Source organism: Canis lupus, chromosome 3 (genome assembly GCF_048164855.1).
Source record: "Canis lupus baileyi chromosome 3, mCanLup2.hap1, whole genome shotgun sequence".
NCBI classification, from domain to species: domain Eukaryota; kingdom Metazoa; phylum Chordata; class Mammalia; order Carnivora; family Canidae; genus Canis; species Canis lupus.
In genome coordinates, this window is record NC_132840.1 from 80166560 (window position 1) to 80290882 (window position 124323).

The 124323-nt window shown below is 41.4% G+C and overlaps 3 protein-coding genes and 1 long non-coding RNA gene across 8 annotated transcripts; all 4 read left to right on the forward strand.

Moving 5' to 3' along the window:
• The first annotated feature begins 25433 nt into the window (after nucleotides 1-25433).
• Nucleotides 25434-39328, forward strand: EI24 (EI24 autophagy associated transmembrane protein). 2 transcript variants are annotated; one of them, XM_072822587.1, is made up of 11 exons: nucleotides 25434-25571; nucleotides 28220-28329; nucleotides 31624-31769; nucleotides 32185-32245; nucleotides 33673-33739; nucleotides 34278-34402; nucleotides 34711-34830; nucleotides 35177-35288; nucleotides 35966-36077; nucleotides 36466-36540; nucleotides 38297-39328. In XM_072822587.1, exons 2-11 carry the CDS (start codon nucleotides 28288-28290, stop codon nucleotides 38457-38459), a joined length of 1023 nt encoding a protein of 340 aa, XP_072678688.1. In that variant the 5' UTR covers nucleotides 25434-25571; nucleotides 28220-28287; the 3' UTR covers nucleotides 38460-39328. The 2 variants fall into 2 exon arrangements, with proteins under 2 accessions (XP_072678688.1, XP_072678689.1); XM_072822588.1 differs by lacking the exon at nucleotides 25434-25571 and adding an exon at nucleotides 26120-26258.
• Nucleotides 39329-39923: 595 nt separating this feature from the next.
• On the forward strand, nucleotides 39924-45934 carry LOC140631192 (uncharacterized). The gene is made up of 3 exons (XR_012028825.1): nucleotides 39924-40030; nucleotides 42400-42489; nucleotides 45797-45934. It is a non-coding gene; the product is annotated as an uncharacterized lncRNA (long non-coding RNA).
• A 1241-nt stretch (nucleotides 45935-47175) lies between these two features.
• STT3A (STT3 oligosaccharyltransferase complex catalytic subunit A) lies at nucleotides 47176-72325 on the forward strand. 3 transcript variants are annotated; one of them, XM_072822584.1, is made up of 18 exons: nucleotides 47176-47333; nucleotides 49619-49745; nucleotides 51025-51085; nucleotides 54629-54750; nucleotides 55137-55282; nucleotides 56835-56925; nucleotides 59011-59117; nucleotides 59986-60150; nucleotides 61542-61722; nucleotides 62501-62656; nucleotides 63973-64064; nucleotides 65105-65260; nucleotides 65487-65675; nucleotides 66482-66598; nucleotides 66704-66806; nucleotides 69786-69974; nucleotides 70799-70914; nucleotides 71765-72325. In XM_072822584.1, exons 2-18 carry the CDS (start codon nucleotides 49658-49660, stop codon nucleotides 71801-71803), a joined length of 2118 nt encoding a protein of 705 aa, XP_072678685.1. In that variant the 5' UTR covers nucleotides 47176-47333; nucleotides 49619-49657; the 3' UTR covers nucleotides 71804-72325. The 3 variants fall into 3 exon arrangements, with proteins under 3 accessions (XP_072678685.1, XP_072678686.1, XP_072678687.1); XM_072822585.1 differs by having other exon boundaries at nucleotides 47254-47384; XM_072822586.1 differs by having other exon boundaries at nucleotides 47273-47415.
• Nucleotides 72326-78724: 6399 nt separating this feature from the next.
• Nucleotides 78725-110530, forward strand: CHEK1 (checkpoint kinase 1). Of its 2 annotated transcripts, XM_072822589.1 has the most exons (13): nucleotides 78732-78824; nucleotides 79552-79636; nucleotides 81570-81793; nucleotides 83006-83070; nucleotides 83164-83233; nucleotides 96417-96605; nucleotides 97056-97160; nucleotides 100630-100725; nucleotides 105004-105112; nucleotides 105299-105476; nucleotides 105739-105870; nucleotides 108346-108447; nucleotides 109657-110530. In XM_072822589.1, the coding sequence occupies exons 2-13, from the start codon at nucleotides 79572-79574 to the stop codon at nucleotides 109750-109752; spliced, it is 1431 nt and encodes a 476-aa protein (XP_072678690.1). In that variant the 5' UTR covers nucleotides 78732-78824; nucleotides 79552-79571; the 3' UTR covers nucleotides 109753-110530. The 2 variants fall into 2 exon arrangements, with proteins under 2 accessions (XP_072678691.1, XP_072678690.1); XM_072822590.1 differs by lacking the exon at nucleotides 79552-79636 and having other exon boundaries at nucleotides 78725-78824.
• Nucleotides 110531-124323: the final 13793 nt, after the last annotated feature.

Sequence of the window (124323 nt, forward strand, 5' to 3'; positions counted from 1 at the left end):
AGGCAGATGCTCAACCACTAAGCCACCCAGGTGCCCCTGATTTTGTTTTTACTACCTTCTTAGCCTTCCTCAACCTTATTGCATAGTGAGTTCCTGCCTTAGCTGCTCCTTGGAAATTTCCTCACCCCTAGACGTCTTTAATAAAAGGTGCTTGACTCTCAGAGCCTTACAAAAGCTCTGCATGGTATTTTGCCTGCAATCAAAACTTAATGTCAGAATTTGCTCACATGTTGTGAGATATTTTACTCTGTGTCTCCCAGCCCTATCCCTGTCTTGGTGCTGCTGAGGCACACTTAACACAGGAAAGCATCAAGAGATCTAGATCCTGGTGTCCAGTTTGGCATGTAATCCTACCCCAAGCCCCCTGAACTGGGTTATAGAGTGAGCTTTGAATTGATCAGGAGCTTCTCCTTGAGGCCATTCAGAGAACTGGACATCTTTCCTCATCCTTTTCCCTCTTCAGCAAAAAGGAAGGCGGTTTCCCCCTCCCCTCTTCCACAGGACTACCTCCCACTACTTCCATCCCTCCACCCTTTGCTGACTTTCACTGTGGCTGCCAGGTTGCCATGCCAATAAGGTTCCCATGGTTACTGAGAGGCGCTGCTGCATTCCCATAGGCAGTGACTGTCTGTCTACCCAAAGAGAAAGGGAGACCGTTATGCCCCCAGGTCAAAAACAAGGACTGAAGGGGTCTCAGTCCAGAGAACTTTAGAGGAAAGATCTTGTTTCCCTCTGATGTCTCCAGGCTGGACCTTGGACCATTTCCCACTGCCTTTTCATGAATTTTCTCTTCCCTAAACCTAGAGAGAGAGGTGCCTGGCACTAGATCAAGTCCATTGTTTTGCCTAGTGTGGGGTCCGAATAGACACTGCATTGTGAAGATCAAGTTAATATGTAAATATACTAATACATCTGGGCTCTTTGTCTAGCTAGGAAAATGGCAAATGCAAAACATGCTTTGCTGTCTCTTCAGTTGGATGTTTTGCCTGGAAATCTGCTTTTCTCCTTATGGTGTTCCTCCCTAGAGTGACTATCTTAGGTCACACAACATTTTTTTTTTAATCAGTTTGTTTTCTCTCAAATATAAAGAAATGCATTTTAATATAAAAATCAAAAAAAAGAAAATAAGAAAAACAATTTACAGTTCCAAAATCAAAATATGTATTTCTTTTTAAAATATACATTTTTGAGGCACTGGGGTCCCTCAGTTGCTTAAGTGTCTACCTTCGGCTCAAGTCATGATCCCAGGGTCCTGGAATGGAGCCCTGCATCCTCGCTCAGTGGGGAGTCTGTTCCATCCTCCTGCTTATGATCTCTCTCTGTCTCTCAAATAAATAAAATCTTTTAAATAAGTAAATAAATAAAATATACATTTTGGGGGAGCGGCGCCTGACTGACTCAGCAGATTGTGCAACTCTTGATATTGAGGTTGTCAGTTCGAGTCCTATTTGGGTGTAGAGATTACTTAAAAATAAATTTTTTTTTAAGTTTTTTTTAAATAAATTCTTAAAAAATAATAACAACATATACATTTTTTGTTGTTATTGGTTTATCTCATGTTGTTGTAGAATATCATTCTTGAAATACAATTTACTTTATTTAGGGCAGCCTGGGTGGCTCAGCGGTTTAGCGCCTGCCTTCTTCAGTCCAGGGCCTGATCCTGGAGACCTGGGATTGGGTCCCGCGTCGGGCTCCCTGCATGGAGCCTGCTTCTCCCTCTGCTTGTGTCTCTGCCTCTCTCTCTCTCTCTCTGTGCCTCTCATGAATAAATAAATAAAAGCTTTTTAAAAAATTTACTTTATTTAGATTTTGTTATGGTGAATCTTCTCTCTGCATTTATCAGTTCAAATAAAAACTGGAAATTCTAAAAAAAAAAAAAACAACAACTGGAAATTCCTCTGGGGCATCTGTGTGGCTCAGTAGGTGTCTGGCCTTTGGCTCAGGTCATGATTCCAGGGACCTGGGATTGAGCTCCATTTCGGGCTCTCTACTCATCACTGAATCTGCTTCTCCCTCTTCCTCTCCCTCTGTAATCTTTCTGTGTCTCACTGTCTCAAATAAATAAATAAAATCGTAAATTTAAAAGAAAACTGAAAACAATTAAAAAATAAAAATTAAAAAACTGGAAATTCCTCAAAAAACAAACAAACAAACAAACAAACAAAACAAAAACATGGTTACCTTCAGTGCCTAAAAGCACAGCATAAATTTCTCTTTGAGTAAAGTGCTCTTCCCCAATACCAGTGAGAGAAAAGAGACTCTTACCTTTGAAGATGGATATCTTCACCGAGATAAGTTTGCATAAACAGATCTTACTAAAATAGCCCTTACCTTCCATTAGTTCCCCTCTATATTTTTTAGTCACTTCCTGACAATTTATTGTCCCTTGAAACCTAGTTTCCTTTGTTAAAAGAGTATATAAACTCCAAAATCTAAATGCTTCTTTGATTTTCACTTCTTTTCTGATTCCCATGCACATGAACTAAGTGCCTATTCTCTTCTTTTTTTCTTTTTTTTTTTTAAGATTTTATTTATTTATTCATGAGAGACACAGAGCACAAGAGAAAGAGGCAGAGACACAGAGGGAGAAGCAGGCTCCATGCAGGGAGCCCGACTTGGAACTCGACCCCGGAACTCCAGGATCACAACCTGGGCCAAAGGTGGCACCAAACTGCTGAGCCACCCGGGCTGCCCCGCCTATTCTCTTGTTAATCTATCTTTTGTCTAATATATCTTAGTTTGCAGGATCCAGGTACAGAACTTAGGAGAGTAATTTTGTTTTCCTTTTTTTTTTTTTTTTTTTAATATTTTATTTATTCATGAGAGACACAGAGAGAGAGGCAGAGGGAGAAGCAGGCTCCCTGTGGGGAGCTCGATGTGGGATTCCCCGGGATCACACCCTGGGCTGAAGGCGGCACTAAACCGTGGAGCCACCCGGGCTGCCCTGTTTTCCTTCCTTTTTTTTTTTTTTTTTTCCTGTTTTCCTTCCTAATACACTCACATTCATAGCAACATTACAACAGAGAAGAGGTGAAAACAACACAAATGTCCGTCGATGGATGAATGGATATACAAAACATGGAATATAAATACAGTGGAAGTTTTCTGGGCCTTAAAAGGAAGGAAACTCTGACACATGATATATAACATGTGTTAATCTTAAATATAAAACTGTCAGTTGGGATGCCTGCGTGGCTCAGCTGTTTAGCACCGCCTTTAGCCCAGGGCATGATCCTGGAGACCCAGGATCAAGTCCCACATCAGGTTCCCTGCGTGGAGCCTGCTTCTTCTCCCTCTGCCTGTCTCTGCCTTCCTCTCTGTCTCGCATGAATAAATAAATAAATAAACCTTTAAAAATAAATAAATAAAACTGTCAGTTATTTTACCAGTTTAAAAAAAATGGATTTTTTCATGAATAGCAGAGAATTGACATCTGGGATGAGCAAGCTCTGGCAAAACCATAGGCAAGTCTGCCGAACCAGGGAGAGGAAGGCTCTTTTATACAGGAAAGGAATGTTGGAAAGGTTGTCATAAACAAAAAGTCCTTTGGAACAACCTGAAGACTGAAGTATAGAGACTTTTCATTGGCTGAGCTGTGACTCCCTCTCTAGCCAGGCTGTTGCTGGGGAAGGAGGAAAGTTTGCCTTCCTCCTGCTGGGATAGTAAAAATCCTATCCAAGGGCAAAGTCCACCTCTTTCTGTTGGGTCTACAATTAATGTTGAGTGATAGGGCATGAGAGCTCCCCCTGCTGGACTCCCCTCTCCATTCTAAACAAGATTTGTTTTGTTTTGTTTTGTTTTAATTAATTATTTTTTAAGATTTTATTTATTCATGAGAGACACACACACACAGAGAGAGACAGCCAGAGACACAGGCAGAGGGAGAAGCTCCTCCGTGGGAGGAGCCTGACGTGAGACTCCATCCCAGGACCCTGGGATCAGGCCCTGAACTGAAGGCAGGTGCTCAACCGCTGAGTCACCCAGGCATCCCTCCTGCCTTCACCCAGGCATCCCTCCTTCATATAGTCACCCAGGCATCCCTCCTTCAAATTCAGCATCCCGCTGAGTCACCCAGGCATCCCTCCTTTTTTTAAAAAAAGATGTTATTTATTTATTCATGAGAGACAGAGAGAGGCAGAGACACAGGCAGAGAGAGAAGCAGGCCCTACGCAGAGAGCCCAATGCAGGACTCGATCCCAGGTTCCCAGGATCATGCCCTGGGCCAAAGGCAGTCACCAAACCGCTGAGCCACCCAGGTGTCCCTATTTTTTTAAATAAAGATTTATGTTTATTTATTTGAGAGAGAGAGAGAGCAGGCAGGGGGAGCTGCAGGCAGAGGGAGAGACAGAAGCAGGTTCCCTGCTTAAGCAGAAAGCCCGACATGGGGATCTATCCCAGGACCCAGGGATAATGACCTGAGCCAAAGGTAGACACACTCAACAGACTGAGCCACCCAGGTGCCCCTGAACACAGATATTTATTTATTTTTTTAAAAAATTAATAAAAATTGTTTTAGATTTTATTTATTTATTCATGAGAGAGACACACAGACAGAGAGGCAGAGACACAGGCAGAGGGAGAAGCAGGCTCCCTGTGGGGAGCCCGATGTGGGACCCCAGGACTCCAGAATCAGGACCTGAGCCAACGGCAGGCGCTAAACTGCTGAGCCACCCAAGGATCCCCAACACAGAAATTTAAATTTTAGAATCTGGGGGTGCCTGAGTGGCTCAGTCAGTTAAGCATCAGCATTCTGCTCAGGTCATAATCCCAGCATCCTGAGGGACCCCTGGGTGGTTCAGCAGTTGAGTGTCTGCCTTCAGCTCAGGGCGAGATCCCAGGATCCTGGGATTGAGTCCTGCATCGAGCTCCCCAAAGGGACCCTGCTTCACCCTCTGCCTGTGCCTCTGCCTCTCTCTCTGTGTCTCCATGAGTTAATAAATAAAAACTTTTATAATCATCGTCATCATCATCATCATCATCATCATCCCAGTATCCTGGGATGGAGTCCTGCATCCTGCTCCCTGCTCAGTGAAGAGTCAGCTTCTCCCTCCCCCTCCTCTTGTGCTCTCTTTCTCTCTCTCCCTCTCAAATAAAGAAGTAAAACGTTTTAAAAACTAAATAAATGAATAAAATAGATTTTAGAACCTGAACTTTTAACCAGAAGTCCATGATGTCTCCAGTTATAACATACAATAAATAATACACTGGTATATTGTTTGAAGGTAAGCAAAGGGTTCAGTAAATACATTATTTGAAGGCAATAAAAAGAAAGAAATCAACCATCTTGAGTAATTACCATACATCAGGCACTGTACCATATGCTTTACTTGTATTGCCTCATTTAACCTTCACACATATACTATGAAGTAGACACTATTTTTTTATTTTACATTTTATAGATGGAGAAACTGAGGTTGAAAGAGCTTAGAAAACTTATACAAAATAACTTTAGGTCTATTTGAAAGTAAAGTTCATGCTCTTACATACCAGGAAGTGTTGGTTATATATTCATGGTTATGAACAAGGTTTCCTTTCATTAATTTCCACACATGGATGCGCCTTGAAGACACTTGCTAAGTGAAATAAGCCAGTCACAAAAAGACAAACACTGTATGGTTCCATTTATAGGTATTTAGCATAAATTCATAGAAACAGAAAGTACAGTCATGGTTGCAGGGGTCGGGGAAGGAAGGAAATGGGGAGTTGTTCTTTAATGAGTATAAAGTTTCAGTTTACAAGAAAAAGTTCTGAAGATTTGGTTGCACAGCGATGTGAATATACTTAACACGACCAAATTGTACACTGAGAAAAGGGGTTAACATGATAAATCTTATGTTATATGCATTTTACTACAATTAAAAAACCTAAATAAACATAGAGGTACCGTATGCTCCAGCAATCCCACTCCTAGGTATGTACCCAGGAGAGATGAAAATGTTGTGCAGGAATTTTCATAGCAGCCTTATTCATAATAGCCAAAGAATGGGAACAAGCCAAAAAAGTCCATCAACTGATGAACTGATCAACAAAATGTGGTATATTCACTCGGTGGAATATTATTCAGCTACAAAAGGAATGAAGTACTGTATATTCTCTAAGATGAATGAACCTTGAAAACACTGTGCTAAGTGAAAGAAGCCAGACACAAAAAGCTACCTACTGGATGATTCCATTTATATGAAACATTCTGCATAGGTATCTAGAGACAGAAAGATTAGCTTTTGCCTATGCCTGGGGTAGAGAGGTGGGAATGCAGAGAGACAGCAAATGACTATGGTTCCTTTGGGGGGCCAAAAAAGAATTCTAAAATTAGATTGTGATGATGGCTATACAATTCTGTGATTTATTATAACCATTGAGTTACACACTTTAAAAAAAGATTTTATTTATTTGACAGAGAGAGATCACAAGCAGGGGGAGCTGCAGAGGGAGAGGGAGAAGCAGGCTCCCCACCAAGCAGGGAGCCCCATGTGGTCCTGGGATCATGACCTGAGCCATGGCAGATGTTCAAAAGACTGAACTACCCAGGCACCCCAAGTTACGCACTAAATTTAAGTAGGGGAAATGTATAGTATGTGAATTATAGCTCAATAAGCTGTTTTAAAAACTGGGGAAAAAATAAAAAAGAAACACCTAGGTCTTAGCAAATTGCTAGGCTCTAATTGCTCTTGTAGCTTAACAAGGGAAGTCAAACGAAGCAGACCGCTTGGCCTGAATCTCTAGTTAACTAAGGATTCTTTTAAGTTTGTTCTAATTCTTGGGCTCAACAAATTCTGTCCAGACCTTTTTTTTAAAAAAAAAAGCTTTTATTTATTCATTCATGAGAGACACAGAGAGAGAGAGGCAGAGGCAGAGACATAGGCAGAGGGAAAAGCAGGTTCTACGCAGGGAGCCCGACATGGGACTCGATCCTGGGTCTCCAGGATCAAGCCCTGGGCCAAAGGCAGGCACTAAACTGCTGAGCCACCCAGGGATCCCCCGGACCTTTATTTTTAATTCTTTTTTTTCTTTACTTTTAAATCTGCCATGGTTGTATTGTTTCTTTGATTCCTTGGTGTCGTCAAGTTGAAGGTGTGTGTGTGTGTGTGTGTGTGTGTGTGTGTGTGTGTGTGTGTGTGTGTGTAAAGGAGCCTACTTCTGTAAGCAATCCAATCGTTGAGAGGGAAGTCCCTAACATCACACTGTATTGTCCCAGGCAACTTATTTCTCTTTTGCTTCAATGTCATCATTTCTGAAATGGTAACAGTAATGTAGCTGGGGTGCTGGGGTAGGAGACTAGCTGGCTCCAGGGACCCCAAACAGACCTGGTTCGACCACTCGCCCCTGGCGAAATCCAGAGACAGAGAGAGGAGCGGTGGGGAGACAAGAAAGGAATTCATTCCAATGAGGCCAACGCCAGGAAGACAGAGGACGAAGGTCACAGAGACTGTCTCCAAAGTGCTGAGAACACATCCCAGTTTATATAAGGCAGATGTGGGACGAAGGTCGGTGGGTACCTGCGGTGGGCAGCAAAGGTCAGGCCGATCATTGTCTTGGGGTCAATCACGTGCGGTCCTGCTGGTGTCGGGACAGTTGTCACTGCTCAACCTGGGGGTAGTCTCAGTTCCCATGGGGGATGCTTTGCCCATAGGGTCGTTTGTGGTAGTTAAGAGATAAGCTGGAAAGAGGAACTTAATCAATAGAAGGTACAGGATAGGGGAGCAGGACTAGCTGAGGACAAAGCACAGCATATATCCCACAAACGACCCCTGCCCAGGGTGGGATACGTGTGACACTCTTCGGAAAGTTTCCAATTGTCTTAATGTTGGTGCCTTGCTAGTGGGAAATGCAATCTTTAACTTGACAATGGCAAGGCCTCCAGTATCCTGCAGGTCCTCCTTAGTATATGAAAACCCTTTGGAAATCGCCCTATTCCCTAGTCTCCCAACTCCCAGGTTTATAATCAGCCTCTCCTCGCCAGCCCCGGGGCAGCAGCTCTTCCTGCCCAGCGGTCCTGTCCTCCTGCTTTAGTAACCATCTTACATCCAAGATGCCTCAAGAATTCTTTCTTGGTCATCGGCTCTGGACCTCACTTATATTCCAAAACCTCATCAGTACGAACTGTGGTCAACACAGAGGGGGGATCCCTGGGGGGCTCAGCGGTAGAGCACCTGCCTTTGGCCCAGGGCATGATCCTGGAGACCTGAGATCGAGTCCCACATCGGGCTCCCTGCAGGGAGCCTGCTTCTCCCTCTGCCTGTGTCTCTGACTCTCTGTCTCTCTCATGAATAAATAAAACCTTTAAAAAAAGGGGTGGGGGGAAGAAGCAGCAGCAGTCAGGACCAAGACCTCATATAACATTTTATTTATTTATTTTTTAAGATTTTATTTATTTATTCATTAGAGACAGACAGAGAGAGAGAGAGAGGCAGAGACACAGGCAGAGGGAGAAGCAGGCTCCACGCAGGGACCCCGACTTGGAACTTGATCCCAGGATCAAGAAGTCAAGGAACTTGACTCCAGGATCATGCCCTGGGCCGAAGGCAGGCACTAAACCACTGAGCCACCCAGGGATCCCTCATATAACATTTTATTTTTTATTTATTTTTTTTTAAATTTATGATAGTCACAGAGAGAGAAAGAGAGAGAGGCAGAGACACAGGCAGAGGGAGAAGCAGGCTCCATGCACCGGGAGCCCGACGTGGGATTCGATCCCAGGTCTCCAGGATCGCGCTCTGGGCCAAAGGCAGGCGCCAAACCGCTGCGCCACCCAGGGATCCCAACATTTTATTTTTATTATTTTTTTTCCTCATATAACATTTTAAATAAAGGAATGGTAAATTTGTGAAGATGTGAAAAGATGAAGGGGCTTGAAGTACGGGCAGTAAATTGTGGGAAGGTCACTAGGAAATATGTGGAGGTAACTAGTACAAGATCAGGGTTATTTTTGGTAGGTCTGTGTGTATCGAGCCATTTCAGCATCAACTCCAGTCTCTGGTGACGAGAATGTTCTTCTCTTGCTGGTAAGGGAGGGCATCTTTCTCATGGGAAATGTCTTGACAAGCTTTTAGGTAGAAAGAGGAGGTCAGAGAGCGCTTCCTGCCTCCGCAGTTTCTCAAGCTTCTTTAGCTCAAAATAATCGGTAGATCAAAACAGCTCATTTTGAGGTGGCCTGTTCTGAATCCTTCATTGCCCTTTAGCTACTTTGCAATTTTGTAAATTGCAAATAACTCCTAGAAATGCAAAACAATTCTTCCCTAAAGACACGCAAATTGACTCTGTCAGGTGGAGGTTCAATTCCCTTCCCCAAACCTTGGGGAAAAAATCAGATTATCATCTATCTGTAAATTCCTTTTGACATTCTTTTACTCTACATAAATTTTTTGTTTTTTTGACTTCTCCTTTAAACTGGTTATACCATTCTACTGAGTCCCACTTTAATAATTAATTAAACTTTTAACATGTTTTTTAATCAGTGAGAGAAATTTGTCCTTTTTTATTTTATTTTTTAAAAGATTCTATTTACTTATTCATGAGAGACACAGAGAGAGGCAGAGACACACGCAGAGGGAGAAGAAGGCTCCCTTGGGGGAGCCTGATGCGGGACTTGATCCCAGGACCCCCGGATCACGCCCTGAGCCAAAGGCAGACACTCAACTGCTGAGTCACTCAGGCTTCTCAATAAAAAAAATCTTAAAAAAAAAAAAAGATTTATACCCGATGGATGTTCTTTAATGTCCCCTTCTAAGATTGCCAGATTTACCAAGCAAAAGTACAGGACACCCGGTTAAATTTGAATTTCAGATAAATAATGAATGGTTTTTTAAAAAAGTGAATATGTCACAAATATTGCATAGAATAGACTTGTACTAAAAATGTACTCATTGTTTGCCTGAAATTCAAATTTAACTGGACATTCTGTATCTCCATATTTCATCCAGCAACTCTACATCTACCCTTACCTTGGTGGAGATGGGAAAATCCTCAACGATGTGCAAGTATGTGCATTTGCATGGGTGTGTATGATGATTATTTGAATTGCATACTTTTGTATAGCTTCTCTTAATAAAAAAACAAAAAATAAAAAAGTCAAAAACAATGTTTTAAAGTAATATTTTAATTGTCCTTGAATAATAAGTCTGGCCTCTGTAACATTGTTCCTTTCTCTCTCTCTCCTCTATCCACACTTATAGAATATCTTTTTTTTTTTTTTTTTTATAGAATATCTTTTGTTGGGAGGAACAATATCTTTCATGAGCATCTCAGAGTGCTTTATGTGGATATTTACAAGAGTGACTAGACCACTCCACGGGGAGAGATGAGTGAAAGTATAAGAATAGGTGTAAACCCCCGAGCCACCCAGGGATCCCCGAAATGTGTCCTTTTCACATTTTCGATTCTACCTTTCTGTTTCTGGTTGGGGCCTTTCCCAGTGCATTTTGAAACTTCCCTGTCAAATTGAGAAGGTAAACATTTACTGTACTAAAGATTTCATCATAACCTTCTTTATTTTTTAGCTATTCCTCTGGTAATTACATCAAAAGAAATATGGGGAAAATAAGAACTTTTTTTTTTTTTTTTTTTTTAATTTTTTTTTATTTATTTATGATAGGCACACAGTGAGAGAGAGAGAGGCAGAGACACAGGCAGAGGGAGAAGCAGGCTCCATGCACCGGGAGCCCGATGTGGGATTCGATCCCGGGTCTCCAGGATCGCGCCCTGGGCCAAAGGCAGGCGCCAAACCGCTGCGCCACCCAGGGATCCCCCCTTTTTTTTTTTTTTTAAATATTTTATTTACTCATGAGAGACACAGAGACACGGGCAGAGGGAAAAGCAGGCTCCATGCAGGGAACCTGATGTGGGACTCAATCCCAGGTCCCCAGGATCAAGCCCTGGGCTGAATGCAGCACTAAACTGCTGAGCCACCCAGGCTGCCCAGGAAATAACTTAACACTTCCTGAGTACTGAGTGCCAGGCACCATTTTAAGTATTTTATTTCTATTATCCCTATGAGCTAAGTACTAAGAACCCAAACCCTCTACTCCTTTACTCAGCCTGGACACAGAGAACCAACCGCTCCCTTGCCGTTTCCCATCACAAGACTGCAATTTCACCCTCTGTTAGCATTACTTATTGGGATTTCCCATCAACCCTTCAGTGGAAAGCATTATTTTTTTTAAGATTTATTTATTTATTCATGAGAGACACAGAGAGAGGCAGAGAAAGGGAGAGGGAGAAGCAGGTTCCCTGCGGGGAGCGAGACGTGGGACCTGATGCAAGGACCCCGGGATCACGCCCTGAGACTAAGACAGACGCTCAACCACTGAGCCACCCAGGCATCTCTCATTGGATAATTATTTTATTATTTATTATTTATTTATTTATTTATTCATTTATTCATTTATTCATTTTTATGATTGTTTTAAACTGAACACTTTGAGATACAGCAAATGCAGAAAGAAGCCTTTTCAGAGGTTCCCTTATCTAACTAAAAAGAAAAAATGTCTTCCAAGAGTAAAACTGCCATAAATATTCACGGTATGCTTCACTTCTAGGAAGAAAATGGGCCACTCACACGGGGAAGAGAAATTACATAAACAAACTTTATAACAAACTGTCATACTTGCCCTTTGCTTCCCTAAAAGCCCATTTGTCTTTTCTGAGAACAAACAATAAACCCCACCAAACCATTTGTTCTTCCTTCAGAAACCCTTTGTCTCCCCCTCTTTCCACTATTAAATTGATATATAAACTCCTATCTCTAGCTATTCAGAGAGCCTCTTGAGCTGAATGGGCCCATGGCTTTTTTTTTTTTTTTTTCCCATGGCTTATTTATAAATACAACTTCTTATCTTTTATTCATCTGTCTATTGTTAATTTGAAGCCCCCCTTACTGAACCTAACTTGGTAGAGGAAATTTTTCCCTCCCAACACAGGCAAAGAGTATAGATAAATCTACATAGAGACAGAAAGTGCATGTGTGTCAGCCTAGTGATGGTGGACAATGATCCCTAATGGGTAAGAGGGTTATTTTACAGGTAGTGAGAAAATGTTTTGAAATTGATTGTGTTGCTTGTTGCAGAAACTGAGCTTAAAGCCACTGACTTGTACACTTTCAATGGGCGAACTGTATAATGTGGATATTATATCTCAATACAGTTATGTATAATTTTTAAATTCTCTAATTCCTCCTCTCACATCCCAGCTTTGCTTTTTCCATTAGTCCTAGATTGTTGTGTCATGATTCTTACTCAATCTTATCTTTAATTAAGTCCCCGGTATTGGGGGGATCCCTGGGTGGCCCAGCGGTTTGGCGCCTGCCTTTGGCCCAGGGCAAGATCCTGGAGACCAGGAAGCGAATCCCACGTCGGGCTCCCGGTGCATGGAGCCTGCTTCTCCCTCTGCCTATGTCTCTGCCTCTCTCTCTCTCTGTGTGTGACTATCATAAATAAATAAAAATTAAAAAAAAAAAAAGTCCCCGGTATTGAAAGAAGTACCTGAAACCAAACTTCTAATTCTCAGTACATTTTGACTTCCCTGCCTCTCTGAGTCACCGGCAGAGAACAAGAGTGAGGAGAGGCAGAGGGAAAGAATTTCAGGCAGACTCCACAGTGTGCACTGAGTCTCACGTGGGGCTCGATCCCATGACCCTGAGATGGTGATCTGAGCAGAAAACAACTCAGATGCTGGATGCTTAACTGAGCCACTCAGGCACACCCAGGGGTGTATTTTTCCATATTAAACGCAGCTTTGTCCTACTGGCAGAAAGGACTTGTTTTGAGTCAGTGTGTGTGTGTGTGTGTGTGTGCGCGCGTGTGTGTTAAAATATACATAAAGATAAAACTCAGCATATTCACCATTTTTAAGTGTATAGTTTGGCATTAAATACATTCACATTAGTTATAACTATTACCACTAGCCCATCTCCAGAACTTTTTCATCATCCCAAATTGAAATGTTAACTCTGTAATCAAAACCCCCTTCTCCCCTGCTCCCAGCCTCTGGTAAACCACTATTCTAGGTACCGAAGCTCAGTGGAATCTTTGACCTTTTACTCTATTTCATTCTCCCCTTAATTTCTTTTCTTTTTTATATATATATTTTTTAAGATTTTATTTATTCGTTCATGAGAAACACAGAGAGGCAGAGACATAAGCAGAGAGAGAAGCAGGCTCCATGCAGGGAGCCCGATGTGGGACTTGATCCCAGGATCCTGAGATCATGACCCGAGCCAAAGGCAGGCGCTCAACCACTGAGCCACCCAGGCGTCCCTAAAGATTTTATTTTTAAATAATCTCTACATCCAACACAGGGCATGAACTTACAACCTTGAGATCAAGAGTTGCATGTTCTTCCCACTGAGCCAGCTGGGCACCCCTTATCCAAACGTTTTTGTTTTTTGCTTTTTTAAGATTTTATTTATGTGAGAGGGTGCATGAATGAGAGAGCACAAGCAGGGGAAGTGGCAGAGGGAGAGTGAGCAGCAGATGCCCTGTTGAGCAGGAAGCCGACACAGGGCTCCATCCCAGGACCCTGAGATCATGATCTGAGCCATGTGCCCCATGATGATCCAAATGTTTTAATGTAAAAGCCAAGAAATGGCAGTGCATGGTTGAGTATTTAAGTTTTTCCAATATTTAAAAAATCAGAAGATTTTTGGCCTCTCTTGCAACATTTCCTGCACTGCCAGATAGCATCAAATCCCCAGAGCCAAGTAATAACTTCCTCCACCCCATCCAGGCTGCTCAGCCTGCTTCAGCAGGCCTCTAGACATCTGACTTTACAAACCATGGAAAGTCAGAACGGTTCTTCTGGGTTCACAGGAAAAAATCCAAGACAAAACTGTCTCCTTAGGCAGCAATAGGTAAAGAATTAGATGTCCACATCACCTTGGTGTGATCTTCAAAGCAGTACTGAGTGAAAAAAAAAAAAAAAGAAAGAAAAGAAAAGCAGGCTGACATCTATCGCATATCATTTATGTAAATTAAAATTTTGTATATATTATAAGATGATTCATGTTTTACAAGAACATATTCAAGTAAAATGATATCAAACACACAGGAATATTTGTGTAGGAAAGGGTAGTGGAGATTGGTGAATAGAGGGGAATGCAAAAGTGTAAACAAATAAAAACAAACAAGCAAGACCTTGCCCAGACCAATGATGGCAGCGTACTCTGAATTGAGAAGTACAGTGAACTCAATTAGCTGTAACTGATTAAAAACAACAAAAAAAAGTAAAAACAAGAAGGTAAGACTCTGTAGGAGTTTATAAACCACCTTCCATGATGGTCCTTGCTCACCTTACCAACCTCACCTTCCTATTCCCCATCCCATGAGTTCTATGCTTGTAGTTACCTTACCGGTTCCTCATCCTAAACCAGAATGGTGATTCTTCCTTTTGGTCTGCAGACATTTCATCAAACCTTCAAGATTCAACAGTAATATCCTTTCTTTCAGAAAGCCTTCCCGGACATCTCCAGCCAAGCAATAGAGCTTCCTTGGGAGTTGCCCCTTATTCTTTCCTTTTTTTTTTTTTTTTTTTTTTTAAGATTTTACTTATTTATTCATGAGAGACACAGAGAGGCAGAGACACAGACAGAGGGGGAAGCAGACTCCCTGAGGGGAGCCTGATGTGGGACTCCATCCCAGAACCCCAGGATCACGCCCTGGGGTGAAGGCAGGAGCTAAACCACTGAGCCACCCAGGCGTCCCTCTCTCTTCAATTTTTGAAAACAATATAGAATGATGATTAAATGTATAAATGTTGGAATAATGTGAATCTATTTGGAAGAGCCTCACCACTTATCTGTCTGTCCTTGAGCAATTACTTTTCCTCCTTAATTCTTGGTTCCTCATCTGTTAATTGAGAGAGAAATGATTGATAACATAAGATTCTTATATAGAGTTGCCTTGAGTTTTAAATGAAGTATTGATTTGGGTGCTTGGGTGGCTCAGTTAGTTGGGCAGCTGCCTTTGGCTCAGGCATGATCCCAGGGTGGTGGGACTGAGCCCTGTAATCAGACTCTCTGCTCAGCGGGGAGCCTGCTTCACCCCCTGCTGCTCCCCCTGCTTGTGCTCTCTCTCTTTCTGTCAAATAAATAAAATCTTTTTTGAAAAAATGAATTAAGTATTCATTGTAAAATACAAGCTTAGGGGCAGCTGGCTGGCTCAGTCCTGGAGCATGTGACTCTTGATCTCTGAGTAGTGAGTCCAAACCCCACCTGGGGCATAGAGCTTACTTAAAAAAAAAAAAAAAAAAAAAAATAGGGGCAGCCCCAGTGGTGCAGCGGTTTAGTGCCGCCTGCAGCCCAGGGCGTGATCCTGGAGACCCTGGATCAAGTCCCACATCAGGCTCCCTGCATGGAGCCTGCTTGTGTCTCTGCCTCTCTCTCTCTCTCTGCATCCCTATGGATAAATAAATAAAGTCTTAAAAAAAATAATACATATATACATACAAGGATGCCTGGGGAATGTTCTTGTCCCTCTCCCTTTCTTCCTCCCCCACCTCCCATTTTTGCTTTCTCTCTCTCTCTCTTTCTCTCTCTGAAATAAATAAATAAAATCTTAAAAAAAGAATGTATTTAAGTTCAAGTGAATAAAGTAACTGTTTCATTTGTAAATTGCTGCCTGATAGGACATTATCATCTATTATTCATAACACCTTTCAATGACTGAAATACATTTCACTGGTTTATTTCTGTAGGGAATTTTGCCAACTGATTTTGGGCTCCTTCCTACTATCTACTTATGGACTCTGTGGCCACGACTCCTAGAATACCAGATTCCAAAGATGGCCAAAGGGATATTTTTTCTCTTTAGATTCATACATTTAATTGGAGTGTTTACACCATTTACATTTAATGGAATTATTGATATGACTAGATTTATATTTAGCATCATTTTTTATTTATCCCATCTGTCTCCATCCCTCTCCTCTTCTACCTTCTTTTGGATTAAATCTCTAGAAGTTTAAATCTCTAGAAGTTTGATCTGGTTCTTTTTAAATATTTTCATGCATCTACTTAACTTGTTCGGTTTCTTTTCTACCTTTTTTTTTTTTAAGATTTTTATTTATTTATTTGAGAGAGAGAGAGAGAGATTGACACAGCACACACATGACCATGCAACAGGGAGGGGCAGAGGGAAAGAATCCCTCTGAGCACAGAGCCCCACTAACACAGGGCTCAATCTCAGGACCGAGAGATCATGACCTGAGCTGAAATCAAGAGCCGGACGCTTAACCGACAGAGCCACCCAGGTGCCCTCTCTACCTTCTTGAATATATGGAATACAATCACAATAACTCCTCTTGGTGTTCTTCTTTATTCTATCATTTGTGTCACTTAAGGATCCGTTGCTACTGATTGGTTATTCTCCTCATGATGCATTATATTCCCCTGCATCTTTGCATGCCTGGTCATTTTTTATTAAATGCCAAACATTATGAATGTTTCCTTGTGGGAGTTGGATATTTTTGTATTCCTATACATATTCTTTTTTTTTTTTTTAAATGAACCCCTGTCCCTTTGTTTTGTTTTTTAAGATTTCATTTATTTGTTCATGAGAGACACAGAGAGGCAGAGACACAGGCAGAGGGAGAAGCAGGCTCCATGCAGGGATCCCAATGTAGGACTTGATGCCAGGGCTCCAGGATCATGCCCTGGGCCAAAGGCAGATGTTCAACCACTGAGCCACCCAGGTGTCCCTCCTATACATATACCTGAGCTTTTTTTCTGGGATATGGTAAACTTACCTGAAACACTTTTGTACTTTCTTTCAAGGATGAGGATTGCTTTTAAGTTTTGTTAGGCAGGACAAGTGCAGCCTTTAGTAAGAGCTTTTTTTTTTTTTTTTTTTCCTGGGCATTATTTTACCTTATGTCCTTTTATTATCAAGTTCTTTTTCCTCTGGTTAGTGGGAACACAAGGTATTCCTAGCTCTTCATGAGGTTCAGACTTACGCCCTCTAGTCCTTTTGGGTGGCTCTTCCTCAACCTTGAGTACTTTCCTTATATTTATGCACTGATGTGTGCTCAGCTGTATCCATAAGGAGCCTTTCTACAGCCCACCGGAAACTCTACCCCTCTCTCTGCTTTCTTCCCTTTCTAGGGCTCTGCCCTGTGAACTCTAGTCAGCTGTGCCTCCTGGGACCTCCAACTCCAGCTGCTACCCTCAGGGAGACTACTGGGTTCAACTGGGTTTCTACTCTCTGTGTGTTACAGCCTCCATATAGTAAAGTGAATCAATAGTAGGCTCATCTCATTTGTTTCCTCCACTCTTAGGGATCACTGTCCTGCTTTGCCTGATGTCCAATATCCGAAAACCACTGTTGCATGTATATTGTCTGATTCTGTAGTTGTTTCACATGGGAGGATTACTGTTACTACGTCTTGGCTAGAAGAGGAATTATATTCCACATAATTTTTTTTTTCCTTCCACATAATTTAATTTGATTCTTAATTACTCTGCAGTAGATAAGATCACTACAGATGAGGGCATCTGAAGCTTGGAGAAATGGAATAACCTTGCCCAGAAGTTTGCGTGGTATATGACCTGTGGACACTAAAACAAAATAAGCAAGCAAAAGACACAAAACTCTCCTGTTAGATGGTAAAGTGGCAACTCTGGAACGTGCAAAAATGCTCTGATCCCAGTGCTGTGCCCTGTCTGCCCTTATCACTCCCTTGGGGCAGTGTTTCTCAAGCTTAAGTCCAAGAATTCCTGTACCAGAAACACCAGGTTTTAAGGTGTAGATTTCTGGATTCCATTCCTGATAAACTGAATCAAAATCTCTGGTGTGACTCTTTAGAATGTGCATTTCTAACTAATTCCCCATACCTCACCTTAATAGACAAGGCCCCACAAGAAGTTCTGATTTTATCTTTTCTCAAAACTCTTCAAGAATCTTTCTCTAGGGGCACCAGGTGGCTCAGTTGGTTAAGCATCTGCCTTCACCTCAGGTCATGATCCCCAGGGTCCTGGGGGCAGCTTCCTGCTCAGCAGGGAGTCTATTTCTTCCTCTCCCTCTGCCGCTTCCCCCTGCTCATGCCCACTCACTCTCTCTCTTAAATAAATAAAATCTTATTAAAAAAAAAAAAAAAAAAAAGAATCTTTCCCTAGCCTCTCTTTCTGGTTTCTTTGACTTTCCTTTGGATCTGACTCTTTCTCCTTATATAAGAGATCCTCGGGCTGCCTGGGTGGCTCAGTGGTTGAGGGTCTGCCTTCGGCTCAGGGTATGATTCTGGAGTTCCAGGATCGAGTCCTGCATCAGGTTCCCTGCATGGAGCCTGCTTCTTCTGTCTGTGTCTCTGCCTTCTCTTTCTGTGTCTCTCATGAATGAATAAATAAAATCTTAAAAAAAAAACCCTCAATTTTCTCCTAGCTTAAAAATAAAAGGCTTTTTTAGTTCAAATTACCTGATGCTATTCTCTTTCACATTTAAGCTTTTGGTAATGAAAACTTTTAAACTGAAGTGTAACATAAATACAGAAAAAGTGCAGAGCTCAATAACAAGTTTTCTAAGTGAACCCATACATGTAACTCTCACCCAGATCAATAAATAGAACATTACCAGCAACCCAGATGTCCTCTTCATTTCCTTTTCTCCCTCCTTCTCCAATATAAGCATTAATATAATTTCTATCACTTTGGTTAGTTTTACTTGCTCTTTGCCTTTATATAAGTAGAACTTTACAGTATGCATCCTTTTGTGTTTGGGTTCCTCTGCCTAATTTAATATTTATGAGATTGATCCATTTTCATTCATATAGTACTCTATAAATATGCTAAAATTTTTTAATCCATTTACTGTTGATGCATGTTTTGGTTGTTTCCAGAATTTGGCAGTTGGGAACAGAGCTGCTTTAAATATTCCTCTGTATGCCTCTCATTTTCAGTTAGAGGGAGGAAGGTCTATAAAAGCACCCTTATTTCTCACACCACCTGCAAGTTCAGGAGTCCCCAAGACCTCTCTTAGTTTCAATAATTTTCTAGGACTCCCAGACCTCATTAAAAGCTATCATACTCACAGTTTCAGTTTATGCTGCTTCATTTCTTTCTTTCTTTCTTTTTTTTTTAGATTTTATTTTTTTAAGTAATCTCTAGACCCAACGGGGGCTTAACCTCACAACCCTGAGATCTAGAATCACTTGCTCTACTGACTGAGCCAGCCAGGTACTTCATGTCTATGCATTTTCTTGGTTGATCTCTTCTACTTTCATCACTTCAACTATCTTCTACATGCCAACGACTCCCAAATCTGTGTTGTTACCCAGATCTCTTTGGTGAGTCCAGATCCAGTTGCCTACTAAAATAGCTCATCTTGTGGATATGGCAGGTGCCTGGAATTCAACATGTGTAAAACTGAATTTATCTTCCTCCATGATTCCTACCTCTCTTTTCCAATTTCAGGTCATGACCTTTCTTATCAACCAGCTTAGCCACCCTAGAAGCGTAAGACCCCTTCTCTCTACCTCTTCTCCCAATCTCCACATCCTTAAATTTCTTTCTTCTTATCTCTAAACTGTTTTCTGCAGATTTAGGCTTTCATCGTTCTACCCTTTCATAGTGGAAGCAACCAGCCTCCTACATCCACAGTCACTACTGCCAATTTTGTTCACTTCAAATCCATGCATCTTCTTATTACCAGAGTGGTCTTTCATAAGTGCAACTATAATCATACCATTTTCCTTCAGATTCCTCACTGGCTCCTTGCTGCCACCAAGCTAGTGTCCAAAGTTCATGGGCTGACATAGAAAACTATGATCTCACTGCCTATTTCAACTTCTATTAATTGATTCACTTGTTCTTTTTTTTTTTTTTTAAGATTTTATTTATTCATGAGAGACACAGAAAGGCTGATTCACTTGTTCTTTCGGCAAGTATTTGAGTCCCTACTCCAATACTAGACACCGTGTGAGGCACTGGGGATTATGAAAAAGAACAAAGCAGTAATGGTCTTCCCCTCAATTAATGGGGAAGAAAGATAATACATAAGTAATTATAATTTAGCAGGATGAGTACTTTGATAAGGGAAATTCTGCGTGCTCCAAGAGCTCTCAGGAAGACCTGGAGGGTAATTGGGAAGGGTTTCACAGAGGATGGTGAGGAGGACTCTGCCTGAGGAAGGTGTGTGTGTGTGGAGGGCTCAGAGGGAGGCAGACCCTCTGAAGGAGGGAGGCATATGGAGGCAGACCATATGAAGACCAGGAAGAAAGAGAAACATTAGTGTGTTTGAAGAATTAGGCCTGAAATACAGAGTATAGAGAGACATGTGGTAAGATAGATATGCAGGGCCAGGTCCCCAGAGTCTTTATAAACCATAATAAAGATAAAGAGTTTGGACTCTATCTTGATGGGAATAGGAGCCACGGAAGGGTTTTAGGCAGAGAGAAGAATAATCAGATTTCCATTTTCTCAAAGCTCTGGCTATCTGCTATGTGGTGAATGGGTTAGGGGAACTGACTGGAGGCAGGAAGACTTTTACAAGGCTTTTTTTTAGGTAAAAAGCAATTGTAGAGGTACAGATGGATTCAAGGATAGATTTGAGAGATTTTTAGGGGGCCAAATCAAAATTACAGTTGACCCTTGAGCCACTCAGTTCCACTTATGTGTGGATTTTCTTTGAGAAATACAGTATACTACTGTAAATGCATTTTTTTCTTCCTTACGATTGTCTTGGCATTTTCTTTTCCCTAGTTTACTTTATTAGGATGCAGTATGGAGTTCATGTAATCAATAAGATTTCCAGTCAACAGGAGGCTATTAAGAGGTTAAATTCTGGGAGAGTCAAAGGTTGCATGTGGATTTTGGATTATGTGCAGGGGTGGGGAAGGGCAGCACCCTTAATGCCTGCATTGTTCAAGGGACAACTGTACTTGGTGACTGGTGAGATGTAGGAGGTAAAGAAGAGAAAGCCAAATACAACTTTGTCATATTTGCAGCCTCACTGTCCTCGTTTCTGCTCCTGGAACATACCCCGGCAATTTTTTTGCCATAGTGCTGTGTACTTGGTTTCCCCTGCTAACCCCAGATTGTTACATGGCTGTCTCCTTTTCTGCATTCAGATGCCAGCACGAAGTCAGCTCCTTAACTTGCCTTCCATTCCTATCCTTCACAAAGCCAGTGGCAGCCAGCCTTCTCTAGGATATTTCCATGTTTTATTTTTTCATCATTTATCATTATTATCTTATTCTATTTTATGCCATCCTGTCTATTTACTCAACCCCGTTAATGCAGACATCTTGTCTGTCTTGCCTATCACTAAATCCTATTATTTGAAAAGAGTCTGGCAAACAGAAACCACTTGATTAATAGAGAGTTTATATCTTGCCATTTCTAAATTCCAGACTTAATGAGCAAATTACACTGCTCTAAATATGCTTCTTCCTCCATGTAGAAGTCCCTCCTCATCTTGTCTTCTTCTTGTTAACTCCTCATTGCCCCTCAAGACTTTATCTTTATCACACTGCATTACATTGTCTGTTTTCCAGGTGGAGAGAAGAATGTGGAGAACATGATGTTTTCCAAACATCTAGCCAAGATAGGTAGGTAGATAACAGGCAGTTGATAAACATTTATAATGATCATCTGGAAACTTCTTAGAAATGCAGACTCCTGGGGTACTGGGAGGTTAAGTCAGTTAAGTGTCTGCCTTTAACTGGGATAGTGATCCTGGATGGCTTGGTGGTTGAGTGTCTGCCTTTGGCTCAGGTCCTGATCCCAGGGTCCTAGGATCAAGTCTTGCATCAGGCTCCCCTAAGGGAGCCTGCTTCTCATTCTGTGTATGTCTCTGCCTCTCTTTCTGTGTCTCTCTTGAATAAATAAGTAAAATCTTAAAAACAAAAAGAGAAAAATAAAGAAAGAAAGAAAAGCAGACTCCTGGGGTACTGAGAGGTTAAGTCAGTTAAGTGTCTGCCTTCAACTGGGGTAGTGATTCTAGGGTCCAGGGATGGAACTCCACATCAAATTCCCTGCTCAGTAGAGGAGTCTGCTTCTCCTCTCCCTCTGGCCCTCTCCTGCTGATGCTCTTTCTCTCTCTCAAATAAATAAATAAAATCTTAAAAAAAAGAAAGAAAGAAAGAAAGAAAAGAAAAGAAAAGAAAAATGCAGACTCCTAGCCTGCACCTCAGATGGACTGAATGAGAATCTGTACTTTGCAAGGTCCCTAGGTGATTCGTTTTCACATTAAAATTTGAGGAGAAAAAAAAATTTGAGGAGCACTATTTTATTGATAATAATACACAGCCTAAATTTAACTGGGAAGCCTTATAGTGATCCACAAAGGAAGGCCAGTATTATGAAGAAAAGGCACTAAGAATCCCACAAACCTGGCTGGGTTGTTTTTGATTATTAGTTACCTCCCATAAGTGGTTGTTGTGAAATAGTAAGTTTGAAAGGCTTGGTACATGTTAGATGCTTAATAAATCATAGTATCTCTCTCCCCTGGAAGATTCCAAGGCTGATCACTGGGAGATCTAGCCTCTAAATCTGATATTGTCACCAATTCACTAAATCATGGTACATAGAGTTAGAAGGAACTTTTACACAGATACCATTTAGTTTAGCAACATTGTGTTACAGATATGGTAAGGCTCTAAGGCTGGAGGTTAAGTCTTCTGAGTTCAGTGCTCAGCCATACAGCTTCCTCAATTGTAAAATTGGGACAGTAATACCTTCTTTATTTGTCTCATAGGTTGCCTCTAATCTTTCAGGACTTTGTGAGAGCTCTTTAAAAGTGCAAAGTATAATAATTATTTTTATCATTGTTTTAAAATTCTAGATTGTATTATACTTGTCAGATTTGTAAGATTTCCTACCGTCAAACAAGTTAGAGATTAATACGTATTAAATTCTAAGTTCACACTCTCGAGAAAGGATAGAGTTTGGAGGAAAAGCTACTATTGTGACTGATGGTTACTATACTCAGTTTATCATTAAACCTCCTTATAATACGGTATCTAAGTCTCAGAGGATGGAGTTTACATTATTTTATTTTTTTTTACAGATTTTACTTATTTGAGAGAGCATACGTGCACAGGAGCAGTGGGGAGGAACATAGAGGGAGAAGCAGGCTCTCCACAGAGCAGGGAGCGCCACGTGGGCTCAATCCCTGGACTCTAAGATCATGAGCTGAGCCAAAGGCAGACGCTTAACCAACTGAGCCCACCCAGGAGCCTCTGGATTGCTTATTTTAATCAAAATAAAATTCCAGGGAAGCCTGGGTTGGCTCAGTGGTTGAGTGGCTGCCTTTGGCTCAGGCCGTGATCCCAGAGTCCCTGGATCAAGTCCCACATCGGGCTCCCTGCATGGAGCCTGCGTCTCTCTCTCTCTGTCTCTCATGAATAAATAAAATCTTTAAAATAAAATAAAATTCCAAAAGAAAGTCATTTTATGTAATAAGCAATTTAAGATTTTTACTTATAGTGGAGGCAAAAGGAATGCTTAGGAAAGTCTTTTCTTTGTAATGACTTCATTGGTGGAGTAGATAAAGCAATAGAGTAAATACAGCAATAGTGTGGTAGGATTTCCTTTCCTTTGGTGTTCAAGATTCCTGGCCACGCTGCTTCAAAGAATAAGAGGTAGGCCTGAGAGAGTAGTGAGCAGAAAACAACGTTTATTGAGGGTTAGTAAAGTGATAGTACGAAGCTCCCGAAGAGGGAGGGGACCAGAGAGAGTTGCCATCAGTTTCTACATCTAGGGGTTTTTATAGGCTCCATGGCCTGCTCTTTTAATGTGATTAACCCTCTTCACTGGTCATCCAATCAGGTTTTTGGCATCTATCATGTAGGAAAGGGTGGAGGCTCCTTCCAGGGTGGTGTAAAATCCTTTTAAGGCTGATTTCCTCTTAGGCCAGGGGGTCCCCTGTCCCTGCCTGCCAGGGGGCCCCTTGTCCCTGCCTGCCTTTCTTCCAACCCTCCTTCATCAATAGATTTATGAGAAAAGGAAACTTGAGTGGATATTCCTAGATCTGTTTTCAGTGATAGACTATTGAAACAAGTAAGAAAAAAAAGCCTACCCCAGTGGTTCACATATAAATCCTAGGTTGGCCTTCTGTTTTTTTGTTTGTTTGTTTGTTTTTAAGATTTTATTTGTTTATTCATAGAGCCACAGAGAGAGAGACCAGAGACACAGGCAGAGGGAGAGGCAGGCTCCATGCAGAGAGCCCAACATAGGACTAGATCCTGGTTCTCCAGGATCACACCCCAAGAGGCAGGCAGCGCTAAACCGCTGCGCCACGGGGCTGCCCTGGCCTTCTTATCTGAATGTTTCATTCCCTTCTCTGATCTTGGTCATTTCCACTTGGTCCTCTTCCTTGAAGGGAAAGGAAGGTTTCAGCAGGCTCAAGGTAAGGGCTGGTTTATTTTGGCACGGGGCTGGAAGTTGGCCCAGGGAGAAGAGATCAACAACTCCCAGCCCACTTAACTGGAAAAGTGGAGGCCTGGACATTTGCTCCGCCACTCACTTCGAGGGAGTCCAGTTGCCAGCCAGGCTTCCTGTCCCACAAATAGGAGGTTGCATTAGATAGATTCTGGGGGTAAAAGTCTGATCTTCTGTCCTAGCGCTAGCAGCTCTAAACACAGAGGTAAAGGAAAATGGGAAGTGAATAGGAGAAATGTTAAGTGAGATACAATAGGCTGGGACTAGAGGAGAAAAAGTTCTGGGTGAGGCTTGATGGGGATGCCAAAGAACTGACATCCCTGGGGTAAAAATGGATTGGTGGGGATGGAGATGAAAAGGGTTTTCTATTCACTTTATTTTTAGAATTTTAGTCTCCACCATCACTTTGCAGCCAGAGCACACATCTAACGCAGCCGAACTGCACGGCGGCTCGTCCCGTTCTGAACGATCTTGACTCCTGCGCATGGCTGCCTTTGGGTCTAGAAACTCTCCAACCAGAAAAGCAAGGTGAACCTCTGTAGTTTGTTCTCTTAGGCTTCGTAGGGTTGTTTTAGAGACACAAGCAGCCCAGCGAGAGCAAACGGACCGGAAAGGGCAGGAAACGGGGAAGAAGGGCTCGGGAAGGCGGGGAGGAGGGAGGCGGTCCCGGGAGCGCGCGGCGCGGGATGGGCGGGGCCGCGCACGGACTGCGTTTCCCAGGCTCCGCAGGCCCGCGCGGCCCCGCCCCCGCCCCTCAGGCCCCGCCCCTCAGCCCGGCCCCCGCCGCCAGGCTCCGCCCCCAAAGCCCGGCCCCGCCCCCTCAGCCCGGCTCCGCCGCCGACGCCGCTCGGTCTTATGCCCCGCCCCCGCCGCCAGGCCCCGCCCCCGCCCCGCCGCCAGGCCCCGCCCCCTCAGCCCGGGCGGCGCGCCGCGGCTCGGCCCCGCTCGGCTCGGCCCCGCTCGGCTCGGCCCCGCTCGGCTCGGCCCCGCTCGGCTCGGCCCCGCTCGGCTCGGCCCCGCTCGGCTCGGCCCCGCTCGGCTCGGCGCCCGCCCGACTTCCCAGCGGCCCCGTGCGGCCCGGGCATGCCCAGTGCGGGCGCAGCGGCCCCGGCCCTGGGAGCGCCCGGGCGGGAGCTGGCGGCCGGGCGCGGAGGGGCCGAGAGGAGCCGAGCGGGCCCGCGGTGGGCGAGGGGCCGGGCGGCGGAGCGGCCGGGTAGGTGCAGGCCCACCGAGCCGGGCCGCCGGCGCCGCGCGGCCGGGGGCCTGCGAGCAGGGGCGGTAGGGCCCGGGCGCGGGTGCGCGGTCCGGGCGGGGGCCCCGGGCACGCAGGAGCCGGCCGGGGCGGGCGGGGGGCGCGCGGGGGTAGCCCTGCGTGTGACCGGTCGTGAGCGTGCCCCGCTCCTCGTGCGCGGCTGGGCGGTGGCGAGACCGTGGCTTCCGGTCGAAACTGGCTGGGAGGTGCGGCGGGCACGGACCCGAGATGACCGGGGCACTCGGGCGGCCGTGGAGCCCCCGCCCCCGCCGCCGCCGCCGCCGCCAGAAGCGAGGATGCTCACCCTCCCGAGACCCGCCGTGGCCGGGACAGCCTCCTGCCTCCCGGGTTGAGTTTGCCTGCTCAGAAACGGAAGGACAGGATTGTGCCGCAGACGGATGTGTGACAAGGTCCAGCGACTACTGGGGATCTCCGGGCCATCTGTATTCCAGGCTCAAGAGAAGTTGCACGGGTTGAACACACGCATCGCAAAGCTGGAGTGAAGAGAAGACCCTACTGCCGGGGGGATGGTGGGGGTTAGGACACCAGGGTTTTGAAGTTCGCAGGAGCCTCTCATTTGCTGTAGGCTTGGGCAGGCATTGAACTTTGGAGACTGGGTTCCTCCATCTGTAAAGTGATGAGAACCAGGTGCATCTTTTTTCCTTCCAGCTCAGTTGCAAAGTGTCGGGTCCCCCCCTCCCCCCGTGTGGTCCTAAAATTGTGGGAAGTTCTATTTTTCTCCACGTCTCAGTTTTTTGTCCAAGCGGGCAGTTGACCGAGTATCCCTGAATGAAGGACTGCTAGGGTCTCTATAAAATCGAAGTGACTGCTGCTGTTGGTCAATAGGTAACTTGCCCCTGGAACGTCCTGAAGCCAGGTGTTAATGGCCACGGTTCAAATAACACAGCTGTTCGGTTTTCTTTTTCTTTTTTCTTTTTTTTTTTTTTTTTTTTAAGATTTCATTTATTCGTGAAAGACACAGAGAGAGAGGCAGAGACACAGGCAGAGGGAGAAGCAGGCTCCATGCAGGGAGCCCGAGGTGGGACTCAATCCGGGGACCCCAGGATCACACCGTGAGCCAATGGCAGGTGCTAAACCGCTGAGCCACCCAGGGATCCCCAACACAACTGTTCTGGACTAGAACTGCCATGCTTCACCCTTGTCCCTGCCTTGTGAGAAATCCAGACCAAGCGATGGTCCTGCTTAAATTCCCAAGCCAGCTCAGTCTGGAGCAGGACTATGTTTATATAGAAGTTACTAGGGCAGCCCGGTGGCTCAGCGGTTTAGCGCTGCCTTCAGCCCAGGGCCTGCCTGATCTTGGAGTCCCCAGATCCAGTCCCACCTTGGACTCCCTGCATGGAGCCTGCTTCTCCCTCTGCCTATGTCTCTGCCTCTTTCTCTCTGTGTCTCTCATGAATAAATAAATAAAATCTTAAAAAAAAAGTTACTATTTTGATGTTAGTGCAGCATATATTCAAAAGACCTATCAAAATTTTTAATATCCTTAATTTACAGGTGAGGAAGTAGCTGATGAAGAGTAATCCATGATAGTCTTGACAAACTACTGTTGTGTATTGTCCTCATTGAGTAGTTAACTGTTCACCTGGCAGTGAGTTACCCTGTTACTCTGTGGTGCTTTTGTTTGTGCTGAAGTGGGAGTAGTCACAGAAGTCTCTTAACCTTAGAAACTTCTTTATCTGAAGTAATAGGATTTGACCTAAGGAGCAGATGGTACATATGGTGTTGTACAAGTTGCCTTCCTAGTGCAATATTCCCTGCTCTTCTAGTTCTGGGTGGCAGTAGTCCAGTTGGGTCAAAGTACAGTTTGAAGTGGTTATATGTGTGAGAGAAAAATGTACTTAGGTTTTGAAGTTTGAGTTTTATACTAGATGCTTGTGAAATTCCGTCATCAATTTTTGGAGCTAGGTTTCTCATTCATCTGAGAATACCTAAAATGAGAAAGCTGTATTTTTTTAAAGAATGTTTATACACGACCTTTTTTGACCTAGTTTATAATCCAACGTTTCCTGCGTGCTTATTAAAATTGTGCGTGTATTTAAAGTTGGAAAACTCAAGGCCTATTTGGTAGTGTAGGTAGGTAATTTATATTGTACCTTAAGCTTGTGTGTCCGAGGGTCCTGTGTATGAAGTGTGTATTTAGTAATTTTTCCCAGAATTTCATCTTGCTCTTGATTTTCATTCAAGTGTTGGAGGTTCTATGTCAAGCATAAATAACCGCTCAAGAGGGTACTAAGATGAAATGATGGCTCATTTCCAAATCCTCAAAAGTATTTGGGATGTATAGGGGAGGGATAGTTGTGGACACCAAGGCCCAGAGAGGAGAGGAGACTCCTCATCCAAGAGCATATTTACCCCCAAATAAAAGTGAACGGGTGGGACTTAAAAAATTGTATTGCTTTCAGGTTTTAGCAGTTACAGGTATACCTTCACTTAGTTCACTGTGTTAGTATCTGTGGGAGTGCCCAAATCTGCTGCACTCCATGTAGAGATGTTGGTATGTGGAATATGCCATCAAGTAGAAATATACCTGAAGTAACTTACCTATAAGATGCCTATTTGTTGCTTCATTATGTTCCATCTGTTTCCAGGTCCTTCATGATGAAAGATTTTGAGACGCTTCTCTCTGTGTGTAGTTGGTAGTTTGGGTGGTGAAGAGATGGCTGACAGTGTCAAAACCTTTCTCCAGGACCTTGCCAGGGTGAGTACATTGTCACGTCATCTCTTGATCTTTTTGCTGCGGGAACCGACTCAGGGCCTTAGGGTTTCTTTTGGGGGGAATTTTTATTATATTTGTAAGGTCCTTCACCTACAGATTCTCATTCTCAGACATACTACTCAGGAGATTAAGTATTATCTTGCATCTTCCAAAAGCTTGGGAAAGCTATCTAATAATAGTTTCTCTAATATTGGGAACTTTGGTTAGTTTGACTCCAGAGCCTTTTTGTCAAAAAGCATTTTTTTTGTTTTGTTTTTAAAGATTTTATTTATTTATTCATGAGAGACACATAGAGAGAGAAGGAGAGGCAGAGACACAGACAGAGGGAGGAGGAGGTTCCATGCAGGGAGCCTGGCTTGGGACTCGATCCTGGGTCTCCAGGATCAGGCCCTGGGCTGAGGGTGGTGCTAAACCACTGAGCCACCCGGGCTGCCCTCAAAAAGCTTTTTATTTTGGAGTAATTTTAGACTTAGAGATAAGTTGCAGGATAGTACAGGGTTGCCCTCTATCCTTCAGCTTCCACCAACATCAAGTTTTTGGTCCACTGGTCAAAATTAAATCATGATCATTGATAGAATACTACTACCTAAACTACTTAATTCCTATTTACATTACAGAACCTATTTTTCCCCCATTCTATGTGGTGCAGATGATGATGGACTAGGAAAATGTCCCATAAAGATCTGTTTAGGACCTGGTAACCCCAATTAACCAATACCACAAAATTCCCTCATAGTGGATGTCTGAGGCTTAATGCCCTGCTTGTATCCCCTGTAGCTCTATTCTTGGGAGAAGGGGATCCTTCCTCAACGGGAGTCCTTAAAAGTTTATTACCTTTGAGTAAAAGAGGGAGAATTGAAGGAGTTATCTTAGAAGGGTCAAAGAGACTTCATGCAAGGAGATCTACTTTTAATACCTTTACCTCATCTTGCCATTCTTGTGCTATAAAATATCAACCCTGGATCAGTTCTACACAATGTACTGTTACTGTTTGTTCCAGTAAGCATCTCAGAGGTGGGGATCCTGTCATCGTCCTCCCACGTACAAAGTCCTCAGACATTTGAACTTCACTACCTTAAATATTTAAGCAATTTGTGGAAGATTTAGAAGTTAAAAGCAAAATAGAACTATGCTTAAAAGGTCAAGTGCACACTGTGCTAGTTGATGTTATCACTCGTTGGTACATAACCACTTGCCCATTCGTATTTTTCTGTATCCCGAACATTACCTCTAGAATTTGTTTTAGGGTAGCCCGGGTGGCTTAGCGGTTTAGCGCCACCTTCAGCCCAGGGTGTAGTCCTGGAGACCTGGGATCAAGTCCCATGTCGGGCTCCCTGCATGGAGCCTGCTTCTCCCTCTGCCTGTGTTTCTGCCTCTCTCTCTCTCTCTCTCTCTCTCTGTAATGAATAAATAAGTAAAATATTTTAAAAAAAATAAATAAAATTTGTTTTAGCTAATAACAACATTTTTGAGTCCAGATTGGCTTTTGCTTCCAGAATGTCTTTTTCCACCTAGCCTTCGTGAGGTTAAATATCCCAGTGCCACCGGTCTACTTTTTTGTTGTTGTTCGTTGTATACTTTACCTGGCAGGTTACACATTTCTTGAGCATTTTCATATGGCCAATGTCTAGCTCATTGAGGATGCTAAATACATAGGTGGATAGATGGATGAATGAATAGTTTTTGGAACTGGGCAATAGGCAGTTCTGGGGTTTGTAGTGCTAATGGTAACTTTTCCACTGTTGGAGCTCTTTCAATATAGTGGGCAAGTGCCTCTGTCACTGTCTTTATAGACGTAACCTTCTCCCCCTCCATACACTCCTCTTAAGGACATTGTTTCCTCCAGTTATGCTACCGTGTTTCTGTCATGTGTGGCATGCTTGTATCCTCCAGCTTTTCACATTTCACAGTAGTGATTTGTCTTTTCAGCTGTGGTCCAGTCCCTGGTCTTTTCTAGAGACCAGTGTTTATTTTAATTGTTTTTTTAAAGATTTGTCTATTTATTCATGAGAGACAGAGAGAGAGAGAGAGAGGAGAGAGAGAGAGAGGCAGAGACACAGGCAGAGGGAGAAGCAGGCTCCATGCAGGGAGTTGGTTGTGGGACTCAATCACGCCCTGAGCCAAAGGCAGATGCTCAACTGCTGAGCCACCCAGGTGTCCTGAGACCAGTGTTTAATTTGTCCTTGTTTCACTAGAGTTTAGTACAGGGTATAAGGCATACTAGGGGTATTTGATTAATATTGAAAGAGTATAGGGAAAGGCAGTAACTGGACTTTTATAGTCCTAAGTGTTGGAGGGATTGGAAAGCTGCTGTTTTGCAACTGTGCTATTTAAGCTTGGTTTGTGTAAGAATTGTCAATGGGTGCTAAATCTCAGGGAGAGAAACTTAATGAGGAGAAGCTGGACAGCACCTTGACTATGTAAAATATCACCAGCAAGGGCAGACAAATGTCTTTCTCTGTATCTGATGTCTGGAAGGGCACAGCGTTTCTGTGATGCCCCAAAGTGAGGTAGCCTTGGTCTAATTGTGAGTAAACCTAAATTGAGGGAACTATGAAATAACTAGCCTCTATACTTCAAAAAGACAGGCTGAGGATTTGTTTCTAATTAAAGGAGGCTAAGGAGATATGATAAGTAACTATAGCATGTGACTGAACTGATTTCTGACACATGTGGGGTAAACATCCTAAAGAGGGCATTGTTGGGACAAATGGAGAAACTGGAATATGGACTGTGGATTAAAATTTTTCAGTATTGAATTTCTGGAGTCAGTATCTTGCAGTTTTTTTTTTTTTTTTTTTAAGATTTTATTTATTTATTCATGAAAGACACAGGGAAAGGCAGAGATGTAGGCAGAGGGAGAAGCAGGCTCCAGGCAGAGAGCCTGATGTGGGACTCCATTCTGAGACTGCGGATCACGCCCTGAGCCAGGGGCAGGTGCCCAACTGCCAAGCCACCCAGGCGTCCCAATATCTTGCAGTTATAGAAAGGAGTATCATTCTTAGGAATACACATTCTGATAACGGGGAAGACTATATGTGTAAAGAATACATTAATTTACCACATTTATTATAATTTTGTAAATCTTGAGAAAAGATATTTGGAAGTTCCATTTTTAGAACTGCTGTAAATTTTGAATTCTATCAAACTATCAAGGTTCCTTTAAGCAAAGTAAGTTCAGTGGTTTCCACTGTTATTTCACTTTAATGCATGTAACTTAGAAAGTCTTCTCTGATCCATAATCCTTCCTTTTTAAAATAATACCCTTGTCTCTAGGGAATCAAAGACTCCATCTGGGGAATTTGTACCATCTCAAAGCTGGATGCTCGGATTCAGCAAAAGCGAGAGGAGCAACGTCGAAGAAGGGCAAGCAGTGTCCTGGCGCAGAGGAGAGCCCAGAGTATAGAAAGGAAGCAAGAGAGGTGAGGAGTAGGGGCTGATGTCAGAAAGTGAGAGGGAGGGACTTCATTCACCAAGTGACTGGTCCTTAGTATAATCACTTGGAGTTTCAGTACCCCATATTTGCTTTGTATTTTTTTTCCAAAAAAATGTTATAGGTGACTCTCTCTTTCACATTGGATTAAACTAGGGTTTAGCAACCATGCTTGCTCAGGATGTCATGATGTTTTAAAAAGAATGGTGAATCGAGAACACTAAAAAAAAAAGCTGTTTCTTCTCTAGAAACATTTTTTTAGCCTTTCTAATTGGCACTAGGAGAACATTGGGAGAACAACAGGTGCTAGAAAAATAACAATAACCAATGAAAAGTATAAGGTGGGGAGGGATTGGGTGATATGGAAATAGCCTTCTTAGCTAAATACATTTGGTCTTTTCTAGTGAGCCACGTATCGTTAGTAGAATTTTCCAATGCTGCGCTTGGAATGGTGGTGTCTTCTGGGTAAGTTCTTTACTCTCAAATGCCTCGTAAGCATCTTTAGATTGTTGTTATGTTTTTTTTTTTTTTTTTTTTTTTTTAAAGATTTTATTTATTTATTCATGATAGTCACAGAGAGAGAGAGAGAGGCAGAGACACAGGCAGAGGGAGAAGCAGGCTCCATGCACCGGGAGCCCGATGTGGGATTCGATCCCGGGTCTCCAGGATCGCGCCCTGGGCCAAAGGCAGGCGCCAAACCGCTGCGCCACCCAGGGATCCCTGATTGTTGTTATGTTAATAGTTCTTGACTTTTCTTGAAATTGAGACAAGTAGCTTTCATGTGCTGATGCATGCTTAAGACCATAACTCAGGAATCTGTGCACCTGCAGTGTTTATTTCCACACAAAGAACACTTGTATGTAAATGTCAGGTATAGCCCTAAATACACACTTTTATTTTAATTTATTTTTTGTAGAGAGCACAAGTGGTGGGGGTGGAGGAGAGGCAGAGGGACAGGGAGAGAGTCTCAAGCAGCCTCCACACCCAGCGTGGAGTTGGATGTGGGGCTCAGTCCCAGGACCCTGAGATCATGACCTGAGCCAAATTCAAGTGTTGGATGCTTAACCGACTGAGCTACCCGGGTGCCTCTGCACTTTTATTTTTTAAAAATGACTTTCACAAGTTTTAATGTTACAAATTCTCTTGAATCTCTTTCCCTTTGGCTAAGAGCAGCTATGGAAGATCAGAAGGGAAGGGGAGAAGGATCAGGACAGGTTATCCTTGTGTCTGATCTTACAAGTATATTAGAATTGATTACTACTAAAACCCATACCAGAAAAAGTTGCCTCAGAGTTCAAGAGCCAACACGGACTTAAGCGAAATTTGAGTACTTGGAAAGATAGGTAGTTAAATTTTTTTTTCTGACTTGGAATTCAATAGAATTCCAGTTGTCTTAATCTAAACATTCCACATTTCCAGGTGTTTAATTAATAAAGTTTTACTGCGTATTTAGTATATACCTGTATTTTTGGTCTGACCACTATGTGAAATGTTCATCTCTGTCCCAAGGAGTGTCAACTATCTTCACAGGCAGTGTCAGGTTTGTACTATAGGGGGGTGTTGGCAGATGGAAATGGGTCCAGTTAGGGTGCTTCTTTAGGCTGCCTTAAATAGGCACCTCCATCTGGGAAATAAGGACCTCGAAACATGGAACTCCTGTGCTAGAGGAGAGTATTCATTCATTCATTCATTCATTCATGAGAGACACACAGAGAGAGGCAGAGACTCAGACAGAGGGAGAAGCAGGCTCCCTATGTGGAGCCCGATGTGGGACTTGATCCCAGGACTCCAGGATCACGCCCTGAGCCAAAGGCAGACATTCAACCACTGAGCCACCCAGGTGTCCCTAGAGGAGAGCTTTTAATGTTTGCTTTCTTACTTCTTTCATTTAGTTAAGTCTCCTCCTGTTTTATCGAGTGTTTATTCCTGTTCTGCAGTCAGTGACAGCCCAGATTATTGGTAAGTATATGTATTGCTGCATGCCATCTGCCTGGGATGGGGTGGCAGGTATTTCCCTGTCTCTCTCAGTTTATTGAATACTTCCTTGCGCCGGGAGCTTTAGATGTTTCTAGCTCAAGCCTCTTAGCAACCCTTTGAGTGAGTACTGTTACACATATCATTTTTATGGTTGAAGAAATAGAAATTAGTTACTGAGGTTAAACCATTTGTGAGTGGCAGAGCTGGGATCGAAACTCAGATGGAAAAAAAAAAAACTCAGGTGGTTTCCTGCATATTGTGTGCCGTTAGAGCACTGTGACATCTGTCACCACCAGGTAAGTAGCACTCATGGCTCCTGAATTAGAGCTATGGCTAGAGATTGGTTTGTGTATGGAGAAGAAAACTACCTGAAGTTGGTATGGTGATGTGCTGGCAAGAAATGAAGGGGACTCGTGTGTGTGTATATGGAGAAGAGTCACCAACTAGTGCTTCCATACTTGGTCTCTTATGTTTTTCATTTCTTCAGTTAGACTAACCGCTCTTTTCTCCCCTCTCTTAGGTGATCCATCACTGCATGGAGACGTTTGGTCGTGGCTGGAATTCTTCCTTACGTCCATCTTCAGTGCTCTTTGGGTGCTCCCTCTGTTTGTGCTCAGCAAAGTTGTAAATGCCATTTGGTTTCAAGTAGGTCCATGGCAGAATGGAATCTGGGCCCAGCAGTGTGATGGGTTAATGGGTTGTGGTTTTAGCTTGTGGTTGGTGGTGGGGCAGGGAAGGATTTCATAGCCTTAACCTTTCTTGGCTCATAGCAGCCAGTGGGTGATCTATGTGCTCTTGTAAGATGGAATTAGCGTCTCAAGTCACAAAAGCATCTCATTGCAAGACCTGCCTCACCTGGCAGATCTGATGTGGCAGATCAGTGGCCTTAGCTTTGGGGATGGATAGTGAAGCCATAATATTTGTGTTTTGGTGAGCTACTTTCTCTGTTACAGGACATAGCTGACCTGGCATTTGAGGTATCAGGGAGGAAGCCTCACCCATTCCCTAGTGTCAGCAAAATAATTGCTGACATGCTCTTCAACCTCTTGCTGCAGGCTCTTTTCCTCATCCAGGTGAGACTGGCCTTCTGGTTACATGGGCAAATTTTGAAAGACGGTTCACTGGAGGGAGTGTCACAAAGATCAGAATACTGCATTTGTACTGGGGCAGATGAGCTTTATGGGAGGTCATGAGCTCCCATTTAAATAATTTTTTCACAGAAACAACTAGAAAACTTAAAAATCGTAAAATGATAAGCAGCATGGTTTACCTTTTCTTCGCTGCCCACGGGCTTTCTCCACTCTCCTGTCGAGAAACATGAGGAGCCTCTCTAGGCAGAGGGGGATGACTCAGAGTGGCAGGTGAAAGTGTTAAGTCTCCGAAGCTTTGGGATTAAGATTCTCCATATTTATTCTTTAGGGGATGTTTGTGAGTCTCTTTCCCATCCACCTTGTTGGTCAGCTGGTTAGTCTTCTGCACATGTCCCTTCTCTACTCACTGTACTGCTTTGAATATCGTTGGTTCAATAAAGGTAAGTCCACCTAAAGAAACTCGGAAGTAGGAGGTCCAGTCTGGAAATGCTGCTAAGCAGGCTTCTCACACTGTTCAATACTTAGGCCATTGGTAACCCATCTTTGGAAGGAGGTAGCCTCTTTGGCGAGAGAGAATTTAAACTTGCTTGGGGAGGTTAACCTGAACCTGATACTGGGGGATATGGCAGCGTAACATTCTCTTTATGGTACTTGATGTGATGTAGCTCTGATTCTGAGCCATACAGTGGCATAAAGGCGCACATATCTTTCTGAATTTTTCTTAATTTGATATCATTGCTTTCATATTCTTTGGGGGATGTTTTAAAAGACCTTGGCGTATTTCTCTGGGTGCCAATGGTTAGCCGAGGTTAATTGATTTCTAGAGAATGGCTGCCTTTTTATTTGATACTTTGTTCGAGACTAGTCATTAGAAAGGAAGCTGATGTTATAATTCCTAATTCCTAGCAGCTTTGAAATTGTGATTATTGATTTGAAAAACTTGACCCAGAAGCCTTATATTTGGACAATTCCAATTTATATGCTTTAACTGTTTTAAATGACTGATGTGTACCTAAGACTCAAACTCAAATAATTTGTCTACTGTATATAGTCATTTGACTAAACAAAAGTAAGCAATCTAATTAGTAAGTGTATTGTATTGACTGTCCTGTTTTAGGAATTGAAATGCACCAGCGGTTGTCAAACATAGAAAGGAATTGGCCTTACTACTTTGGATTTGGTTTACCCTTGGCTTTCCTCACAGCAATGCAGTCTTCATACATTATCAGGTAATTTGGCCAGAGGGACTTGATGAGGACTAGTAAAATAATCAGTGTAGGGAGCATCTTCTACATGCCTGGTTTTATGGTAGGCATTTTCCATTCTTACTTGGCCATCCGGAGGTCTGTAGACTTATCTCCTTGACAGAGAGTCATAGACATTTGTCAGCTTTGTCAGCATTAAAATCTAGTCTGCATGATCTTTTTTTTTTTTTTTTTTCTTGTCTGCATGATCTTAAATGCCAAATGCTTCTATGTTGCCTTCTGGAGTAGTGTTGACCATTGCTTTTGAAGATGTGCTTGATAGATGTTAGCTCTGGAGGCAAGGGAACTGTGGGCTTCTAATCTCTTCTCCAGATGGGTGTCATGAAAGTGACTGTTTCTCTTTTGTTTGCAGTGGCTGCCTCTTCTCCATCCTCTTTCCTCTATTCATTATCAGCGCCAATGAAGCAAAGACACCTGGCAAAGCATAGTAAGTATTAGCTAAAGTGTAGTAAACTGGGATCCCTGGGTGGCTCAATGGTTTAGCACCGCCTTCAGCCCAGGGTGTGATCCTGGAGTCCTGGAATCGAGTCCCATGTCGGGCTCCCTGCCTGGAGCCTGCTTCTCCCTCTGCCTATGTCTCTGGCTCTCTCTCTCTGTCTCTCATGAATAAATAGATAAAATCTTTAAAAAAAAGGTCTCATTCCTATAATTGTCATGTTACATACAGTCCTGCTCCTCTGTACACAGAGAGATAGCTCACTACACTTTATTTTTTATTTTTTGAAAGATTTTATTTATTTATTCATGAGAGACACAGAGAGAGAGGCCGAGACACAGGCAGAGGGAGAAGCAGGCTCCAGGCAGGGAGCCCGATGTTGGGACTTGATCCCAGAACTCCGGTATCACACCTTGAGCCAAGGGCAGACACTCAGCCACGGGGATGGCCAGGCATCCCAGGAATAAGAGTTAAAAAAAAAGAATAACCTCTTACATTGTAGGATAACATTTAATATCCACTATGATGAGAGAAAAACTCTTTGGAATATATCTCCTATTTTTCCCAGGCATGTATGCACATGTTTCAAAAAATGATGCTATTATACATATGCTTAAAATTAAACAGTTCACTGAATATAAGGCACTGGAAATACCTGTAGTGAAGCTCATTCTTGTAAGAATGGTTAGATTTTTATAGTGTGCCATATGATCTGGCTATATGAATTTATTGATAGTGATAGTAAAACAAAATATTTTATTTATGTACTTAATTTAAAATTTGACAGAGTGCACATGAGCACAGGGAGGGTCAGAGTGAGAGAGGGGTGGGGAGAAGAAGACTCCCCTGGACCCTGAGATCATGATCTGAGCCAAAGGCAAGTGGCTAACTGTTGGAGCCACCAGGTGCCACAAAACAAAGTATTTTAAAATGAATCTTTAGTGGGGTGCTCAGATGGTGTAGTCAATTGAGCATTCAACTCTTGATTTTGGCTCCGGTCATGATCTCAGGGTCGTGAGTTCTGGCCCCCTGTTGGGTTCTGCACTGAGCTTGGAGCCTGTTTGAGAGTCTCTATCCTTTTTTCTCTGACCTTCCCCCAGCACTTGAGCACACACACATTTGTACCTGTGGATACTCTGTAAAAACAGAAAATTAAACAAAAAATGAAGTGAATCTTTAGCAACGATAATAATAGCACTCCGGAAACTTTATTATTTTAAAAAAAGTTTAATCTTTGGGGCTCCTGGGTGGCTCAGTCGGTTAAGCCTCGGCCTTCAGCTCAGGTCATGATCTCAGGGTCCTGGGGTTGAGCCCTGCATCGGGCTCCCTGCTACCCAGCAGTGCTCAGTGTAATGGCAGTCCCCGATGTAATTGCTTTCCCTTGAAACTCTTGAAAATAAAGCACATAGAGTATATTTTCAGACATAGCTTGATGTTACAAACAGCCATAGAAAAGTACTTCTCCAATCGGAATTAATCTGAAATGTAACTTTATTTCCTCTGACCCTTGATTCTTCAAATGGTGATTCCATTGCCCTCATGATAGCAGCCAGACCCAGTGCCACCTTCAGCTGCTGCCTGTTAACCTATATGTGTCTTAATATCTGTACTTCCTTGATCAAATTCAGTTGTCTGGTTTTCCCCTATGTCATTTTAAGTTCAACATAGTCAAGTAATGTGTCCAATAATTAGAAACATTAAGTTTGAATAAATGGGGATCTAACCTGTTTGGTCTCTTGCCTTCCAGCCTTTTCCAGCTGCGCCTCTTCTCTTTGGTGGTTTTCTTAAGCAACAGACTTTTCCACAAGACAGTCTACCTGCAGTCTGCCCTGAGTAGCTCAACCTCTGCAGAAAAATTCCCTTCACCGCATCCATCTCCTGCCAAACTGAAGGCTGCTGCAGGCCACTGATTGCCTGCCATCCAGGGGGGATGGGTGGATTGGAAGGAGGCTGTAGGAGCTCTTTTCCTTGTCCCCTCCTCTGCCAGGGAAGGCAGGACCCGCTCTGCCAAGGGTCCTTTGCATATTCCCTTGTTTCTGAGGAGCTGGGATTTTTGTCTCTGGTGCGCTTAAGGCAGAATCTTCCTGACACCAGTGTGTGGATTTTTAACACCGGTGAGTCTGAATGGACCACAGGTTTTTCTGTAGTTCTTTTCTAGTACTTGCCAGCCCCCGTGCCTGGACTGATTGGAATACTTTTTTTGGTCCCTGTGCCATCGATCCTCCCAATTCCCTGTCCTGCCTTCCACCACCCTTGGATGAATGGATTTTGTAATTCTAGCTGTTGTATTTTGTGGACCTGTTTTTTTTTTGTTGTTGTTGTTTTTCTGTGAAGCACATTTATTGGATGAGGGAGATAAAGGAGTATCTCATCTGCTCCTGGTCACTCCCTTTATAGCCATCACTGTCTTGTTTCTTGTAACTCAGGTTAGATTTTGGTCTCTCTTGCTCCACTGCAAAAAAACAAGCCTGAAGAGATGGGACAGGAGGAAAGACCTCACAGCCAGATCTGCTGGGTTTTGAGGAGTGATTTTTTTTCTTCCCCTTGAAGGGGAAAAAGCTTTTTTCACTGGTACATTAAGTTCCCCGGCTGTAGGGAGGTACCAGTTTTGGACAAGTGCCACTGCAACACCGAATGCTCAGAGAACCTGAACTTTTAACTCTGGAGGTCTGAAGTGTACTGCTGGCCACTGCCAGGTCTGTCTGGTATTTCAAAGGATTATTGGGTGCTGCAAATAGGAACTGAAGGGGTAAACTTATTAAACCCATTGAGCCTGTGATTGGTTGGTGTTTTCCTGTCATTTTAAAGAGACTAAATATGTCGGGGTGGGGGTGGGGGCAGATGTCAAAAAACTTGTCCGATTTTAAAATGTCACAATTAAACATGAGCTGGTTTCCCACAAGCGTGTAATGGTTGGATTTTCAAAAATCATCACCTTGTGAAACGTTAAAAAGGTTAAGTGGAACATACAACTTTGCCTTGGACAATCTGGTTGTAGTTTTGAGAGATTGGTCCTGAAAAATGTTCCCTGAGGAAGTGTGGGTTATGTGATTATAATGTTTACATCTTGATAGAATTTGGAATTGTTTTAAAGTTTGTATGTATGTCTCTTATGTATTCACGAAGAGAGAAATCCTTTTAGGTTTCAGTATATTGAACTTTTGCATTAGGGAAGAGATTAGACATTTGGTTACAGAAACCTATATTAGATACAAGACTGTAAGGATGTGAAAATCATTGCTGGGAAACGTAAAAGCAAGTTTCAAAGTACAGAAGGTTTTAAAATAGTGGCATCTTGGACGTGGGTGGTGTTAGCAGCTTGTGCACAAGAAATTGTAAAAGACATAGTTAAAAAAAGATTTCATTCCAGTATTCCTCTGTGACCCTTCTGGTCATTTGACAGTAGTATTGCAGAGAAGTACTTCCAGGTTGCTGTGTGGTGGTTTGAAGACCTCAGCATTTCAGCAGCCATTATTTTAAGGTGAGTTAAAGTTTTTACAACTGGCTTTGTTATTAAAGGGCCCACATCTTTGCTGCCTGAAGTTTGTGTACCAACTAAGCTTGTCTTAGTTTAAAAGGGTGAGGGGTTAAGTGGATGAAGGCACATGATTCCTTTTTCTTTTTTTCTTTTTTTTTTTTTTTTTTTAAGATTTTATTTATTTATTATGAGAGACACAGAGAGAGAGAAAGGCAGAGACACAGGCGGAGGGAGAAGCAGACTCCATGCAGGGAGCCCAACACGGGACTCAATCCCGGGTCTCCAAGATCACGCCCTGGGCCGAAGGCGACGCTAAACCGCTGAGCCAACCGGGCTGCCTGAAGGCACGTGATTCCTATCCAGCACTGTGCCTAGCGATAGAAAATGCTTCAATTTGGAAGTGAGGAATCTGCAAAGTTGCATTAGCATAATTGAAATGCCAGGCCTGTACAAAGGATAGATTAGGCATACCTCTAGTAAAAACCTGGCAACCATCTCAAATGAGATATGCCCCAAAGCAGTGTGAACTCATGTTTTCACTAGGGTGAGGGCACTAAGGACAGTGGTTAGGAAATTAGGATCAGGGACATCTGGGTGGCTCAGTGGTTGAGCAACATCTGCCTTTGGCTCAGGGAGTGATTCCAGGGTCCAGGATCGAGTCCCACATTGGGCTCCTTGTGGGGAGCCTGCTTCTCCCTCCCTCTCTATCTTTCTATCTCTCTGTCTCTCTCTCTCTCTATCTCATGAATAAATCTTTTTTAAAAAAGGAAATGAGGATCAAAGAGAGTAGGCTCTGTTTTTTGCTAAGATCAGAATTGGCAATTGAGGCAAACAGTAACCTGAAAGGAAGGGAGATCACATTGCTAAACGTGAGAGAACTTGAGTTTGAACCATGCAACCTGGTTAGAACCAATAGGATCTAAGGCATCCTCTTCACAAAAGTTCTTTGCAGAGACAGGCGTCACAGCCTGGACAGGTATATGTGATTGATGTTCTTACATCCCATCTAGAGCTCAGTTGTCCATTGTAGCAACTTGAAGAATTAGAATTTCTAAGTGGATACTTAGAATTTTTAAGTGGATACTTAAAGCCTGAGTACCTTTGCTAAGTCTGTTGGAAACTTTTAAGTGGACAGATCTTTGTACTGACTTGTTCATTGTTCTGCACTTAGTAAGGAGCCAAGATAAAGTTGAAGAGGAATTGTGACAAACTGGAGCAAACCCAGGAGAGGGCAGTGAGTGGCTAGAGGTTTTTTGAAGCACCTTAAAAATGATAACAGCTGGGCAGCCCTGGTGGCCCAGTGGTTTAGTGCTGCCTTCAGCCCGGGGTGTGATCCTGGAGACCCAGGATTGAGTCCCATGTCAGGCTCCCTGCATGGAGCCTGCTTCTCCCTCTGCCTGTGTCTCTGCCCCTCTCTCTCTCTTTCTCTCTCTCATGAATAAAAAATAAAAATCTTTAAAAAAATGATAACAGCTGTGGGAATAAAAAGGCAACTACAGTTCTGTTTACTATTCATTTTCCATCCCCCTTGAATTTTCTGGTTATAGAAGTACATTCAATTTCTATACCCATGTGTTTACCTCCATCAAGACTGCTCTGGTAAAGGTTATCAGCTTAGTAGTGAACAGACATTTCCCTCCTCCCTTAACATTCCTCCCATGCTGTATGACCCACAGAAGTTAAAAGGAAACTGACATCAGGTCAGTGTAACATGCCTTTTGAGCAATGACAGGCACCAGTGAAGTATTTTGGATGGGCCTAAAGTAAGTCCATAGAGTCAGTCAAGGATCAAGTGGGGGAATGCAGGACTTCATCATGTAACATTTAAGTGCCTTCTCTGTTGGGCACTTTGCAAAGTGCTGGGGATTCAGATTTGAACTAGAAAGATGATTACTGTCCTCCTGGACCTAACAGCACAGTGAAAGCGAGTGACAAGTAGTCAAGCAAGTTTTTAAAAATAACATGTTCAAATAGCTACTTTTCCATAGGTCTCAAAGCTGGATAAAACTGGATTTCAGAGAATCTCAGTAGGGTGAGAGGTTAAGCTGTACCTTCAGCCTCCCATTCTTGTACTCACTCTCTGATTTGTATTCTTTTTTTTTTTTTTTTCTTTAGATTTATTTATTCATGAGAGGCACAGAGAGAGAGGCAGAGACACAGGCAGAGAGAGACGCAGGCTCTGCAGGAGCCTGATGCAGGACTGGATCCTGGATCCCGGGATCACGACCTGAGCTGAAGGCAGCTGCCCAACTGCTGAGCCACCTGGGCGTCCCTCATTCTCTGATTTCAAGTTTCAGTGTTTTGTAGTGCTTTCAGACCTATGGAGGAAAGTAGTGTCCATTTGATCATTGAGATAAATTTTAATTATTTAGATCTGGATCACCATCACAGTCCTCTCTTGGAGCTTTGCCCAAATGCACATGGCACCTGCCCTTGGAGGAAATTTAATTCCAGAACAAAAGGTAACTTTAAAAGCTATAACTGCTTTCATGGAAATCTGGGAAACTATTGTACCCATAAAGTAAGAACAGATTGTTGTGAAAAAGGGACAGGATAAGAAAGTTCTTGGAACTTAGAGCAATAGTGGATTTAAATGATATGGCTTCTAAAAGTAATCCAGAGATGTTCACAGACATTTCTCCAAAGAGGACATAACAGATGGCCAGGAGACACATGGAAGGATGTTCAACATCACTCATCACCAGGGAAATGCAAATCAAAACTACAATGAGATAATACCTCACACTTATCAGGATGGCTAAAATAAAAACCCCAGAAACAAGTGTTGACGAGAATGTAGAGAAAAAGGAATCCTCGTGCACTGTTGGTGGGAATGCAAACCAGTGCAGTCACAGTGGAAAACAGCATGGAGGGTCCTCAAAAAATTAAAAATAGAACCACCCCATCATCCAGTAATACTACTGGGTATTCACCCCAAACAGAAAAATACTAATTGAAAGAGATACACACATCCTTAGATTTATTGCAGCATTATTTACATTAGCCAAACTTTGGAAGCAGCCCACCTGTCCTTTGATAGGTAAATGGATAAAGAAGTGATACACACAGTGGAATATTCAACCATAAAAGAATGAAATCTTGCCATTTGCAATGACATGGATGGAGCTAGAGAATATAATACCAAGTGAAATAAAAGAAATACTATATAACTTCATTTATATGTGTAATTTAAGAAAGAAAAATGGGCAAAGGAAAAAAGGACCAAGAAACAGGCTCTGAACTATAGAGAACAAACTGATGGTTACCAGAAAGGAGGTGTGGGGGGGAGGGTCTGTGGGAAAATAGGGGAAATAAAGTATAAAAAGTGATACTGAGGAGCCTAAATTAGAAAACTGCAGGGGGGGATCCCTGAGTGGCTTAGCGGTTTAGCGCCTGCCTTTGGCCCAGGGCGTGATCCTGGAGTCCTGGGATCAAGTCCCACGTCAGGTTCCCAGCATGGAGCCTGCTTCTCCCTCCTCCTATGTCTCTGCCTCTCTATGTCTATCATAAATAAATAAATAAATAAATAAATAAATAAATAAATAAATAAGTAAATAAATCTTAACAAAAAAGAAATTTGCAGGATAAAATTGAGGAAATTCTCAGAATATAGAATGATCAAGACATGGAAAAAGTTAATCATGGAAATATCCAGGAATCAGGAGGTCTGATGTTCACCCAAACAGCACCTTAAGAAATGAGAACAGGAACATAGAGACAGGAATAGAATGAAAATTTACTGGACTAATGATGATAGGTTTCAGACAGAAAGGGCCTGCAGAATGTAAAGATGAAAATGAGAACAAAAATGAGACAGGAAAACACATCTAGATAGGATCTCTAAGGAAAAGTCAGAGAGAAAAACAGTTTACTTACAAAGGACTGTGATTCACATGGGCATCAGACTTCTTAAGAACAACTCTAGATAATAGAAGGTAAAATTGTAATGCCTCAAAGATGCTTTTTCATGTCAAGTGTATAGGGGATGAGTGGGTCCCCATTTTCTCCTCATAACTGTTATAAAGGGCAAAACAAAGGCACTGTTGGCTTTTCATTCAGCTTTTCTGAAAAAAAATATTGGAAAATCTACTCAAGGGAAAGATAAAGCCAAGAAATAGATGACTAGTTAAAACAAAGCATACCCAACCAAACAAACAGTGAAATCATAAGTGCATTAAGAAAAATCTTGGCGGAGCACCTGGGTGGCTCAATCAGCTAAGCAACTGCCTTCGGCTCAGGTCATGATCCCGGGCTCTAGGGATCAAGCCCCACTTTGGGCTCCCTGCTCAGTGGAGAGAGCCTGCTTCTCCCTCTCCCTCTGGCTGCTCCTCCTGCTTGTGTGCTCGCTCACTCTCTCTCAAATAAAATCTTTAAAAAAAAATTGGTAATGTAACTTTGCAGCACCCTTGGAAAGGTAGATTCTGGGGAGAACATCTTCAAGAACAAAAAGAGGGGTGCCGGGTGGTTCAGTTGATTAAGTATCTGCCTTTGGCTCAGGTCAGGATCTCAGGGTCCTGGCTGGGATGAAGCCCCACATCCCACTTCCCTGAGCAAGGAGCCTGCTTCCCCTTCTCCCTCTGCTCTGCCCACCATCCTGGCTTGTTCTGTTTCTCAAATAAAATCTTGAAAAGAAAAAAGAGAAAACATACTGCTACTCTGGTGTGCCTCTGATGAGATGAAGTCTGTGTTCTTTTGATTAATGATGTTAAAGATGTAAGTAGACACTTAAGGAAAGACCACTGAGCTCCACAGGAATGACCTGACTCCTACAAAGCAAGCAAAACATAGCATTATTCTAAGCAGTTGACAGAATAGTAAAAATAATGTTTCTGAAAAAAAAAAAAAAAAAAAAAAACAACTCAAAACTTTTGGTCCAGTAAAGTAGGAGAGAGAAGGATTAGCTAATATGCTGAATTCATGTATATTCTCTGGGTTTACGATAATTTTCTCCATTTCCTGTACTGACTTTGATTTTACTTATAGATAAGAGTTTCCCTAGCAACTGGTAGTAAAGAATTAGCCTAAAAATAGGCTTCAATTTTATTATGTTTTTAAAAGATTTTTGTTTATTCATGAGAGACAGAGGGAGAGGTAGGCTCCTGTGGGGAGCCTGATGCAGACTCGATCTGGAACTCCAGGATCACAACGTGAGCTGAAGGCAGATGCTCAACCACTAAGCCACCCAGGTGTCTCTAGGCTTCAATTTTAAGCTTTGTTTTTTAGTAGCATATTTTGATTTTTGAAAACAAGTTAGTTTTCCACCTAGAAACTTAAGAGATTCCTTTAAGAAATCTGTTCAACAATTCTTCATTCATTCATTCATTCATTCGAGACACAGGCAGAGGAAGAAGCAGGCTCCATGCAGGGAGCCGGATGTGGGACTCCATCCCAGGCTGGAACCACGCCCTGGGCTGCAGGCAAGCACTAAACCGCTGAGCCACCCAAGGATCGTCTATGTTCAATAATTCTTAAAAAAAATTAATGAAAACCCAAGATCTAGGGATGCCCGGGTGGCTCAGTTGGTTAAGGGTCTGCCTTCTCCTAAGGTCATGATCCCTGGGTCCTGGGGTGGAGCCCCACATGCGGCTCCCTGCTCAGCTGGGACCCTGCTTCTCCTTCTCCCTCTGCCTCTCCCCCCTGCTCATGTTCTCTATCAAATAAATAATTAAAAGCTTAAAAAAAAACACCAAGATCTTATGTTCTTGGAACAGTTTTTTTTTTTTTACCACTATAGGAATCTAATTTTAATTCCTTTTCCTTTTTTAACAGGAAATAAGAAAAGCCCTAATTCTAATTTTGAAGAAGCATTTGCTTGAAGTTCTGCAATTCCTTCAGGTTCAGTTTTTAGTTTCCTTGTTCATACAGTCACATTGAATACATTTTAAGAACAGGAAAAGCAAGAGAGCGGTTTGAATCCTAACGTCCCAGAGTCCTGTGAATGGTGAAAAGCACGGATTTTGAAGCACAGGTTTTTTTTTTTTTTTTCCAAAGATTTTATTTATGAGATACACGGCGGGGTGGGGTGGGGGAGGGCAGAGACACAGGCACAGGGAGAAGCAGGCTCCACGCAGGGAGCCCGATGCGGGACTCGATCCCGGGTCTCCAGGATCAGGCCCTGGGCTGAAGGCAGGTGCTCAACCGCTGATCCACCCAGGGATCCCCTGAAGCACAGGTTTAAGCGCGCCGTCAGCACGTTTGGTCGGCTGCGTTGATCGCAGCGCACACGGGAAGGTTCCGAGTGGCCCTGGCTCGACTGTGAAGTTTTCTTTGGTGTGGCTTCTGCCCACTGCAGCGTGCATGTGCATGTGCGTACGTGCGTGTGCAGGTGCGGGTGCGTGTTTGAGAGGCTGAACTTCGCCCTTCGCCCTCTTCCCTGTTCTCGGCATTTCTTCGGATTTTTTTGGAGGCGGGGGGGGGGGGTGTGTGGGTTAAGGGCGAGAGGGAGGAGGGAACGTGGCTGGGGCACCTTGCACCCGCAGCCCCCAGCACGGGGAGAGCGCCGGGGCCCAGCGGGGCTGCACGCCGGGTCTCCGGGGCACCTGCCCGCCGTCGGAGGGGCTGCTCGGGGCCGTGGCCGGCGCTCACTGGCCGGCTTGACCCCACGGTGCCCACGGCCCGGGGGCTGAAGGGAGGGCTCTGCCCGCCTCCGGGAACGTGGCAGGGCTCGCTCGCAGCCCGCCGGGCACAGGAGCGAATTCTGGCACAAATCCTGCCTGCACAGGTGCCGCCGTCCGTCGCAGGAAGCGTTTGGGGTTTTCGTCGAGCAGAGGCGGAACGGTCGTCCCTCCTCTCCAGGTGCCTCTCCAGTGCCCCTTTCTGCACTTTCTCCCGGCGCGGCTCTGTTTTTTGCGGCTTTGTGGACCCGGCGGACTCCGCCGCGTAGTTTCCGCTTCTGGTCACATGACTGGGTAAACCCGCCACACCTTCGCCCCCGCCACTCCGCCGCGGTCCGCGGACCGACACGTCACTGCTCGGCTCTCAACCAAACTGCCCCGAGCACGTTCTTTCCGCGCTCTCGCTCTCACGACCGGGCCTATCACAGCTCAGCGGGAGCGCAGAGTCCCGCCTCCCGGGTGCTAACTGACAGCCGTCCTGTCCAATGAAGACGTGGGAGCGCGGCCTCGTCCACGCCTCCGACGCCGACAGACAGCCACGCCATCCTATCGCTCTCTCGAAGCGCGGCATCGAGCCTGACTCAGCCAATGGGGAGCGGGCCAGGAGGCGGACCGGGCCGCTGCCGGGGTTGGGTGCGCCGCTGAACGGATGGCAGAGGGAGCCGAGCGGATTCCTGGGGAACGCTGGCCAGGTGAGAAGGCCGGAGGCTGTAACATGAGAGCCAGCTGCAGGTGCAATCCAGGTTGTTGGTGGAGCTGAACGGAGAGCGGGAGGTGGGGCTCTGATGGCGGCGGGTGGGGTGTGCGAAGCGGCAGTCCGGGGCCTCGCAGAGGAGGGGGCGTGGGATGTGGGGTAGGGACATCCTGGAATGCAAGGGTGTGAAGGTCCGGGATGGGGCGTGCGCTTCGCACAGGAGGGCGCGGGAAAGCTCGCGTCCTGGGGCCGGTCCCGGGGGGGGGGGGGGGGAGGCGCTCGGGATGCGGCGGGCCGGGGGCTGCCCCGCGATGGGCAGCGTCCGAGGGGTTGAGTTGTGGAGGCGGGAGGCGGGCGGTTGGGACCTGCTGGAGTGAGCAGAGAGGGGCGTGGAGGGGGGAAGCGAGGGCGCGAGGAAGGGGTGGGCGGACGGGGCTGGGGAAGCTGCCGGCTTGGAAACCAGGACGAAGGTGGGACTAGGATGGCACGGCTCGCGGACCCGCTGGGGAGGAGGACAGATGCCCCGTGTGGTCTTCAAAGTGCCTTTGCTTTTATTTGCTTTAGCAGCGTGACAAACAAACAAGACAAAACAAAACAGAGTCCACTACGAAAAAACTCTCTTTAGGTCCTGACTTAAATTTCGAGTTCCTTTCCTCAGTTAGAGGTTCTCCTTACTCTCCTTTCCTTCCGTTGAGTCCTCTAGGTCTGTGGCTGGTATCAGCCCAGCGGTGCAGACATGTTTGTGTTTTCAGGCATTCCAGAAAAACGAGTACAAACCTGAGAGATGTGGCAGGATTATTGACTCCCTGGAGTTAGGTGTTTGTTTTTTACTGCAAGATAAGGGTTTTTTTGTTTGTTTGTTTGTTTGTTTGTTTTCTTTGGGGCTGTATATTTAAAAGCACACGTGAAACCGCCCCTCTGAGCCAGTTGATTGTGGAGAAGATGTTGTTGGAGCAGGGAATGCATGATTCTTTCTGCTTTTCACCTAGTCTGGTGTTATTCCTCCCCCCCCCCCTTTCCTCCAGCTAATAGTGAGAAAAAGACCTTTTTCCCCCCCTGAAGTCTTGAACAATGTTGCATCTCCTTATTACTATATTCTTTATCATTTAGCTCTTGATCAGCTTATGGTTTAAGAAGGTAGCACGGTGTTATTATTTTTAATATTTTTTTAAATTTATTTGAGAGAGCAAGAGAGAGCATAGCATGAGCAGGGACAGGGTAGAGGGAGAAGCAGGTTCCTGGCTGAGCAGGGAAGCCCAACAGGGGACTTGATCCCTGGACCCTGAGATCATGACCTGAGCTGAAGGCAGATGCTCAACTGACTGAGCCACCCAGGTGCCCCAGGTAGCACTGTCTTAAACAGAAATAGCTAACCTCCTTCCTTTGATGTTTTATTTTAATCTAGTTTTTTTTTTTTCTTCTCTGAGCTTTTCCAGATTCAGTAGGAAAAATTTTCTTTTTCCTCCGGTTGTCATCTAGTTCCGTGAGCTGTCTCTGCGATCGGTGGCTTCGATCAGCAGTGTCAGTTACAGACATGTCTTGAGATGGGCAGTTGGAAGTGGCTATAGATAGGAGCAGTAGTTGCAGCGCGATATATGGGATTGGAAGCGCAGTGATGGTGGATGCGTATGTCTCCCTCTTGAGTGCATCACTACCTGCATTAGTCATCAGTCATGCTCTTTAGTTGACCCTGCTACCCCATTGGGATTTGGAACAGAAAGCAGCTTGTAGCTAGGCAGTTGCTGCTGAAATGTAGGACCATAAATTGGGCATATTCAGTCATGACTTTTCTCTGATTTCTACTTTTTCCTCTGTACTCAATATTCATTTCCTGGTTTCTTTTATACATTCCTGCTTTTTCTAGAGTGCTCCCTTTCTCTATTTAATTGTATCTCCATTTCCAGTCTTTCCTATTTTCTTTGCATTTCTTCCCCTAACCCCCCCTTTTTCCTTTCCTGTGTTTGCTCTTTATTCCTGTTGTACCATGCTGTTGCCAGTAGTGATCATGTACTTGTTAGCTGTGAAGGAGCAGGAAGCAGAATTATGGTGATAAGAGTCCAGTCACTCCTTTTGAGTTTTGACACACAGACTTGACTTATCCCTCCTTTCTTGCCAGGCAGTCGTACTTGAGGCAAGGCTTGGGTCTTGGTATTAGCTCTGACCTCTCTGGTGTGTTCGTTAGCTCCTGTCTGCCTGATATTTTTTTGCCACTATAAAATATGAAAGTGAATTAGATAAATTGAAAGTGTTTAATATCTCACAGTGTTGATTTTTCCATTTCAGCTATTTGAGTGTCATCTGCTGCCATCCATTGATGTCAAGATGACTAAGCTGGGATTTTTGCGGTTGTCCTATGAGAAGCAGGACACACTTCTGAAGCTTCTCATTCTGTCGATGGCTGCTGTGTTATGTGAGTGTGCATGTAGACCTCTCTTTGGGGGGAGAAAATCTTCAAAAGAATCAAGAATGGTTTTTTTTTTTAGAGATTTTATTTTAGAGAGAGTGCGCGTGCGTGGGTGTGCGCACAAGCAGGGGGAGGGAAGCAGAGTCCCCACTGTGCAGAGAGCCCAATGCAGGGCTTGATCCCAGGACTCTGGGATCAGGACCTGAGCCGAAAGCAGACTCTTAACTGAGTAAACCACCCAGACGTCCCAAGAATGGCTTTCTTGAATGCCTTGTTCTTTTCAGTAGATTGTGATGTTATCTTTTTACTGTTATCCATCAGTGTAATTTTATGAAGACAAAATACAAGAAACAAAGATTAGGGTGGTTCAGCAGTTGGGCATCTGCCTTTGGCTCAGGGCGTGATCCCAGGGTCCCAGGATTGAGTCCCACATTGGGCTCCTGCATGGAGCCTGCTTCTCCTTCTGCCTGTGTCTCTGCCTCTCTCTGTCATGAATAAATAAATAAAATCTTAAAAAAAAAAAAAAAAGATTATAAAAGTCAGGGCTAGAGGTCATCTGGGAAAGAATGGGAGGCATGCTTTGCTACTTCTATTTTCTCCTAGAACTAAAAGATATACTGGGAACCCTTGGATACTGAATTTTGTAAAAGACAATTGTCTTCAGTCTAGTTGCCTACTTTAGTTATTTCTGAAAATCTTTTCAGAACTTAGTCTATTTTTTTTTTAGATTTTCTAGTTCTTTATGAGTCATAAGTGTGGTCTTGATTTGCCTTACCTCTTAGTTTGCTCCAAAGTAAAGGTTAGTTGTGGGGAGGGGAGGTCAACATATAAGAAAGATGACCATGTAGGCTGAGTGCAGTATTAATAGGTGAATGCATTGTTACAGGCCTTGATAATAAGTAAAGTGGGTCCTACCTACCTGGAAAATGTAGGTGTCATTCTCAGGGGAAAGTGAAATTCTTAAAAAAAAAAAAAAAAAAAAAAAAGTGAAGTACTTTTGTTTTTCCTATGTGGGAGAGATGGATAAATACTTTATTTAGGGGTCTTTTTTTTTTTTTTTTTTTTTTTTTTTAAGTAAACTCTACCCCAGAGATGGGGCTCAAACTCATGACCCCAAAATCCAGAGTCACATGCTGTATCAACAGAGCCAGCCAGGCACCTGTTTAGGGATCATATTTCCTATGACTTCTGTGTTGGATAATGCTATTACCTCTATAATACTATAATCTACTATTACTTTTCATGGCACAGTACCATTAAAATATTAACTCTCTGGCTTTTGCAGCATTCTCCACTCGTCTTTTTGCCGTCCTGAGATTTGAAAGTGTCATCCATGAGTTTGACCCGTAAGTACTTTTGCTTCGTCTGGTATTTGCTTTGGGGAGCATTCAGGTTCAGTGGGTTTCAGATCTCAGATTCTAATCAGCTTTTGGTGACGGGGATGTGCTTCCTATATATATTTAGGGTGAAAACCCTTCAGGTTTTCCAGTGGAGATAAGTAAGTCTCTGAAACTCATTTTCTGGCCAGGCTAAGGGAAGTCCGGTTACTCAGGTTGGTCAGCAGTTAGTGATTCAGATTGAGGGAAAGGGGCCTGATGTGTGTTTGAGGCTCAAAAGAAAATCACAAGTCATGAACTTGAGATTTATGACTTTTTGTTTAACAATTTAAATGACAGAAATTGGGCCTCTTGGTTAAGTTCTAAGACATTGGGGAAAATGTAGAGTCATGAGTTCAATTAGGGATTTTGTTTATTTAAAAAAATATATATATATAGAGAGAGAGTTCATTTTGTTTCAAGCTCTGTTTTACATTGAACCTAGGTGTGTCTGTCTCTGGACACTGGAGTCACTATATTGTATTGCCTAAAGTTAAGGCCTAATTAAAAATCTGGAAAGCTAGAATCATAGGTATTTAAAAAGTACCATATTTCAGTTGCATTGGTTCAGAAGTTGATTTGCAAATTTGTTATTTTTTGTAAGTATTTGAAAGCACTCTGGAGGCATAAAATATTTTCTTTGGGGCTTCTCAAATCAATTTATGTATTTATTTCTCATGAATGAGGAAACCTATCCTTTTGTTTCTTGATCACCAGACTGTTAAGGCTTTTTTTCAGATTCTCTACATGAACAAATATTGAAGCGAGATGGCCAGGGAGAACGGGACTGTCTGCTCTGTAGCCATAGAACTGGAAGGAACTGTAAAGATCTTGTGATTTGATGCTTACTTTTGTGGAGCAAGAAACCGAGGCCTGGGTTCTGACCCCAGTCCAGACCTCTTCCCACTAATTGGTACTTCCTCTGCCTTGCCCTACCTGCGCTTAGGTAAAGGACATGGTTCTCACACATACTGACTGCCTGTTACCCTCATCCCTGTATTTCTCTGACAGTTACCAAAATAACATTCATTAGCAACAAACAGAAGGATAGAGATTTCTGCCATCTGCTACTTCTGCTTACTTCAGCTGCTAAAACTTGACTGACCAAGAAGGAAATAGGGTTAGAAGGATGGGCAGGAAGGGTGGTTAGTCATCATTACCCTTAGTAATTAAAAATTATTTTTATTTAATTTATATTTTTTCCTTTTTTTTCTTATTCTTTTTACTTTTTAAATTATATTTTTATTTGAATGTAGTTGGTACACAGTGTTACATTAGTTTCAGGTGTACATCATAGTGATTGGACAAGTTTATACATTATGCAATCCTCCCTACAAATGTAGCTACCATCTGTCACCACACACTGTTATTACAATGTCATTGACTATATTCCCTATGCTGTGCCTTTTATTCCCTTGACTTACTCATTCCATAACTGAAGCCTGTGTCTCCCATGCCTCATCCATTTAGCCCATGCCCCCATCTCTGCCCCTCTGGTAACCATCCATTTGTTCTCTGTATTTACAGGTCTGATTCTGTTTTTTGTTTATTTTTGTGAAATTGTATGGTATTTGTCTTTCTCTGACTTTCTTTTAGCATGATACTCTTTAGGTCTATCCATGTTGCTGCAAATGGCATGATTTCGTCCTTTTTTTGTGGCTGTGTAACATTCCTGTGTGTGTGTGTGTGTGTGTGTATACATACATACCATATCATCCTTACCCATTCATCTATCGATGGAATCTTAGGTTGCTTCTGTATCTTGGCTACTATAAACATTGCTGCAGTAAACATACGGTGTGTATTTTTTCAAATTAGTGTTTTCATTTTCTTTAGGTAAATTCCCAGTAGAGGAATGACTGGATCATATAGTATTTCTATTTTTAATTTTTTGAGGAACCTCTGTACTGTTGTCCACAGTGGCTGTATCAGTTAACATTTCTATTAGCAGTGCATGAGGGTTGCTTTTTCTCCACATCCTCACCAACACTTGCTATTTCTTTTTGATTTTAGCCATTCTGACAGATGTAAGGTGATACCACATTGTGGTTTTGATCTGTGTTTCCTTGGTGATGAGATGTTGATGTTCTTATTTTTATTTTTAATTTTTGAAAAATAATTTATTTATTCATGAGAGACACAGATCGAGAGAGATGCAGAGACATAGGCAGAGGGAGAGGGAGGCTCCATGCGGGGAGCTGACGTGGGACTCTATCCTGGATCCCCAGGATCACGCCCTGGGTCAAAGGCAGGCACTCAACCACTGAGCCACCCAGGCGTCCCTATTTTTAATTTTGTAAGTTATTTTTTCCCCCTTATTTCTTTTAAAATAAGAAACTTAAAATAAATAAAATAAGCTTGAGAAGAGGTTATATACCTTGGACTTAAAGAATTGTGTCTTTTCATGTATAACTCTAAGAATTTTATATCAAATATATTTTTTTAAGATCTTATTTTTAAGTAATTTACACCCAATGTGGGGCTTGAACTTGCAACCCTGAGAGTCACATACTTGACCAACTGAGCCAGACATGCGTCCCTCAAATTTTTTTTTTTTAAGATTTTGTTTATTTATTCATGACAGACACAGAGAGAAAGGCAGAGACATAGGTAGAGAGAGAAGCAGGCTCCATGTGGAAACCCCACATGGGACTTGTTCCTGGATCCCCAGGATCACGCCCTGGGCCAAAGACAGGCGCTCATCCGCTGAGCTACCCAGGTGTCCCCCTCAAATATTTTTGTGTAATTTATATTTTTATTCTACTACATGAGTGGCATTCAGAACTATTTTCTTTAAAGATTTTATTTATTTATGAGAGACAGACAGACAGAGGCAGAGGGAGAAGCAGGCTCCATGCAGGGAGCCTGATGTGGGACTTGATCCTGAGTCTCCAGGATCACGCCCTGGGCTGAAGGCAGGTGCCAAACTGCTGAGCCACCCAGGCTGCACCCAGAACTATTTTAAATAACATGAGTAGGACTTGTAAGTTTAAACACTCATTAAAGACATTTGTGTTACTGAGTGGATTAAAAAAATTGTAAGGTGTGTATGGTGTTACACCAACATCTTTAGAGATGCCCATTTCTTGATGTTATCCATGTATCTTCCTATGTGGTATCAAAATGATCTTTTGTATGTTCCTCTCTCTTGGAAAGGGCCAAATTTATTAATGCCTACATATCAGCTGTTTTGTGTTTTGGTGCTTGAATTCTCTGACTGATGTTAATACCTACTAATTGCCAGGCTAGTGAAGTATCCTGCTTGAGTTAGGCTCTAGTTGCATTTCCTTCTGAGAGAAGTAGTTCTTGAGTTGAGACAAGCATGGAGCTAGAAATGAGGGCACTTACGGTAATGTAAAATGATTTTCATACTTGGCATGTTTTGGTATCAAACTGATTTTTATTAGAGTAATGGTAAGTTCCTTAGTGGTGTAATCTGAGGAGCAAAATTCTCTGCAAATTGGTATTGAGTACAAAGAGGAGTAGACACAGATCCTTTCTTTCTTGCCATAGGTACTTTAATTATCGGACTACTCGGTTCCTGGCTGAAGAGGGATTTTATAAATTCCATAACTGGTTTGATGACCGGGCCTGGTACCCTTTGGGACGAATCATTGGAGGAACAATTTATCCAGGTGAGAGGAACAGGAATTTAAAAAAAAAGTTTTTTTAATAGAAATAAGGTATTTGTATATTATGGAACAGTTTATCTTATTTCTAATATCTTCATTTTGTGGCAATTGTAATTTTATTCTGATTACAGGTTACTAAAATTGGATCTTATGTATATAGGCAAACACGTGTGGGAAATGGGGATGGGTGGATTTTCATAAATTCTGGACTCCTGATTGAATTCTTAGGAGAGAAATTTATAGGTCTACCACAGTTACTGTGTCTGTTTCTGGGAGTTTGTCAAGACCTATGTTATCACTTTATTGATACTTTTGATTTTCTCTCTCTTTCCCTTAAAGCTCTTTGTCTTACTAAGATAACCTACTGGGGTTTCTTCTTCCTGTTACAGGCTTAATGATCACCTCTGCTGCAATCTACCATGTACTTCATTTTTTCCACATCACCATCGACATTCGGAATGTCTGTGTGTTCCTGGCCCCTCTCTTCTCTTCCTTCACCACCATCGTCACGTACCACCTTACCAAAGAGCTCAAGGTGAAGGATTTGGGGTGATAGGCTTGGGAATGAATATTGTTGAACTCCTGTGGTAGATTAAAGGGTGGGGGACTGAGAGCCTCAGAAGGGCAGGGAACCAGAGGCTAAAGAAAGCTTTGGCAAGGCTGAATTACAGGGTTCACTCCAGCCCCTTCCTGGATATATGGTTTCTTGTTATTAGCAACTGTTTTGTCCTTATTAGAGAACATTTGAAGGTCAAATATAAATTTCTACATAAGGAAAAAGAAAGACATTTAAAATGCAAAATGTGAGCTTTAGATTTTAAAGTTCTCACAACCTGGGATGCCTGGGTGGCTCAGTGGCTGAGGGTCTGCCTTCAGCTCAGGGCATGATCCTGGGATCCAGGATCAAGTCCCACATTGGGTTCATCTCAGGGAGCCTGCTTCTCCCTCTGCCTGTGTCTCTGCCTCTCTCTCGGTCTCTCATAAATAAAGAAATAAAGTCTTTAAAAAAAAAAAAGTTCTCACAATCTAAGGGAGAGGAAAAATAACTACAAAAAGTGTTCCAAAATGGTTAATTTTTCCTATTGGAAATGCACAGCAATTATTTGTTGATTTTTTTTTAACATTATTTAAAATTATTAAACCACTTTTGTAGTAGGCACCATTATACTGCCTCTCTTTTTTTTTTTTTTTAATTTTTATTTATTTATGATAGTCACACACAGAGAGAGAGAGGCAGAGACATAGGCAGAGGGAGAAGCAGGCTCCATGCACCGGGAGCCCGACGTGGGATTCGATCCCGGGTCTCCAGGATCGCGCCCTGGGCCAAAGGCAGGCGCCAAACCGCTGCGCCACCCAGGGATCCCCTGCCTCTCTTTTTCTAGGTTTCTGCACTGCTGATCCAGGGTACTTGGATACTATTCTTAGTTTGTGGCTATGGTGTCAGGGAGATCCCATAGAGGTGATTAACTAGTAGGAGGTCTTGGGAAAGTTGAGTGTAGTTTGGAAACCTTTTCATCCTTCCCTTTGTTGCCCTCATTCCAAATTTGACTCTTACCAACAGACAAGTCCTTACTCTTTTGGAGTATGGCTTATATTTGTTGTTCCTCTCTTCTGAGCTCACAGTTTGCCTTGTGATGTTCCAACTTTATTATTCAAGCTCCTGGGATCTTTACTCCAGATAGATGGTCACCTTTTAGCTTTTTAGCTTAAATAATTGTCTATTCTTGCATACCTTTTAGAGGTGTGACTCTTTGACAGCATGCAGATATTGTTAGGGATAGGGACTCATAAGCCCGGGAATACTGCAGCCAAACAGCCCATTCTGAGGCAATGTCTGATGTCTGACAGCTTGCATGATTTGTCTGTCCTTAGCCTATGTGTATTCAGTTTCAGTCTTGGTATCATCATGGGGAATTAGTTGTGATGTTTTTAGTTTTCTTGTGCTGCAAACATTTCTAGCATCACTTCTATCTTGGAAAGTGTTGGACAGTTCTCTGGGCCCATTATAAGCATAATGTACTAGTGGATCCTCTCTTTCTCTCATGAGTAGATGTTGTTAACTTCCTGTTACCTCTCTTTTCTTTCAGGATGCAGGGGCTGGACTTCTTGCTGCTGCCATGATTGCTGTAGTTCCTGGGTATATCTCTCGATCTGTGGCTGGTTCCTATGATAATGAAGGTAAGACTTAAAATGCTGAAGATAATCTGTTCATCTCATTATTCAGTAGATCTTCAGGAAGTGCAGTAGAACTGAATTCATCATATCTGATGTTTAGCAGTAGCAAAAATGGTATTTGGGTTAGAAGATTAGAAATGTGCCAGAAGGGACCTCAGACAAATTTATATCTTTCTCTGTCATCTCCTCCAGAAAGGTAGCTGGTAATTTTCATTATATAAGGCTTTTGGCTCTTCTCTGGGCATAAAAGTAGATAGTTTAGTGTTGAGTGTTACTATTATGTTAACATCGTGATCATTTGCTTTGTTTTCCTAGATAAGAGAAATGGATATATTTTTTAAAGGTTTTATTTATCGATATATTTACTTTTTACTTTTTTATTTTTTCTTTTAAAGATTTCATTATATGAGTGAGTGAGAGTGAGCACAAGTGGTGAGGAAGGGCAGAGGGAGGGGAAAAAGCAGATTGCCTGCTGAGCAAGGAGCCTGACACAGGGCTTGATCCCAGGACTCCAGAACCCTGGGATCATGACTTGAGCTGAAGGCAGATGATTAACTGACTGAACCACCCAGGTGCTCCTTCGAGATTTATTTTTAAGTAATCTGTACAGCAAGGTGGGGTTCAACCCCACAACTCCCAAGATCAAGAGTTGGATGTCTATTGAATGAACCAGCCACATGCTTTGAGAAATGAATATTTTAAAATCTTTAAATTAAATTTTTTTTTTTTTTTTTAGAGAGAGAGCAGGAGTGAGAGAGAGAGAGAGACTACAAGTCTGTCTTGGAGGGGAGGGGCAAAGGGAGAGGGAGAAGCAGACTCCCTGATGTGTAGGGAGCCTGAATCAGGGTTTGATCCTAGGACTCTGAGATCATGACCTGAGCGGAAGGCAGACATTTAACTGACTGAGCCACCCAGGCACCCTGAGAAATGGATTTTCTTAAATCCCTAATGACTTTTATTGACTTGTTTCAGTATGGCCTGTATTTATTGAATGTTATTGGGAAAATATAATGTTAGGTATTATAGGTAATCAGTAAGACTATTTTGGCTCATAATTAAGGAATTACAATGATAATGAATAAAATTATGTTGGTTCATAATCTATTATGGAAGGTAATTATAGACCTATAATAATGCACAAGAGGTAGGTAGTATACATGTTATTAGAAAGGTATGTACCAAGTACTTTGGGAATATAGTGAAAGGAGAGATAATTCAGATTTGGAGATGAGGGAAGACTTTTTGGAAGTAGCTGAGAGTGAACCAAGTCCTGGGGTTAAGACTTCAATAGATAAATATTAAGGAAAGGGCTAATGAAGGCATAAGAGGTAGAGACAGGATGGTGCATGTTAGTATGGAGTATCTTTAGGACCACACTAACAGGGAATTTAGTGCCTGAAAGGAATAGTAATAATAACAACCAACGTTTACTGAGTACTTGCTCTATACTAGGTGCTATTCTAAGTCCTTTACACGCAATAATTAAATTTGTCTTCACGATACTTTTATGTAATAGATACTATTATGGCTTCTTTTTAATAGGAAACAAATGATAAGAGGTAAAATAATTACACTGTTATTGAGTAAGTAGGTTTGAGATAAGAATCATAACAATATCTTTTTTTATTTTTATTTTTTTTACGATTTTATTTATTGGGATGCTGGGTTAGTTCAGTGGTTAAGCAGCTGCCTTTGACTCACGTCATGATCCTGAGGTCCTGGAATCAAGTTCCATATCAGGCTCAATGCAGGGAGTCTGCTTATCCCTTTGCCTGTGTCTCTGCCTCTCTCTGTGTCTCTTATGAATAAATAAATAAAATCTTTAAAAAAAATCTTTTTTTAAAAAAGATTTTATTTATTTATGAGAGACAACATGAGCTGGGGGGAGGGGCAGAGGGAGAGGGACAAGCAGACTCCCCATGGAGCAGGAAACCCAACACAGGGATCAATCCCAGGACCCTGAGATCATGATCTAAGCTGAAGGCAGATGCTTAACTGACTGAGCTCCCCAGGCACCCCCAGAACAGTATTCTTAAATATTGTACCAGGATGGCCTTTTACTAAATTTTTGTTCTGTTCTTTCTGCAGGGATTGCCATCTTTTGCATGCTACTCACCTACTACATGTGGATCAAAGCAGTAAAGACTGGTTCCATCTATTGGGCAGCGAAGTGTGCCCTTGCTTATTTCTACATGGTAACTTTTCCCTCCTTTCTTCCATGAGTGTTTCTATTGAGATCAACTGATATAAATTGGAACTAGCTCTTGGGCTTTGAGACCATAGATTGGAGGCTAGAAGTCTTTATTGTTTACTATGTCCTTACAAAGCCCCATCCAAGACAGGTGTGTGGATATCTATTGTGTAATAGCAAGATAGAGATAATGTTTTTAATTTTTAAAGTTCTCCAGATAGTATATGTCCTATGGATATTGGTTGGCCAACTCTCTTTTCTAATATGTTCCTTTTAAATTTTTCCTTTTCTAATATATTTTTTTCCTGTTCAATCTTATGTATTTACTTAGACTTCTTCCCTTAATTGCTTCCGCTTGCTATGTATCCTTAAATCCTCCATATAGTGTTAGATTGCATCTAGATTAACTGAGTGTTGAGTTACAAAAGTCTTCTTTTGTGATCATGATGGCATAGGGAATATGGGGTTGAATTACAGTAATAGGTGTGAATTTGATTTTCTTAATGAAAGAAATCATTTATTTATTTATTTATTTATTAAAATATTTATTTATTTATTCATGAGAGACACAGAGAGAAAGAGTCAGACACATAGGCAGAGAGAGAAGTAGGCCCCACACAGGAAGCCCAATGTGGGACTCGATCCCAGGACTCCAGGAAAACGCCCTGGGCTGATGGCAGGTGCTCAAGTGCTGAGCCACCCAGACATCCCAGAAGTCAGTTATTTAAACTCCCTAAGCCACTTGGCATAAATAAAGTTTATAGTTACTGTAAAGAGATGTTCTTTGCAAGGTCACAGGTAATATCCTAAATATAGTGGTAGCCTGAGCAGGAGTGCTCAGAGGAACTCTTCTTTTTTTTATCCTGTCATAGGTCTCTTCATGGGGAGGTTATGTGTTCTTGATCAACTTAATCCCTCTCCATGTACTGGTGCTGATGCTCACAGGACGTTTCTCCCACCGGATCTACGTGGCCTACTGTACTGTTTACTGCCTGGGCACCATTCTTTCCATGCAGATCTCCTTTGTGGGTTTTCAGGTGAGTCCTAGATTGAATAGAGTTTTTAGCTTCTTTTACTTTCTCTAAACCGCTCCAAGTAGCTTGATTTGTCTTGGATTCCGATGAAGAGAGTAAGACTTATTCACAGTCTAACCTTGGACTGTTGTGTTAACTGAAGCAACAGAATCATTGGTCACTGAAGTCTGCTTCCAGAGCATGTTAATATTTGTTCCATAATGTTTGAATTTAAGGACTGTTAATCTGGCTTAGATTTGTTGGAGGAGAGCTATTTTGAGCTGAGTTGGTATAAATGCAAAGTTATTTCCAGTCCTTTTTAATGCTGATGAGTCCCATGTATTAGTAATGACCCCTGAACTTCTTGATGGGACCTGTGTGAAAGTCCTTTAGGACGCAAGGCACAAACATTTTAACCACATTACTTATAGGGTTAAGAGACAACTATGAAACCGGAGAATGATGTGGTGTGTTTAATTTCTCGTGTGAAATTCTGATGAAAATAGAACCCTTATTCAGAAATCAGCAGTATTTTCCTTACTGATCACCTACTGTATGCAATTTGCTAATCAGTGGGAAATGTAAAAATTAAAAATATGATCCTGGTCTTTAAGGAAGTTGCAGTTTTGTGGGGAAAGAAGTATATGCAGTTGTCTATATTTATAATATAGCAGCTCTGGAAATGTGATTGCTAGACCAGCAGCAATGCGAACTTGTTAGAAATGCAGATTATGGGGGCAGCTGGCTGACTTTGGCAGTAGAACGTGCTGCTTGATCTTGGTATTGTGAGTTTGAGCCCCATACTGGGGGTAGAAGTTACAAAAAATAATAATATAAGTATTCTGAAGAAGCATATAAATTCCAAATTTTTTATTAAAAAAATGCAAATTCTGGGTTCTTCTCAGAGACCTGCTGAATCAAACTTTAGGGGAGGATTCTGCATTCTGTGTCTTAACACCCTCTCTTCTTTGCCCTCCCCATGGTTATGATGCTCACTAGTTTGAGAACCACTGGTCTAAGCAAAGAATTTATAAGTAATGGAAGAGATCTAAGGTGCGTGGAACATAGAAAGGAGTAAGTTTAGCAGATTAGGAGGAAATGTGTGGCCTTGAGTGATGAGAATTTCTGTGAATGCAGATTTTGGGAAAATGAGAAAATTGCCATCTAGGCTAAAGAAAGCCTGAGCAAAGGCCAGAGGTATGATTATGATAGAGTATGGTATGCTTTGGAGGACTCCAAATACTCTTTGGAAAATGCAGCAGGTGAATTAGACTGTCCCTTCAATTGGCCCTAATTCCTCGGAGGCCTCAGAACTCATTTGACCCTTTGTTTGGTCAGAACTAGGTCAGGAGAATTCAGGTCTAGGCTGGATCCATTGTTTTCCAGCATTGTCATATATATGCTTTTATCTACAGCCCGTCCTCTCATCAGAGCACATGGCAGCCTTTGGGGTCTTTGGTCTCTGCCAGATTCATGCCTTTGTGGATTATCTGCGCAGCAAGTTGAATCCACAGCAGTTTGAAGTTCTTTTCCGAAGTGTCATCTCCCTGGTAGGCTTTGTCCTTCTCACCGTGGGAGCTCTCCTCATGCTGACAGGTATGCAGGCTCACATTTTTTGTAAATGGATATGGAACATATAATAAACTTCAAAAATATGGGTTATTTCTTGACCACAGAAAGATTTGTTCTTTCCCTCCTAAGAGTAAAAAGTCCTGCTTCTTCACATTTAGTCCACTTGTCAGCCCAGTATTTGGATTCTATGTAGTTAAGAATATCTCATTAGAGTAGCTCTTAATGTCAGAAATATCACACTTGGTGAAAGGACTATATCTCACCTTGCTAATTTTCCTCCTCTTTTTTTCTTTTTCTTTTTCTTTTCTACTGGTAGGGTGGGAGAGATCAATCAACACTGCTGGCCATACTGTGCAAACATGGCCTCGTCTAATGCCATTTGCACTAAACCATGGCTGTTTAGCTTGCTTCATTTTCCTTACTTCTCACAGGCTGATTTGATTCTGCCCAAGTCTCTGTGTGTTGTCTACTTTGGAGCAGCACTGGAGGCTGTAGTTGACTTAGTTTATAGAGTTGGCCATGGTTTGGCTGAATTTGACCTAAAATCTTTCCAGAAAGCACTTTTGCCTCTTATCTCTGAGTTTATATACAGCCTGACTTTATTCTGCTGGCTATGCTGACAAAAATACTCTGAAGTTTGAAAGAAAGGATGGAGTAAAATTCTCAAAGTATTGATGGCATTTTAATAAAAAATACTTCTCTGTTTCAGAGACTCTTATTGAAATGGAAAATTGTGATTAGGATCAGAGGTTATTTTGTTTCAAGAGTGATTGTGAAATATTTGTTGCTTCTTTGCTGCCAGGAAAAATATCTCCCTGGACGGGTCGTTTCTACTCACTGCTGGATCCTTCTTATGCTAAGAACAACATCCCCATCATTGCTTCTGTGTCTGAGCACCAGCCCACGACCTGGTCCTCCTACTATTTTGACCTACAGCTTCTGGTCTTCATGTTTCCAGGTCTGTCTGCCTTGTGTTCTGAAGTGGCTTTTTTAAAGAATCACTGTTTGATTTGAAATAAGTAAATTACCTTCATTCTTGTGTTTTGTTGTTGTTTCTGTTTTTGCCTGTTTACCCTGTGCAGTACAAAGGATGGCTAAGCATTTTTCTAATATTTGAAGCAGAGTAGAAGTCAGAAGTTGAACAGTTGGAGATGCTGGCAAGTTCAGAGCCTCATCGTTTTCTGTTCATTTCTATTATAAGTTAAAATTCAACTTGAATTTGCATTCAGGTTTTTGTTTTTATTTTTGGGTATTTTCAGTATACTTCTCCCATCTCCTATCCATGAGTCTGCCCCATTTATTTTATTGACAGTACTGAATTTTGAGAATAGGCATGGCTGATTGTAACAACACAGCTACCTGTCTTCTAACCAGTCCGTATGTTTTTGGATTTGCTGGTGGTGGGGTGCTGCCTTTTCTTTTCTTTTATTTTTTTAAATAAAATAATTTTTTTTTTTTTTTTTTTTTTTTTTTTACGAAGTTGATTATTGTAAAAAATGTAGACAAGTTAAAAAAAAAAGTAAAACTTTCAGGAGCTCACCACACATCTGTTGCTACTGTTTACATTTTGATGTGTATTCATCCAGTTATTTATTCATTTACTTCAGTTTTTTTTAATTAAAAAAATTTTTTTTTTTTTTTTTAGTAATCTCTACACCTAACAGGGGGCTTGAACTCATGACTCCGAGATAAAGTATCACCTGCTTTTCTGACTGAGCCAGCCAGGCCCCCCTCATCCAGTTATTTATTGAATAAAAATGAGGGGATCCATGGGTGGCGCAGCGGTTTGGCGCCTGCCTTTGGCCCAGGGCGCGATCCTGGAGACCCGGGATCGAGTCCCACGTTGGGCTCCCGGTGCATGGAGCCTGCTTCTCCCTCTGCCTGTGTCTCTGCCTCTCTCTCTCTCTCTCTCTCTGTGACTATCATAAAAAAAAAAATTGAATAAAAATGAGATGATACAATTTTTCCCCAGTTTTTTTCATTTTATAAAGAATCATATTTTCTCTTATTTAGTATTATTGTAAAGATATGACAAATATGTTATTTGTTTTTTTAAGTACAGAGATGTGTAAAGAAGGTAAATGATCCATAATATCTTGCAGCAATATTTTAATTGATGTATTCTATTCTGTAAATATACCATCTCTTTTATGTTGGATATTTAGATGGTTTTTTAACTTTTTGCTATTTTAAAGTGTTCTGTATAAACGTCTTTGCATGTATCTATGATTATTTATTTTAATTGCTTACTTGTTTTTATTTTTACTTTTGTAGTTGGTCTGTATTACTGCTTTAGCAACCTGTCTGATGCCCGGATTTTCATCATCATGTATGGTGTAACCAGCATGTACTTTTCAGCTGTCATGGTGAGGAATGCTACAGTTCTGCCCCTGACTCTGAGGGGCATGGCAAGATTCAGGATGTACTGATGATTGTGCACATGCTTCCTTTGGAGCATTTGGGGGGCTGAGTTATAAAGCTGCTTACTATTACTGATCCTTCCCAGGGATATATGATGCACTCATATAGTCTGGTTGTGGGGCCCAGTTTTCTTGGATTCATACTCTTGTGTCAGGGAGAGGCACTATATATCTGTTGGAGAAAGCAACCGTGGACATGTTTTTTCCCCTCTCTTTCTGATTGTCTTAAGAAAGGAGGTGACATTTTTTCCCTAAGGTCCAGGGAGGATTGCCAAGTGTTAGATTGTTGAAAGCAGAGGGAATTTATATATTGTAGTAAGACTACATTTCTCATGCTTTTTAAAAAATTTTAAACTATAGTTACATGTATTCTTTAACATATCATTATTTAGGAACACATATACATAGGTACATATGTAACTGAAAAGCAATTCAAGAAATATATACTTCTGTAGATACAGCAAATATTTTCTCATATTTTGATTTTTCTTTTTAAGATTTTATTTATTCATGAGAGGCAGAGAAGCAGGCTCCATGTGGGAGCCTGACGTGGGACTCGATCCCGGGTCTCCAGGATCACGCCCTGGGCTGAAGGTAGCACTAAACTGCTGAGCCACCCAGGCTGCCCTATTTTGATCTTTTTTATAGAGAACTCTGTTTGTTGAAAACCACTGAACTGGGCCCCTGGGTGGCTTAGTCAGTTAAGCGTCTGCCTTTGCCTCTGATCGTGATCTCCGGGTCCTAGGACCGAGCCCTGAATTGGGCTTCCTGCCCAGTGGGGAGTCTGCTTCTCCCTCTTGCTCTGTGCATTCTCTCTCTCAAATAAAATAAAATAAAGTAAAGTAAAATAAATAAAATAATAAAAATAAAATAAATAAATAAAATAATAAACCACTGAACTGATATCATGCTATACTAATATATTGAAATCTGTAATTTGTAAAATGCTGATTGGACTGTTTTTGCTTGCTTTCTGTCTCTTTCAGGTGCGTCTAATGCTAGTGTTGGCACCTGTTATGTGCATTCTTTCTGGCATTGGAGTTTCCCAGGTGCTGTCCACTTACATGAAGAATTTGGACATAAGTCGTCCAGACAAAAAGAGCAAGAAGCAACAGGATTCTACATACCCAATTAAGAATGAAGTGAGAATTAACTAAGAACAGGCTTGGGAAACTCTGTGTGTGTGTGTTTGTGTGTGTGTGTGTACCTATTTCTTGAGTGAGGGAGTAGAGTGTCATCATAGTGGCCAGAGTGAACTCATACAGCCCCTGACTCATTTTGATTCGTCTTATGAATATTGTATGGTAAGAAGCAGTTCTGAATTGTGTTAGTTTAATTTGTTTTATGACATAGTTTTTCCTTTTTTAGGTGGCAAGTGGAATGATACTGGTCATGGCTTTCTTTCTCATCACCTACACCTTTCATTCAACTTGGGTGACCAGCGAGGCCTACTCTTCTCCCTCCATTGTGCTGTCTGCCCGTGGTGGGGATGGCAGTAGGATCATTTTTGATGACTTCCGAGAAGCATACTATTGGCTTCGTCACAATACTCCAGAGGTTAAGATTTGAGAGGAGTGGGACTGAGGGGTAGGGGGAAGTGGGAGACATTTGCTGTGATAATCATATAGCTTTTAGATGGGTGGAAAGCCTGGAGAAATTGGAACTATAGAACCCTGGTATTGAATAAGCCCTAAAAGTCAGCCACCATTCATTTCAGGATTTCTTCTGTATTTTTACTAGTAATCATCTATACTCTGACAGCATGGTGTTTTTATCAGGAGGTGGACCATCCCAATTATAAAAGAAATCAGAAAATAGAAATAAGAAAAAAAGATAGAAATTTTCCATAAAGTGATCACCTGATGATAAGTACTTGTAACATTTGGTTTATACCTTTTGAGAATCTGAAGTAATTTTCTTGACAGTAACTATTGGGAATAGCATTTCTGAGTTAGACTCTTAAGGAGTTAAAGCTGTATGAATTTCTCAATTCTTGTCCATCATATTCCGTGGTTTGTATTCCCTCTCATCTTTATATTAACAGCTTTTTGTGACTTTAATTAAAGATTTAATATAATTATCTGATGACATGAGATTATTTTTTGGAACTATTACACAGCCCCCTATACCTACCATTCTATTATTCTTGCTTATAAAAGGTGATCTGAATTAAAAGTGTTGTGAATGTTAGATACTGTATAATTTGCAGTGAGATTTCATGATTATATTATAAATGTAGGACCAAGTACAAGGTTCATTTTCTCGGTTAGGCCTTACTTAACTATAGATGCCTTTCCAGTTCTTCTCTCGTATTTGACTTTTGGAGGCAGCGAGCTCATTTTCATTTTCCATTCATCTTTCAGGATGCAAAGGTCATGTCATGGTGGGATTATGGTTACCAGATTACAGCTATGGCGAATCGGACAATTTTAGTGGACAATAACACATGGAATAATACCCATATTTCTCGAGTAGGACAGGTAAAGTGAAGGGATTATTTGGCACACAGGGACTAGTGGGAAATATTTCTGAGGTATCATATGATCTGGAATTTTGCTCTGAGAAACATGCATTTATTTTTCTAGGCGATGGCATCCACAGAAGAAAAAGCCTATGAGATCATGAGGGAGCTTGATGTTAGCTATGTGCTGGTCATTTTTGGAGGCCTTACTGGGTATTCCTCTGATGGTATGTACTTGATTCTATTTTTAATTATAGGTCATAGAGTCTAAGGAAACAAGATGAATCTCCTACTCTTCAGTTTTTTTTTTTTTTTTTACTAATACCGATGTATTTTCTTGGTTGGAGAAGTTCCTAAGTATTTGGAACTTTAGGGTTTTAATGTTTTGTTTTTTGTTTTTTGTTTTTTGTTTTTTTTTTGGCAACAAGTAAGAGGTAAAAGTAAATAATTCTCATGAGTGTGGCCTGCTAGAATGGTCTAAAGACCTAAGAGTTCCATAATCGATAAACAACATAAAGCTTAGCTGAGGGATCCCTGGGGGGCTCAGTGGTTTGGCGCCTGCCTTTGGCCCAGGGCGTGATCCTGAAGTCCCGTGATCGAGTCCTGCATCGGGCTCCCTGCATGGAGCCTGCTTCTCCCTCTGCCTGTGTCTCTGCCTCTCTCTGTCTTTCTGTCATGAATGAATAAATAAAATCTTTAAAAAGAAAAAAAAAAAGCTTAGCTGAACTTATTGTGTTCATTTCACAGTGTGTATAAACCAAACAAACAGAAAGTAATAGCAAAGTAAAACACAATGGGACAAAAAGAACATAGCATCTCAATATGAACTTAAGAATTAGTATTTTTAGTGGTTTTCAGCCATAGATTCATATGCCAGTTTAAAATGTTTCATACTTGTGTGTGTCTGGCATATGTTACCATGTTCCCTGTGATTAATAGGAAAACCATATTTTTAGAAGAATTGTCAAATGTGGTTCTCTGCCTTAAAAAAACTGTAAAAATAATTAAAGCAATACCTTTTTATACTTGAAAATATTAAATACTTTTGCAGGTTTACAATAAAACCTGGTATGTAGTACCTAGTCCCTAAACCTAAACTCCCTATGACATCAGTTTCCAGATGCAATTATTTCTTCAGTTGTTTATTCTAGTACTTATGTTTATATTTCTAAAAATATGTATGTTCTTCTGTTCATTGATCATTTTAGATATGCTGTATCAACTTATAATTATAGAGAAGGAATTTCGTTCTTTTTATCACTCCCCAATTCTTCCTTTTCCTCTTGATTCTTCTTAGTAGAGTCAGTTTTTAGTTTTTGGTTAACTCCAAATAAGGTATTTTGAAGATCGTGACTATCTAAACATTCCTTCCTGGGTCAACCAGTATACATTCTAAACAGGTTACATTCTTACCTAGAATGACTTCTGTTTTCCTGCAGTTAAATAACTACCTCATCTTTCTCTCTTAATTTTCTTTGAATATAGACTACTTCTTAGAGATGTTTAAATTTTATTTTATTTATTTATTTTTTAAAGATTTTATTTATTTATTCATGAGAGACACAGAGAGAGGCAGAGACACAGGCAGAGGGAGAAGCGGGCTCCATACAGGGAGCCCGATGTGGGTGGGACTTGATCCTGGGTCTCCAGGATCATGCCCTGGGCTGAAGGCAGGCACCAAATCGCTGAGCCACCTAGGCGCCCCAGAGATGTTTAAATTTTAGATTATCGGTCTGTGTATATAGTATAGGTAAAGTGCCAAGTGTAAAGTTAGAAGACTGGCTTCCATGCGTTTCTGGTACAGGCAGGAAGAACGATGATACCATGGACATGTGTCCAAGGATCTGAACTTTTACAATCGCAACAGCACTGTTTATGTATAATTATTTGTAGGTTTTCTAATAGTCACAACATATCCAAATACTACAGAAAAGTGCTTGTGTATGTTTATGTGTATATGTATTTTTATATATATGAATGTACACATTATATGTGGTAAAAAGAGATAATTTCTTGAAATCCTAGCATTAAGCACTGTTAGGTAAACCACTTTCAGCCAGTCAACCTTTTATTGCCTATAAAGGTTTACAGAAGTATGCTTAATGATGGTGTAAGAATGAATGTCATTTGGAACATATTGTAATTTTTGTGTGGGAAATTAGCATATGAAACACTTGACAAAGTAACTTAACATAAAAGAAAGTGCTGAGATGAAGAGGTTTCAAATTATACAATTTTTATTTATTTATTTATTTATTTAAAAGATTTTATTTATTTATTCATGAGAGACAGAGAGAGATGGAGGGAGGGAGGGAGAGAGAGAGAGAGAGAGAAAGAGAGGCAGAGACACAGGCAGAGGGAGAAGCAGGCTCCATGCAGGGAGCCTGATGTGGGACTCGATCCCGGGTCCCCAGGATCAGGCCCTGGACTGAAGGCGGCGCTAAACCGCTGAGCCTCTGGGGTGCCCAAATTATACAATTTTTAAAAGTGACCTTTGCATTAAAGTTTGACATTTTAAAAAACGCAGCTACTATAAGTATATAGCATGGTCTCTTTTCACAAGGGGAACCATATCCATGTAACTAGCACCCAGATCATGAAACAGAACATTACTAGTGTCCTAGAATTTCTCTTCATACCCCTCACAGTATCTACCCCCCAAACCGCCATCTTCTAAGGGTGACTACTATCTTGGCTTCTAAGGCCATCAGTTTGCTTTTTAAACAGACTTGTTAAAGCGTAATTAACATATTGTACACTTCAGATATTTAAAATCTGTAATTTGGCAAGTTTTGACATAAATGTATTTTTGCCTGTTTTTGAACTGTATAAATGGCAGGGGGAGAAGCAGGCTCCATGCAGGGAGCCTGATATGGGACTTGATCACAGGTCTCCAGGATCAGACCCTGGGCCAAAGGCAGCATCCCGGGCTGCCCCGAATTTCAGAATTTTGAGGGAAAAGTTTTGTCCCCACATTGTGTTTCCTGTTTTAAAAATATTTCCCCATTGGAAAAATATTTTGAGGGATTTTCTTAGAAATGGCTGCTTTTTCAAATGTCACCCCAGTATGTTGTACACCTTAAACTAATACTGTATGTCAACTGTACTTAAATTAAAAATAAAAGTAAATAAATAGTAGCTTTCATTTGGTAATTCAGCTTTAGCAACCTTTGTGACACAGCAGTTCTCTTTCTACTTTTTTCTAGACATCAACAAGTTTCTGTGGATGGTCCGGATTGGAGGGAGCACAGACACAGGCAAACATATTAAGGAACACGATTATTATACTCCAACTGGGGAATTCCGTGTAGACCGTGAGGGTTCTCCAGTGCTGCTCAACTGCCTTATGTACAAGATGTGTTACTACCGCTTTGGACAGGTCTACACAGAAGCCAGTGAGTGATTCGTAATAACGTTAGTAATAGCAGTAAGAACAGTGATGGCCGACACGTATAGTTTTTTTCACATATTTGCTCTAAGTGCTTTACATCTATTAATTCCTTCGATTCTCACAACAACCCAAAACAGAGATACTAATATTATTTCTATTTTATGTATGAAGAATTTGAGGTACAAATAAGATACTTACCTGTCCAGAGTTACCTAACTAGTGGCAGAGTTAAGTTAAACTAAGGTAGTCTAGCTCTAGATTCTGTGCTTTTTACTCATTACATTCTATTGCCTCTCAGTAAAAGGTATTGCAATGGAGAGAGGAACGAAGGGGGGAGGGGATACAGTGACATAAGGGACTTTGCTTTAAACAAATGCATGGAGACTAACCTGATTTAGGTTAGGTCTTTCCTTCTGACTTTAATTTCTTTTTCTGCACTAGGGACAATTCCTGAAGCGGATGCAGGCCATTCACTTCTGATGGGTTCTTCTCTAATCCATGGAAGGGTTACTAGTGTAACACAGAGGCCTCTGGGTAGCAATCCTCAGGATTGGAGGGACTGGGAAATCAGACCCCTGTCTCTTAGAAGAGTTAGCCTCCATGGACTTTGCCAAGCATTAACTTGGAGAGGATTTGAGTCAGGGTTACACTTGATTTGTTCTAACTACCTAATGTCTTTTTCTGAAGGGGCCTACTCTCTAAACAAATATCAGGCTGAGGAATAATATTCCAATTAGTACATGATTTGCCAAATTGATTTACTCTTTCCTTAGGAAATCAGCACTGTAGAAAGAAGTGTTTCTCCTTTTTTTTTTTGTCCCTTTCTAGAGCGTCCGCCTGGCTTTGACCGTGTCCGGAATGCTGAGATTGGGAATAAAGACTTTGAACTTGATGTCCTGGAGGAAGCATATACCACAGAACACTGGCTAGTCAGGATATATAAGGTGAGCAGACGCTACACTGAGAAAGCAACTCTCATGTTTGTGGATTGGTTCTAGTGCTTAAAAATAGGCCGTATTAAAAAAAAAATAGGTCGTATATTTCTAATATGGGACATTTCTAATGTCAGAAAAGTACTTAAAACTCAGAATGTTACTATTTTTATTTTAGATTGTTGTTCAAGAGTAGTCACCCTCGTCTGCTCTCATTTTGGCTGTGGTTACAGTGATATTTTTCCAGTTGGGGCTGTACTTGAACTGTTTTTGTGATTGTCAGGCCTGGAGGGGAAAAAAAAGGAAGTGTGTGTGTGTGGGTTAGGTGGGGGTGTGTGTGTGTGCATGTACTCTACATTTGCATCTCTCCCACTGAGGAATTTATGGCATAGAATCACACAGAAGTGCATTATATCTCTTACATAAGATTGAGAACCCTTGATATATTTGGCAGGTAGCATTTATACTGCTTCTCAGAAATACTGCAGAAGGCTAAGCAGAGAGGATCCCTGGATGGCTTAGTGGTTTAGTGTCTGCCTTTGGCCCGGGGCATGATCCTGGAATCCTGGGAGGGAGTCCCACATCAAGCTCCCTGCGTGGAGCCTGCTTCTCCCTCTGCCTCTCTGTTTCTCTCTGTCTCTCTCATGAATAAATAAATAAAAAAATCTTAAAAAAACAAAACAAAAGGAAGCAGAGAGTAGCTAGTCTCAAACCAGTGCTCTTTTAGTCATTGAATAAATTCAATGATCTGGTTTTGAAGCCCTTGCCAAAACCACACCAAGCAGCAGAACCCAGCCCAGTAGAGAAGCTCTCCCAAGTTGACCTGATTGTAAATATTAAAATGACATTCTTTATGTTGCAGGTAAAGGACCTGGATAATCGAGGCTTATCACGGACATAAATGTTACATCCAGCTCTGATATGCTTCGCACTGAGTGCGTCACATTTAGGACGCTGAAGACGTTTTTTAAATATGCAGTTTATGAGAACAGAGCACGATGGGATTAGAATTTCCGGAAGTTTTGCCTGGGCAGATGGGCTGGGCCAAATGGAATGATTTTTATAATTCTGAGCAGGTTACCAAATGAAATGTCATGGCTTTACTTTGGTCAATTAAAGGGGGGACCTTTTTTTTTAAATGTGCCTTATTTGTTTTGACTGATTTGAGAAAGGCAAAAATTTGTGCTGGGCTGATAGAAGGAAAGAAAGCAAACCTCATCCATGCTTTTAGCTCCCTAAATGAGCCATGTGGGGGCATTCTGTCTCTCTCAAATCAGGAACACTATCAAGGACTAGCTCAGATCTCACATGTACATGTACAAACAATTTTGTCATTTCAAAAATTGCAGCACTTAGCACAATGCCTTGCATATATTGGGTGCTCAGTAAACTTTTATTAAATGAATAAATGTTTGTGGAACCAGAGGAGTACCATTTCTGGGCAGGAAAGTCAGCTGTGTTGCCATCATGTCTTTGTTTTCAATATCTCTTGTCCTTTCAGGCTCTTTGGTTTTATGAGGGACAGAAAGCTACCCAGACCTGATCTCACCAGTGGTTTTTAGGACTAGCTGGATTTTTTGTTTGTTTTGTTTTGTTTTTCAGCAAAAATAAATTAAGTGAGACTCAATCACTTGAACTTTTGAAGACTCAAGGCAGACAGTGAAACTGTTGTTCTCATTGGAGAGGATGAAACTTCTCCAATATTATATATAGAATTTAGTGGTCAGGTGTTTTTGAATCAGCTGAAATATCATACGTTTCTGTTTGAAATCCAGCTTTTCGTTACCCATGATGCAGTTAAATGTCCCTTTGCTCATTTCCTTTAGCCTATCACTAAAGCTCTTGTGATTATTTAAACTTCTTTCTCAGTCTCAGCTAAATATGTGGCCCATGTTGTTGTTATATACCACTAATAAATTCAATGATCTGGTTTTGAAACCCTTGCCAAATAAGCTGCAAATTAGAAAGGAGAGTAATTGCTATTAGAAAGTACCTGGAGACAGTGCTTTCCTGACTGCAGTAAAGGGGAAGAGAAACTTTTTTTTCTTTTTTTTTTTTTTGGGGGGGGGGAAGAGAAACTTAAAAAAATTTTGACTCAAAGCACAGTAGTTCCATCAATATTCAATGTCAGGACAAACAACCTTATATTCAGTACAGCTGGACATTTTGTACCTTACAACGCAAAACATGTATCAGTGATGTACATAAACCCTAAGTCATTAAGAAAAAGAACTACAAGGTAACTGTTTAATGTTACCTTTTTAAGAAACAGGAGCAATTACATGGCTTTTAGATAAGTCATAATGGTGCCCCTAGAGAGTATACTCAGGTCATAATGGTGCCCCTAAAGAGTATACTCAGGTATTCTTGTATACCCAGGAAACTTAACCTTCCAAACCAATTTATATACTAAGTGTTTGACCTGTGGGTGAGATTTAAATTTGGTCTAAGATTTCATTTACTATATGTAAATATATTACTTGATTTGTATACAGAATTTCTCCTTGTGGAAGAGGTTATTCTGAGTTTGTTTGTTTTTTTAACCAATATGAGCAATACAGGTAAAGATCATTAGTAATCTCCCTCAGGAGCATATATGGGCTAATCCTTTAATTTATCACTATAGGTGTTAGTTGTATGATTTTAATTTTGTTACCTTCTAGGCTACATGAAACTATCTTTTTAAAACATTTACTTTTTTTAAAAAGGTTTTATTTTTTTCATGAGAGACACACACACACAGAGAGAGAGAGAGAGAGAGAGGCAGAGACATGGGCTGAGGGAGAAGCAGGCTCCACGCAGGGAGCCTGACATGGGACTTGATCCCAGGTCTCTAGGATCATGCCCTGGGCTGAAGGCAGCACTAAACTGCTGAGCCACCCAGGCTGCCCCAAAATTTACTTTTCACTTTATTGTTCTAGTGCACTTAGTGTGAGAAAAATAAAATAGTTTTAAAAAAGCAACAACGCTCTTTTCCACCCCCCCCCCAAGATAGCCTCTCAACTCTGCTGATTATCATAGTACTTACTCCAGATTATTAAATAACTTTCTTTATTTTGCTATGCATTGGCTTTTCAATTTTAGGTATCATCTGGTGACTTGGTGATATGGAAATTGAGGTTGTAGCTTTTTCACTAGTCTATTATTCCCATGAACACACATATACCATGTATATTTATTTTAGATGTTTATTTAATTATGTTGTGCCCAAGATTGCGAATTCGAGAAACCACAAAAGAGCCGACGCCGATGCAAACACACGAGCATTTATTTACAAGCTCGAGCTTGGGTCCAAGTGTACCCGGCACAGCGGAGCAGGGACTTGGACCCCGAGACTAAGAGGCGTAGCAGCTTTATAGGGGCCAGTGGCCAATGGGATATGCAGAAAGTTGCGCAGTCATGTCGGTCCACATGCAGGTGGCCAATTGAATTACACCTTACCCTATAGTATCCATTTGAGCCGGCCTATTACTTTGGTCAGAATTGGCGTGCAGTTTTGGCTGCAGTTTTGGCGGGCACAAAGCAGGGTTACATTGTTATGAGCCGATTTCCGATTAGGGTGTGCCCAGCGGCTTGACTAGGGTGGGGCAGCACCTTAAGCAATAAGCAGGTCCTGTGGGGGTGATACAGGAGGTGGCGGGTGTAGCACAAAATGGAGTTAGTCCTGCTCTGCTTGTCCAGGGGTAGGGGATTTTTGTTAAATTTCCTGGGTCCCACAAATTAGATCTATAATTATTTAGATCAGCTCACTAGTGTTTTTACCTTATGGTTTTCTAGAGCTAGGTTCCTTTTTTTTTCCCCCTGGCATAACTTTTGGGGAGGGTTTTTTTCCCTATTTTGTATTTTGGTATTTTGTACTTGATGCTAATTTTTCCCCAGACTCCTTCATTTGTCCCAGCATTCTTTCAATACGTTCAGACTTGTTAAGTATTCATTCTTAGAGAGGTCTTCTGTTTTGCTATGTTCCAGTTTGGATTGGTTTACATTCTAGATTTGCTACCCAACTTGTTGGGTTTCAACTGTCATGTGTTAATCTCCTAACTTCCTTCTGGATTCATCACCTCTACCTAACTTCCTGAGAAAAACATGTGGGAGATAAAGCTCTTGAGATCTTGTATGTCTTGTCACACTCAGTTGTTAGGTTAGCTATGGACAGAGTTTCAAGTTGGGGATAACTTTTCCTTAGAATTATTTTGAAGGTATTGGCCCATGGTTTTCTGTCTTCTTCTTTTTTTTTTTTTTTTTTTTTTTAAAGATTTCATTTATTCATGGGAGAGAGAGCGAGACAGAGGCAGAGACAGAGGCAGAGAGAGAAGCAGCTCCATGCAGGGAGCCCAATGTGGGACTCAATCTGGGACTTCAGGATCATGCCCTGGGCCAAAGGCAGACACTCAACTGCTGAGCCACTCACGCGTCTTCTAAATGTTCAGAAGTGCAGTGCTATTCTTTTTTTTCCTATGTGTCCATTCCTCTAACTCCCATCCCAGACATATTAAGATACTTTCTATGTAATGTTTTGAAAATTTCCCAGTGATGCACTTGGGAATGGGTCATCCATTGTTGAGTACTTTAAACTTGTAAGTATGGAATATCAAGTTCTTCAGTTCTGGGACATTTTTTTACTTATTTGTATATTCCCACAACTCGTTTCTCTTTCTGAAAATTAAGTTACTTGGATTTTGGACTTAATGGGTTAGTCTCCTGATAGTCTTATATTTATTCTTCTGTTTTTCACCTTTATTCTTCCTTCTGGGAGAGATTTCCTAAACTTTTTTTTCTAACCAATTTTTTTCTATCATTTTTTAAAAAGATTTTATTTATTTATTCATGAGAGACAGAGAGAGGCAGATATACAGGCAGCAGGAGAAGCAGGCTTCTTGTGGGAAGCCTGATGCAGGACTTAATCCCAGGGCCCTGGGATTACACCCTGAACCAAAGGCAGACACTCCAACCACTGAGCCACTCAGATGCTCCTCTGCTGTCATTTATGTCCAAAAGCTCTTTAAAAAAAATATTTCTGGGACACCTGGGTGGTTCAGTGGTTAAGTGTCTGCCTTTGGCTCAGGGCATGATCCTGGAGTCCTGGGATCAAGTCCCACGTTGGGCCCCCTGCATGGAGCCTGCTTCTTCCTCTGCCCAGATCTCTGCCTCTCTGTGTCTCTCATGAATAAGTAAAATCTTTTAAAAAATTCAAAAAATTTTTGCTTTAATATCTTTCATATTAAAGACGTTTTCAAATTCTTGGTTATCTGCTCTTAAGAGTGGGGTCCTAAAAAGCAGATTGGAAAGTCTTCTTGGGGTGGGGCTTACTCAACATGGGCTTCTCTCCTTTATCTGGCTGAATTATCATATTGTTACATAGGAACATAGTTCTGTTATCTAATTGTTTACATAGGAAATCCTTGATACTGGTATTTTTAGATCTTTAATATAGGTAAGATTCCCTCAAGAAGGCGTGTATATCCATCCAGCTGGCAGATTTTTGCCAGTAAGGTGGGGTAAGAAGGCTTTGAGGTTCAACCTTCAGTACATAAACTTAATAACTTTTTCAGTAAGGTAACCAAGGCTTTTAACCCTGCCTGGTGCTCTCCAGTTAGGATAGGGTTTACCCTCTCAAGTCTTGTACCAACTTTGAGGAGGAGCAGTTCAGTGGGGTACACAGAGGGGGAGGGGCCAGGGTTCTTTAGGCTTCTTACAGTCTCTTCTTTTTTTTTTTTTTTTTTTTTAAGGTTTATTTATTTATGAGAGAGACACACACAGAGGCAGAGACATAGGCAGAGGGAGAAGCAGGCTCCATGCAGGGAGCCTGATGTGGGACTCAATCCCTGATCCTGGGATCACACCCTAAGCCGAAGGCAGATGCTCAACTGCTGAGCCACCCAGGCATCCCAGTCTTTCAACCTATCCTTTTTAGCTCCACCTTCACCTCCACATTCAGTTACCTGGTGTCATGGGTCCAACTTGAGCCTTTTTGGGAGGTTTGTGATAGAAATTCCTTTTCTTTCCTATTGCTAGCTTTAAGATTCATCTTTAAGTTATCATTCATCTGAAAACTTCCCAAATTTTTTTTTTTAAGATTTTATTTATTCATTCATGAGAGACACAGAAAGAGACACAGGCAGGAGAAGCAGGCTCCACACAGGGAGCCTGATGTGAGACTTGATCCGGGGACTCCAGGATCATGCCCTGGGCCAAAGGCAGGCGCTAAGCTGCTGAGCCACCCAGGGATCCCCAACTGCCCAATTTCTGAAAATTTTTTCATAGTGCATTCTTGTGAGTTATTGCCTTTTACAAATTTACTGTTTTTATTATTAAATCATAATTTTAATATTTACTATTCTAGTAAGGTTTGAGAAGGGAAGAGAGGCTATTGTTCTCTCACACGCTGTCTTTATCTGCTGTTCTGCCTGAAATCTGCATACCATACTCTTTCAGGCTAACCTACCTTAATTCCACCTAGACACAGGAGCTGGGCAGGACCTCCTCTTCCTTTCTTCAGTCTTTGCAGCACAGTGTGAAAATGAGAGAAAACGGAGTAAATGACCTTGGAAAATTTAACTATTATATGAAGCCTAAAGTGTTGATGTCCCGGTTAAAAACTTCTCCAGTAAGAACTTTGAAATGGTCTCGCCTTTCTTTGTTCCTGACTTTGCTTTAAAACAAATGTGTGCTTTTTTGATAGCATGTTGTACACTCATTTACTCTATTACTAGTATCACAATCAAGAGCTTTATACTCCAGGTATGTGGCCCAATTCTAAGAACTGGAGAATTTAATGGAGATGATCTCACCTGCACCTTGATTTCCCTGTCTAGTTTATTGTCAGGGGAATACCTATAGTTTTCCCACTTTATTTCGTTCTCAAGCAAGTCTCTTTCCCCAGAATCTCCTTTCCCGTTTAAGCTGGTTACTCTGCGTTTAAAAGCTGCATCCTAAAATAAGGCAAAACAGTCTTTTTGCATTCGGGGTCTAAGAATGTCTGTTTCTCATACAGTAAGAATTAGAAAGCAGGTGGAACTAGGCTATGGAGATGCTGTTCCCTGATAAAGTTTGGGCCAAGGTATGGATTTGGTGCCTGGAGACGAGGCAAAACTGGTTATCCTGACATGCCCTCACACTACGAGAGCTGGAGGCCGTCCACCCGCCCTGCAGCGCGGCCAGTCTTCTTTAGGTGCTTCTCACTCCCGTCATAAAGTTTTCATTCTTCACCAGGTTCGGTTCACAACAGCTGTTCCTAGCTTCTTGGCTCTACTCTGAGCGGTCCCTACGCCTTTTAGTCTCCGAGCAGGCGATTCTGAGTACAACCTGCTGGATGCAGCCAGGTCGCTGGGCAACGGGCTCAGAGGGCGCGGGTCCAGAGCGGTGAGGAGGGGCCCCGAGGACCCCGCATCCGTGGGCAGGGGGCTCAGAGGGCCGGGCCGGAGGGCGGGGGGGGGGGCCCGAGGACCCCGCACGCGTGGGCAGGGGGCTCAGAGGGCCGGGCCGGAGGGCGAGGGGGGGGCGCGGGCCGGAGGGCGGGGGGGGACCTGAGGACCCCGCGCCCGCCGAGCGTGTGCCCGCGTCGGAGGCGCAAGGGCGGCCCGGCGTCGGGTGAAGCACCGAAACCTGCGCGCCTTTGCGCCCCGCAGCTCCTAAACCTCTCCAGCCCGCACCTCCCCTCGACTCCAAAGCACCCCGGGCCCGGCCCGCCCGGGCTCGGGCTCGGGCTCGGGCTCGGGCTCGGGCTCGGGCTCGGGCTCGGGCTCGGGCTCAGCCTCCCGCCGCCCGCCGCCGCCGCGCTGAGGAGCAGCCGCACGCCGGGACTCGCGCTCTCCTGCTTTACGGCAAGGCTGCGCGCGTTTGCGACAGCGTGACGCCGGCAGGGTTTTGGCGGGAAAAGCGCTGCATTTGGATTCCTGTGGTGGCGGGCAAAGGACGGCCTGGTGAGGAGGGGCGGCCGGTAGGGTGGGAAGGGGTTGGAGAAGGGGCTCGGGGTCCCCGTTAGCGGAGAGGGGCATGGCGAGAGGCAGTTCTCAGTGCCGAGCGCAGGGGATCGGGGAGCCTGGCCCGAGGGGCGGCTTCGGCGGGCGGAGGGCGAGGGGCCGGGGGCCGGGTGGGGGGTGACGGAGGCCGCCCTCCGGGGGCTGCGGGCTGCGGGCTGCGGACCCCGAACCCCGACGCGCGGGCGCGGGCGGCTCCGGGGCCCGCCGGCCCTGCCTTCCGCTTCTGGGGGCAGTTTGGCCCCGCCCCAGGCTCCTCCCGGCCTCCGGGTCGGCGCGGGGGTGGGAATTGGAGCGGGCGCCGGGGAGGAGGGGCTGCGGCGCCGGGGGTCCCTCGCGCTGGCCTGCGCCGGCCGGCAGCCCCCGCCCCGCCCCGCCCGCCCCGCTGCCCCTCGCCCGGCAGCCCCGCAGCCCCCGGCCCCCCCGCCCCCGCCCCCGCCCCGCCGCTTTTTCTCACAGGCCTGCGGGAGGCGCTCCCCGCCTCGTCCCGCGTGGGCGTGGGGATGGCGGTTCACACCACAGGACGCCGGAACCCCGGGCACTTGCTCGCGGTTTAAAGCCTTGGAGAAAATAGGGGCGGGGTGTGCGGGGGAGCCAAGCCCTGAGGGATGGCGGCGGTGGCCGAGCCTGGCCCTCACCCCCATCTTCTCTGGGTTCCTGCCTTTTGCAGCCGTGCTGCGGCCTGGAGTCATGGCAGTGCCCTTTGTGGAGGACTGGGACTTGGTGCAAACCCTGGGAGAAGGCGCCTATGGAGAGTGAGTTCGGCGCTCCCACCCTGCGCTCGCACTCGCTTCAGTTTTCTGTCTGCTCTCTTGAGTACATACTCCCTTTGTGTGCTTTAAAAACATTGCTTTCTACTTAAATTCAACTTGCCAACATGTATATAACACCCAGTGCTCATCCCATCATGGGCTCTCCTCAGTGCCCCATCCCCCCAGCCACCCCCCATTCCCCCCAGTCACCCCCATCACCCCAGTCACCCCCATCTTCCCCCAGTCACACCCCGATCCTCCCCCAGTCACCCCGCCATCTCCCCCAGACACACCCCATCCTCACCCAGTCACCCCCCCCCCCCCCATCCTCACCCAGTCGCCACTCCATCCCTCCAGTCACTCCCATCCTCCCCCAGTGAATATCTGGCCTGGACTGCTCAGTGCCTGGTACTCAGTCATCCCCCCCATCCCCTCCAGTCACACCCCCATACACCCCCAGGCACCACCCTATCCTCCCCCAGTCCACACCATCCTCCTTCCCTCCTGCAGCCCTTTGTTTTGCAGTTGTTGATTCTGATACAGTGGCATCTTAGAGAACAGGTGTTTGCGTTCGGGGTCTAAGAATTTTTTGGGTGCATAATCTTTTGTAAGGGTTATTTTTTTTCTCATATATATACACACACACACACACACACACACACACAACATTTTCTTTTCTTTTTTTTTTCTTTTTAGATTTTATTTATTCATGAAAGACAGAGAGAGAGGCAGAGACACGGGCAAAGGGAGAAGCAGGCAGGGAGCCTGTCGTAAAACTCAATCCTGGGTCTCCAGGATCACGCCCTGGGCTGAAGGCGGCGCTAAACCGCTTTGCCACCCAGGCTGCCCCAGATATTTTTCTCTACAAAGAGTTGAAAGAGACCTGTGTAGTCAGTTTCTCCTCCCACATATTCCTTCCTGGGGTTTAAGCATAGGGGTTAAATGATTCTGGAGTCGGATCACCTGGTTGCAAATCTTCACTCATCACATACTAACACATTGGTTTGCGTTCTTTTTTTAAATATTTTATTTATTCATGAAAGACACACACAGAGAGAGGCAGAGACACAGGCAGAGGGAGAAGCAGGCTCCATGCAGGGAGCCCGATGTGGGACTCGATCCCCGGTCTCCAGGATCAGGCCCTGGGCTGAAGGCGGCGCTAAACCGCTGAGCCACCTGGGCTGCCCTGGTTTGCGTTCTTAGGCAAACTTCATAATCTGTGCCTCCATTTCCTCAGCTCTCAGAGGACAATAATACCCACCCCTTAGAACAGTTATCACAGACATACATAATATGAGGTTAGGAAATCTTAAGTAGTGTTATTAAAATTATTGCTTTTTAATTTTTTAAAAAGATTTTATTTATTTATTCATGAGAGGCAGAGGGAGAAGCAGACTCCCTGCAGGGAGCCAGACATGGGACTTGATCCGGGGTTTCCAGGATCACACCCTGGGCAGAAGGTAGCGCTAAACCGCTGAGCCACCCGTGCTGCCTGTGTTATTAAAATTAAATGAATAGAGGGATCCCTGGGTGGGAGCAGGGATCCCTGCAGGGAGCCTGCTTCTCCCTCTGCCTGTGTCTCTGCCTCTCTCTCTGTCTCTCATGAATAAATTAAAAAAAAAATCTTTAAATGAATAGGGCATGTGTATATGTGATGTGGCCTGGAATTATTGTTACTCTATTTTAGTGTATTTTATCAAGTATTTATCAAATAACCTTTGGAGATACATCATCATGACTTCCTTAGAGCATTAGCTAGCCATCATGCTTCACATTTCGGAAAAGAGTAGTATGTGTTGAGAACACGGCAGAAACCATTTTCGTATTTTCTGTTGGGTAGAGAAAGTAATGAAGGTAAAACTGTTGGACACGTCATATTTAATCTTTTAAAGTTTTCAAAGAAACAGAATTCAGGTGTGTTCCTTTTCTTTTTTAGGGTTCAACTTGCTGTGAATAGAAGAACTGAAGAAGCAGTTGCAGTCAAGATTGTAGACATGAAGCGTGCCATAGACTGTCCAGAAAATATTAAGAAAGAGATCTGTATCAATAAAATGTTAAATCATGAGAATGTAGTGAAATTCTATGGTCACAGGAGAGAAGGCAATATCCAGTATCTGTTTCTGGAGTACTGTAGTGGAGGAGAACTTTTTGACAGAATAGGTATGGAAATAAGCTTTTTAAGATAGCTGTTCTATTAAACAAGTTTCTAATTTTTTTTTTCATATTGGGTCTGCTATTTGGTCATTGCCCATTCAGAACTGCTTATGCAACAGCGAAATTGGAGTAAGTTTTCTTGTTTTTGCAGGTTATATTAACACATTAAAACATATACGGAATCATCAAGGAAAACTTTTCCCCCAAATTGTGTATGTAATTTTGGTTAGGATTGTGGTTTTGTAAAGTTTAAGAATGATAAACTAATAGGTTGAAGTATCATGAGTGCAATGTATTATGTACCTATACAGTGATTCTTTGTAGACATTTCAGTTACATGAAATCATTACATACACTGACAGCCAAAGTAACAGCATGTTGTTATATATCTTCTTCATGTTTAAATGAAATTAACTTAAGAATTTTCTAGAATTTCTTTGCCTATATTTAGTAAATTCTGTACTTGCTACTTCATTATTTTATGTAGATTTAAAGGCTTGATATTACAAAACACCGAGAAGTACATAAAAATGTATTATGTGGATCAAAATTTATCACTTAAAAATATTATTAGAATCTCTGGTACATATCTCAGAAGAGAGTTCAGTATAAAAGAAAATAAGAGGTTAAGAGGAGATCAAAATATTAAAAAGATCACTCAAAATAGAGCATTTCTTAATAAAACTATATTTCCTGAAGGAACTTTGCAGTCATTCATGGCTTTGTAGTACGAGCGATTATATGAAGTTTCGTTTTGTTGTTAAATATTTAGTGAAATTAGTTTATATTTGCCCAGGCATACACTTTGGCAATTACATTTTTGGTGGTGGGGAAAATATTGCCATAGTGTTTAGAGGAAATTAGGGGAGAATTTGAAAGATGCTAAACAAATCATGGTTAGTGTAAGATAAGCAGAGATTTTAAGGTATGCCTTCCATTCTTGATTTGGATAATAGTTTGTTGTTTCTCTCTGTAACTTTCCTGTGATGTTAATTTATTTTTGCCACATAACAGATGGGGAAATATGAGTTATTAAGTATTGTATGAGTTAGTTATTAAGTATTGTATGAGTTAGTTAGTTAGTCAGAGTCTTTTAATTGTTACCACAAGATTTTGCTTGCCAGAGTACCATCGCAAAAATCTAACCTTAGGAGACTGTGGTTGATGCCTGATTATTGTTGTACCTGGCAAACTAACTTTCATAATTAATTCTTACAGAGCCAGACATAGGCATGCCTGAACAAGATGCTCAGAGGTTCTTTCACCAACTCATGGCAGGAGTGGTAGGTACAGTTGTCTCTTTTCCTTTTGCTTAAAATTATTATGAATGAAACAAGTACCCAAATTTGGTATTTTCCCCTCTGTTTCCCTTTTAGGTTTATCTGCATGGTATTGGGATAACTCATAGGGATATTAAGCCAGAAAATCTTCTTTTGGATGACCGGGGTAAGTTTAACATTTTGTCACTGCTGCCTAGATTATTTTAATCCATACAAGGCAGATTTGAAGTTTTCGTATTATTGAAATTTTAGGGCAGAAAATCTGAAGAGTCTAGGAAGTTTGAGAGACTCGGTATATTTAGAGTTTACAAGTCCTTCCTGATAAATATTTGTGGATGAGATAGAGAAATCTAACCTAGATGCGAGAGTAATTCACTACACGAATAGTTGTACAAATAGTCTTAACTCTTCAATGAATTAATAAAGGAAAGTTTTTGTTGGAATACTCTGGACCTTAGGCTTATTCTATTTTTTTTTTTATTTTGTTTGTTTCAAATTTTTATTTAAATTCCAGTTAGTTGACATATAGTGTAATAATAGTTTTAATATAATTTAGTGATTCATCACTTATATATAATACCTAGTGCCCTTTTTAATACCCATAACCCTTAACCCATCCCCTGCCCTCCTCCCCTCCAGCAGCCCTCAGTTTGTTCCATATAGTTAGTCTATTTTAATGGTTCACCTCTCTCCCCACCCCCATGTTCATCTATTTCATTTCTTAAATTCCATGTATGAGTGAAATCATATATTATTTGACTTATTTTGCTTAGCATAATACTCTCTATCTCTATCCGTGTCATTGGAAATGGCAAAATTTCATTTTTTATGGCTGAGTAATATTCCAGTGTGTGTGTGTGTGTGTGTGTGTGTGTGTGTGTGTGTGTCTTTACACACACACACCACATCTTCTTTATCCATATATCAGTCAGTGGACATTTGGGGTCTTTCCATAATTTGGCTATTGTTGATAATGCTGCTATGAACAAAAGGGTGCATTTGTCCTTTCAGATCGGTATTTTTGTATCCTTTGGGTAAATACCTAGTAGTGCAATTGCTGGGTCATAGGGTAATTTTATTTTAATTAATTAATTAATTAGTTAATTGAAAATTTTTTACCTTTTTTTTTTTAATTTAAATTCTATTTGCCAGGGATCCCTGGGTGGCTCAGCGGTTTAATGCCTGCCTTTGGCCCAGGGCGTGATCCTAGGATCGAGTCCTACATCGGGCTCCCTGCGTGGAGCCTGCTTCTCCCTCTGCCTGTGTCTCTGCCTCTCTCTCTGTCTCTCATGAATAAATAAATAAAATCTTAAAAAAAAAAAAAAAATTCTATTTGCCAACATATAGTATAACCTAGTGCTCATCCCTTCAGGTGCCCTCCTTAGTGCCCATCACCCAGTTACCTCATTCCCTCACACACCTCCCCCTCCACAGCCCTTTGTTTCCCAGAGTATTTATGTATTTATTTATTTATTTGAGAGAGAGTGTGCACATGGGGTGGCAGAGGGACAAGCCAACTTCTCACTGAGTGTGGAGCCTAACTTGGGCTTGATCTCAACATCCTGAGATCAAGACCCAAGTGGAAATCAAGAATTGAGGTTTAGTCAACTGCACCACCAAGGTGCCCTGGGGCAGTCCTATTTTTAACTTTTTGAGGAACCTCTCCATATTGTTTTTCAGAGTGGCTGCAACCAGTTTGCATTTCCATCAATAGTGCACAAGAGGGTTCCCCTTTCTCTGGATCTTCACCAACATCTGTTATTTCTTGTGTTGTTGACAGGTGTGAGGTGTGAGGTGATATCTCATTGTAGTTTTGATTTGCAGTTCCCTGATAATGAGTGATATTGAGCATCTTTTCATGTGTTTGTTAGCCACCTGTATGTCTGCCTTGGAAAAAAGCTATCCATATCTTCTTCCTGTTTCTTAACTGGATTATTTGTTTATTGGGTGATGAGTTTGATAAGTTCTTTATAGATCTTGGATACTAACCCTTTATCAGGTATGTCATTTGCAGACATCTTCTCCTATTCTGTAGGTTGCTGTTTAGTTTTGTTGATTGTTTGCTTTGCTGTGAAGAAGCTTTTTATCTTGATGAAATCCCAGTAGTTCATTTTTGCTTTTGTTTCCCTTGCCTCCAGACACACGTCTAGTAAGAAGTTGCTACTGCTCATGTCAAAAGGGTTGCTGCCTATAATCCCCTCTAGGATTTTGATGGTTTCCTATCTCACATTTAGGTATTTTATGTACTTTATTTTTGTGTATAGTGGTCCAGTTTCATTCTCTCTCTCTTTTTTTTTTAAAGGTTTATTTGGAAGAGAGAGAGTGTGTGCAGTGGGCAGGGACAGAGGGAGAGAGATACTCAAGTATCTGAGTGCAGAGACTGACACAGGGCTTGATTTCATGATCTGAGCCAAAACCAAGAGTCAAATATTCAACTGACTGCCATCCAGAGACCCCTAGTTTCATTCTTTCGCATGTTGCCGTCCAGTTTTCCCAGCATTGTTTGTTGAAGAGACTGTTCTTTTTCCATTGGATGTTCTTTCCTATTTACTGAAGATTAGTTGATCAGATGGTTGTGAGCTTTCTATTCTGTTTCTAAGCTTTCTATTCTGTTTCATCGATCTATGTATCTGTTTTTGTGCCAGTATCATACCGTTTATATGATTACAGCTTTGTAATACAGTTTAAAGTCCGGAATTATGATGCTCTAGCTTTACTTTTCTTTTTCAGGATTGCTTTGGCTATTAGATCTTTTGTGGTTCCATAAAAATTTTAGGATTGTTTATTTTAGCTGTGTGAAAAATCCTGGTGTTATTTTGATAGGAATTGCATTAAATGTGTAGATTGCTTTGGATAATACAGACATTTTAAGAGTATTTGTTCTTCCAATCCATGAGCGTGGAATGTTTTTCCATTTCTTCATGTCCTTTTAAATTTCTTTTATAAGCATTCTATAGTTTTCAGAGTACAGATGTTTAACCACTTTGGTTAGTACTATTCCTAGGTATAGGTATCCTAGGTATCTATATCTTATGGTTTTGGGTGCAATTGATTCCTTGATTTATTTTTCTGCTGTTTCATTATTGGTGTATAGAAATCCAACAGATTTTTGTACATTGATTTTGTATCCTGTGAGTTTACTGAATTCGTGTTATTAGCTCTAGCAATTTTTTGGTGGCGTCTTTTGGGTTTTCTACATAGAGTATCATGTCACGTACAAATAATGAAACTTTGTCTTCTTCCTTGCTAATTTGGATGCCTTTTATTTCTTTTCTGATTGCTGAGGCTAAGATTTCCAGTACTATGTTAAATAACTGGTAAGAGTGGTCATCCTTATCTTGTTCCTGACTGTAGAGGGGAAGCTCTCAGTTTTTCTCCACTGAGTATAATACCAACTGTGGGTTTTAGAAATATGATTCTATGATGTTGCTCTATATGTTCCCTCTATCCCTACTTTGTTGAGTGTTTTTATCAAGAATGGATGCTGTAGGGATGCCTGGGTGGCTCAGTAGTTGAGCATTTGCTTTTGGGTCAGTTTGTGATCCCAGGGTCCTGGGATCGAGTCCTGCATTGGACTCCCCACAGGAGCCTGCTCCTCCCTTTGCCTGTGTCTCTGCCTCTCTCTCTGTGTCTCATGAATAAATAAAATCTTAAAAAAAAAAAAAAAGAATGAATTCTGTACCTTGTCAAATGCTTTTCCACAGCTATTGAGAGGATCATAAGATTCTTATCCTTTCTTTTATTAGTGTGATGTATCACGTTGATTTATTTGTGAATATTGAATCAGCCTTGTAAACGAGGAATAAATCCCACTTGATTGTGGTGAATGACTCTTAATGTATTGTTGGATTCAATTTGCTATATCTTGTTGAGAATTTTTGCATCCATGTTTGTTAGGGATATTGACCTGTAGTTCTCTTTTTTTAGTGGGTTATTTATTTATGAATGAATGAATGAATGAATGAATGAATGAATGAGGGACAGAGAGACAGAGACACAGGCAGAGGGAGAAGCAGGCTCCATGCAGGAAACCTGATGTGGACTCGATCCCAGGTCTCCAGGATCACATCCTGGGCCAAAGGCGGCTCTAAACCACTGAGCCACCCTGGCTGCCCATGGGGTCTTTGTTTTTGGAATGAAAGTAATGCCAACCTTGTAGAATGCGTTTGGAAGTTTTCCTTATACTTCTATTTTTTGGAACAGTTTGAGAATAGGTATTAACTCTGCTTTAAGTGTTTGGTAGAATTTCCCTGGGAAGCCATCTGGCCCTGGACTTTTGTTTATTGGGAGATTTTTTATTATAAATTAAATTTCTTTGCTGGTTATTGGTCTTTTCAAGTTTTCTATTTCTTCCTGTTTAGGTTTGGTAGTTTATATGTTTCTAGGAATTTATCCATTTCTTCAGACTTCCCAATTTGTTGGCATATAACTTTTCATACTACTCTCATAATTTTTTATATTTCTGTGATGTTGGTTGGAATCTCTCCTCTCTTATTCTCATTCTTTATTTGGGTCCTTTCTCTTTTCTTTCTGATAAGTCCAGCTGGGGGTTTATTAATTTTATTCTTTTGAGGAATTAGCTCCTGGTTTTATTATTCTGCTGGGCATTTTCTGTTTCATTTATTTCTGGTCTTTTTAATTTCTTCTTCTGTATCTTTCTTCTCTGGCTTTAGGCTTCATTTGTTGTTCTTTTTGTAGCTCCTTTAGGTGTAAGGTTAGATTAAGATTTTTCTTGCTTCTTGAGGTGGGCCTGTATTGCTATATACTTCCCTCTTATGACTGCTTTTTTGGCATCCCAAAGGCTTTTTCGTGATTTCATTGTTTCCATGTGTTTTTTATTCCTTAACCTCCTGGTTGGCTCATTTATTCTTTGGATAGGCTGTTTTTAAATCTCCAGTATTTGTGGTCTTTCCAAATTTTTTCTGTGGTTGACTTCAAGTTTCATAATGTGTGGTCAGAAAATATACATGGTATAATCTCAATCTTTGTATACTTGTTGAGGCCTAATTTGTGACCCAGTATGTGGTCTGTTCTGGAGAATGTCCCATATGCCCTTGAAAGGAATGTGTATTCTGCTGCTTTAGGATGAAATGTTCAGAATATATCTGTTAAGTCCATCTGGTCTAGTGTGTCATTCAGAGCCATTGTTTCCTTGTTGATTTTCTTTTCTTTATTTTTTTTTAAGATTTTATTTATTTATTCATTAAAGATACAGAAAGAGAGAGAGGCAGAGACACAGGCAGAGGGAGAAGCAAGCTCTCCGAAAGGAGCCTGATGTGGGACTTGATTGCAGACCCCGGGATCACACCCTGAGCCGAAGGCAGATGCTCAACTGCTTAGCCACCCAGGCGTCCCTCCTTGTTGATTTTCTGCTTAGATGATCTGTCCATTGTTGTAAGTGGGGTGTTAGAGTCCCTTACTATTATTTTATAATTCTCAATGAGTTCCTTTATGTTTGTTACTGTTTTATATATTTGAGTGCTCTCAAATTGAGGGCATGAATATTTACAGTTTTTAGGTCTTCTTGTTGGATAGACCCCTTTATTATGATATGCACTTCATCTCTTGTTACAGTCTTTGGTTTAAAATCTCATTTGTCTCAGGGCACGTGTGTGGCTCAGTTGGTTCAGTATTCAACTCTTTTTTTTTTTTTTATTTTTTTTTTATTTATTCATTCATGAGAGACACACAGAGAGAGGCAGAGATACAGGACACAGGCAGAGGGAGAAGCAGGCTCCCTGGGGGGGAGCCTGATGTGGGACTTGATCCCAGGACTCCAGGATCACAACCTGAGCTGAAGGCAGATGCTCAACCACTGAGCCACCCCGGCATCCCATGTAATTTTATCTTTTCTATCACTTATTTGTTCCTCTGATTCTTCCATCCTTGTGGTCCTTACATCCAGTTGATTTCAAATCTCAGTTCCTGCATTTTTTATTTTGGTCTGACTAGTTTTTAGATCTTTTATCTCTGAGGTAAGGGATTCTCCTGTGTCTTCTGTGCTTTTCTCAAGCCCAGCTAGTATTCTTATTGTTGCTTTAGGTTCTGGATCAGACATATTACTTATGTTTCATATTATCTGTTTCAGTTAGATCCCTGTTATGACCTTTTCTTATTCTTTCTTTGGGATGAATTCCTCCATCTTGGGATTTTGTCTAGATCTCTGTTTTCTTCTCTGTGTTAGGAAAGCCTATTATGTTTCCTACTTCTGAGAGTAATGGCTTTATAAAGAAGAGGTCCTATATTATCTAGGGCTCGGCGCTTCAGGAAGTGTCTCTGAGGTATGTCGTGTGCTGTCTGGCTATATTTTGGCTGCTCTTTTCCTCAGATCGGTCCCCTGCAGAGTTTCTCCTTGCCTGCAATGGGGAGTGTTTGGACCTTGGCCAGAGTGTGGTGAGTTTTAACTAAGTGTACTCTGTTTGCTTGGTAAAAGAGACCTGATGCTGTTTCCACTTATGCTGAAGCTCTGCGGAACTCTCCAGTCAGTAGACTTGGTGCATGGAGGGGATTTGTGCTGGTCTTCTGAGAGAGGGACCCACTGTGCTGGTTCTTAGGCGTACTTGCCTGAGACAGGCAGCACCTGTAGAGTGCAGGGTGGGTGAGACTTGGTGTAAGCGATTTCGGCCATAAGTGTCGGTGCTGTGTTGCTTACTGAAGTTAGTTTATGCTGAGGTGCAGGGTAGAGTAATGGCACCAGCCCCCTTTCTTGTCCCTGGAGAGGGAAGTTCATACCCACCACTGTCCAGGAAGCCCTCCCAGAAGAGCAGGTGTCCCAGGCATCCCTCAGATCTGCTTCCTTCACCCTGTCTGTGCCCAGGCTGTCTGCCCACTGGTGTTGTAGTGCACCTGTGTTCTACCCCAAGCAGGCTGGCTGAGTTTTAAAACTCCAAACTTTAGGGACCTGGTATGGCACAGACCCGTGCTTGTCCTCTGTAGGAGGGTCTTGCCTTGTTAGGACTGATGCAGGTTTGTCCCAGAGCGGCAGTCACACCAAAGCACAGGGCATGGAGTTTGGAATAAAGTGCAGCAAAGCGCTAGTGTCCAGGTTAGCTGCCCTCAGCAAGTATCTCTGCACCTGTACTGAGGGGCGGAGTAGGGAAACGGTGCCCTCTGGCTCTTTTGTCCCTGGAGAGGCAGTGCCACCTCTCCCAGGTGTACGCCAAGAAGGGGGCACCGTCTCTCTCAGTGTGTCCCGGGGATCCTCAGATTGCACCATCTGCTCCCAGGCTCTCTGCCCTCCGTCTCCCTGGGAGCACTGAGTGCCCTCAGGGCTCCACACAAGCCGTGCCACAGACCTCTAAAACTCTAGTCTTTTAGCCCTGCTGGTTGTAAAAACTCAGGGAAATCAGCCTCTTGTTTTTCCCAGTCACTGGTTTTGGGAAGTGTTTTCCTTGTGTGATGTCCCGTGTACTCTTCTCTCTCTTTCTCTCCCACCTCTCTTTCTCTCTCTCTCTCTCTTTTTAAAAACATTTTATTTATTAAATGAGAGACAGAGAGGCAGAGACATAAGGCAGAGGGAGAAGCAGGCTCCCTGCAAGGAGCCTGATGTTGGACTCGATCCCAGGACCCTGGGATCACGCCCTGAGCCAAAGACAGACACTCAACTGCTGAGCCACCCAGGCATCCCCCCACCTCTCTCTTTGAGCAGGGCTCCCTCCCCTCTGCAGCACCCATGATCTTTTTCTCCCCAAAATCACATCTCCGTACCTCCTACCCTTCACAGTGTGGCCTCTTCTTTCCTTCTAGTTGTGCAGTTTGTTCTTCAGTCTTCAGATCAATTTCTTGGGTGTTCAGAATGATTTGATATTTATCTAGCTGTGTTCATGGGATGAAGCAAGCCTAGGGTCCCCTTCCTACTCTGCCATCTTAGCTCCACTCTGTTTGTTCTTTTTTTTTTTTTTTTTTTTTTTAATTTTTTTATTTATTTATGATAGTCACACACAGAGAGAGAGAGAGAGAGAGAGGCAGAGACATAGGTAGAGAGAGAGGCAGGCTCCATGCACCGGGAGCCCGATGTGGGATTCGATCCTAGGTCTCCAGGATCGCGCCCTGGGCCAAAGGCAGGCGCCAAACCGCTGCGCCACACAGGGATCCTGTTTGTTCTTTTTAATCTGTGACTTCGATGGAGATGCAAAGAGTTTAGTTTTACTTCATGCATGTTATAAAAACTGGGATGGACAGATAGTGAAAGTGTTAGCTTATTGAGTCAGGATTGAAAAAGATGACAGGGGGCGCTTGTATGGCTCATTTGGTTGAGCATCCCACTCTTGGTTTTGACTCGGGTCATGATCTCGGAGTCATGGGGTCAAGCCCCAAGAGGGGCTCCATGCTCAGGGGTGAGCCTGCTTGAGGTTCTCTTCCTCTCCCTTTCTCCTTCTTGCTCTCTCTTTAAAATAAATAAGTCTTTTTTTTTTTTTAATTATTTATTCATGAGAGAGGCAGAGACAGGCAGAGGGAGAAGCAGGCTCCCTCTGGGGAGCCCGTTGTGGGGTTCGATCCCTGGACCTCAGGATCATGCTCCGAGCTGAAGGCAGATGCTCAACCACTGAGGCACCCAGATGTTCCAAGATAACCTCTTATTAAGCTATTTACCTAGCTATCTAAGATCCTCTTTCAGTTATTTAGCCTTCTGCAAGTTGCTTTATAAAGGCAAATAGCAAAATTTTAGATATTCAGAAAATTTGGTATTGGGAAAAAGGAACTGAATAGTTGATTGATGAGTCCCAAGAAATGAGAGCAAGGCTGGAGAATCCTTTAGCTTCTGTTTTTCATTCTATTTTGATTAGTTTTTGAATGCTAATAGTCTTGATGGTAGTACAGTCATTCATCCTCTTCCTCATCTATAAATTAAGTCCTTATTTGAGGAAATGTAGGTTTCAAGCTACATAAAACCCTCTGGGGAAAAAGGATTGTTTGTGTCTAACGATGAGAGGCAGTATGGAATAGTGTTAAAAGCTTGGAATTTCTAGGCCACCTCATAGTAAGTGTATAGCCTTGTGTCAGTTGGCCATTACATATTTTCTCTCTGCCTTACTGTCCTTCTTTATAAATGGTGATAGTAAGAGAATCTATTTGGGTTGTGAGAATAAAGGAGCCGTATATATCTTCACCCATACATGTATCAACATAAGTTAGATCAAAGGATATATGCTTTTTTTCTTAAAGATTTTATTTATTTATTCATGAGGACACACACACACACACACACACACAGAGAGAGAGAGAGAGAGAGAGAGAGAGGCAGAGGCAGAGACACAGGCAGAGGGAGAAGCAGGCTCCATGCAGGGAGCCTGATGTGGGACTCAATCCCAGTTCTCCAGGATCACGTCCTGGGCTGAAGGCAGCACTAAACTGTTGAGCGGCCCGGGCTGCTTTTTAAATGTGCATGTAGACTTTATTTTACATTGTATTTATATCTTATAAAAACCTTTACAGTTACTTAAAACTTAAAAAATATTTAGGCATGGGCGCCTGGCTGTTGGTAGAGCATGCTATTCTTGATCTTGAAGTTGTGAATTTGAGCTCCATGTTGAGTGTAGAGCTTAAAAAAAAGTTCAGGGACATAAAAATTTGTATAAAACATAATATGTAATGTAATTAAAAAACAATAACTACCAGTGTACCGACCTGGCTTAAAAAAATAAAACAATGGGCAGCCCTGGTGGCTTAGGGGTTTCGCTCCACCTTCAGCCCAGTGTGTGATCCTGGAGACCCAGGTTCGAATTCTACATCAGGCTCCCAGCATGGAGCCTGCTTCTCTCTGTCTCTCTCTCTATCTCTAATAAATAAATAAAAAATATTAAAATAAATAAATAAAACATTATGCATATGTACACTGCTCAAAGCGGTGGTGTTTATAATAGCAAAAAACTGGAAACAACCTAAATGTCTACTGGCAGTAGAATAGATAAATTATGAAATGCGTCATTTATAGGTACAAAGTAATGGCATGGATATATTTCATGGAAGTGTTCGCACAAGTATATTCTATTTATATGAAGTTCAAAAATATATAAAATCGAATATTATTTAGAGATACAAATCTGGGGAAATCACAAAGAAGCATATTAAAGATTTTATTTATTTATTCATGAGAGACACAGAGAGAGAGAGAGAGAAAGAGACAGAAACATAGAGAGAAGCAGGCTCCATGCAGGGAGCCTGATGTGGGACTCGATCCCAGGTCTCCAGGATCACGTCCTAGGCCCAAGGCAGGCGCTCAACCACTGAGCCACCCAGGCATCCCTGAGCCACCCAGGCATCCCACAAAGAAGCATATTAAAATAAAAATCAGAATGGTGGTCACTTCTGAGAAAGTAGGGAAGGGAATATATTGATGGAAATAATTACAGGGGATTTATTAATTAATTTATGAAAGATTTTGTTTATTCATGAGAGAGACAGAGAGAGAGGCAGAGAGAGAAGCAGGCTCCATGCAGGGAGCCTGATGTGGGACTTGATCTAGGATCATTCCCTGGGCTGAAGGCAGGTGCTCAACCGCTGAGCCACACAGGTGTCCCTAATTACAGGGGATTTTTTTTTTCCAGGGGATTTAAAAGGAAATAGAATGTTCTTTTGTTGTTAGAATGTTCTTAAATTGAGTATTAGGTAAATGGATGTTTGTTATATTTCTCATATCCTGCATAGTGTATAAATATTCTTTTGTTCTTATCTAATACTTAACAATAATCTCTTAAATTTTTTTAAAGATTTATTTATTTATTTATGATAGACACAGAGAGAGAGAGAGGCAGAGACACAGGCAGAGGGAGAAGCAGGCTCCATGCACCGGGAGCCCGAGGTGGGATTCGATCCCGGGTCTCCAGGATCGCGCCCTGGGCCAAAGGCAGGCGCCAAACCGCTGAGCCACCCAGAGATCCCCCAATAATCTTTTTAAAAAAGAAAACGTTACAAATATAGTCCAAGTCCAGTGTATTCTTTCACAAATGTATTCTCTTTATTTCAGAGATAACCACATCCCTCAATTTAGAATTTATTATCTGCAGTTCTCTAACCCTAGTATTATGTTGCAGACATAAGGAAACAGCAAGATTCAAGGAATGTTACAGTTACATTAGCATTTTCAGTGGTAACTTGGCACTCTTAATCTCAGTGGTTTGTCAAGATTGTGTTATGGAGGGGCACCTGGGTGGCTCAGTGTTTGAGCGTCTGCCTTTGGCTCGGGGCATGATCTTGGGGTCCTTGCAGGGAGCCTGCTTCTTCCTCTTCCTTTGTCTCTACCTCTCTTTCTCGGTTTCTCATGAACAAATAAATAAAATCTTAAAATAATTGTGTCATGTTATATATGATTTATATTATAAATTTAAGTATATTAAATTTATATATAAATTTATTTATATATTAAATATGCAATACCAATGTATTTAATATTAAATATAGTATTTGCATTTATATTATATTAAAAGGATAATTGCATAGCTACCTCCCAATTCAAATGCAGGCAAACATCATCAGTGGCTTACATACTATATTCTGTGGATATACTTGATTTTCAGAGAATCAATCCCTTATTTTAGGATATTTAAGTTGTTTCTAGATTTAAAAAGATAGAAAGCAATGTCTATTCTCTAAATTTGTGCACAGGCCCAATATAAAAATTGGGTCATGTTCTAATGGATATTTGCTATGACATTCGTCCTTTTTTTTTTTTTTTTTCCACTTAGACCCTATTCCATGTCAGCGCTATAGATACATCCTTTTTTTTTTCTTTTTTAAAGATTTTATTTATTCCAGAGAGAGAGAGAGGAGGGGAAGGGGAGCAGAGGAGAGGGACAAATAGAGTCTGCACTGAGTGCAGACCTGGACATGGAGCTTGATTCTAGGACCTGGAGCTCATGACCTGAGAGGAAACCAAGACTTGGATACTCAGTTGGCTGAACCACTTAAGCACCCTTTTTTAAAAACTACTTACCAACATAGTTTTCATTGTATATATGTATAATAAAATTTTATCATTTCTTTATTGATGGATATTTAAGCTATTTACAGATAATATTGCTAGGAATATCCTTATGCTTATGAATTTGAGGGAGTATTTCGGTATTTGTGGTCCTGGAAATGGGACTTGCTAGTTCAAAGAGTGAATATTTCAAATTTCCAGATTGCCAGGTTGCCCTCTAAAAAGGTTGTGCCATTTGACCTTTGGTAATGGGGGGGAGGGGTGTCTTCCCTCCTGCCTAAGATTAGGCAAGATCTTGTAATGCTCTGTATTTTCATAACTTTCACAGCAGTTGTCTGTTGTTAATTTTCAGAAATATACCCGCATTGGCTAGCACAGTGTCACTCAGTTATGGCAGATATTTAGTAAGGACAGGATAAATTGAAAGTTCTGCCTGTAGTTTGCATGTGTTAAAAGTGGGAAATTAGAGTAAATTTGCTCTTCTGGTTTATTTTTTTGCACAGTTTCTCTTTTCTAAACTTGACCACTTTGACAAGAAGTTCTAGTGTTTTGTGGATCTTTAGGTTTTGTATGTCTTTACATAATTTTCTTCTGCCAGCTGGTTTTGTTTGCTGCTGAGAAAGTTGAACTTGTCACGTTATTGGTGTCTCCTTCCTGCCCTCTGTTGTTTTTTTTTAAATTTATTTTTTTTTTATTATTATTATTATTTTATTTATGATAGTCACACACAGAGAGAGAGAGAGAGAGGCAGAGACATAGGCAGAGGGAGAAGCAGGCTCCATGCACCGGGAGCCTGACATGGGATTCGATCCCGGGTCTCCAGGATCGCGCCCTGGGCCAAAGGCAGGTGCTAAACCGCTGCGCCACCCAGGGATCCCTCCTTCCTGCCCTCTGTACAAGTTGTTGAAGGCCCTGGCTCTGCTTTCAACCTAAGATAGTGTTCATTCTCCAGAAGGGCAATCCCCTTTGACTCCAGTGTCTTTCTTTAACCTGGTCCACTGTTTTGTGTATTTGATGATTTTTCTTTTAATAGAAGCGATGAGGCGGCCTTTTTCTAGTTTTAGCTATGTGATATATTTTATTTCTTCTTTTTTTAAAATTTCTTTTTTGGGGCACGTGGGTGGCTCAGTTGGTTAATCGTCTGCCTTCAGCTCAGGTCATGGTCCTGGGATTGAGCCCTGCCGCAGGCTGTATGCTCAGGGCTAGCCTGCTTCTCCCTTTCTTCCCTCTGCTGCTCCTGTTGCTTGTGTTCTCTTTCAAATAAGTAAAATCGTTTAAAAAAAAAAAACACTTTTTTGTCCTTTTAAGGTAGAAAAGTTGTACACGTTTTAAGTAACACCAGTGATTTTCCAATAAAACTTAATTCCTTTAAGTATATATATTTATAAAACATTTTATTCCAGTGCCATTCATTTTTACTTTTGTTTAGATAACCTCAAAATCTCTGACTTTGGCTTGGCAACAGTGTTTCGGCATAATAATCGTGAACGTTTATTGAACAAGATGTGTGGTACTTTACCTTATGTTGCTCCAGAACTTCTAAAGAGAAAAGAATTTCATGCAGAACCAGTTGATGTTTGGTCCTGTGGAATAGTACTTACAGCAATGTTGGCTGGAGGTAAGAGCTATTTAATCATGGTGAAACTCTTGTCCTATGGAAAGCCAGATTTATTATACCAAAATAAATGAAACAAACCAAGAGAATCCATATTTATATATATTTTAATAGTGACTTTATTTATAACTAATTTGGAACTTGGAATCCCAAAGCTTTTTAAAAATGAGGTATGTATACCTTTTAAATGAAATATCACAATAGCAATCTTTTAAGATTCGTGTGAATAAGTTTGGAAACAGGGTGGGTGGAAGTGGTTCATCCGTTTTTGAAATACCTCTAAAATTTCTGTGAGTTGGTATTCTTAGTTTGAAAAACATATTGAATTAATTTGGAGAAAACTTTTAATGGATTTGTATCATTGACTAGTATTTGCATCATTGACTATTTTTCTTTAAAATCTTTACTATATAATGTGAATACTCAGAAAACCATGACTTGTTTCTTTTTTAGAATTACCATGGGACCAGCCCAGTGACAGTTGTCAAGAATATTCTGATTGGAAAGAAAAAAAAACATACCTTAACCCTTGGAAAAAAATTGATTCAGCTCCTCTTGGTAACTGGGTTATATTGATTGAAACTACTGATTTCTTATATAATGAAACCTAGTGATGTTTGAATTTTTTCATTTTATATACATATTTTTTTTTTAAAGATTTTTATTTATTTATTTATGAGAGACACAGAGAGAGGCAGAGACATAGGTAGAGGGAGAAGCTGGCTCCCTGCGGGGGGAGCCCAAATCAGGACTTGATCCTGGGACTCCAGGATCATGCCCTGAGGCAAGGGCAGACACAACTCTGAGCCACCCAGGCTTCCCTCTTTTTTTTTTTTTTTTTTTTTTAAGATTTTATTTATTTATTCATGAGAGACACACAGAGAGAGAGAGGCAGAGACACAGGCAGGGGGAGAAGCAGGCCCCATTCAGGGAGCCCGATGTGAGAATTGATCCCCGGGACTCCAGGACCATGCTCCGGGCCAAAGGCAGGTGCCAAACTGTTGAGTCTCTCAGGGATCCCCATGGCTTCCCTTTTACTTTTCTTTTTTTTGTTGTTGTTGTTGTTGTTGTTTTTTAGAGTTTCCCTCTTTTTAACTTTTAAATAATCACATAAGTAATCCATAATCCTTGCAGATAGATTGGAAAATAATAATTTAAAAAAAAACTGTATAATCCCAGCACTCAGAAATAGCTTCTTTTAATATTTTGACATGCAGTTCTATACTTTATTGTAAAAATGTTGGGACACCTGGGTGGCTCAGAGGTTAAGCATCTTCAAGTCACACGTCGGGCTCCCTGCATGGAGCCTGCTTCTCTCTCTACCTGTGTCTCTGCCCCTCTCTCTCTGTGTCTCTCATGAATAAATAAAATCTTTAAAAAAATAACAAAAAAAATGTTTTACAAATATTTGTTACATATGTATATTATTTATAAGTATTTGTGTTTTTATAGAAAATGAGATCACACTACATACGCTATTTTATAACCTGTTTTTTTGTCTTAATGCTGTTGACATGGACATTCTTCCATGACTATAACTATAGGTCTACATCATTGTTTTTAAAGGCTGTAAAACATCATTGTTTTAAAGGATGGAATTATGCTGTGTGGGTATATTTTACCTTATTCATCCAATTCATTTTCTTTGGAGATTTATATATTTTAAAAATTTTCACTTATGAAGGCAATATGATGATCATTCACATAATGCACATACACTTAATTAAAAAATAAATTCACAGGATGCCTGGGTGGCTCAGCAGTTAAGTGTCTGCCTTAGGCTCAGGTCGTGACCCTGCGGTCCCGGGATCGAGTCCCACATCGGGCTCCCTGCATGGAGCCTGCTTCTCCCTCTGCATATGTCTCTGCCTCTTTCTCTCTGTATCTCACATGAATAAATAAAATCTTTAAAAATATAAATAAATCAGCAGAAAAAAAAATAAAGTCCTTTAAAAAACAAAACAAGGGATCCCTGGGTGGCTCAGTGGTTTAGTGCCTGCCTTTGGCCGAGGGCGTAATCCTGGAGACCTGGGATCGAGTCCCACGTCGGGCTCCCTCCATGGAGCCTGCTTCTCCCTCTGCCTGTGTCTCTGCCTCTCTCTCTCTCTGTGTCTCTCATGAATAAATAGATAAAATCTTAAAACTAAACAAATCCAGAAGTGTCAGGGATATATGCAGTTTTTAATTATTACGGTTTACCTGGCCAAATTGCTTTTCTTTTTTTAATTTTTTTTAATTTTAATTTTTTGTTTTTCTTTAAGATTTTATTTATTTATTCATGAGAGACACAGAGAGAAAGAGAGAGAGGCAGAGACACAGGCAGAGGGAGAAGCAGGCCCCATGCAGGGAGCCTGATGTGGGATTCGATCCCGGGACTCCAGGATCATGTCCTGGGCCAAAGGCAGGTGCTAAACCACTGAGCCACCCAGGGATCCCTGCCAAATTGCTTTTTAGAGAGTTTGTATCATTTCTTCACAATTTCATTAGTTTATATTAAAAAAAATTTTTTTTAAGATAAATTTTTTTAGACCAGAGAGCGTATGCAGTGCACACATGCAGTGGGGAGGGATAGAGAGTGTCTTAGCCAGACATTAAGCATGGAGCCCAACATGGGGCTCCATCTCAGGACTCTGAGATCACAACTTGAGCAGAAACGAAGTTGATTGCTTAACTGGCTAAGCCACCCAGGCACCCCTATATTCACTGTTTCTTATTTTAAATTTAATACCAGTGAGGTTGTATATCCATTGTTAGCTTTTTGTCCATTTTTGTGAATGATCTGTTTTGCTCACTTGTGGCAGGGAGGTTTTCTTACTATTTTGTATGGGGTTGTTTTTTTTTTAAACATTAATGTCATTAGAGCTTTGCATTAGTTACAAGTGTTTTTTTTTTTTTTTTTTTTTTTTTTAGTTACAAGTGTTTTTCACAATTTGCCATGCATTTTTATTTTGTTTACGCTATTTTCACATGCAGAAGTTTATATTTTTATTCAAATCTATTATTTTGTCCTTTGCAATTTTCTGACTATATTGTTATGTTTGGAAAGATATTTCCTAGACCTAACTTAAAAAAAAAAATTCCCTGTGTTTTTATGGCTTCAGTTTCTCGTATAAATCTTTGTCCCATTAGCAAATAATTTTGGGGGCAGCCCAGGTGGCTCAGCAGTTTAGAGCCGCCTTCAGCCTGGCGTGATCCTGGAGACCCAGGATCGAGTCCCATGTCAGGCTCCATGCATGGAGCCTGCTTCTCCCTCTGCCTGTGTCTTTGCCTCTCTCTGTGTGTGTCTCTCATGAATAAATAAAATCTTTAAAAATAATAATAATAATTTTGGGGAGCCTATGGGTGGTTCAATCAGTTAAACATCTGCCTTAAGCTCAAGTCATAATCTCAGGGTCCTGGGATCAAGCCCTGCATCAGGCTCCCTGCTCAGTGGGGAATCTCCTTCTCCCCCTACCCTTGCACTGTCCCTCTGTGCTTTCTCTCTCTCTCTCTCTCTCTCAAATAAAATCTTTAAAAAATTTTTTTTTGGCTTTTGAAGATATATGAATTCTTCATCGAGATAGTTAAGATACTTTAGGATGATAGCTGCGTACATGATTATCTCTTAAAAAGTTATTGGAAAGTAAATTTTCTTTATAAAACTGTGTGCGTGAGGACATAACATGATATATTGGAACGAGTTTGGTATTGAAAACGGATGAGGGTTTTTGTATCTTTTTGTTAATGTGTGTCACACGCGAAGAAACATTTCCACCTGGCTCCTGCTCTGCTTACTTGCAGACAACTGAGAATCAGATCTACGAACTGGTATTCTAAGATATAGACAGTAGCAAAGAGCAATTACATGAAATTAAAGCAATAATATAGTAGCTTATTTTTTCTCTTGCCCAGAAGTATTTGGATATAAAGAGACTAAAAGAGAATATGTTCCACAGCACAAGTTTCTAATCTGCATGACTATTTTGTAAATGTTGCATTCTAATCTCATGACTATTTTGTAAATATCGTATTAATATTTTTATTTCAGCTTTGCTGCATAAAATCCTAGTTGAGAATCCATCAGTAAGGATTACCATCCCAGACATCAAAAAAGATAGATGGTACAACAAACCACTCAAGAAAGGTAATATCCTGAAAATACAAGTATTTTTTCTGTGAAAGAAAAGGCAATTGAGTCAGTATCACGAGTCAACAGCACAAGATAGCTGTTATCTCTGTCCTCGGGTTGGTTATAATGTCTAGTAGGGAAAAGAGAAATACAAAATAATTTTACGGTTTTTAATAAAATGGAAAGTCAGAGTACTATAGCTAAGCGTATGACCAAGTCTTAAATGACAGAGAAACCTTGTCTTCCTGGGGAAATCACATTAAATTTAAGGTCTGAAGATTAAAGGGGAGCTAGCCAGATGAGTACTAGCAAGATGAGTGACAGTTTCTTTGGAACAGAGGAAGCAGCATTCTGGAGAGTCTTGGAATTTGGAAGGTGGTACATTTGAGGAACTTGAAAGAAGGCCAGTATGGCATGGACCATGTCTGTCTTGTTCATCACGGTGTCACCAGTGGTTAGCATGGTGTGTGGTACATTGTAGGCTCTCAGTAAATGTTTGTTGAGTAAATGAGTGAATAAAGAATAGGAAGAGGGAGACAGGTTTGAGATGAAGGTAGAGAGGTAGATAGTGACCAAATTGTAGAGGGGGACCTTGTAAACCACATTTGGGATTTTGGGCTTTAACTTAAGGCCATTGAGGAAGCTTTTAAGAGATTTTAAGCCAGGAAATAACATCATATACTTGGTTTTAAAATATCTTTCTGGCGGGGATCCCTGGGTGGCTCAGCGGTTTGGCACCTGCCTTCGGCCCAGGGTGCGGTCCTGGGGTCCCGGGATCGAGACCCATGTCGGGCTCCTGGTATGGAGCCTGCTTCTCCGTCTGCCTGTGTCTCTGCCTGTCTCTGTCTCTCTCTCTATGTCTATCATGAATAGATAAATAAAATCTTAAAAAAAATCTTTCTGGCTTTTTCTTTTTCATTGTTTATGACATTTTTGATCTTAGATGTGAGTAGACGGTACCTTGCATGAGCTTTAGTGGCAATGGGCTTGGAAGGAAGAGGTAGATTCCAAAGAAATTTACAGTCTACAATTGATAGACTGGTGATTGTTTATATGTGGAAAATGAAGGAGGATGAGGAGTCTGGGATGACTCCTTTCTGGGTTGGCCAACTCAGAAAATGGTGGTGCCATTTACTAGGATATAACTCAGGAAAAACAGAATTGGGAAATTTTATTGATTTTGGACATGTGGAATTTTAGAAGTAAAAACTGTCTAAAAAGGAGATGATGTATGCTGTGTGTGTGTGTGCGTGTGTATGTGTGTAACTGAGGAGACAGGACCAGGCGTGAGATCTCAATATTTGGGTGTTCTCTGCAAATAGATGGTAGTTTAAACTGGTAGATGAAATTGAGTATGTGAAACTTTAAGGAATGCCAACATTTAAGTGGTAGGTAAGGGCCAGTAAAACAGAAAAATAGCCAAAGAGATGGGGCGGGGGAACATCAGGAGAATATGGAGGGATTGAGGCTAAGAGAAAAAAATGCATGACAGTAGCAGATACTGTTAATGAATTAATAACATGAAGCCTAAAAGTTTGCCCAGTAGTTATTTGTGTTTGTGGCAGGAACAGATTTGGTGGAGAGGTGGGAGTAATTGTCGAGTACAGTGATTATAGTCTAAAAGAGAGATAATGAAGCAGAGTGTAGACAGCTCATTCTGGCTGTGAATGAGAGGAAAGAGGACAATGGCTAGAGATGAGTGAGTTTTTAACTCTTCTCTGAATGCATCTTTTATTTTTTTAAGATTTTATTTATTCATGAGAGCATGAGGGACAGAGAGAGGCAGAGACATAGGCAGAGAGAGAAGCAGGCTCCTTGCAGGGAGTCCGATGAGGAACTTGATCCTGGGACTCCACGATCATGCCCTGGGCCGAAGGCAGGCGCTCAACTGCTGAGCCACCCAGGCATTCTCTGAATGCATCTTTTACCTTTCACTCTATTCTAACAGGAATCCAGCTCTCCCTTGAGAACACAGGCTTCCTCCAGTGGTAGCTGTTTTCTTTCCCACACTCTCCTACCTTTGAATCTGAGAGTGGGCAAGCATCCTTTTTGTCCTTTGTTGCCACTTTCTGCCTTTTCCTCACATTTCTCCCCTGCTTCATTTTGAATTTCATATCAGATTATCACCCGCTGTTCCATCCTTGTTACAGTCAGCTTTTGAACCTCCAATTAAAATTCTTGTCACATCATCACTCTCTCCAACTCTTGATGTACATTTTGTCATGGTTCTTGGTAATTTAAATATTCATTTGGATGATCCTTCCAATTTTCTGAACTTATATTTCCTGGATTGTCTCTTTAAGCATCCTGCTTTGACTACTGTTATATTTTCCTGGTTTCCTCTAGTTCCCTGACTCCAGCAATCCTTTGACCCTACCTAGATATGCAATTCACGAATCTACTTCCTTTTCACTATTTCTTATTTGCCCCCTCCCTAGGTCCTTAGCTCCATCCTCATTACTTTATTTATTATTACTATTTTCAAATATTTTACTTATTCATGAGAGACACACACGGGGCGGGGAGGGCAGAGAGAGACACACAGGAAGAGGGAGGAGAAGCAGGCTCCATGCAGAGAGCTGGATGTGGGACTCAATCCTGGGACTCTGGGATCATGCCCTGAGCCAAAGGCAGACTCTGAGCCGCTGAGCCACCCAGGCATCCCATCCTCATTACTTTAAATCCTAGGGTCAGTTATTATAATGACTCCTTTACATTCAGCTTCAGCTTTCCAGCCCTGTTCGCTCTTCATCATGGTTACTGGTCAAAACCTAACCCAAGTTTAATCCAGTTTTCTGCCTATGTACACTTAACACCTGCACAGCGGATCACATTTGGACCAGAATATTAACTTTAAATTCAGGATCACTAATCTCAAGTGAGCCCTTAATTCTGCCAGTCAGTTATAATGCATTTCTCCACTCCTTTGACAGCCTCACTCTCCTAAATCACATTTATATACTTTTTTTTCCCCTTCAACTTTGAATGCCTCTTTTCCCCTCCTCACTCTCAGTTGGTGACAGCATTTCCTATTTCACTGAGAAATGGAAACAGTCACAAAGGAACTTCTACAGGCTTCAGTCATCACCTCCACTCACCTAACCAGCTGCCTCTGTGCTCCTATACTCTGCTTTCTCTTTGTTGCTATGAATAAATTGCTCCAGTTATAAGCCAACTCTCTTTCTCTTGTACTTGAGACCCAGTTCTCTTTTGCTTACTCAGGGACATTATCTAGCAATTCTTCAGTCTTCCTCCTGCATTGTTAATTTTTCTGTATTAACTTTCTCATCAGCATACCAGCATGCTGTTTCTCTCATCTTACTGCCTGATCCATAGGAGGCTTACTAAAATATTTGGATGAAGGAATTAATAAATAAAATGTTTGGCTAAATATAAGTGTGTTTAAATGGTTTAGGGACAGTTCCAGTTGAGAGGGAAAAAGGCTGAAGGTATAAGAGAGAAGGAATGAAGGAGCATCAAGACCCCGAAGAGATAGGAAGGTATGGGGTTCAGGTATGAGTAGAGGGATGGGCATTGGATGGGAGCATGGAAGGGAGGGAAGGATGAGTCGCAATGCAAGTAAATTGGCAGATTTATTAATGGCAAGTTGAGGGAGTTTCTAATGACGTTATTTTCTTTGTGCAGTGGGAGATGGTATCCTGTGCTACGTAATAAGGAACTGGAGGGTGGGTGGTTGTGGGAATTTGATAAGAATGTAGAAGTTTTGAAGCAGTCATTATGGAGAAAGGGAGAGGAAACTGACTGAAAAACATAGGACTATCAGTATTGAGGATCCAGCTAAGGGTATTAACCACAGAAGTTACAGTGGCATCATTTTCTTTGTAATAATTATTCTCAGTAAAGTTTTGCCAGGGGAGAGAGTGCCTGGGTGGCTCAGTTGGTTAAGCATCTGCCTTTAGCTTAGTCATGATCTCTGGATCCTGGTCCTGACACCTGAGCTCTGTGTCAGGTTCCCTGCTTAGCAGGGAGCCTGCATCTCCCTCTGCCTCTTTTCCTGCTTTTGTTCACTCTCTCTATCTCTGTCAAATAAATAAAATCTTAAAAAAATAAAATAAAATTATGACTTTATTGTGAAATCCCACACTGGCAACATACAAATCAGGATTTGTGAAATGTGTAATTTGACACAGGAGTCCTCCTAAGTTTATGATGACCACATTTCTTATGCAATCATGTATGGAGAGCCACTATTTGTCATATAACTATTTTGTTTTGAGTAAATGGATTTAGATGTGGTTTAAAAACATTTGTATTTATGTTTTCTTTTTTTAGGAGCAAAGAGGCCCCGAGTCACTTCAGGTGGTGTATCAGAGTCTCCTAGTGGATTTTCTAAGCACATTCAATCCAATTTGGACTTCTCTCCAGTGAACAGTGCCTCTAGGTAAGATAAATCAATAAAGACCAAATAATTATTGTATGTAATATTCCCATAAAAATAATGCATGTATATATTTTTTCTTGATAATGAATGTAATTTTTTATCAGTGTGAGAATGGTAATGTGATATAAGAAAGGCCTGATTGGTTTTATCTAAAGATATATTTTTCCCCATATCTTAATGCCTCAGTGAAGAAAATGTGAAGTACTCCAGTTCCCAGCCAGAACCACGGACAGGTCTTTCCGTATGGGACACTAGCCCTTCATATATTGATAAGCTGGTACAAGGGATCAGTTTTTCCCAACCCACATGTCCTGATCATATGCTCCTGAATAGTCAGTTACTTGGCACCCCGGGATCCTCACAGGTAAGGGAATTTAGTTTTTTCAAATAAATGATGAGAAACTTCTAGTTTTTTCCTCATAAAGGCTTTTGTTTTAATGTATAAATCTTAGAAATATAGTATTAATATTGTGCGTATATAGATTTTTTTTTAAGGAAGAGATAAGAGGATGCTTTCCTATATAAGAATCTTTAGTCACACAAAAAAATTTTCAGACCCAATAGCTATGATATGACTGCTTTTGGTGATACCAGATTTATTCAGGTTTCCTCTGTTTGACATGTAGAACCCTTGGCAGCGCTTGGTGAAAAGGATGACACGATTTTTTACCAAATTGGATGCAGACAAATCTTATCAATGCCTGAAAGAGACTTGTGAGAAATTGGGCTATCAGTGGAAAAAGAGTTGTATGAATCAGGTATGTTTCATTGATTTTCCTGAAGAAAAATGTAAATATTTGAGTAAAAAATGATCATTATCAGTATATATTTTTTAAAAAAGCAATTGGAATTTAAAAGACTTAAGTAAAATGTTACTTACCTTAAGAAATAGTATTGAAAGTCTTCTTTAAGTTTGTTAAAAATATCAAGAGACGCAAGTCATGTTCTTGAAAACTGTATGTCCTTAAATTGTAAGAGTAACAAAGATTACCTTCTATGAAAGATGAATACATTAACAATCCCATACTTCTTCTATCTCCCCTGCTCCCACCACCAATTTTTGTTTTATATTATTATAGCATATTTGTAATACTGAAATTCTAGTCCATCTTTAGGCTTTTCAAAAACCTAATGGCATGAAAAACAATTAGACGAATATTCTGTATTAACGAGGCCTGACAAATAATGTAATGACATGATCTTTTACTAGATCATGGTTTTAAAGAAGTGAAAGCTATAAAAGACATTATTGGAACAATTGAGGAAATTTGAATATGGTTTTTATATTAGATAATGTTTTTGAATCAGTGCCAAATTTCTTGGTTGTTATCATAATATTGTAGTTTTGTAGAAGAGGATCTTTGTTCACAGGAGAAACATGTTGAAGTGAAGTGTATGTCTTGTATAGCTTGTTTGAAAAACTAAAAGAAAAAAAAAGACAAGTAAACCTACTTATCTAGGTTGATAAGACCAACAAAGGGTATATAGTTGGTGATTCTTTCAGGGTTTTTTTTTTATTTATTTAATAGCTTTGTAAGCTTTCAAAATTAAAATTAGGGGAAATTGTTACTGTGCAGAAATCTGAGACCAGCCTGATTTTCCTCTCACTTATGTAGATAATTTACTTTTTTTTTTTAATCAGGTAGGTATATTGAGATGTAATTCACGGTAACCTAAAAATCGTCATTTTAGCTATTTTAAAGTGTACAATTTAGTGGTTTTGGTATATTCACAAGATTGTGGTACCATCGTCATTTTATTCTAGAACATTCCATCGTCCCCAAAATAAACTCCATACGAATTAATAGTCATTCCTTATTCTTTCTTCCCTTCATTTCCTGGCAGCCACTTTACTCTCTGTCCTATAGATGGCCTATTCTGGATGTTTCATATAAATGGAATTATATAAATGGCTTTTTGTGTCTGTCATCTTTTACTTAGCATAATGTTTTCAAGGTTAATCTATGTTGTTTACATTTGTCAGTACTTCATTCCTTTTTATGGGAGAATAATAGAATACAACATTATATGGATAGAATATTTTATTTATCCATTTACTTGTTAATGGACTTTTGAGATGTTTCTACTTTTTGTCTATTATGAATAATGCTGCTGAGAACATTTTTGTACAAGTTTTTTGTATGAACTTAATGTGTTTTTAGCCTGCCAGGGCTGTCATAACAAAATATCCAAACTGGGTGCTTAAACAGCAGAAATTTATTTTCTCACAATTCTAGAAACTGAAGTCTGAGATTAAGGTGCCGGCAGGGTTGACTTCTTTTTCTTTTTTTAAAAGAGGATTTATTGACTTATTCATTCATGAGAGATACATAGAGAAAGAGAGGCAGAGACACAGGCAGAGAGGAGAAGCAGGCTCCATGCAGGGAGCCTGATGTGGGACTCGATCCCAGAACCCGAGATCATGGCCTAAGCCAAAGGCAGATGCTGAACTGCTGAGCCACCCAGGCATCCCAGGCAGGATTGATTTCTTCTAAGGCCTCACTTCATGGCTTTCAGATGCTGCCTCTTGCTGCCTCCTCATCTTGCCTTTCCTCTGTGTGCATGTGTACCTGGTATCTTTCTCTCTCTGTATTCTAATTTTTTATTAAAATTTTTTTTTTTGTAAAGAATTTATTTATTGTAAAGAGGCAGAGATATAGGCAGAGAGAGAAGCAAGCTCCATGCAGGGAGCCCCACGTGGGACTTGATCCCAGGTCTCTAGGATCACGCCCTGGGCCAAAGGCAGGTGCCCAACCACTGAGCAACCCGGGCAGCACTTTTTTTTTTTTCTTATAAAGCTATCAGTCATATTGGATCAGAGCCCACTAAGTGGTTTCATTTTAACTCTTATTACCTATTTAAAGGCCCAGTCTTTAAATACAGTCACAATCTGAGGGGCTAGGGCTTCAACATATGAATTTTGAGGGGACATAGTTCAATTCACAACAATATGTTTTCAATTTCTTAGGTATATAACTTGCTAATGGAATTACTAAGGCATATAGTATCTGTGTTTAACTTTTTGAGGAGCTGCCAAGTGGTTTTCCAAAGCAGCTGCACCTTTGCAGATTCCCACCAGCAATATATGTATTAAGCATCTTCTTTCCCAGAACATTATGTTCCAGTGTTGCACAATTGTGGTACACTGGTGTATTTTTTTTGGTCATTCCTTGAAATGAGAAGTTTTACAAATGTTTTTGTAATTTGCACTAATCTTATTTTTATTGCCTTAGGTTACTGTATCAACAACTGATAGGAGAAACAATAAGCTGATTTTCAAAGTGAATTTGGTAGAAATGGATGAGAAGATCTTGGTTGACTTTCGGCTCTCTAAGGTATGTCAAACAACATTTTTTAAAAAAAATTTGTTTTGCTGTTATTAAAGAAGTATTACATGTTCATTGAAGAAACCTAAAAAATATGAAAACATGTATAAAGGATAAAATAAGAATCAAGTTTAAACTTATCCAGAGAGAATAGAGAGATTTTATACTGTATTTCATTATGGTAGTCTTACTACTTCTTTAGTATGTGTTATATGGAAATGCTCTTATGTAGAGATTTCTTTTTAATGGCATTATATTTGTATATACATGGCATTTGTAAATATATGGTAACTTGCTTTTTCTCATTCAGTTTTCTGAACATTCTTGTTATTATCCTTCTAAAATACAGATTTTTTTCAAATGACATTTTCCTTATTATAAAAGCTTTATTGTAGAAAATGTAAATAAGTAACAATAAAATAAAAATAATCCTGTTATATTGTCCACCAGTAATTACCCTGAATATTTTAAAGCATTCTAAACTTTTTCTTATTTAATCCACATATATCTTAATAACAATTATGTTTGTCAAAATGTACAATATAATTAACCTTTATCTGTCATACGTAAATCTGTGATTAATATTTGTATACATAGAGTCTTGTTCACATATCTGATTATTTCTTTAGAAATTACTGGTTCTGAGGTTATAGTTTGGCCTTGATATATAAGAGCAAAATAGTGTTCTCTATGTTTCCTGAGATACTGTATATGGTTCTAAAGGAGATTAGAGAACTAGGTCACATTTTGAAATTGGAAATTTGCTGCATTGTCCAGATGCTTAGTATGAAATTAAATTATTAAGATCCTAGTGTAATGAATTTCTTCTCATAACTGAATCACTGGCTTTGTTACCACAGTATTTGGACAAGACTTCAATGTAGTTGTGTAGCTTAATTTTGGGTTATAAACCCCTAGTACCTATGGAAAACAGTGATTTAGGTTCATAGACATAGATACCAATGCTGGACAGAGATAAGATGCCATTGTTTCTGCCTCTCTACGCTCAGTATGGTGGGAACAGTGATGGCCCAAAATCAAGTTGAAATTGTTTATGTAGCCATATCTTCTAGGATATTTAGTCTTCAGAAGAGGACTTGAAGGGAATTGTAGTTGGACATATCTAAGGGTGTTTATCTCTACTTGCCACTAAAGAGAGTTTGATTTTATGGCAGTCTCTTTTTTGATATTATTTTTTGGATATTATTCCTAATATAGGGAGATGGATTAGAATTCAAGAGACACTTCCTGAAGATTAAAGGGAAGCTGAGTGATGTTGTGAGCAGCCAGAAGGTTTGGCTTCCTGCCACATGAGAGATCCATTGGATTCCTGGTGAATATAGTGCTGCTATGTTGACATTATTCTTCCTAGAGAAGATTATCCTATTCTGCAAACTGCAAACAATAGTCTCTGAAGAATTGTCTTCCCTCTAGCCAAACACTTTGAATTTTTTTGGTATGTTCTTCATACAAACAATACCTTACATCTTCATTGTAAGTAAAGCTTTGGGGAATGGATGGATAGAATTCATTAGATATTTCTCATCCTGTGTTTAGTTTCCAAAGACCCATGTAATGGAAACCAAGCTTTGAGGATACATGAACTTACCAACTTTTATACCACTGTAATGAAAGATGATATTCTTGTCATATTGTTAACAGAACATTTGGTTTTATCCAAAAAAGTAGGTGTTTCCTCTATGTTGATTTAATTATATGGATGGATTAGTAATAAAAGCAGTCCTGTGACTTTTGGACAGTAGATTTATCAGTCTATAAAGTGAAGCCAACTTCAAAAAATATATCCTCAAAATTTATACTTATATTTTCACAAGGGCCTTACCAAGTATATAAATCTGTTTTTGGAGTATAACTGTTAATTGAAATTGCTAGGTATGTTTTTTCCAGTGTAGTTAATATATAAAATACTGGTTGGTCTTTCAAGTAGAAGTTGAGCATGGACTCTAATGCTTAACTACCTTTACTCTAAAATTACTATTGCACATTTTAAATATTTTTCTATATTATTTTCTACTTTCACAGCCATATTTTAATTCTTTATTACAGAAATAAATTCTATTTTGAAAATGAATAGCCAACTCTGTGGACTTCTTGGTAACCAAGCTTCTAGGTAGTAAGGAATAAAAGAGGGAGGGAGAAGTAAATAAGCTGTGAGAGAAATAGATCTGATTCCTAATTCTTTTACTATTAGATTTACTAAGACTCTGTTCTTTTAATAAAATTTATATTAATTTTGGGGTCTCCTGGGTGGCTCAGTTGATTAAGCATCTGGCTTAGGTTCGGGTCATGATCCTGGAGTCCCAGATCTTGCCTCACATCAGGCTTCCTGCTCATCAGAAAGTCTGCTTCTCCCTCTCCCTCTGCTCCCCCTGCTCACACCCTCACACTGTGTATCTCGCTCTCAAATAAATAAAATCCTAAAAAAATTTTATATTAATTTTTGAATGTATTAGGTTTGGGACCTCTATTCCTTTTTCTTGGTAGTTTATAAAATTGATCATCTTAGTCTGAACCTAAGAAGGTGAAATTTTATGGTTTGAGTTTATCGCTTATTAGTTTATACTGGTGATTGTGTTAACACCATAGGAGAAAAAAATTTGAACGGTTAGGTGGTTCCTAAGGTTGAGTTAGTAAATTCTCAAATATGAAAAATTTTGTTCTTGAAAATTATCATTAGTAACTCTCATAAACAAAGTTATCTTAAGCTTTGATCTCCCCCCTTGAGCTTCAGACTTGACAGACCCAGCCAAGCTGACATCTCCACTTGACTAATAGTGAACATGTGACCAAAACCAGCTGTTGGTCCCTATCTTCTGACCTGTTCCTCCTAAGTTTCTCCCAATTCCAATAAATGCTACATTCAGCTCTCCCCTTCCTTAAGCCAAAACCCCTGGAATCTTTTTTGACCTGGTTTTGATATTCTACATTTAATTTGGCAAATCCTATTCAATTTAGCAAACTTATCCACAATCTATCTTACTTCACATCTCTATTAGAAGCACTCTAGTTGAGGGCATTGTGACCTCTCTTTTCATACTACTTATCCTTCAACAGTTCAAAAAGTCCGTCAGAATGATATTTCTAAAATGTGAATCAGGGATCCTTCTCCTGTTCTCAACTCTCCTGGCTTTTCATCACAGTTTAAACAAATTTCAAAATTTTCTCTCCCACCTCCTGGCTTTATGGGATCTGTCCTCTTACCAACTCCTGGGCCTCCTCTGCCACTCTTTTACGTACTCATCCTGCTCTGGCTGCATTTGCTTAGCTGTTCTCACAATGTAGGCACATTCTCACCTCATATTCTTTTCCTTTGCTCTTTCCCTCTCTGTGGAGTGCTTTGGTGTGGCTTGTGTTTCACTTTAAGTCCTTGCTTAAATGTCACCCATTATGCAAAGTCTTTCCTTGACTTACCTAAAATATTATCCCACTTCTATCATTCATTCCTTTATTTTTCATCATAACAGTTATTGTCTGATGCTATATATTTTTATTTACCTATTAAATGTTTCCCTCATTGCAGTATGTAATATACAATAAGCTCCTTGAGGTCAGGGATCCTGTATGTCCTGTTCAGTTCTCTGTCCCCAGCACCTAGAACAGTGCCTGATGTATTATTACAGCATGCAATGAATAGTCGTTTAATGAAGAAATAGGCACTCCATTGATCTGGTCTATCCTCACAATATATTTGGAAGCTGAACACTTCTGTCCATTTTGATTGCTGCCATTCTAGTTCAAGCTCCTTCATCTCTTCCCTGGATTTCTTACTAAAAACTGATGTCTTCCCACTTCCACTCTTGCCATTTCCCAACCTTCTTTTCCTCAAAGTCTTCTCTTGACATAGGTCCTAACTTGTTTTCTTTCTTTCTTTTTTTTTTTTAACTTGTTGTTTTCTTAAAGATAAATTGTAAGTCCTTGCTTAAAAATCTCCAGTGGCTTCCCACTGCATCAGAAATGGAGTCTAAATTCTTTCCTTGGACTGCAAGATACACCATCTGTCCTCTTTGCTTATCATACTACAGGCAGAGTAGCCTTCTACTTTTACTGTTCGTTAAGCATGCCAAAACTCATTCCCCTTTCAGGACTTTTTTTTGGCGGGGGCGGGGGGGGGCGGCTTTCAGGACTTTTATGGTTATAGCTGCCACCGCCTGGAACCCCTTCCAGTGGTTTGCATGACTTATGTAGTATTCAGATCTCAGCCCAAATGTTTCTACTATCCCCAATCACTGTCTTCCTATTTTGTTTTTTTCATAGAACTGATTGCTATCTGAAATTATTTATTGTCTCTCTCCCCCAACAAAATGTAAACTTAGACTTCATCATCTCTTTTCCCCTTTGCCTACCTTTTTCCTTCTTCCTGCCCCTTTGTATATCTTGAAAGTGGAACAGTACTTGGAATATAGTAGGTACTAAATAAATATTTGTTGAATAAATGAATGAATTAAATATCAGATGAAGAAAATCCTACAGAATATTGTAAGGGGAAGGTGAATCGATGGAGAGTAAACAAACTCAGCTGTTGGAATTTGTGTAGAATGGTGGAAGAAGTTGCATTCAGACTTGGACAGATTAGCTCTCACATTTTTATGTGAGCATTGGCAACCGCCTCTGTAGAGAAACTGATAATAACTACATTTTAGAGTTGTTTTTTTCTTAAGTGAGTTAATGTTTATGAAAAGTATAGTATACAGTGTTGCACAAAAGGCATTCAATAAACATAAGCTGCCATAATTTTTCTGCAGTGTTCATTATACTATTGGGAGAAAGTGCTTACTTCCATTATTGAGAGTAATGTTTGCTTATCAGTGAAAATTAGCAAAGTGTAAAAATGGGAATGGAATTATTAGCCAAAGATAACAGCTAAAATTTTGATGGGAAGATCAATGCTATGTGTATGCATAGTGTAGTATGTATATTGGGTATGATTGTTGAGATACATATAAATATATAAAATGTGTATGGTTTAGTTAGAAAGTCAATGTCTGTTGATCAAACTCCATTGAAGAAAGAGCATTTCTGAACCCTCACAAGCCTTCCCTTGTTCCCCTTCCCACTCATAACCAACTCCCTTCCCCCAGAAGTAATCCTAAAATTTATTTTTGTAATAATCTTTTCCTTGGTTTTTAGTTTTCTCAGCTATTTATGCATCTTTAAATGAGATAGTTTAGTTTTGCCTGTTTTAGAACTTCATATAAATGAAATTATGCTGTATGTAATTTTTATGTGTTGCTTTTTAATGTTCATTAGCATGAATAACTTGCATGTATCAAAGTCATTGATTTTAATTACTGTATAGGATGCCACTTAGGAATATACCACTAATTGCGTATACACTGTATTGTTAATGGATGTTTGGATTGTTTACAGTTTGATGCTATTATTAATACTCTTTTTGTGTTTTGTTTTGTTTTTTTGAAGATTTTATTTATTTATTTGACAGAGCTCAAGCAGGGGCAGCGGTAGGCAGAGGGAGAGGGAGAAGCAGACTTCCTACTGAGCAGGGAGCCCGATGTTGGGCTTGATCCCAGGATGCTGGGATCATGACTTGAGCCACCCAGGTACCCCTATTAACACTCTTGCTAAGAACACTGTTGTACAAGTCCATGAACTTCTCTAGATCCTAGAGACTAGTATGTATACTTACACAAGTAGAATGGATGGGTTTTAGGATATGCATATCTTCAACTTGAGTAGAATAATGGCAAACTGTTTCTAAAGTGATTGTATCAATTTATACTGCCATGAAAAGATGCAATTGCTGGAAAAAGTTTGGAATAATCTATTAAAGTATCACAATTTTCATAGCAGCAGAATATGTGTTTCTAGTATTTCAGACTTTCACCTCCATTTGATGCTGTCAACCTAATTTTTCCCAAGTTACTGGTGTGTAATATCTGTTTGGTGTTAATTTGCTCATTCCTAAGTTTAAATGAGATTGAGTATCTATGATGTGCCTCCCCTAGTCTTTTCCTAATTTTTTGTTGTTTTTTTCTTTTTTCTTAATGATTTCACTTCTTTATATGTTCAGCATACTAGTTCTTTGTCAATTGCATGTGTAGCATATACACTGTCCCATTCTGTGGCTTATTGTTTCACATTTTATGGAGATTTGTAATTTTAACATAGTTTGGTTAAGACCTCTCCTGGCGCTGGTTTTATTTCCTATTGAAAGACTCATTCTCTCCTTCTGGATCATGAAGATTTTCTTGTATATTATTTTCTAAAAGCTTTATAGTTCTGGCTCTTACGTTTAGATCGACAATCCACCTGAAAGTGGATTTTGTGTGTAATGTGAGGGTAGAAGTCAAGATTGGTTTTTTTCCCTCACTTAGCTATCCAGTTTAGCATTGCTTCATTGAAAAGATTATCCATTTCTTACTGTTCCCATTCGGTGTTTAGATTTACAGTTCTTATTTTTTATAAGACATTTCGGATCAGGATCCAAATAAAGCCCACATTAGTAATTGGCTGATGTATTTAATTTGTTTTTGTTCTATAAATTTCCCCTTTAGCCTCCTTCTTTCTGACTTATTTTTTCCCCTTGTAGTTTATTGATAGAAGAGTCCGGCTGGTTTACTCTCTAATTTTCAGATTGCTTTACTGTGATATAGTTTCACCTGCTTCCTTTACTCTCTCTGTTTCCTATAAATACATACTTTGGGATACTAGTCCTGTATCAATTATATATGTTGCATATAAGAATTTAAAATTACAGATTTTGGGCGCCTGGGTGGCTCAGTATGTTAGGTGTTTGCCTTCAGCTCAGGTCGTGATTTCACGGTCCTGGGATCAAGTGCAACATAGGGCCCTCTGCTTAGGGAGTCTGCTTCTCCCTCTCCCTTTACATCCTCCCTGCTTGTGCTCTTTCCCACTCTCTTTCAAATAAATAAAATCTTTAGGGACGCTTCGGTGGCTCAGTGGTTGAGCACCTGCCTTCCGCCCAGCCGTGATCCTGGAGTTCTGGAATCGAATCCCACATCGGGCTCCTTGCATGGAGCCTGCTTCTCCCTCTGCCTGTGTCTCTGCCTTTATCTCTCTGTGTCTCTCATGAATAAATAAATAAAATCTTAAAAATAAATAAATAAAATCTTTTAAAAAATCATAGATTCCTTTTTTTTTAATTTGCCAATAAATTTTAGCTTAAGTATATTGTCCTTTTTTTTTTTTAATGTAGGAAGCCTTTTATTTTCTTATTTTTTTTTTTAAATTTATTTATGATAGTCACACAGAGAGAAAGAGAGAGGCAGAGACACAGGCAGAGGGAGAAGCAGGCTCCATGCACCGGGAGCCCGAGGTGGGATTCGATCCCGGGTCTCCAGGATCGCGCCCTGGGCCAAAGGCAGGCGCCAAACCGCTGCGCCACCCAGGGATCCCCATAGATTTCCTTCTAAAGTACCACTTCACGCCGTACATTTTCATGTGTTGCATGTTATCTGGCTCAAATATTTCTAATCCCTGAGTTATTTTTTGACAAATAGATTACTTAGAATTATGTTCCTGAGTTTCCAAACTTTCAGGAATTCCTTTTATTTAAAAACTATTATTATTATTTTTAAAGATTTTATTTATTTATTCATGAGAGACACAAAGAGGCAGAGACACAGGCAGAGGGAAAAGCAGGCTACATGCAGGGAGCCTGATGCGGAACTTGATCCTGGGACTCCAGGATCACGCCCTGGGCTGAAAGCAGGTGCTAAACCACCGAGCCACCCAGGGATCCCCTAAAAACTATTATTGAGATATAATTTATGTACCATATAATTCACCCTTGAAATGTATTATTCAGTGGTTTTTAGTGTGTTCACAAAATTGTGTAAATATCACCACCACTATCTAATTCCACATTTCATCACTCCACAGAGAAACTTCATATTCATTTTTTCCCTCCCTCACCCCCTGCAAAGCACTAATCTACTTCTGTCTGAATGGATTTACTTATTCTGGAATTGTATAATGGGTGGCATTTTGTGTCTGGTTTCTTTTACTTAATTGTCTATGTAACATGTATCAGTTCTCCATTCCTTTTATGGCTGAATAATATTCAGTTATATGTGTGTACTACTTTGAGTTTATCCATCACTTGATGGATATTTGAGTTCTTTCTCTTTCTCAGCTATTATGAATAAACCTGTTGTGAACATTATTGTACATATTTTTGTACATATTCCTACATTTTAAGTTCCATTGGGTATGTACTTAGGCTTAGATTTGCTGGGTGGTAATACTAATATGAATATTTTAAAGTAAATTTTAGCTTAAGTATATTGTCATAAAGCATACTTTGTATGGTTTTAGTACTTTGGAATTTGTTCAGTCTTACTTGGTGGTTCAGAAAACAGTTTCTTTTTGTCAGTGTTCCATCTGTGCTTAAAAAGAATATGGCATATATAATTGTTGGGTACAGAGGTCCATACATATCTGTAATTGACTCAGGTAATTATACTCAAATTTTCTGTATCCTCTTTATTCACTGAATTACTGTAGACATTAAAATCCACTCTGTGGATTTGTGTATTTCTCCTTCTGATTCTATTAATTTTACTTTATGCATTTTGGGCGATGATTTTAGGTCACTACAGGCACAAAATTGTCACCTTTTCTCAGTGAATTAAGCCATTTCCTTGTTTTGACATAATCCTCTTTATAGATGTAGTAGTGCTTTTTGCCTGATCTTAATGTAGCTTCACAGGCTTTTCTATTGGTTAATATTTGCTTGGCATCTCTTTTTCATCCTTTTTCTTTTAACTCTTCTAAGTCATGTGTAAAATGTAATTTAATTACTTTTTTTTAAAGATTTTTATTTATTTATTCATGAGAAACAGGCAGAGACACAGGCAGAGGGAGAAGTAGGCTCCATGCAGGGAGCCCAAGGCAGGACTCTATTCCGGGTCTCCAGGAGCATGCCCTGGGCTGAAGGCGGCGCTAAACCCTGAGCCACCTGGGCTGCCCCACTTTAATTACTTTTTAATCCAATCTGATGATCTTTGCCTAACTGGCATACTTACTCCATTTTGTACCCAGTATAATTACTGATATATTTGGATTTACTTCTATTTTACTTTGGTCCCACTATATTTATAGTCTTTTCTCCTTTTTTTTTTTTTTTTTTTTTTGGTCTTTGTCTTCCTTGGATTTTCTTTAAAAATTATTTAGTCCTCTTCTAGTTTGAAACTATGTCTCTTTTTGTGGTGGGGGCAGGAAGGGCAGGTTCTCTAGAATTTATAAGTACATACTTCCTCAAAGTCTGAAGCTAATCCCTTGTACTCTTTCTGGACAACCTAGAAACTTTTCTATTTAAACTTAAACTTTTAAATTTTCTATTTAAAAACTTTAAACTTTTCTATTTTCTATTTTATTGTTTTATATTTTAATATTATGTGTGTCTATTTAAATGTTTTTGAAAAAAATTGTAGTAATATCTCATTGTGATTTTGATTTGCATTTCCCTAGTGGCAATGATGTTGAATACTTTTCCATGTGCTCTTGCCATCTCTGTATCTTTGGTGAAATATTTTTTTCATGTCTCATTCATATTCTAATTGGATTTTTTAATATTGGATTTTGGAAGTTCTTTATATGTCTTAGATACTAATTCCTTGTTGGATATGCAGTTTGCAAATACACTGTCTCATTCTGTAACTAGCCTTTTCATCCTCTTAAGAGGTCTGAAAACAGCATAAGTTTTAAATTTCAATGAAGTCCAATTATTAATTTTTTATTTTATGAATGACGTCTTTGGGATCTGTTGGACAACAGTCTAATAAAATCCTTTGTTTAGAATTAGATTTCAGAGATTTTCTCCTATATTATTTCTAAATGTTTTTATTTTTTCACTTTACTTTTAAGACTATGATGCATTTTGAGTTCGTTTTTATGTAAGGTATGAGCCTTAGTTCAGGTTTAATTTTTTTTGCCTCTGAATATGTAGTTCACTGCCATATGCTGAAAAGGTTATGTTTCCTCCACTGAACTGCTTTCACACCCTTGTAAAAACATCAGTTGGATGTATTTGTAGGTCTATTTCTCAGTTTCTGAGAACTGTTTCTATTTCTGAGTTCTCTGTTTCTCAGTTCTCTGTTCTGTTCCATTGATGTGTAGGTACGTCTCTCTGTCCAATGATAATACCCCACAGCCTTGATTACTACACATTTATATGTGATTGATTCCTTCCAGTTTGTCTTTTTAAAAATTGTTGTAGATATTCTAGTCCTTTGTCTTTTTATATACATTTCAGGATAATCTTGTCTGAAGCTAAAAGATTTGCTGGATTTTAGTTTTAATTGTGATAAAAATATATAACAAAATTTATCATCTTAGTTATTTTTTAAGTGCTGGTTCAGTAGTATTTAGTACATTCACTCTGTTGTATGATCATCACCATCATCCATTCCCAGAACTTTTTTATCTTTCTGCACTCAAACTCTTGTACCTCTGAAATAGTAACTCCTCATTTACCCTTCCCCACTAGCTCCTACCATTCTGCTGTCTATTGCTATGAATTTGAAAACTTCTAGTCCCTTATATAAGTAGAGTCATACAATATTAGTCCTTCTGTGTCTAGTTCATTTCACTCAGTATTTTGTTTTCAGGGTTCACCCACATTTCAGTATATATCAGATTTCATTCCTTTTATTTATTTTTCTTTTAATTTTTTATTTATTTATGATAGTCACAGAGAGAGAGGCAGAGACATAGGCAGAGGGAGAAGCAGGCTCCATGCACCGGGAGCCCGACGTGGGATTCGATCCCGGGTCTCCAGGATTGCACCCTGGGCCAAAGGCAGGCGCCAAACCGCTGCGCCACCCAGGGATCCCCAGATTTCATTCCTTTTAAAGGCTGATATTCCATTGTATTTATAAAGATGTTTATCTGTTTATCCTTTGATGGACATTTGAATTGTTTGTACTTGTCGGCTACTGTGAATAATGCCGCTGTGAACATGGGTGTACAAATATCTATTTGAATCTTTGCTTTCAGTTCTTTTTGGGTATATACTTAGAAGTGGAATTGCTTATTATATGGTAAATCTATTTTTAATATATTGAGATAATCCCATATTGTTTGCCATAGTGGCTATACAATTTTACATTCCCACCATCCTAAAGTTATAGTAATATATTTAAAATTAACAAAATTAATTAATTTTGTCATGAAAGGACTCTAGTCCTCTACAGCTTTGTTTCTTTCCTTCCCCATTTTATTTTACTGTCACAAATTACATCTTTATATATTATATACCCATTAACATAGATTTACTATTATTTTTATGCATTTATCTTTTTTTTTAAGATTTTATTTATTTATTCATGAGAGACAGAGAGAGAGAGGCAGAGACACAGGCAGAGTAAGAAGAAGCAGACTTCATGCAGGGAGCCTGACGTGGGGCTCGATCCCGGGTCTCCAGGATCAGGTCCTGGACTGAAGGTGGCACTAAACGGCTGAGCCACCCGGGCTGCCCCTGCTGCATTTATCTTTTAAACCCTGTGCAAAAGTGGAATTCTAATCATTTTTTTCTCTGTACATAACGTTTCATGTTTCTCTGTTTTGGGGATTTTTTTTTTTAGTACAGAGGTCCCTCAAAAAATGAAAAATAGAAATACCACACAATCCAGTAATACCACTTCAGGGTATTTACCAAACTCCCCCTGCCCTCCCAAAAAAACACTAATTCAAAAGACACATGCATCCTATGTTTATTGCAGCATTATTTAAAATAGTCAAGATACAGAAGCAACCGAATATCTATTGACAGATGAATGGATAAATAAGATGTATACTGTGTGTGTGGGGGGCGATATTACCCATAAAAAATGAAAATTTGCTGTTGAGCACTGAAAAACAAGTGGTGGATGGGGGGATGTGTGGGGGTTAGACACATCAGGCAGGACTTACTGCCTGATTAACAGTTTGGAGGTCTTGGACAAGACAGTAGGACTTGCCTGATTTTCTGATGTTTAGGAGTGTTGTGGAAGGATTTGGCAGGTTTTAGGATGTGAGCTGGAGGGAATTTGGAAATAATGGGCTTTAATGAAGGCCTGCAGGATTTAGTGGATATTGTGGCTGATGAAGCAGAGCGCAGGGATTTTGGAGTATGACTGTGACAGGCGTACAGTGAGTGGCTGTAGTGGGTTCCACTTAGAGTGGGTTCCGTGGTGTACTGTGGGATTCACTTAGGGGAGGAGGGAGAATAGAGGAGATAGAGGGGAGAGAGAAGCATCTAGGCAGCAAAGTAGTATGAAGGGGGTTGCATTGGAAGGTACAAATTGGAGGGAAGCATGGAATTTACTTAGGATATCTCTCCCTAAGTTTTTAGTGGGGCATTGTGGGGTGACTAAAATGCAGTGAATGAAAGGAATATCAGAGGTTGCAGAGTAAAGGGCCAGTCTGTTTGTGTGTAGGGGGTATCCACCCTAACAATAGACGTGGAGGGGGCTGGAAAATCTGGTGGGACTGAGAATGTTGCACCCACGTCCAATAAGAAATAGATGGGCTTACCAGATACAGCGTAACCCTGGGTTCTGAGGCAGTGATGATGGTGGGGGCCACAGACTCCCAGCCCTGTCAGTCTTTGGTGGCCAGACCTAGTAGGTTTGCCAGGCTTAGATTAGGGTTAGTGGGTTGGTTTGAGTTGGAATTAGTTGGATGGGAAAAGAATCTCACAGAGCACAATCCGACTTCCAGTGCCCCTTTTTGCCACATATAAATCCTGTTGTGGGGTTTGTGGGCTATCTTCCAATTTTTGGAGTTTTAAGAGCTATTTGGGCCAACTGTGAAAAGAAGTTAAGTGAAAACAGATTGTTTCCGTGTCTATGTTGGCAGTGACAGCGGTATATATTCTTAGAGCTTTTGAAAGCTGGGACTAGGGGCACCTGAGTGGCTCAGTGGGTTAAGCATCTGACTTTGGCTCAGGTCATGATCCCACGGTCCTGAGATCCAGCCCCACGTCCAGCTCCCTGCTTATTGGGGAGCCTGCTTCTCCCTCTGTCAACCCCCCCCCCCCCCCCACTCATGTTCTCTCTCTCTCTCTCTCTCTTTCAAATAAATAAATAAAATATTTTTTTTAAAAATGAAAGCTGGGATTAGAAGAGGACAGGGTTTTCATTAGGGCCCTGGGTGACTTTTTGTATCTTTATAATTGACAGCCTTGAGGGCAGCCTTATTCATGCCAGCCGGGAGGTAGATAATCATATGGCCCCTTCTCTCTCTTTTGGGTATATTGGGGCTGATAGTTCCATTCAGAATCAATTTTTGGGACAGTGATGGCTCCAGTAGGGTTGTGAGTGGTGTCCTGTTGATGGAGGATGTCTGCATGAATTTGAGCTGCTACCCAGATACTTCCCAGATTCTTCTTAGGGGAGAGGGTAGACTAGAAGATGACATAGATGTTGTGGTAGGTAAGATTATAGGATTGGTTGATGTATAGGAATTCTTTTAGAAAGGTGGTAGGTGCCCTGAGGAAGGAGCCCAAGCACTTTCTATTTGAATAAGGTCTGCAAGGGAGAGTGGCACCTGAATGTGAACAATGCCTTTTCCTCCCCTGCCACTTCCCTGAGGAAGAGCATGAGGTTTTTTTTCAGGGGGTTGGGGGAGGAGGTGCTAAGGGTTGGGCTGGAGAGGGGGCTGATAAGTGAGGGGTGGTAATGGAGCCATTGTGTCTGCCTGATTGAAATTGCAGGTGGAAGGTTTCTTCAGGAGGGAAGAGGGGAAGGAATGGGGTTTTCTGTTGAGAAGGACTTGACAAGTCAAACAGGGTTGACAGGAGAAAATCTAGATTAGAGGTAGACAAAGTCCTGGATATAAGGGATGTTGGATTATTTTCTCTTGTGTTGGAGAAAGTTTCTGAAATCATGTTATATTTGGAAATTTAAATTGCCATTTTTTTTTTGGACCAGTGATTATCATTATCTAGTTGGTCCTGAGGACAGGCCACATTGCAATAGAAAATGAGATGTTTTGGCTTAATGCTGGAGGTTGGGCCCAAGGTTTAGATGTTACAGATAAGACATCCAAGAGGTGTCACAAGGGGGTTTGGACGGGATCTGACCCATGATGGAGGTTGACAAGAAGAGGATTCTAGTCCCCAAGGAAACAAAAAATATGGGAGAGGCATCCCCACAAACTTCTATTTTTTGAAGGAAGGCACAACCAGAGGGCATCCCCTGAGAGCACGCTCTAGTAGCCAGGGAAGCATCTCCCAGGTGCTACCTGTGCCCAGATTTCCTGGCAGGCAATCAGAAGATCTATGAGCCAGTTCCAAGAAGGGAAATGGGAGACACCTGCATGAAGACAGCCAGTGTTGGATGTGATGCCCAGCAAGGGGAGGTGGTCCCGGTCAGAGCCCCTGGGAAGAGAAGAGAAGGAAACAACGGGGAGATCAAGGCCAAGAGACAGGGTCAGAAGCAGGGAGCCCAACCAAGATTCGAGAATTAGTCCCAGATGGGCGGCTGCAGCCCGCTGCATCTTGAGTTGCAAGATATAAGGGGTTTGTCACTGTGGAGAGAGAGGTTTCAGCACCAAAATTTGAGGTTAACCCACCAGCAAGGGATTGAAGAAGAGAGAGAGAAACTGTGGCTCTGTGGAAAACACAGGTTTTATTGCGGCAACAGAAACCTGGAGAGGGGGTCCCCAGCCAAGGCTGGAGCCCTCGCCACTTACAGGCTGAGGGGTCCTTACAGGTTGGGGTTCAGGACGTGAGTGGCTAGAGTCCCTAAGGAAGATCACCTCATGGTTAGACTATTTTTTTGTTAAACAGGATGTTTGGTTTAGTGTTTTTTTTTTTTTTTCAGCAATAGTCTGGGTGCCCATCCTTATCTGAGAAATCTGCGCTCACGCTCTATTGAGGAGCATGTTCTCTAAATATGGGCAGTCACATGGTGGTGTGTGCTCACCCCCCTGGAGGCAGGCAGGAAGGCTAGGGCTCCCACCAGCCCTCTGTTCACTCTGCAGTGAGAGTGCAGCCCTTTGTCTCAGCTCCCATCGGGGCCCCTCCCAGCCAGGGTTATAAAGCCAGATACTCAGGGCCTGTGCACCTGTGGCTCTGTCCTGCCTTCTGCTCCCTGGTCGTGGGTGCAAGAGGAGTCTCAGCATCCCATCTCTACTGGTGGTGCTGGTGCTGTTGCCAGTGATGCTGGTGCAGTTCCTCTGCATCGGGCTGGGCATCTGGCAAGAAAGCACTCCTGAAAAGCAAAAGAAGAAACCTTGGGGACCGGTTTCAGGTGAGCTGTGAATTGGTGGGCCTCGGGGAGGTGAAGAGCAAGGCCCAGGGCCTCCCTTTAACCTCAGAGGTGATCAAGCCTTCACCCCCTCACCCCACTGTGTTTCCTCCCTCTCTGCCTCCTCTCCTTTGCTTCTTCCCCTTTTGTCCTTGCTCTTCCCTTTGTCCTTCCTCCCCCGCCATCGATTTTACTTCACCTCCTTCCCACCTCAGTTGAATCCCTGACACTCCCCAGTTCCTCAGGCTTTGTTGCTGAGAGCCCTAAATATGAGTGGAAAGGGAGCAAAGAAGATTTTGTGGATGGTGAAGGCAACGTGGGCTGCCCTTCGGGAGGGATTGGGAAGATGGTGATGGGTCCATATGAGTGGGGTTGGGGGAGCTACAGTGTAGGACCCGACCTTCCCCGGGCAGCACAGTCCATCCCTGGGAGTAGAGGGGGATCCTGTCTGTCCTCGGGCAGGCATGCCCCCTCCCAGGCATGAGCCAGGCACCCAGAAATCCCCAGCTTTCAGCCAGGCGGCTCATGAGGCCTGGGAACTGGCCACTGTCCAGGCTGCCAGGGCCCCAGAGAATGTGGTTCCTCCTGACCGACCTGTGGGAAGGCAGAGCCTGGAGAGCCTCGTGATGCCCAATTTCACTTTCCAATTCTA

Coding starts and splice junctions, on each gene's coding strand:
- EI24 (XM_072822587.1), top strand. CDS start 28,288: ATGGCTGACAGTGTCAAAACCTTTCTCCAGGACCTTGCCAGG. Junction 33,740..34,277: donor AGTGACAGCCCAGATTATTG/GTAAGTATATGT, acceptor CCCCTCTCTTAG/GTGATCCATCACTGCATGGA. Junction 34,403..34,710: donor TAAATGCCATTTGGTTTCAA/GTAGGTCCATGG, acceptor TCTCTGTTACAG/GACATAGCTGACCTGGCATT.
- STT3A (XM_072822584.1), top strand. CDS start 49,658: ATGACTAAGCTGGGATTTTTGCGGTTGTCCTATGAGAAGCAGGACACA. Junction 51,086..54,628: donor GTCATCCATGAGTTTGACCC/GTAAGTACTTTT, acceptor TTCTTGCCATAG/GTACTTTAATTATCGGACTA. Junction 61,723..62,500: donor AGCTCTCCTCATGCTGACAG/GTATGCAGGCTC, acceptor CTTTGCTGCCAG/GAAAAATATCTCCCTGGACG.
- CHEK1 (XM_072822589.1), top strand. CDS start 79,572: ATGGCAGTGCCCTTTGTGGAGGACTGGGACTTGGTGCAAACCCTGGGA. Junction 105,113..105,298: donor CCAGTGAACAGTGCCTCTAG/GTAAGATAAATC, acceptor TTAATGCCTCAG/TGAAGAAAATGTGAAGTACT. Junction 108,448..109,656: donor TTGACTTTCGGCTCTCTAAG/GTATGTCAAACA, acceptor TTCCTAATATAG/GGAGATGGATTAGAATTCAA.